Source organism: Monodelphis domestica, chromosome 2 (assembly GCF_027887165.1).
Source record: "Monodelphis domestica isolate mMonDom1 chromosome 2, mMonDom1.pri, whole genome shotgun sequence".
NCBI lineage: Eukaryota > Metazoa > Chordata > Mammalia > Didelphimorphia > Didelphidae > Monodelphis > Monodelphis domestica.
The window spans coordinates 543,352,998-543,488,888 of record NC_077228.1 but is presented as its reverse complement, the minus strand read 5'-3'; the positions used below and the strand labels follow the sequence as shown (position 1 = coordinate 543,488,888).

The 135,891-nt window shown below is 57.4% G+C and overlaps 11 protein-coding genes across 20 annotated transcripts in view; 7 read left to right on the top strand and 4 right to left on the bottom strand.

The window, feature by feature from the left end:
• The window catches only part of LOC107651149 (keratin-associated protein 10-11-like), a 6,672-nt gene extending 2,846 nt beyond the window's left edge, over nucleotides 1–3,826 (top strand). Inside the window, exon 4 of the mRNA XM_056814798.1 lies at nucleotides 2,908–3,826. Within this exon, the coding sequence (XP_056670776.1) occupies nucleotides 2,908–3,445 (538 nt within the window). The 3' untranslated portion in view covers nucleotides 3,446–3,826. The remainder of the gene's footprint in view (nucleotides 1–2,907) is intronic.
• A 5,259-nt stretch (nucleotides 3,827–9,085) lies between these two features.
• On the top strand, nucleotides 9,086–10,407 carry LOC130456874 (keratin-associated protein 4-4-like). Its single transcript, XM_056814580.1, has one exon. It carries the CDS (start codon nucleotides 9,247–9,249, stop codon nucleotides 10,003–10,005), a length of 759 nt encoding a protein of 252 aa, XP_056670558.1. The 5' UTR covers nucleotides 9,086–9,246; the 3' UTR covers nucleotides 10,006–10,407.
• Nucleotides 10,408–14,671: 4,264 nt separating this feature from the next.
• Nucleotides 14,672–18,903, top strand: LOC130456978 (keratin-associated protein 10-5-like). The gene is made up of 4 exons (XM_056814797.1): nucleotides 14,672–15,188; nucleotides 15,975–16,065; nucleotides 16,363–16,387; nucleotides 18,079–18,903. The coding sequence occupies exons 1-4, from the start codon at nucleotides 14,777–14,779 to the stop codon at nucleotides 18,901–18,903; spliced, it is 1,353 nt and encodes a 450-aa protein (XP_056670775.1). The 5' UTR covers nucleotides 14,672–14,776.
• Nucleotides 18,904–27,127: 8,224 nt separating this feature from the next.
• Nucleotides 27,128–27,967, top strand: LOC100619014 (keratin-associated protein 4-3-like). The gene has a single exon (XM_007486143.3). It carries the CDS (start codon nucleotides 27,236–27,238, stop codon nucleotides 27,965–27,967), a length of 732 nt encoding a protein of 243 aa, XP_007486205.3. The 5' UTR covers nucleotides 27,128–27,235.
• An 11,504-nt stretch (nucleotides 27,968–39,471) lies between these two features.
• LOC100024369 (keratin-associated protein 10-2-like) lies at nucleotides 39,472–39,891 on the top strand. The gene has a single exon (XM_016429679.2). The coding sequence runs from the start codon at nucleotides 39,472–39,474 to the stop codon at nucleotides 39,889–39,891; it is 420 nt and encodes a 139-aa protein (XP_016285165.2).
• A 4,248-nt stretch (nucleotides 39,892–44,139) lies between these two features.
• On the top strand, nucleotides 44,140–45,126 carry LOC130456977 (keratin-associated protein 9-1-like). Its single transcript, XM_056814796.1, has one exon. The coding sequence runs from the start codon at nucleotides 44,278–44,280 to the stop codon at nucleotides 45,124–45,126; it is 849 nt and encodes a 282-aa protein (XP_056670774.1). The 5' UTR covers nucleotides 44,140–44,277.
• Nucleotides 45,127–50,100: 4,974 nt separating this feature from the next.
• LOC100619156 (keratin-associated protein 10-2-like) lies at nucleotides 50,101–50,919 on the top strand. The gene has a single exon (XM_016429680.2). It carries the CDS (start codon nucleotides 50,101–50,103, stop codon nucleotides 50,668–50,670), a length of 570 nt encoding a protein of 189 aa, XP_016285166.2. The 3' UTR covers nucleotides 50,671–50,919.
• A 28,266-nt stretch (nucleotides 50,920–79,185) lies between these two features.
• Nucleotides 79,186–91,997, bottom strand: UBE2G2 (ubiquitin conjugating enzyme E2 G2). 3 transcript variants are annotated; one of them, XM_001363653.4, is made up of 6 exons: nucleotides 91,540–91,745; nucleotides 87,710–87,745; nucleotides 87,571–87,616; nucleotides 81,554–81,672; nucleotides 80,754–80,894; nucleotides 79,186–80,587 (listed from the first exon to the last, which is right to left on the bottom strand). In XM_001363653.4, the coding sequence occupies exons 1-6, from the start codon at nucleotides 91,580–91,582 to the stop codon at nucleotides 80,475–80,477; spliced, it is 498 nt and encodes a 165-aa protein (XP_001363690.1). In that variant the 5' UTR covers nucleotides 91,583–91,745; the 3' UTR covers nucleotides 79,186–80,474. The 3 variants fall into 3 exon arrangements, with proteins under 3 accessions (XP_001363690.1, XP_007486190.1, XP_056670567.1); XM_007486128.3 differs by lacking the exons at nucleotides 79,186–80,587; nucleotides 80,754–80,894 and adding an exon at nucleotides 80,901–81,130 and having other exon boundaries at nucleotides 91,540–91,968; XM_056814589.1 differs by lacking the exons at nucleotides 79,186–80,587; nucleotides 80,754–80,894 and adding an exon at nucleotides 81,853–82,100 and having other exon boundaries at nucleotides 91,540–91,997.
• Nucleotides 91,998–92,282: 285 nt separating this feature from the next.
• Nucleotides 92,283–102,928, bottom strand: SUMO3 (small ubiquitin like modifier 3). Of its 2 annotated transcripts, none has more exons than XM_016429750.2 (4): nucleotides 102,577–102,928; nucleotides 93,231–93,359; nucleotides 93,077–93,148; nucleotides 92,283–92,971 (listed from the first exon to the last, which is right to left on the bottom strand). In XM_016429750.2, exons 1-4 carry the CDS (start codon nucleotides 102,907–102,909, stop codon nucleotides 92,909–92,911), a joined length of 597 nt encoding a protein of 198 aa, XP_016285236.2. In that variant the 5' UTR covers nucleotides 102,910–102,928; the 3' UTR covers nucleotides 92,283–92,908. The 2 variants fall into 2 exon arrangements, with proteins under 2 accessions (XP_016285236.2, XP_056670565.1); XM_056814587.1 differs by lacking the exon at nucleotides 102,577–102,928 and adding an exon at nucleotides 94,886–95,188.
• Nucleotides 102,929–110,666: 7,738 nt separating this feature from the next.
• On the bottom strand, nucleotides 110,667–116,398 carry PTTG1IP (PTTG1 interacting protein). The gene is made up of 7 exons (XM_007486131.3): nucleotides 116,164–116,398; nucleotides 115,690–115,742; nucleotides 115,475–115,583; nucleotides 112,739–112,844; nucleotides 112,590–112,655; nucleotides 111,862–111,908; nucleotides 110,667–111,571 (listed from the first exon to the last, which is right to left on the bottom strand). The coding sequence occupies exons 1-7, from the start codon at nucleotides 116,381–116,383 to the stop codon at nucleotides 111,525–111,527; spliced, it is 648 nt and encodes a 215-aa protein (XP_007486193.1). The 5' UTR covers nucleotides 116,384–116,398; the 3' UTR covers nucleotides 110,667–111,524.
• Nucleotides 116,399–117,786: 1,388 nt separating this feature from the next.
• ITGB2 (integrin subunit beta 2) overlaps nucleotides 117,787–135,891 on the bottom strand; it is a 25,281-nt gene continuing 7,176 nt past the window's right edge. For 2 of the 7 annotated variants that reach the window (XM_056814519.1, XM_056814521.1), the window contains exons 2-16: nucleotides 130,502–130,574; nucleotides 130,059–130,147; nucleotides 128,814–128,997; nucleotides 127,910–128,080; nucleotides 126,896–127,137; nucleotides 126,427–126,582; nucleotides 126,101–126,196; nucleotides 125,216–125,305; nucleotides 124,471–124,611; nucleotides 121,593–121,780; nucleotides 120,523–120,767; nucleotides 120,204–120,423; nucleotides 119,888–120,090; nucleotides 119,593–119,759; nucleotides 117,787–118,992 (exon numbers count right to left, since the gene is read on the bottom strand). In XM_056814519.1, coding sequence (XP_056670497.1) covers nucleotides 118,930–118,992; nucleotides 119,593–119,759; nucleotides 119,888–120,090; nucleotides 120,204–120,423; nucleotides 120,523–120,767; nucleotides 121,593–121,780; nucleotides 124,471–124,611; nucleotides 125,216–125,305; nucleotides 126,101–126,196; nucleotides 126,427–126,582; nucleotides 126,896–127,137; nucleotides 127,910–128,080; nucleotides 128,814–128,997; nucleotides 130,059–130,147; nucleotides 130,502–130,574 — 2,328 coding nt within the window. In that variant the 3' untranslated portion in view covers nucleotides 117,787–118,929. Of the gene's footprint in view, nucleotides 118,993–119,592; nucleotides 119,760–119,887; nucleotides 120,091–120,203; nucleotides 120,424–120,522; nucleotides 120,768–121,592; nucleotides 121,781–124,470; nucleotides 124,612–125,215; nucleotides 125,306–126,100; nucleotides 126,197–126,426; nucleotides 126,583–126,895; nucleotides 127,138–127,909; nucleotides 128,081–128,813; nucleotides 128,998–129,708; nucleotides 129,961–130,058; nucleotides 130,148–130,501; nucleotides 130,575–135,378; nucleotides 135,540–135,891 lie in introns of those variants that run through there. The other 5 variants (XR_008915917.1, XR_008915918.1, XM_056814522.1 and 2 more) reach the window with 5 other exon arrangements.

The window sequence follows — 135,891 nt, the reverse complement described above, 5'->3', positions numbered from 1 at the left end:
TACCAGATCTTAAACTGTACTATCAAGCAGTAATCGTCAAAGAAATCGGGTACTGACTAAGAAATAGAATGGTGGATCAATGGAATAGCCTTGGGGTGAATGACCTCAGCAATCTAGTGTTTGATAGACCCCCAAATCCCAGATTTTGCAATAAGAACTCAGTAATTGACAAAAATTGTTGGTAAAGTGGGAAACCGTACAGCAAAAACTAGATTTAGATCCATAGCTTATACTCTATATCAAGATAAGGTTAAAATAGGTATACAATTTAAACATAAAGAGTGATATTGTGAGTAACTTAGGAGAACACTGAATAGTTTACCTGTCAGATCTATGCAGAAGGGAAGAATTTATGAGCAAACAAGAGATAGAGAACATTACAAGATGTAAAATAAATAATTTTGATTGCATTAAATTTAAAAAGGTCTGTACAAACAAAACCAATGCAACCAAGATTGGAAGGGAAAGAACAAATGGGGACATTTTTATAACAAATTCCCCTGAGAGAGGACTCATTTCTAAAATATACAGAGAACTAAGTACCCAAATGGCCAATATGGCAGGAAAAGAAAGAGATAAATTTTGGAAGGAATGCAGCAAAGCTCAAATACCAGTGCATTGCTGGTAGACTTGTGAACTGATGCAACCATTCTGGATGGCAATTTGGAAGGATGACCAAAGAACTAAAAAAGAGTGTAAAATCCATCAGTCCTGCTTTGGGGTCTGTATCCAAGAGAGATTTGAAAGACAGGAAAGGGCTTACTTGTACAAAAATCTTTCCAGCTGCTCCTTTTGTGGTGGCAAAGAATTAGAAGCTAAAGGGATGTCCATGAGTTGGGGAATGGTTGAAGAAACTGAGGTATAGGATGGTGAAGGAAAACTTTGTGCCATAGGGAATGATGAAGAGGATGATTTCAGAAAGGGCTTGGAAAGAGCTCTCGGGACTGATGCACAGTGAAATAAGCAGAACCAGGAGAACACGGTACATACGAACAGCAATGGCGTGGAACGATCAAATGTAACTGACTTTGCCACTCTCCGCAATACAATGATCCAGGACAGTTGGGAGGGATTTCTGAACGGGAGGCTGTCCACCTCCAGAGGAAGAACTCTTGCAATAGGAATGAAGATAAGAAGGTGGTTTATCACTCGTTCATTTGGGGATCGCATGTGGGGTTTGGTTTTAGGAGATTATTTGCTTACAAAAATGAATGATTTGGAAATGGGTTTGCAGTGGAATGCATGTAAGACTCAGATTGAATTGCTTGCCAGCTCCAGCAGAGGGGAGGGAAGAAGTGAGGGAGACAATCTGGATCGTAAACGTTCAGAAAATGTCTGTGGAGATGTGTTAATAAAGTTTGGAAATAAAAATGATTGAAAACTAAACCCGGCCTCTTCCTATCCTTTGAGGATCTACCAATTTTTCCGGACAATCCTTGGGGAGGACACGAGAGCTGTCATGAAGGATGTGAAGGAATAGCAGACCGAAGAGAGAGGAGGCGTCTTGTCCGTCCTCACCAAGAGCACGAGCAGGAGAAACACGGAGACATCTTGGAGATGGACATGTGGGCCACGTTGGGAAGTCTTAGGAAATCATCAGAGCCCACCCGCAGGCCATGGGGGTTACTGGAGCCACACGATGATGCCTGAGGGAAACCTGGGCAGCCCTGAGCCCATTGGGCCTCTGGGCAGCTGAAGATTGGACACAGAACTCTCAGGAAGTCACCTGGGGCTCTCCCAAGCTACAAAGAGTACTGCTTGTTAGGAGGAAGGGCAAAGCCCTAAGCCTAGTGCTAGCTCTCTCTCCGCAAACAATGGGGTGATAGGACGTCCTCCAAGGAGTGGCCATGCCCTTCTCCACAGGGCAAGGTTCCCCACTGCCCTCACTCTGCGGTTCCCTTGGGGAGGCATCATGAGGCTGGCCGGATTGTGGATGGCGGGTCCAGTAAGTATTGACTCTGGGCGGTCTTGGGGTGACCCAGAGCCACTGAAGGCTTCCTGCTTGGACGATTTCCCTCAAAGGGAAGCTGTAGAGACAAGGGAGCCCAAGCTCCCTGAGAAGGCCAAATCGGGGTCAGGGCCCCAAAGAACACTTTGGGGGCTCTAGAGAACACTGGACAAGGACTGGAGGAAGCTTAATGAGTGCTTTGGGCGAGGGACGGGCAGGAGAAACAAGAAGAAGGAAAACAGCCACTGTTTCATCTGTAGACACACACACACTCACACTCACACACACACAAACACACACACACTCTCACACAGACACATTCATACTCACACACACTCATGCACTGACACACATGCACAATCACACACTCACTCACACTCAAAAACACACTCACACACTCATACGCTCACATAAACACACACTAACACAACACACACACTCACTGACACACACTGACACATTCACACACACACTCACACACACACATACTCACACTCAAACACACAGAGTCACACACAGACATTCATATTCACACACTCATGCACTGTCACATTCACACTCACACACTCAAGAACTTAGACACACGCACACTTACATACACTCACTCGCACACTCACACAAACACTCACAAACACTCAAATACACTCACACTCAAACACACACTCACACACACACTCTCAAACAGACACATTCATACTCACACACACTCATGCCCTGACACACATGCACAATCACACACTCACTCACACTCAAAAACACACTCACAGGCTCACATATACACACTCACACACTCACATAAACACACACTAACACAACACACACTCACTGACACACTGACACATTCACACACACTCACACTCAAACACACACTCTCATAAACACACATTCACATACACACACTCACACACACATACACACAATACTGCCACCACCATCAACAACAACAACAACAGGAACAGACACACTGTGCAGAGGCCTATAAAAGCCTTCATCCAAGTCGAAGAAACTGTCCAAACCCAGATCCTCCTCCTCCTCTTCCTCTGCTCCTCTCCTGAAAGGCCCCCCAGCCCAGTCACCATGTGCCACACCAGCTGCTCCACTGGCTGCCAGGCTCCCTGCTCCGTGCCCCTGTGCTGCAAGCCTGTCTGCTGTGCCCTTCCCTGCTGCCACCCGGCCTGCTGTGTGACCCTGCTGTGCCGCCCACTGTGCCCTGTGGGGCCCAGCTGCCAGGCAGTCTGTGGGGGTGGCAGCTGCTCACCCTCCTGCTGTGTGTCCAGCCCCTGCCAGGCCTCCTGCGGCCAGGCTGCTCCCTGCAGCTCTGCTTGCTGTGTGTCCAGCCCCTGCCAGTCAGCCTGCTCTGTGCCCGTCTGCTGCAAGCCCACTCTGTGTGTGCCCGTCTGCTGCAAGCCGATAGTCTGTGGGGTGCCCTCCTGCCAGGCCTCCTGCTGCCAGCCAGCTTCCTGCACCTCCCTGGTCTGCAGACCCTCCTGCTGCTGAGCACAAATAAGCCTGGAACATTGCCAGCTCGGGTCGCTGCGGGCACAGCCTCTTGGGCCTGAGCAGGGGCGTCACGCCCATCCCACCTGTTGGAGTCAAGCCATGGTTCTGGGGGGCTCCCATGCCAGGAGGCTGTGGAGGCCACTTTGCCATTGTCAGACATCATCTGGGCCTCACCAGACCCCAGAGGGCCCCCCACCCCCAGGGAATCTTCCCAACCTCCCTGAGGAGGACTCCGGGGACACAGGCTCTGGCTCTCCTCAGAGGCCCCCCTTGCCCCGTGGCCACTCCAGCTTCACCCACCCCAGGGGTGTCCCCAACGCAAACATAATAAATTCCAAGGACACACTTCTACAAAGCACTGGGTGCCTCTTTTCTGAAGCCCGGGTGGTGGCAGGTACAGGAGGGGAGAAGGATGGTGTTTCCTCCTCCATTCTGTGGGAGATGCCATCGTTTAAGAGGCCCTGGACAATCCCAGGGACACCTCGAAGGGGCTGAACACTTGGGCCCCCTGGGCCTTCTTATGCTTCGGTGCCCCAGATTAGAGGGCTGAAGGCAGGCCATCAGACTCCTCCCAATGCCTTCCTTTCTAAAAGGCAGACTGGCCTCTCAGCTCCCCCAACTTGCTCTGTCTGGGCTCTGCCTGGGCTCAACTCCAAAAAGCAAGTTCTCACCCCACCAAGGACTCCCTGCTCTCCACACACACCCTCCTCTGCCTGCCTTAAGAGCTCCTCCATAGCAGGGATGCTCTTTCTTTGTGTATTCATTCTCTTCCTAGGGCTAACCACAGTGCCTGGCACACAGTATGGCAGCACTGGCACAACCTTCAGCTCACTGGAACTGCAGCAGGCTGCTTTCACTAAGGAGAGGCAAGTTTTTGGTTGAGCTCGTTTTCATTGAGCTTTTACTGAGTCAAGATCCCAGCCCTGCTCTGGGCTTCTAGGAGAGAATTCAGGCAACTTCTCATCTAGCTTCTTGGAGTAGCCCGTTGCTGCACTCAGCTCCAGAGAGAAGAAAAAGAGATTCCCGTGGGTGCTCGGCATGACCCCATGCCCTGTGCCCCTGCCTACCAAGGCCCCAGACACGCATTTCCAGAACTGACTTCCTTCAAGACCTAATAAACTAGACCATCCATCAGCCTTCTCTGCTCCCATCCTATATTTCAGAATGACCCTGGAGACGGTCATGGCTGTACTCACAAATTTATCGATATTGATCTTGGCTGGGTCATTCCTGATTGTCCGGCACTTGGTCTCTAAAATATTTGCCATCACTGCCTAGACCATGGATTTCAGAATCAGAAATTGGGCCCCCAGCACATACATAAGCATCCCTGAAGATGCATTCTCCATTAATTTTTTAATGAAATAGTCACCACTGCTGTTCATACCCTTTCTTCCTGTAATTGCTCTACTGAGTTTGTATCCCAAAGACATTCTCTCCCACCCACCACCACCCCACAAACACAAAAAAAAACAAGGAGAAGATCTATTTGTTCAAAAACGTTTCTAGAAACTCTTTTTTGTAGTGGTAAAGAATTGGGAAAGGAGCAATGCCCATTGATTGGACAATGCTGTGCCATCAGAAGTGATGAGCTAGAAATAAGAAACTGGAGGGATTCCATGTGAACTGGAACGACCTCCAGGAACTGATGCAGAGTGAGAGGAGCAGAACCAGGAGGACATTGTACACAGAGACTGATACATTGTAGAAGGATCAAATGTAACTGACTTTACTAGCAGCAGTGCAATGAGCCAGGACAATTCTAAGGACTTGTATGAAAGAATGTATCCACATCCAGAGGAAGAACTGTGGGAGCAGAAACACAGAAGAAAAACACCTGCTTGATCATATGGGTCGATGGGGATATGATTGGGGATGGAGACTCTAAACGATCACCCTGGCACAATTATCAATATGGGCTGGGGAGGGGGGGGGGGAGAAATGATGACGAGAAGGATTTCAGAAAAAAAAAATGAAAGACTTCCATGAACTGATGCAAAACGAAGTGAGCAGAGCCAGGAGAGCACTGGACACCTTCTGCCTCCAGGGAAAGAACTGAGGGAGTCTAAATGCAATCACAAACGTGCTATATATAACTTTCTTCTGAGCCGATTTTCGTTTGAATTCTCTTCCATAAAATAAATAATATGGAAAATTTTTTTTGCCAAGGAAACAGCTCATGGGGTCAGGAAGAGCCAGCCAAGACCAAAAACCACTGAAGCACCAACAACAACAGCCACTGAGGGGCTCCCACACGTCGCACCCTACCACGTGCTGCCTGGACCAGGACACGATTCATTCAGGCAACTCTCCACACCTGCTGCCCAGGCAGCCCAAAGGGCCCTCACACTGGAAAAGCCAAAGCCCCATCCAACACCCACTTCCAGAAGCAGCTTTTCTCTTAGGCCTCAATAAAACATGAGGCAAAGCAGAGGAGCTCAAGCCCTCAGCATTCTCTGCTCCCATCCTGGGCTTCACCAAGATCCTGGAGACAGGCAGGAGGCCATGCCCATGAGCTGGCCATCTCTGATCCCACCTGTGAGCTCACTGATGACAGCCCGTGCCCTCAGGGACCTTGGACTGCCATCCTCCCACTACAGCTCTTCTGGGGGTGCAGCCAAGATGGCACCTCAGTGGCAGCGAAGGCCTGAAACCTCTATGAAGAGCCCTTCCAACCAGTCCTTAAAAGGGGCCTCAAAGAACACCAGTCAAAGCAGGACGAACCAGGGGGCTCTCCCACTGAACACAATGTGAATGGGAGGCACAGAGAGGAGGATTCCACAAAACAAGGGGGAACCAGAAGCAAAAAGGCACACAGAACAGTGCAGGCTGACCATCACCACCCTACCTACTGTGCCACACTCAGAACCACAGTGTAGGCAAACTCGTGATCCCTTGTCCTGGGTTGCTGGGAGGGAACAATCAAAGACCTCCCTGTTTGACATGATCCACATGGAAACTGGGGACTGCAAAGCAGCCCCCAGGAAGGATGGAAATATCCACTGAAACACCCCCAAGTGACTTTCATTATTAACATACCTTTATTACTGGAATTGCCATGATTGATTCTAACTTAGCTCTAGGAACAATAGATGAGACCAACATACAGATGTCCCCCTCTGACCCTCCAGGATATTACCAGGAGAGCCCACTTACAAAATTAAACCTAAGGGTTCTCATACACCCTCTTAGAGAGGACCCTCATTTCTAGGCATAAAAACCTCCTGAAAATCTGTGCTCTGGATTCCCAAACCTATACCTGGGTCAGGATGATTCTAGACTTAGCAAAAGCGTTTCATTGACTATCTCCCTAGGCTTCCTGTCTGTTGTTAGGTTCCGTGGAAACATGTATGTTGAGAATGAAACTGTGTGCCAAGCAGATGTGTGATCATGAAGGAATAAAATAAAGGCAGGCTTCAGCCAAGGCAGAGCAGTTTATCCTGTGAAACCTGGAAACCATCCATCATTTCACCAACACCATGCCAACTCCAAGGTCCCATCCTCTGTGGGAGACTGGCCCACCCCTCAGCACTGGGCTACACTGCAACAATGTACACCTCACATGCACCCCTCAATGTCTCAGGCCCAGGCAATGAGGTCCAGAGCTCCAAAACTGGGAGCCCTCAAGCCTAACCAGAAGCCGGGAAGACAGCCCCAACACAAAACCTTGGGAGCCAACACCTAAGACAGAATTGCTCAGCAACATGCAGATTTCCCAGTCCACTGACAGGAAAATGAGCAAAGAACAGGAAATAAAGACACCTTTTGGCCCTCAAAAATGTCTACAGGTAAAAAGATCAAAGAAGAGAACCAAGAAGAGATGGTAAGATACAAACAAGTAAATGCAAAATCTCCAAAGATCTGGGAATTGCTTCAAACCTCTGGAAAAATTCAAAAAGGATTGCAAAAATCAAATAAGACAGAATCAAGGAAGAGGGAGAAAAGGAAAGTAATGCAAAGAGAAAAGAGCAGCTTAAAGACCAAAAATGGCCAAATGGAAAAAAGGCACCTGCGTGTATGCGCTCGTGCGCGCGCGCAAGCTCACACACACACACACACACACACACACACACACACACACACACACACAAACCACTAAAGAAATGAGCAGCTTCATGTCAGAATCTCCCTATTGGAAAAGGGGGCAAAAAATGAAGAAAACAGTGTCAACAAGAAATAGTAGAAGGGACCAATGGAAAAAGAGAACCAAAAGGTCATGGAAAAAAACCCAGTCCTTAAAAATTAGAGTTTGGCAAAAAATAGCTAATAAATTCACGAGACATCAAGAAACATTAAAACAAAATCAAAAGGAGAAGAAAATATGAAATATCTCCTTGCAAAAACCACTGACCTGAGAATTATCGGAGTCCCTGAAAGTCATGACCAAAACATATGCTGGACATCAAAGTACAAGAAATTGTCCAGGAAAACTGCCCTGATATTCCTGAACATGAGGGCAAACCAGAGGTTGAAAGAACCCACAGAATCCTGCAATAACTCTCCAAAGGCCAATGACAGCTGCTCTAAGCCTTCTCCCCTCCCCAGGCCTTGTGTCTCCCTCTTGCTCTCATGTGTTCTCTGCCATATACTCACTCCATCACCCACTCTCCTCCCTTGGGTGACTGAGACAAAGAAAAGACATTATTTCTCCTTGCCAGGGGCACCCGTTCCAATTGTTGCTCTGACCCATCACCTCCTCCCTCTTCCAGGAGACTGTGGCCTCACTTCTGACTCTGTCTGTCTCTGTGGTCTGGCCCACTGCCCTCCTGGCACTCAGATTCCCACTGGCCAGATGAGGTCCTCATGCCCATCCCCAAGGATAAGAAAGGGGCCCCCAAGCTGCTCTCCAGTCTTACGTGCCTCTTCCCCCCTCCCCCAAGAACTGGGACTTCAGAGCCAGAGAAGGGGCTCTGAGCCACCCAGAAGGGTCCCAGCAGATCAATGCTCCATGAACTTGGGACTGGGAAGGCTGGCCGGGATTGCCTGGGATTGGATCCATTTTGGTCAAGATCCACCCCCCAAAACCCCACCCCCAGTACAGGGGAAACGGATTGAGATGGGGGCAGCCCCTGATCCTCTGCCCTGGGCAGCTGCCAGCCCTCTTTGGCCAGACTGCTCTGGAGAAACATTGTGTTATGCCCAGAGGGGCCCCCTGCTGCCCACCAGACAGGACCTTGTGTCTCCCCAGCTGCTGGGGATGCTGGGAAGGCAGCCCTGCAGCCAATCCTTACTCTCAGCTGTAGGAATCATTAGCTTAGACCTTGTACAGGAGGCCTTCCTTGTACCACCGGGGGAGGGGTGCTCTCCCTCCCTGGAAATCCCCCAGGGTGTGCCTGTCTCTACACAGGGCACCCTCCTTCCCCCTCATTGCCAGCTGTCCCTTTTGCCCCAGGATGCTCCGGACTAGCCCAGAGAGAGCAACAGAAGTTTCCTGAAGTGAGGAAGTGGAGGCCCGAGTGAGGCTGTTTATGGATGACGGGCACCTACTGGGCCACAAGGGCTCCATCCCTAATGACGGGTCTGAAGGCCAGTAAGACAACAACAGGGAAGAAGACTCAGGTGCCCCTTGGCACATCCTCCTGGCAGGCGGGTATAAAGGGCCCTCCCTGCCAGGAGACCTTCACACACTCACTCACACTCTCTAACTCACACTCATACTCACATACATTCACACACTCTCACACGCACCCTCTCCCCTGCCAGCCCATCCCAGACAGGCTCAGTCCCTTCCCTGTACCAGGCACTCAGCCATTGCACTCCCCCTTTGCTGCCCAAAGCACCACCCAGAGGCTCCCAGCATGGCAAACAGCTGTTTCTCCCGGCCCTGCTTGCCCTCAGCCTCCAACAACTCCGTCTGCTCCAGTGATGTGAGCCACAGCAGCAACGTCTGCATGCCCAGCTCATGCCTAGGGGGCTCCTCCTGGCAACTGGACGACTGCCCAGAGAGCTGCTGTGAGCCCTGCGGCTGCAGCGGACCCTCCTGCTGCCCAGCCCCGTGCTGCCCTCCTGCCTCCTGCCTCACCCTCGTGTGCCGACCAGTCTGCTGTGTGCCCGCCTCCTGCCAGCCCTGCCCAGCTGTCTGTGCCCCCTCGTGCTGCCAGTCCACTGGCTGTGGAGCTTCCTGCTGCCAAACCTGTCCAAGTGCCCCCATACAGTCCTGTTGCTGTGTGCCCATGTGCTGCAAGCCCAGCTGCTGCATCTCCCTGCCTGTGTGCTGCAAACCCAGCTGCTGTGTGACCTCTGCCTGCCCAGTCCTCTCTTGCAGCCCAGTATCCTCCTGCTGCCAGCCTCCCTGCTGTCAGCCTGCTTGCTCCATGCCCCTGAGCTGTCGACTAGTGTGTAGCCCAGCCACCTGCTGTGTGCCTCTCTCCTGCAAACCCACCTGTTGCACCACCTCTTCCACCTCCTGCTGCTGTGGTCTTTCCTGCTGCTGTGCCCCATCCTGCTGCCGCCCCACCTCCTCTGTGTCCCTCATCTGCCAGCCCACCTGCTGCAGACCCTCCTGCTGCAGACCCTCCTGCTGCTCCACCTCCTGTGGCCAGAAATCCTGCTGTTGAAGCCAGGGCTCTGCTCTCTCTCCACCCTGCTACCCCCTTCACGAGCCTCAGCAGCTGCACGGCAGTACTCACAAAGGAGGCCTCAATTTGGCCCTCCAGGCACCCCCCAAACATCCTCCCACCCCAGGCCTCCCTGAGTCCCCACAAATCTCCTCAGATGCATGGCTGACCCCCTCCTGCTTCCCCAGGCCTCCAGGTCAGCTTGCAGTATGCACCCCACAACTGCTGCTCACAGACTCCCTCCAGGCAACCAGAGTGTGGGTACTGCCAGGCAGGAGCTCCCCTGGCAATAAAGTGCATCCTTGACCTTTCCAGGCCTCTCTCTCAGGCTCCTTCCTTGTCCTCAGACCATTGGGCTAGGGAGGGGGTGATAGGGGCTTACAAGTACCACACAGCACTGCTCTGCAGCACAGGAGGCCATGGGACAGCACGAGAGCTGACCCCCACCTCAAGCACATGCACCCTCCCCTGCACACACAGTCAACACTCCCTTCCCCAGAACCGTGCCCTGCACCCACCCACATGGGATGGCCAAACAAAAATTACAATCAGTAAAGGTCCATGGAAAGACAATTTAAAAACTGATTGGAAATTACATACTCTCACTCTTCAAAATGGGCAGCTCAAAGAAAAAAATCATCAAATAAATCACTGATTTCATTGAAGAGGATGATAATGAGAAGACAAAATATCAAAACTTATGGGATACAGCCAAAGCAGTGCCCAGGGGAAAGTTTATATTCCTGAATGCTTATATCTAAAAAATACACAGAAAGCAGATCAATGAATTGGGTATACAAATAATAAATAACTAGAAAAAAGAGTAAATTAAAATTCCCCAATTAAGGACTGAATTGAAAACTCTTAAAATCAAAGGAGAATTTAGTAAAATTGAAAGAGAAAGAACTGTTGAACTAATAAATAAGACTAGGAGATAGATCAATAACAAAATCAAATACGTGTAGCATTGCTTAACTTGATTTTTAAAAAAGAACAAACTTCCAGGATCAAAAATGTAAATGGTGATTTCACCTCCAAAGAAAAGGAAATTAAAGCAATCATTAGGAGCAATTTTGATCACTTATCAGACAATAAATCTGATACACTCGGTAAAAGGTAACAAAAAGGTAACAAAAAGAAACAAAAAAATAAATCCCCAGATTAAAATAAAAGAGAAAATAGATTTAAATAATCCCATCTCAGAAAAAAAAAATTGAACAAACCATCAATGAACTACCTTAGAAAAAGTCCCCAGAACCAGATGGATTCACAAGTGAATTCTATCAAACCCTGAAAGAACAATTAATCCAAATACAATACAAACTATTTCACAAATATTAAATAAGCAAAGAAGAAATCCTACCATATTCACTTTATGGCACAAATATGATGCTGATACCCAAGCCGGGAAAATCAAAAACAGAAGGAAAAGTACAGACCAATTTCCTTAATGAACATTGATGCAAAAATCATAAATAAAATACTAGCAAAAAGACTATAGCAATATGCCACCAACAATTATACACCATGACCAGGTGGGATTTATACCAGGAATGCAAAACTGGTCTAATATTTAATATTAAAATGACAATTCTACCTAAATGACTTTACTTATTCAGTGCTATAACCAATCAAACTACCAAAAAACTATTCTATGGAACTAGAAAAAAGTAAAACAAAATTTATCTGAAAGAACAAAGGATCAGGAATATTGAAAAAAAAATGTCAAGAATGGTGGCCTAGCAGTACCAGATCTTAAACTGTACTATAAAGCAGTAATCGTCAAAGAAATCGGGTACTGACTAAGAAATAGAATGGTGGATCAATGGAATAGCCTTGGGGTGAATGACCTCAGCAATCTAGTGTTTGATAGACCCCCAAATCCCAGATTTTGCAATAAGAACTCAGTATTTGACAAAAATTGTTGGTAAAGTGGGAAACCGTACAGCAAAAACTAGATTTAGATCCATAGCTTATACTCTATATCAAGATAAGGTTAAAATAGGTACACAATTTAAACATAAAGAGTGATATTGTGAGTAACTTAGGAGAACACAGAATAGTTTACCTGTCAGATCTGTGGAGAAGGGAAGAATTTATGAGCAAACAAGAGATAGAGAACATTACAAGATGTAAAATAAATAATTTTGATTGCATTAAATTTAAAAAGGTCTGTACAAACAAAACCAATGCAACCAAGATTGGAAGGGAAAGAACAAATGGGGACATTTTTATAACAAATTCCCCTGAGAGAGGACTCATTTCTAAAATATACAGAGAACTAAGTACCCAAATGGCCAATATGGCAGGAAAAGAAAGAGATAAATTTTGGAAGGAATGCAGCAAAGCTCAAATACCAGTGCATTGCTGGTAGACTTGTGAACTGATGCAACCATTCTGGATGGCAATTTGGAAGGATGACCAAAGAACTAAAAAAGAGTGTAAAATCCATCAGTCCTGCTTTGGGGTCTGTATCCAAGAGAGATTTGAAAGACAGGAAAGGGCCTACTTGTACAAAAATCTTTCCAGCTGCTCCTTTTGTGGTGGCAAAGAATTAGAAGCTAAAGGGATGTCCATGAGTTGGGGAATGGTTGAAGAAACTGAGGTATAGGATGGTGAAGGAAAACTTTGTGCCATAGGGAATGATGAAGAGGATGATTTCAGAAAGGGCTTGGAAAGAGCTCTCGGGACTGATGCACAGTGAAATAAGCAGAACCAGGAGAACACGGTACATACGAACAGCAATGGCGTGGAACGATCAAATGTAACTGACTTTGCCACTCTCAGCAATACAATGATCCAGGACAGTTGGGAGGGATTTCTGAACGGGAGGCTGTCCACCTCCAGAGGAAGAACTATTGCAATAGGAATGAAGATAAGAAGGTGGTTTATCACTCGTTCATTTGGGGATCGCATGTGGGGTTTGGTTTTAGGAGATTATTTGCTTACAAAAATGAATGATTTGGAAATGGGTTTGCAGTGGAATGCATGTAAGACTCAGATTGAATTGCTTGCCAGCTCCAGCAGAGGGGAGGGAAGAAGTGAGGGAGACAATCTGGATCGTAAACGTTCAGAAAATGTCTGTGGAGATGTGTTAATAAAGTTTGGAAATAAAAATGATTGAAAACTAAACCCGGCCTCTTCCTATCCTTTGAGGATCTACCAATTTTTCCGGACAATCCTTGGGGAGGACACGAGAGCTGTCATGAAGGATGTGAAGGAATAGCAGACCGAAGAGAGAGGAGGCGTCTTGTCCGTCCTCACCAAGAGCACGAGCAGGAGAAACACGGAGACATCTTGGAGATGGACATGTGGGCCACGTTGGGAAGTCTTAGGAAATCATCAGAGCCCACCCGCAGGCCATGGGGGTTACTGGAGCCACACGATGATGCCTGAGGGAAACCTGGGCAGCCCTGAGCCCATTGGGCCTCTGGGCAGCTGAAGATTGGACACAGAACTCTCAGGAAGTCACCTGGGGCTCTCCCAAGCTACAAAGAGTACTGCTTGTTAGGAGGAAGGGCAAAGCCCTAAGCCTAGTGCTAGCTCTCTCTCCGCAAACAATGGGGTGATAGGACGTCCTCCAAGGAGTGGCCATGCCCTTCTCCACAGGGCAAGGTTCCCCACTGCCCTCACTCTGCGGTTCCCTTGGGGAGGCATCATGAGGCTGGCCGGATTGTGGATGGCGGGTCCAGTAAGTATTGACTCTGGGCGGTCTTGGGGTGACCCAGAGCCACTGAAGGCTTCCTGCTTGGACGATTTCCCTCAAAGGGAAGCTGTAGAGACAAGGGAGCCCAAGCTCCCTGAGAAGGCCAAATCGGGGTCAGGGCCCCAAAGAACACTTTGGGGGCTCTAGAGAACACTGGACAAGGACTGGAGGAAGCTTAATGAGTGCTTTGGGCGAGGGACGGGCAGGAGAAACAAGAAGAAGGAAAACAGCCACTGTTTCATCTGTAGACACACACACACTCACACTCACACACACACAAACACACACACACTCTCACACAGACACATTCATACTCACACACACTCATGCACTGACACACATGCACAATCACACACTCACTCACACTCAAAAACACACTCACACACTCATACGCTCACATAAACACACACTAACACAACACACACACTCACTGACACACACTGACACATTCACACACACACTCACACACACACATACTCACACTCAAACACACAGAGTCACACACAGACATTCATATTCACACACTCATGCACTGTCACATTCACACTCACACACTCAAGAACTTAGACACACGCACACTTACATACACTCACTCGCACACTCACACAAACACTCACAAACACTCAAATACACTCACACTCAAACACACACTCACACACACACTCTCAAACAGACACATTCATACTCACACACACTCATGCCCTGACACACATGCACAATCACACACTCACTCACACTCAAAAACACACTCACAGGCTCACATATACACACTCACACACTCACATAAACACACACTAACACAACACACACTCACTGACACACTGACACATTCACACACACTCACACTCAAACACACACTCTCATAAACACACATTCACATACACACACTCACACACACATACACACAATACTGCCACCACCATCAACAACAACAACAACAGGAACAGACACACTGTGCAGAGGCCTATAAAAGCCTTCATCCAAGTCGAAGAAACTGTCCAAACCCAGATCCTCCTCCTCCTCTTCCTCTGCTCCTCTCCTGAAAGGCCCCCCAGCCCAGTCACCATGTGCCACACCAGCTGCTCCACTGGCTGCCAGGCTCCCTGCTCCGTGCCCCTGTGCTGCAAGCCTGTCTGCTGTGCCCTTCCCTGCTGCCACCCGGCCTGCTGTGTGACCCTGCTGTGCCGCCCACTGTGCCCTGTGGGGCCCAGCTGCCAGGCAGTCTGTGGGGGTGGCAGCTGCTCACCCTCCTGCTGTGTGTCCAGCCCCTGCCAGGCCTCCTGCGGCCAGGCTGCTCCCTGCAGCTCTGCTTGCTGTGTGTCCAGCCCCTGCCAGTCAGCCTGCTCTGTGCCCGTCTGCTGCAAGCCCACTCTGTGTGTGCCCGTCTGCTGCAAGCCGATAGTCTGTGGGGTGCCCTCCTGCCAGGCCTCCTGCTGCCAGCCAGCTTCCTGCACCTCCCTGGTCTGCAGACCCTCCTGCTGCTGAGCACAAATAAGCCTGGAACATTGCCAGCTCGGGTCGCTGCGGGCACAGCCTCTTGGGCCTGAGCAGGGGCGTCACGCCCATCCCACCTGTTGGAGTCAAGCCATGGTTCTGGGGGGCTCCCATGCCAGGAGGCTGTGGAGGCCACTTTGCCATTGTCAGACATCATCTGGGCCTCACCAGACCCCAGAGGGCCCCCCACCCCCAGGGAATCTTCCCAACCTCCCTGAGGAGGACTCCGGGGACACAGGCTCTGGCTCTCCTCAGAGGCCCCCCTTGCCCCGTGGCCACTCCAGCTTCACCCACCCCAGGGGTGTCCCCAACGCAAACATAATAAATTCCAAGGACACACTTCTACAAAGCACTGGGTGCCTCTTTTCTGAAGCCCGGGTGGTGGCAGGTACAGGAGGGGAGAAGGATGGTGTTTCCTCCTCCATTCTGTGGGAGATGCCATCGTTTAAGAGGCCCTGGACAATCCCAGGGACACCTCGAAGGGGCTGAACACTTGGGCCCCCTGGGCCTTCTTATGCTTCGGTGCCCCAGATTAGAGGGCTGAAGGCAGGCCATCAGACTCCTCCCAATGCCTTCCTTTCTAAAAGGCAGACTGGCCTCTCAGCTCCCCCAACTTGCTCTGTCTGGGCTCTGCCTGGGCTCAACTCCAAAAAGCAAGTTCTCACCCCACCAAGGACTCCCTGCTCTCCACACACACCCTCCTCTGCCTGCCTTAAGAGCTCCTCCATAGCAGGGATGCTCTTTCTTTGTGTATTCATTCTCTTCCTAGGGCTAACCACAGTGCCTGGCATACAGTATGGCAGCACTGGCACAACCTTCAGCTCACTGGAACTGCAGCAGGCTGCTTTCACTAAGGAGAGGCAAGTTTTTGGTTGAGCTCGTTTTCATTGAGCTTTTACTGAGTCAAGATCCCAGCCCTGCTCTGGGCTTCTAGGAGAGAATTCAGGCAACTTCTCATCTAGCTTCTTGGAGTAGCCCGTTGCTGCACTCAGCTCCAGAGAGAAGAAAAAGAGATTCCCGTGGGTGCTCGGCATGACCCCATGCCCTGTGCCCCTGCCTACCAAGGCCCCAGACACGCATTTCCAGAACTGACTTCCTTCAAGACCTAATAAACTAGACCATCCATCAGCCTTCTCTGCTCCCATCCTATATTTCAGAATGACCCTGGAGACGGTCATGGCTGTACTCACAAATTTATCGATATTGATCTTGGCTGGGTCATTCCTGATTGTCCGGCACTTGGTCTCTAAAATATTTGCCATCACTGCCTAGACCATGGATTTCAGAATCAGAAATTGGGCCCCCAGCACATACATAAGCATCCCTGAAGATGCATTCTCCATTAATTTTTTAATGAAATAGTCACCACTGCTGTTCATACCCTTTCTTCCTGTAATTGCTCTACTGAGTTTGTATCCCAAAGACATTCTCTCCCACCCACCACCACCCCACAAACACAAAAAAAAACAAGGAGAAGATCTATTTGTTCAAAAACGTTTCTAGAAACTCTTTTTTGTAGTGGTAAAGAATTGGGAAAGGAGCAATGCCCATTGATTGGACAATGCTGTGCCATCAGAAGTGATGAGCTAGAAATAAGAAACTGGAGGGATTCCATGTGAACTGGAACGACCTCCAGGAACTGATGCAGAGTGAGAGGAGCAGAACCAGGAGGACATTGTACACAGAGACTGATACATTGTAGAAGGATCAAATGTAACTGACTTTACTAGCAGCAGTGCAATGAGCCAGGACAATTCTAAGGACTTGTATGAAAGAATGTATCCACATCCAGAGGAAGAACTGTGGGAGCAGAAACACAGAAGAAAAACACCTGCTTGATCATATGGGTCGATGGGGATATGATTGGGGATGGAGACTCTAAACGATCACCCTGGCACAATTATCAATATGGGCTGGGGAGGGGGGGGGGAAGAAAAGATGACCAGAAGGATTTCAGAAAAAAAAAAGAAAGACTTCCATGAACTGATGCAAAACGAAGTGAGCAGAGCCAGGAGAGCACTGGACACCTTCTGCCTCCAGGGAAGGAACTGAGGGAGTCTAAATGCAGTCACAAACATGCTATATATAACTGTCTTCTGTGCCGATTTTTGTTTGAATTCTCTTCCATACAACGAATAATATGGAAAATTTTTCTGCGGTTGCACATGAAAAATCTCTACTAGACTGCTTTATTTCAAAGGGGGAGAGACTTTGGAGCTAAATTTTTTCAAGTTTACAATGTTTTTATGTGTAAATAGGAAAAATAGAATATTATTTCAAAATACAAAATCTACTTACTTTTTCCTCAGAGGAAAAAACAAATGCTAAATCTTACCTTTTGGCCAAAGTGGACAACCTATCAGCCACACCATCATGACATTCTGTGTCTCCCCAAGCTGTGGGGGATACTGGGAATGCAGCCAATCCTGACTCCCCACACAGAGAATTCTGATCTGGGATCTAGTACCAGAAGCCTTCCTGATCCCACCTGGCCGACTTCTCCCTCTCCTGAAATCTCCCTGCATGGGCTTCTCTCTGCACAGGTCTCCCTCTGCCTCCCACCTTTCCCTTTTGTCCCTGCATCATCAGGACTGAGCCCTGGGTCTGGTGGGGAGAAGACGCTTCTCAGATATTGACAAAAAAAGAGGAAATGCAGGCCCAAGTGAGGCTGTTTGTGTCCAATGGGCACCTCCTGGGCCACGAGTGCAACATCCCTAATGATGGTCTCAGGTTAGACAACAACAGGGAAGAAGGCTCAGGTGCTCCTTGGCACATCTTCCTGGCAGGCAGGTATAAAACGATCCCTGGCCAGGAGAGTATCACACATAGCCCCTGCACCTTCACTCTCTCGTACTCACCCTCTCCCCTGCCAGCCCCTCCAAGCCAGGCTCAGTCCCTTCCCTGCACCAGGCACTCAGCCCCTGCTCTACCCCTTGGCTGCCAAAAGCCCCAACCCAGCGGCTCACAGTATGACACACGGCTATTTCTCCAGACCCTTCGTGCCCTCGGCCTCCGAGGTCTCTGTCTGCTCCAGTGATGTGAGTTGCAGCAGCAACATCTGCTTGCCCAGCTCATGCCCAGAGGGTGCCTCCTGGCAGCTGGACGACTGCCCAGAGAGCTGCTGTGAGCCCTGTGGTGGCTGCAGCCCTTCCTGCTGCCCAGCCCCGAGTTGCCCTCCCGCCTCCTGCCTCACCCTCTTGTGCCGACCAGTCTGCTGCGTGCCCGCCTCCTGCCAGCCCTGCCCAGCTGTCTGTGTCCCCTCCTGCTGCCAGTCCACTGGCTGTGGGGCTTCCTGCTGCCAAACCTGTCCCTGTGCACCTGTGCAGTCCTGCTGCTGTGAGCCCATCTACTGCAAGCCCAGCTGCTGCATCTCCCTGCCTGTGTGCTGCAAGCCCAGCTGCTGTGTGACCTCTGTCTGCCCAACCCCCACCTTCTGCCCAGTGCCCTCCTGCTGCCAGCCTCCATGCTGTGTGTCCCTCACCTGCCAGCCTGTGTGTAGTCCAGCCACCTGTTGTGTGCCTCTCTCCTGCAAACCGACCTGCTGCACCACCTCTTCCTCCTCCTGCTGCTGTGGTCCTTCCTGCTGCTGTGCCCCATCCTGCTGCCGCCCCACCTCCTCTGTGTCCCTCATCTGCCGGCCCACCTGCTGCAGACCCTCTTGCTGTTCCACCTCCTGTGGCCAGAAATCCTGCTGTTGAACCAAGGGCTCTGCTCTCTCTCCACACTGCCCCCCCTTCACAAGCCTCAGCAGCTGCCCATCAGCACCCCTAAAGGATACCTCCATTCAGCCCTTCAGGCCCCCAGGAGTACCTCCCCCACACCAGGCCTCCCTGGGCCCCCACAAAGTCCCTCTGACGAATGGCTGTTCCCCTCCTGCTTCCCCATACCCAGGCTCAGCCTGCAGGATGCCTCCCCTGCCCGCTGCCCCCTGGCTCCCTCCAGGCTCCCAGCATGTGGGTGCAGCTGTGCAGGGGCTCCCCTGGCAATAAAGTGCATCTGTGACCCTCCTTGGCCTCCCACTCAGCCTCTTCCCTTGTCCCGGGACCATTTTCCTGAACTTCCTGTATTTTTTTCAACTGCATGAAAAAACAATTTCCGATGATTCTTTTCTGAAATTTGGTGACCACTGTCTCTGCCTTCCTCTCTCCTGCCCGAGGCCAATGGAACACTCATGGAGGCAACACGCTGAACATGGCACACTGCGATCTGCACTCGGCCTCACCAGCTCTGCCTTGGCTGCTGAGAGTGCTTGGCTTTTTCCATGGACGCCTTGGGGGCATTGGGGGCTTTGGGGCTCCCATAATGGCCCAGCCCTTCCCAGGTGCTCCCCTTGCAATGGTTCTGTGACTGGAGACTCGGTTGTCCTGGTTCTGCCCCGCTCACTCTGCATCACTTCAGAGGAGGCTTCCAAAGCTTTTCTAGACTCATCTGCGATGGTCCAGGCAGTGTAATCACTTGAAATCAACATGATCCACTCCCACTGTTGGGGTCTCCTCCGGGGCTCGTTGGTCGTCAGTCGTCCCAGGCTGGCAGTCGGAGGGCTAAACTCTTCCACTGCCTCCTACTTGGTTCCTGGGGCTTCCCTTGGCTTGTTCATCGAGCCTCCACTTACACTTGATCTTGCTGGCTGGGAGTGCTCTGCCTAATTAGAGAGGACAACCAGCTTGTGTGGCCTCCACGTTCCCAGCCCTGCGGTGGGGAGGAGGGAAAGGATCCAGGTCACTCTCCTGCAGCCTCCTGGACTAACACCCTGGGGCAGTGGGGCCCTGTGACCAGAGGAGCACAGATTGCTGCAGACCAGCCCAATACCAGCACTGGCAAGCCTTGCTCATATCAGGCCCTGTCACTGTCTGCCTCTCTGGGGGCCGGGCCCAGGGACACCTAGCCAGGGGGCACCTAGGCTGGGAAGTGGATAAAGGACAGAGTCAGGAATACAACAGAACTGCTATACAGACTCAGGCACCTACTAGCTAGCTGTGTGACCCTGGGAAAGTCACTTCACCCTGTTTGCCTCAGTCTCTTCCCCTGTTAAATAAGCTGCAGAAGGAGATGGCAAACCACTCCAGGATCTTTGCCAAGGAAACAGCTCATGGGGTCCAGAAGAGCCAGCCAAGACCAAAAACCACTGAAGCACCAATAACAACAGCCACTGAGGGGCTCCCACACGTCGCACCCTACCACGTGCTGCCTGGATCAGGATACGAGACATTCAGGCAACTCTCCACACCTGCTGCCCAGGCAGCCCAAAGGCCCCCTCACACTGGAAAAGCCAAAGCCCCATCCAACACCCACTTCCAGAAGCAGCTTTTCTCTTAGGGCTCAATAAAACATGAGGCAAAGCAGAGGAGCTCAAGCCCTCAGCATTCTCTGCTCCCATCCTGGGCTTCACCAAGATCCTGGAGACAGGCAGGAGGCCATGCCCATGAGCCGGCCATCTGTGATCCCACCTGTGAGCTCACTGATGACAGCCCGTGCCCTCAGGGACCTCGGACTGCCATCCTCCCACTACAGCTCTTCTGGGGGTGCAGCCAAGATGGCACCTCAGTGGCAGCGAAGGCCTGAAACCTCTATGAATAGCCCTCCCAACCAGTCCTTAAAAGGGGCCTCAAAGAACATCAGTCAAAGCAGGACGAGCCAGGGGGCTCTCTGAGTGAACACAATGTGAATGGGAGGCACAGAGAGGAGGATTCCACAAAACAAGGGGGAACCAGAAGCAAAAAGGCACACAGAACAGTGCAGGCTGACCATCACCACCCTACCTACTGTGCCACACTCAGAACCACAGTGTAGGCAAACTCGTGATCCCTCGTCCTGGGTTGCCAGGAGGGAGCCATCAAAGACCACCCTGTTTCTGCAAAGCAGCCCCCAGGAAGGATGGAAATATCCACTGAAACATCCCCAAGTGACTTTCATTATTAACATACCTTTATTACTGGAATTGCCATGATTGATTCTAACTTAGCTCTAGGAACAATAGATGAGACCAACATACAGATGTCCCCCTCTGTCCCTCCAGGATATTACCAGGAGAGCCCACTTACAAAATTAAACCTAAGGGTTCTCATACACCCTCTTAGAGAGGACCCTCATTTCTAGGCATAAAAACCTCCTGAAAATCTGTGCTCTGGATTCCCAAACCTATACCTGGGTCAGGTTGATTCTAGACTTAGCAAAAGTGTTTCATTGACTATCTCCCTAGGCTTCCTGTCTGTTGTTCTGTTCCGTGGAAACATGTATGTTGAGAATGAAACTGTGTGCCAAGCAGATGTGTGATCATGAAGGAATAAAATAAAGGCAGGCTTCAGCCAAGGCAGAGCAGTTTATCCTGTGAAACCTGGAAACCATCCATCATTTCACCGACACCATGCCAACTCCAAGGTCCCATCCTCTGTGGGAGACTGGCCCACCCCTCAGCACTGGGCTACACTGCAACAATGTGCACCTCACATGCACCCCTCAATGTCTCAGGCCCAGGCAATGAGGTCCAGAGCTCCAAAACTGGGAGCCCTCAAGCCTAACCAGAAGCCGGGAAGACAGCCCCAACACAAAACCTTGGGAGCCAACACCTAAGACAGAATTGCTCAGCAACATGCAGATTTCCCAGTCCACTGACAGGAAAATGAGCAAAGAACAGGAAATAAAGACACCTTTTGGCCCTCAAAAATGTCTACAGGTAAAAAGATCAAAGAAGAGAACCAAGAAGAGATGGTAAGATACAAACAAGTAAATGCAAAATCTCCAAAGATCTGGGAATTGCTTCAAACCTCTGGAAAAATTCAAAAAGGATTGCAAAAATCAAATAAGACAGAATCAAGGAAGAGGGAGAAAAGGAAAGTAATGCAAAGAGAAAAGAGCAGCTTAAAGACCAAAAATGGCCAAATGGAAAAAAGGCACCTGCGTGTATGCGCTCGTGCGCGCGCGCAAGCTCACACACACACACACACACACACACACACACACACACACACACACACACACACACAAACCACTAAAGAAATGAGCAGCTTCATGTCAGAATCTCCCTATTGGAAAAGGGGGCAAAAAATGAAGAAAACAGTGTCAACAAGAAATAGTAGAAGGGACCAATGGAAAAAGAGAACCAAAAGGTCATGGAAAAAAACCCAGTCCTTAAAAATTAGAGTTTGGCAAAAAATAGCTAATAAATTCACGAGACATCAAGAAACATTAAAACAAAATCAAAAGGAGAAGAAAATATTTTTTCTGATAGGTAAACTTGAACATATTCCTCTCATTTATGGTGTAACTCTTACTTCTGCCAGACCATTTCCCAGTTTCCCCAGCAGTTTTTGTCAAATAGTGAGTTTTCTTCCAAAAGTTTGACTCTTTTTGTTTATCAAACACTGGGTTACTCGGGTCATTAACTACTGTGTGTTGATCATTTAAGTTATTCCATTGATCTACTATTGCATTTCTTAGCCAGGACCAAATTGTTTGGCTGACGACGTCTTTATAGGGTAATTTGAGATCACATGGTATCCCCAGACCTCCTTCCTTCAGATTTTTAAATTAACTTCCTCGATATTCTTGGCCTTTTGTTCTTCCAGATGAATGCACCTTCTTTTCTAGCTCTATGAAATAATTTTGGGGTAGCTCCACTGGTACGACACTGAAGAGGCAAAACTAACTTAGGTAGGATTTAGGTTCTCATTTTTCTGATGTTGTCTCAGTCTATCCAGGAGCAACTGATGTTGTTTTCAATTGCTTCAGTTTGACTTGACTTGTGTGGAAAAGTGTTTTGTCATTGTGTTCATACAGCTGCTGGCTTTGTTTTGGTAGGAAGCCCCCAGATGGCTCAGATTGTCTCCTGTTATTTTGAATGGAATTTCTTTTTCTATCTGTTGCTTCTGGGCTTTGTTGGCAGTAAAACCATCCCAGCATTTCTGAGAAAAGACTCAGCTGGTCATGTTTGTGATTCTTGTGATATCATCATGTAATCTTCCTGCTAGGATTGCATTGGACATGTTTGCGTCCATGTTTATGAGGGAGATTGGTCTACAGGTTTTATCTCTGTTTTAGTTCTTTCTGATTAGGTAGCAATACCATATTTGCGACATAAGATGAATTCAGAAGGATTCTTTCTTCCACAATTTCCCCAAAGAGTTTATATAGCAGCAGAGCTAATTGTTCCACTTTGGCTGCATCCCAAAAGGTTTGAAAGGATGTCTTGCCATTGTCATTTTCCTCGATGAAATTATTAATTTCATCCTCTCCTCACCACGTACCCATATAGACAACCTCTAAAGGCCAAAAAAAAAAAAACAAATTCACATGAACAAAGAAACTCCACAGTAGGGCGCAGCATTGAAGATATGTGGTATTTGGGTATCTCCACACTATAAGGGGGTGCTTCCACCAGAATGAGAGCTGATCAACCCTCCCCCAGCAAACCTACAGAGCCAGAGTAAGAGCCAGTGCATGCTAGAATCAGTGAGTGAGCAAGGGGCACATCTACATCTGTGGCAGTTGATTGAGACCACCAAATACCTACCCCTGAGAACAGCTAGACCTGAGACCCTGGCAGGTTGAAGAGTGCAGATCTTGAGCACCCACATGGAGATAGGGCAAAGGGCAGTAAAATAGTAGAAGCTGCAGAGACTCAAGAGATGGCCTCAGGCAAAAAACACACTCCTTAGCTCCATACACAGAGAGCCTACCCTCCTTACTCACTTCTGACTGTAAAGGGAAGGAAATACCACCATAGTGATGGCAAACAAAACCCAGGAAAAGCAACTTCACAAAACCTAGAAAAACAAGAAGGCATTGACCCTGGATAATTTTTATGGTGGAAAAATCCAGACTGCAGAGGAAATACCAGAAGAACACATAAAAATAAATGCATCCAAACCTTCCCAAAAAAAATGGAAATTGGCCACAAGCTCTTGAAGAATTTACATTGGAGCTTATCAAACTGATAGAAATATTTTGACAAGTGGGAAATATTTCAAAAAGAAAATAACAGTTTAAAGGACAAGAACACTCAATTGGAAAAACAGTTGGAAGCCACAAAAAGCAGGATAGATCAAACCAAAAAGGAAAATTAAAAGATCATAGCAGAAAACCAGTCCTTAAAGTTCAGAATTGGGCAACTGGAAGCCAATGATCTTGCAAAACAGCAAGAATTAATAAAACAAAGTCAATAGACTGACAAAATAGAAGAAAACATAAGATATCTCACTGACAAGATAATTGATCAGGAAAATGGGTCCTAAAGAAACAATTTGAGAATCACTGATCTACCTGAAAACCCAGAAGTAAACACAAATCTTGACATCATACTACAAGAAATTATCCAAGAAAAATGCCCTGATGTTCTTGAACAAGGGGGCAAAATAGACACTGAAAGAATTCATAGAGCACCCTCTACCTTAAATCCCCAAAAGACAACCCCCAGGAATGTAATTGCCAAATTCAAGAGCTACCAAGCTAACAAGAAAATTTTACAAAAAGGCAAAAAGAGATAATTCAGATATCAAGGAGCACCAATCAGGACTACACAAGATCTGGCAGCTTCCACACTAAAACATCACAAGGCTTAGAAGATGATATTCAGAAAGGCAGAAGGATTCAGTCTTCAACCAAGGATCACCTACCCATCAAAACTGACTACATACATCCAGAGGAAAGTATGAATATTCAAAAAAATAAAAGATTTCCAAGTATTTGTAAAGAAAAGACCAGAACTAAGTGGAAAGTTTGATATCCAAACACAAAAATCAAGAGAAACATGAAAAGGTAAATAAGAGAGGGGGGGAATGGGAAAAATGATTTTTATTTAAATTTTCACCAAATACTTCATTAACATCAAATTGTTTATATTAATGTATTGAAAATATTATTTGTAACTCAGACTCAGGACCAGAGTGTAGGCAACCTCAGGATCCCAGGTCCTGGGCCACACCAACAAATGTGTACCTCACATGCACCCCTCAACATCTCAGGCACTGGCAGTGAGGTCCAAAGGTCCAGAGCTGGGAGCCCTCAAGCCTCCACAGCAGCAGTGAAGACAGCCCCAACACAAAACCTTGGGAGCCAGAAGCTAAGACAGAATTGCTCAGCAACATGCAAATTTCCCAGTCCACTGGCAGAAAAATGAGCAAAGAGCAGGAAAAAAAATCCCTTAACCCTCAAAAATTGCTACAGGGAAAATGATCAAAGATCAGAACCAAGAGGAGATGGTGAGATACAAACAAACACATGCAAAATCTCAAAAAACTGAGAATTGCTCACAAGCTCTAAAAAAATCAAAAAGAATTTAAAAAATCATAAAAGGCAGGTTGAAAAATGGAGAAAAGGAAAATAATGCAAAGAGGAAGTAATAGCTTCAAAATCCACATTGGCCGAATGTAAAAAGAGTCACACACAAAAACACACTAAATAAGCAGCTTCAAGTCAGAATCTCCCTACTGGAAAAGGAGGCAAAAGAATGAAGAAAAGAGTGTCAACAAGAAATAGTAGAAGGGACCAATGGAAAAAGAGAACCTAAAGGTCCTGGAAAAAACTCAGACTTTAAAAATTAGAGTTTGGCAAATACTAGCTACTGATTTCATGAGACATCAAGAAACATTAAAGCAAAATCAAAAGAAGAAGAAAATATGAAATATCTTATTGCAAAAACAACTGACCTGAGAATTATCAGAGTCCCTGAAAGTCACGACCAAAAAATATGCTGGACATCAAATTACAAGAAATTATCCAAGAAAACTGCCCTGATATTCTTGAACATGAGAGCAAAAGAGAGGTTGAAAGAATCCACAGAATCCTCCAATAAATCTACAAAGTCCAATGGCAGCTGCTCTAAGCCTTCTCCCCTCCCCAGGCCTTGTGTCTCCCTCTTGCTCTCATGTGTTCTCTGCCATATACTCACTCCATCACCCACTCTCCTCCCTTGGGTGACTGAGACAAAGAACAGACATTATTTCTCCTTGCCAGGGGCACCCGTTCCAATTGTTGCTCTGACCCATCACCTCCTCCCTCTTCCAGGAGACTGTGGCCTCACTTCTGACTCTGTCTGACTCTGTGGTCTTGCCCACTACTCTCCTGGCACTCAGATTCCCACTGGCCAGATGAGGTCCTCATGCCCATCCCCAAGGATAAGAAAGGAGCCCCCAAGCTGCTCTCCAGTCTTACGTGCCTCTTGCCCCCTCCCCCAAGAGCAGGGACTTCAGAGCCAGAGACGGGGCTCTGAGCCACCCAGAAGAGTCCTAGCAGATCAATTCTCCATGAACTTGGGACAGGGAAGGCTGGCCAGGATTAGCTGGGATTGGATCCATTTTGGTCAAGATCCCACCCAATACAGAACAGTGGATTGATTGATTGAGATGGGGGCAGCCCCTGATCCTCTGCCCTGGGCAGCTGCCAGCCCTCTTTGGTCAGAATCCTATGCAGAAACCTGGTGTTATGGCCAGAGGGGCCGCCCAAGGCTCCCCAGACATGAACTTCTGTCTCCCCAGATGCTGGGAATGCTGGGGAGGCAGCCCTGTGGTCCATCCTGACACCCAGCTGCAGGAATCGTGAGCTTGTACCTTGTACAGGAGGCCTTCCTCATCCCCCAGGAGAGTGTTCTCCCTCCCTGGAAACCCCCCAGCATGTGCCTGTCTCTGCACAGGTCACCCTCCATCCCCCCCAACCCCAGCTGTCCCTTTTCCCCAGGATACTCTGGAATAGCCCAGTGCCGGCAACAGGAGTTTCCTGAAAGGAGGAAATGGAGGCCCAAGTGAGGCTGTTTGTGGTCGATGGGCACCTCCTGGGCCACGAGGGCTCCATCCCTAATGATGGGTCTGTGGGCACAGGTTAGACAACAACAGGGAAGAAGGCTCAGGTGCCCCTTGGCACATCCTCCTGGCAGGCAGCTATAAAGGGCCCCCCAGCCAAGAGACCTTCACACACTCACTCACACTCACCCTCTCCCCTGCAGCCCCTTCCGGCCAGGCTCAGTCCCTTCCCTGCAGCAGGCACTCAGCCCTGCTCTCTCCATTCACTGCCCAAAGCCCCCACCCAGAGGTTCCCAGCATGGCACATGGCTATTTCTCAGGGCGCTGCATGCCCTCGAACTCTGACGTCTCCGTCTGCTCCAGCGCCGTGAGCCGAAGCAACAATAGAGTCGGTTTGCCCAGCTCGTGCCTGGGGAGCTCCTCCTGGCAGCTGGATGACTGCCCAGAGAGCTGCTGTGAGCCCTGCGGCGGTTGTGGCCCCTCCTGCTGCCCAGCCACATGCTGCCCACCTGCCTCCTGCCTTACCCTTGTGTGCCGGCCAGTCTGCTGCATGCCCGCCTCCTGCCCGCCTTGCTCAGCTGTCTGCTCCCCCTCCTGCTGCCAGTCGACTGGCTGTGGAGCTTCCTGTTGCCAATCCTGTTCCTGTGCCCCCATGCAGTCCTGCTGCTGTGTACCCATGTGCTGCAAGCCCAGCTGCTGCATCTCCCTGCCTGTGTGCTGCAAGCCCAGCTGCTGTGTGACCTCTGCCTGTGCAGCCCCCTCCTGCTGCCCAGTGCCATCTTGCTGCCAGCCTTCCTGCTGTATGTCCCTCACCTGCCAGCCAGTGTGCAGCCCAGCCACCTGCTGTGTGCCTCTCTCCTGCAAACCCACCTGCTGCACCACCTCTTCCTCCTCCTGCTGCTGTGGCCCCACCTGCTGCTGTGCCCCCTCCTGCTGCTGCCCCACCTCCTCTGTGTCCCTCATCTGCCGGCCCACCTGCTGCAGACCCTCCTGCTGCTCCACCTCCTGTGGCCAGAAATCCTGCTGTTGAAGCCAGGGCTCTGCTCTCTCTGCACCCTGCTCCCCACTTCACGAGCCTCAGCAGCTGCCCAGAATCACCCCCAAAAGAGGCCTCCATTCGGCCCTCCAGGCCCCCCTGAGCAACTGCCCCACCCCAGGCCTCCCTGGGTCCCCCTAAAATTCCTCTAATTGAGGCTGACCCCCACCCTCCCAGGTCCTGTTTCTCCAGGCTCCCAGCTCAGTCTGTAGGATCCCCCCCCTGCCCCCGCCCACCAACTGTCCTCAGGCTCCCTCCAGGCTCAGACTATGGGCACAGCTGAGCAGAGGTTTCTCTGGCATTAAAGTGCATCAATGACCCTTCCTGGACTCTCCCTCATGCTCTTTCCTTATTCAGGGACCACCAGGCTGGGGTAAGGTGAAGGGGGGACACAAGCATTGCCCCAGGTGACAGTCCACATCATGCACACACATCCCTGGGGTCATGCAAAGCCATGCCCTAAGCCTTCCTCCCAGCTCACGCTCTGCACCTGCACAGCTGGCCACCATCCCCTTGTCCCAGGGCCCATCCCCTGTAACTTGAAAAGAAGTTAAAAATCAGAAAAGAAGAGAGTTGACAGAAAAACTCCACAGCAGGGGGTGGAGGGGATGTTGAAGAGAACAACTCCCTAAAGCAGCGACGGCCACCTTCTGAGCTGGCTGTGTCAGAATTCACCAAAAAGGCGAGCATAACTCTGTGGGGCGTCACGTCGAGAAAAACCCACCATATCGCGATGTTTATAGTTGAAAAAACAAAACTGTGTAATTGTAATAGATCACTGTATCGAATAAACTACTAACGAGGCATTTCACACGCCTGCTCAGTGACTTCTTTGTTCATCTGTCAGTTGGTTTCTTTGGTTTGTCTTGATATTATTGAACTTGTCTCTAAGCTAAGGGGGGGGGGGGGGGGTTCTTTAACTAACCTGCCCATCAGTGACTTTTTTGTTGCTGAATCTCATTGGCTAAATCTTCAATTGAAGGTTGGTATTTTGTACGCTTCAAGCCCAAGCAAGCACTACTAACTTCATCTGTCGATCTGTTTCTTTTGTTGGTTTTGATATTATTTAACTCTGAGAATAAGGTCTCACAAAAGTACATTGAGGGAAAAATTGTGAGTAAAGCCATTGCTATGTTTTTTAGGGTGCTAAAAGTGTCTGGTAATTCGTTCCAGGCACTCCTCTGTTGCACATGGGCTGGAGCCCTGCTCAGTCTTCTGGGGCCTGGCCCTGCTCCCCCCCCTCAGCTGTCTAGCGTGGGGGTGCAAAGAGAGCTAGAGGTGCAAAGAGAGCAATGGCTGCCGCCAGACAAAAGACTGCCTGCCCGTGTGCTTCTGTTCCCTGTCCCCATGGAAGCCCCCCCCCCCACGTAGCCTTCCGCTTGCCCTCCCCACTCCTAGCATGTGGAGAAGCCACCACCCCCCTCCCCTACTAGGCCAGGGCATGGCCATGGCCACAGGTTCACGGCTCCCCAGTGGCTTCTGGGCCCCAGGTGTGCTGAGCCTGCAGAAAGCTGCATGCCATCAAAAATGGCTACACAAGTCCTGGGTTCAGATCTGACCTCAGAGACTTCCTTAGCTGTATGACCAAGGGAAAGTCACTTAACCCCAGTTGCCTACCCTTTACTATTCTTATGCCTTGGAACCAGTAACCCTTCTAGGATAGAAAAATGATTTTTAAAAAATGAATGGGTCAAAGAACCAATCAAAGAAACAAGCAACACTTTCATTAAGGAAAATGACAATGAGGATACAACATAACAAAATTTATAAGATACATCCAAACTGTACTTAGGGGGAAATTTATATCTCTAAATGTCTACATCAATAAAATAGAGAAAGAGCAGATGAATGAATTGGGCATGCAACTAAAAAGAAAACAACTAGAAAATGAACAAATTAACAGCACATTAGAAATCCTGAAAATCAAAGGAGAGATTAATAAAATTGAAAATAAGAAAATCATTGAAGTGAGACAAGAAGCTTGTTTTATAACAATAAACAAATAAAATAGATCAAACATTGGTTAACTTAATTTTAAAAAGAAGAAAACAAATTACCAGAACCAAAACCAAAAAAGGTAAAATCATAACCAACGAAGAAGAAATTAAAACAATTTGGGGGGATTTTTTTTGCTCAACTGCATACCAATAAATGTGACAATCTAAGTGAAAAAGATGAGAATTTACAAAAACACAAACTACCCAGATGAACAAAAGAGAATATTTTAACAACTTCATCCCAGAAAGAAATTGAACAAATCAACAAAGAACTGCCTAAGAGAAAAGGTCCGGGGCCAGGTGGATTCACAAGTGAATTCTACCAAATATGCAAAGAACAATTAGCTCTGCTGCTATATAAACTCTTTGGGGAAATTGTGGAAGAAAGAATCCTTCTGAATTCATCTTATGTCGCAAATATGGTATTGCTACCTAATCAGAAAGAACTAAAACAGAGATAAAACCTGTAGACCAATCTCCCTCATAAACATGGACGCAAACATGTCCAATGCAATCCTAGCAGGAAGATTACATGATGATATCACAAGAATCACAAACATGACCAGCTGAGTCTTTTCTCAGAAATGCTGGGATGGTTTTACTGCCAACAAAGCCCAGAAGCAACAGATAGAAAAAGAAATTCCATTCAAAATAACAGGAGACAATCTGAGCCATCTGGGGGCTTCCTACCAAAACAAAGCCAGCAGCTGTATGAACACAATGACAAAACACTTTTCCACACAAGTCAAGTCAAACTGAAGCAATTGAAAACAACATCAGTTGCTCCTGGATAGACTGAGACAACATCAGAAAAATGAGAACCTAAATCCTACCTAAGTTAGTTTTGCCTCTTCAGTGTCGTACCAGTGGAGCTACCCCAAAATTATTTCATAGAGCTAGAAAAGAAGGTGCATTCATCTGGAAGAACAAAAGGCCAAGAATATCGAGGAAGTTAATTTAAAAATCTGAAGGAAGGAGGTCTGGGGATACCATGTGATCTCAAATTACCCTATAAAGACGTCGTCAGCCAAACAATTTGGTCCTGGCTAAGAAATGCAATAGTAGATCAATGGAATAACTTAAATGATCAACACACAGTAGTTAATGACCCGAGTAACCCAGTGTTTGATAAACAAAGAGTCAAACTTTTGGAAGAAAAACTCACTATTTGACAAAAACTGCTGGGGAAACTGGGAAATGGTCTGGCAGAAGTAAGAGTTACACCATAAATGAGAGGAATATGTTCAAGTTTACCTATCAGACCTATGGAAAAGGGAAGAATTCATGCCCAAACAAGACATAGAGAGTATTATGGGGGTGGTATTGGCTGGCTCAGTGGATTGAGGGCCAGGCCTAGAGATGGGAGGTCCTGAGTTCAAATTTGACCTCAGACACTTCCTAGCTGTGGGACCTTGGGCAAGTCACTTACCTAACCCCATTGTGTAGCCCTTACCGTTCTTCTGCCTTGGAACCATTACACAGTGTGGATTCTAAGATGGAAGATAAGGGGCATTGTACCCCCAAAGTCAGGCAAACTGTAAGCAGAGAAATTTCCTTTGCTCCCTTCTGTCCTTGTGACTCTTCACCCAAGACCATCTGATAACTTCTCTAAGACCCTGAGATTATCTTCATCCTTGGACCATCCCTTTAGATTTGAGATGGACAGAGAGATGCACCTCCAGGCTACACCTCGATCCCATCGGACTGTATCTCAGACATCCGTCTGTTCCCTAAACTGAGGGTCTTCAGGCCAACTCTGGTCAGATGACCAAACCCCCCACCACTGAATGTCTGAGTGTTTACCACTCGGGAATCATGGCTTCACCATGACAGACATGGCATCACATCCTCACTGTTGTAAAGAAGATCATTCCCAGAATTGATGGACTCTGGGAGCAGCCTTCCATCTTGCTGGTCAACCTGTACTATCCTCCTGGCCATTCTCAACATTACTTTCTAAATTAGTAAATGTCTCTTTTTCTTTTTAAGCTAAGTTTCAGAGTCTTGCATTCTTCCAAGAGGTATCTTTCCCGAACCCCAAGGGTGCACCTCTTGGCCCCCACAACAGAAGATAAGGGTTATTTAAGAGAGAAAGAATATTAAGGAAAATTAAATGGATAATTTTGATTAGTTTCTGTATCAACTAAGCCAATAACATCAAAATCAGGAGGGAAACAAAAATGGGGGGGGGGGGTAGCGGTATAGCAAGCGTTTCTGACGAAAGTGTCATTTCTCAACTATGTAGAGAACTGAGTCAAATGTATAAGATTACGAAGCATTCCCCAATTGAGAAATGGTCAAAGGATATGAACAGGCAGATCTCAGAGAAATTAAACATATCCACAGTCATATGAAAAATGTTCCAAATGACTATTGATTAGAGAAATGCAAATTCAAACAACTCTGATACCGCCTCACACCTACCAGATTGGCACATAAGGCCAAAAAGGAAAACAATAGATGTTGGAGGAAATGTGGCAAAAGTGAGACACGGATGCGTTGTTGGTAGAGGTATGAACTGCTATAATCACTTTGGAGAGCAACGTGGAACCGTGCCGAGAGGGCCATAAAACTGTGCAGCGATGCCACCCCAAAGAGAGCAGTAATAAGGGGAAAGGAGCAGTCGCAGCTCTTTTTGGAGCGGCAAAGAACAGGAGCCTGAGGGGCATCCAGCAGCTGAGGAATGGCTGAGCAAGCTGCGGTGTGCGCGGTTCTAATGAAATACTATTGTGCCATAAGAAACGATGAGCAGGACAAGTTCAGAAAAACCTCGAAAGACTTCTATGAACTGATATAAAGTGAAATGAGCAGAACTAGGAGGATGGTTTAAACAGTAGCAGAAATACTGTACAATCATCAACTAGGGAGGACTAAAATATTATCTGCAAAGCAAATTTCTAAGACATCCACAAAGGACTCATGATGAAAAGTACCGTCAACAGCCAAAGAAATACCTGTTGGAGTCTGACTGCAGAGCAAAGCCTGCCATCTTCCACTTTATTTCCTTTGTGAATCTTTTATGTATTGTGTGTCTTCTGTCATGGCAGGAGCAATATGGAATTATGTATTGCATGAAACACTGGTGTAACATGTCAGACTATTACCACCTTGAGGTGGGGAGAGAATCATAAAATCTCAGAAAGCAATTGTCAAAAATTGTTTTAAATTTTTGAGTTCCAAATTCTTTCCCTTCCTCCTGCCCTACCTTCCCCTACCCCAGACAGTAAGCAATCCAATATAAATTTAACATGTGTAATTAAGTGGAACATTTTCCATAGGAGTCATTTTGTGAAAGAGGAAGAAGGGGAGGAAGGAAGGAAGGAAGGAAGGAAGGAAGGAAGGAAGGAAGGAAGGAAGGAAGGAAGGAAGGAAGGAAGGAAGGAAGGAAGGAAGGAAGGAAGGAAGGAAGGAAGGAAGGAAGGAAGGAAGGAAGGAAGGAAAGGAAGGAAAGGAAGGAAAGGAAGGAAAGGAAGGAAAGGAAAGAAAGGAAAGAAAGGAAGAAAGGAAGAAAGGAAGAAAGGAAGAAAGGAAGAAAGGAAGAAAGGAAGAAAGGAAGAAAGAAAGAAAGAAAGAAAGAAAGAAAGAAAGAAAGAAAGAAAGAAAGAAAGAAAGAAAGAAAGAAAGAAAGAAAGAAAGAAAGAAAGAAAGAAAGAAAGAAAGAAAGAAAGAAAGAAAGAAAGAAAGAAAGAAAGAAAGAAAGAAAGAAAGAAAGAAAGAGGGAGGGAGGGAGGGAAGGAGAGAGGGAGGGAAATAAAGATACAAAGATGATGCAAAGACGATACAAAGAAAAGGAGACAAGAAAAAGAAAGAAAAGAGCTAGCATGCTTTGGTATCCTATCAGACTCCCTCAGTTCTCTGGAGATGGATAGTCTTTTTCATTATTAATCTCTGGGATTGTCTTGGATTAGTGTATTGCTCAAAATAACTAAATCATTCACAGATATCCATCAATTAATTTATCAATAACTGTGAAGTGGTACCTCAGAGTTGTTTTCATTTGCATTTCTCTAATCAAGAGTGTTATATTTATGACTGCTCTTTTTGTGGGAACAAAATGGAAACTGGGGGAATGTCCCTCAGTTGGGGAATGGCTGAACAGATTGTGGTGTCTGTTGGTGATGGAACACTATTGTGCTCAAAGGAATAATGAACTGGAGGGATTCCATGTGAACTGGAACGACCTCCAGGAAGTGATGCAGAGTGAAAGGAGCAGAACCAGGAGGACATTGTACACAGAAAGTGAAACATTGTAGCACAATCAAATGTAACTGACTTCTCTACTAGCAGCAGTGCAATAATCCAGGAGGATTCTGAGGAACTTATGAGAAAGAATGTATCCGCATCCAGAGGAAGAACTGTGGGAGCAGAAATGCAGAAGAAAGCACATGATCTATCACTTATTCATATGGGTATATGATTTGGGCTTTTGGTTTTAAAAGATAACTCTCTTGCAAAAATGAATAGAGAAATGGGTTTTGAGTGATAATACATGTAAACCCCAGTCAACTACAGGAGAGGGGAGGGAGACAACATGAATCATGTAACCATGGAAAACTTATGTGGAAATTTGTTAGTGGAATAAAATAAAATTTGTTTGAACTTTTAAGGTGGGATTTTGAGTATTTTTTTCATACGACTATAGAGAGCTTCGATTTCTTTGTCAGAAAGCTGCCTGTCCATATGCTCTGCCTGGTTATCAGTTTCTCCTAATGATTACTTTATTTTAAACCCTCACCTTCTGTCTTGGAGTCATTACTATGTATTGGCTCCAAAGCAGAAGAGTGGTAAGGGCTAGGCAATGGGGGGTCAAGTGACTTGCCCAGGGTCACACAGCTGGGAAGTGTCTGAGGCCAGATTTGAACCTAGGACCTCCCGTCTCTAGGCCTGGCTCTCAATCCACTGAGCTACCCAGCTGCCCCCCTGATGATTATTAAGGAGGACTCGACAACTGCTTTTAAGGATGTGGAAAGATGCCAGACTGGACTCCTTGTCCTTTGGCAAGAGCAAAACCCAACAGGAGAAAGATATGGCCCTCTTAGAGCTGCAGATGTTGGCTCATTTTAGGAAAACCTTCCCAAGTGATCAGAGCTGCCTACCTTTGGGGCATTTCTGGAGCTCCGGAAAGCCTGGGGGGCATCTGAGAAGTCCAGAGCCCAGGGAGTTGATGGAAACGTGGAGAGCTGGCACTCAAACATTCGGGAAAGTAATAGTGCCTGCCAGGGGCTGTGCTACCAGAGGAAATGGTCGAAAAATGAACAAGTGAACACACATTCATTTCAGAGAAACAGAGGGCACTAGCATTTGTAGGTAGCAGAAAAGGCTTCCTGGTGGAGGTGGCCCAAGTTCAGTTTGGGGGAAAATCTAAGGGGACCCTGTCGTGGCCAGGAGGGTGCCTTTCCTTTCCAGGGACACTCACGACCGCTTTGGCACTCTGTCTAGGAGAAATCGCCAGATAGACCCTGAAGCCTTGGGCTGGATCGCCGGAGGAGGGCGACCATTTTCAAGGTTGTGGGGCTAAGCCGATGGGTCTGAACTCTCCCCGCTGTAGCTCACAAGCTCGTGGGCTGTTAACAATCGTCTAGCCGCACAATTAACTCATAGCGAAGGCGTTTCCCAAGATGGCGCCCTGAAAAGAGTAGCCACAAGGCATTCTTCCCACGATGCCTGGGGATGCTCTCCCTCAAAGATGGAGAGTATCAATGGGAAGAGGGCAGAGGAGTGAGGCATCCCCAAGTGGACAAGTCAAGCCCGAGTTCCTTGTCCATTCATGGAGACCCCCCTGGGTCTGCCCGTCCCCTCTGGTGCTGGGAATCCTCTTCCTCCTGAGTCTGGAGCTGTCCGACTCTCTCTCTGCTCCCTCAATTAGGCCTTGGACTCTCCGGTATCGCCAGGCGCCATAGCTGTGGCAAGCGGAGGAAGAGGAGGCGTGTCTAGGCTGCAGTTGCAGCCAGGCCGGTCTCGTGGATAGCCTGTCCTGGAGAGGTCCTGGCTCCATTCGGGGCCTTCCGGACTAGAACCGCCTCGGCAGGGTGCCCCTCCTCAGTGTCCCCGTTGTGCTTTGTGTCTCCCCTTTTCCTGTGAGGCTCACCAGGCTCTGGGGGGAGCTGCGCTGCTTTGCTGGGGCCTGGCCCGGGCCTCTGCCTTCCCACAGGCGGGAGGCTGGATCGGTTGCCAGGAGAATTGGGCTGAGACACAAGGGAAGGTTCTCGGAGGGCCCAGAGAGCCCCAGCCAGACGGTCAGCCGCCTCACTGGACCTGGGCCCCAGCAGCGGGAGCCTCGGCCATTCCCTTTGGCCACATGCATCACCCACAGTGACTGGTGGGAAGGAGAGAGCTCGCTGGGTGGCTTCTCAGCTCTGCCAGCGATGTGAGCCTCAAAGGGCCCTCCTGGGCGGGCAGGCTTGGACGGGGAGGCTGCGCTGATGCTCTGAGCCATTCCGGAGCCGGAGGGGCTGTTGGGCAGTGATTAGAGGGAAGCGGCAGGACGTCGGAGCCAGCTCTCCCAAGGGCGTGAAGGGCATGGGGGGCGGGGGGGGGGGGGTAACGTTTGCCCCTTCAGCATTGCTGCATCTTCAGAGTAAATGTTCTTTTGTAAAAGGCAACCGCTGTGACATGGTGGCTCAGCTCTGGCTAACATGGAGGGCCGCAAGCAGAGGAACCCTCTCTGCTAGAAGGAAACTCCCATCCCTGGAGCCGGCCTGAGCCTTCCTCCCAGGCTTACACTCACCCACCAGTCCTGGGAGAGACGACCTCAGCAGCAGGCTGGGAGGCTTCAGGGCCTTGCAGAGTGACGATGGCAGTTCGGGAACAGAAAATCCTCCCCAAGGATCCGGGCCCTTTGGGACGCCACAGTGGCTCACCCGCCTCACTCTGGCACCTCGGCTGGTTCCCCTCCTGCGAGACTGGCAGCTCCCCGAGGGCAGAAGTTCTGTTTTGCTGTGGCTGATCTGCGTGCAGAGCCCTGCTGGGATCCCGGTCCACAACTGCAGGGGAGGGAGCTTGAGGGCTGCCAGGCGAGCCAGCGTTCAATCGCTGTGGGTTCTCCCTTGCAGAGGTAGCCCCCCTCCTGCTCCCCTTCCCTTCCTGCGGGTCCTTTTGGATTCTTATCCTTCCACAAGTATTACACAGAGGGTCCTCCCAAGATAAAAGGGCCTTCGTAGCCCCTGGTGGCCTGGGATTTCCATTGGCACCAGGAAGTAGAAGTTAGGGGGCTGGACTTGGATTCAAGAAAACCTGAGGTCAAATTCTGCCTTGGACACGTCATCTCTCAGCCTCAGTTTCCTCGATTGTAAAATGGGGATAACAACAGTAGGGAAGCTTAATATTGAATTGCAACCCTTCCTTAAGCCTCAGGCTCCAAGTGATGGCCATTTACTCCCCGACCCCAGGGTATGGCACTGGGGGGACTTTGGTGCCTTGCTCCTCTGTAAACAAGTGCTCTCCTGGGAAAGGCAAGCCGGCCGTCGATTCCAGCTGCCATTTTGGACTGCAGGGACGCAGCCACGCGGGGAGAAGGGGACGGGTCAGCGTCTGAAGGGAATGAAGCTACGGCTGTACCAAGCACAGATGTCAGAGGCTTCTGCCCTACCTCTGCCCTCCTGCTCTGGAGCTGCCAAAGCCCAAGACCCCGAGTGCTTCTTCCCTGAGGGGGTCTGTGGCCCCCAATCTCTGGGGCGGGTGTGCCTGGAGGCTCCATGGGGGCCCTTCCAGCCCCTGAGCCCCAAGCTTCCCTCCCGGATGAGGCGGCTGCGGGGCGCCACCCTGGAGGACGGAGCCTCTTCTCGGGTGCGCAGCGGCTTCCTCCCTGGCTAGCTCAGGGCCCAACAGTGGGGCTCCACCTGCGAGCTGCAGGTGGCTCTTTTGAGCAGCGGGCAGCTGCCTGGGCCTATCGCTCAGGGGACTGATCCAGGAACCTGCAGCTCAGCATCGCTGGAAGTACAGCGAGGCTCCCTCCCAGGAGGCTCTTCCGTTCTGGTGGCTTCTGGGCCCTGCGTGGACGCCAACAGGGCTCTGGCCGCTCCATCCGATTCAGCAGCCGTCCAGCCGGTACGGCGAGGTCTCACCTGGCCGACGAAACCGCCACCGCCAACTCCGGGGCCTGGAGAGCCGCCTAGAGCAGGTGGGGACTCGGCCAAGCGCTCGCAGCCAGAGGCTTGGCTGTGAGGAAGCCCAGGAAGGCGGAAGGCCAGGGAGGCCTGGGCTGAGGAAGCGGCCTCCGAGCGGAGCTGAGAGAGGGGCCGAGAGGAGGGATGGGAGCCCTGCTGGGGGGAAGGGCACCGCGGGAGCCAGTGCAAAGGCACCAGGACGGGGTCACCCAGCGGTCTGGGACTCCATGTTCTTGCTCAGGGGGCCGGGCTGCCCCCACTGAGGCTCCGAATTGGGAAAGCCAACATCGTCCCCCCTTTGGTTCTCTTCACGGACCTGCCCGTCGGCCTCTTGGAAGAACTCCGCCGGCACCGGCACAACGAGGGTTCTGTTGGGTTCTGAGGCACCAGGCCGGGCCTGATGGAGGCCCTCCTCCCCTTGAACGCGGCCAAGGGACGCTGTGGGGCTGTGGCCGGCGCCGCTTCCCTGGCGGGGAGCCGTGCCCATGGTTCCTGCCCCATCAGAGTCCGGGGCCAGAGGAGAGCCCAGCCTTAGGAAGTCCTGGACAGCCCTGCGTGTCCAGCACCACCGAGTCGGCCGAGACCTGGAAAGAGGCTTTGTTGTGGCTCCCCGCCCTAGGCACGGGGGAAGCCTGCAGGCTCGCTGAGGTGGCTTTTTTGAGGGTCCCAATTCGCCCCCCGCTCCAAGCCCAGCTGTTCCATCTGTGCTGCCCAGTGGCGGCACGTGGTCACAGCCCTGACGGCAAGAATCCCACCTTCCCGGGGCCCAAAGGACTGTGGGAAGAGCACGGAGGCGCAGGGCCACAGGCCTGCCGGCGAGGGCGGCACACCAGAAGCAGACAGTAAGCGCAGCCAGCTTGGGCGCATTTGGATGAGGGGAAGCAAGGTGTGCCCTTGGGCGGCCCCAGCACCCAAGTGTAGGGGGAGACGGAGAGGAGGGCCCCCGGGGGCCCAGCGGCTCTGTGGGAGAGCACGAGAAGCAAGGGCACAGGATGAGATGGCCTGGAAGGGACGAGGCCCGCGGATGCATCCACGGAGGACCCTTGGAGTGGCGCCAACGTGGCAAGCGGGCATCCGAGGGGCGGGCAGGGGCCTGGCCGAGAGTCATCTCTGCCTGCCTGTGCCAAGACGCAAACGAAGCCTGGCAAATGGAGGTGCAAATTGTCCCCCAAAGCCCATGCGGGGGCTCTGAGTCATCCCTCACAGGACGTTGGCCATCAGCGTAATGAGGTGTTGGCAGGCAGCACGGAGCAAACAAGGAGGAGGAAGAAAAGCCACCCGCTGGCTCGCTCACTCTGCTGAGGGCTATAAAAGCCTCCCCTGCACCCAAGGAGCCATCCACAGCCCGTCCTGCCTCCTCCGCTCCTCTCCCGAAAGGCCCCCCAGCCCAGCCACCATGTGCCACACCAGCTGCTCCACTGGCTGCCAGCCTCCCTGCTCCATGCCCGTGTGCTGCCGCCCAGCCTGCTGTGTGACCCTGCTGTGCCGCCCACTGTGCCCTGTGGTGCCCAGCTGCCAGGCAGTCTGTGGGGGTGGCAGCTGCTCACCCTCCTGCTGTGTGTCCAGCCCCTGCCAGGCCACCTGCTCTGTGTCCAGCCCCTGCCAGGCCAGTTCCTGCAGCCCGTCCTGCTGTGTGTCCAGCCCCTGCCAGTCTGCTTGCTGCGTGCCCGTCTGCTGCAAACCCGTGGTGTGTGTGCCCGTGTGCACCAAGCCTGTGGCCTGTGGGGCCTCGGCCTGCCAGGTCTCCTGCTGCCAGCCAGCTTCCTACACCACCCTTGTGTGCAGACCCTCCTGTGCCCCCTCCTGCTGCTCCTAACAAGGGTGCAGCCAGACTGAGAATCCCGACTTGGGTCATAGGGGCCAGCCCTGCTGAGTGCCTTCTCTGCGATTCTGATCTGGTCAACAGGAGCCTCCAGCCCCTCCCTGAAAGCCCTGGAGCAGAGGTCCTGCTCGGCGCCCACTTAGCCCGGTGGCTCTCCTCTCTCAAGCCTTGTTGGCTGCTCATCTGCCTTGGCAAGAAGCACTCCCTGCCAGCTAATAAATGAGCCTGACTGAGGCGGCTCCACATCCATTTCTCTCTCTCTTTCTCTCTTTCGCTGCCCCGAGTCCAAGGCCTACGAGCCTATGTCACCCCCATTCCACCCCTCTGCCAGCTCTCCCTCAATTGACTCCCTCAATCTTCCGGGGCCAGGTCTGAGGCAGGGAGATGATTCCTAGTGGGGCATCAACTAGCGTCCAGAAAGGGCTGACTGTGTGGCCATCCAAGCAGGTGGAAGGGGGTCTCAGAAAGCAGAGGCTAGTAGTGGAGGCAGCAGGGCAGTGCCTCGAGGTGGAGGCCAGCAGGGAGAGAGGAGACGAGCCAATGCCCCAGGAGTGTGGCTGGATGGGAGGGTGGCTGGGCTGGGCTTTGGAGACCAGATAGATGGCTGGGTGGCCCCAGAGGTAGTAGGGAGCCAGCAGAGTTTATGGAAGAGGGGAATGATAGGAAACCCCTTTGGCACTTGAGGCAAGGGTGGTGTAGAGCAGATGGGGAGAGAGCATGGAGAAGGGTTTCTGGGCAAGCTATAGCCACAGTCCAAGCGAGAGGTGGCCAGGAGTAGGAGATGAGCGGGCAAACAGACGCAGAACTCCCGTAAGACAGCCCTGGATTGGCTCCGTGGGCAGCCGGGGTTGGGGGGGGGGGGAGGGAGGCTACAGTGGATGAGGGCAGAGCTCTGGGGGTGGAAGCATCCCCCACCATCCCACTGCCTGGGCCACTGCCTCTCCTCTGGCCTCCAGGTGAAGAGCTGTGTGAACTTTAGATTGCTCTACCCTACTTAGTCTAACAAAACAGAAGTGTCTACACCCCTACTTAAGGATTAAGTATTGAGAAGGATGGCCTATGACAGACATGTGCTAGCAAATGACAAATCAGAAACAAATGACAGACCCTTGGGTTTTCCTAAGTCAAGCTTAAGCTACCATTGGTACATGTGAGACACAGGAAGTGATGTAAAAATCACCTATATATATTGTGTCACTTCCTCTCTCCAGCCTCTTTGACAGCGGAGAGGTGGCTGGTGGCAGCGTGCTGAGCATGTCAGCATCTTGGAGTGGCAGCTGCTATCGTCCAGGTTTAGCAGTGAGTTTTCCTTCTACCATACTGGAGGAATAGTTGAATAGACAGCCTTGTTTCACACCATTGTAAATGTTGAAGCTATTCAACCTATACTTCACCCAAGTATTACGACATGCTGCGATGGATCTAGACCTGGCCGTCTACATCAAATACCAACTGGATGGCTCACTATTTGACCTTCGCCACCTGACTATAAAAACAAAGACAACAGAAAGACTCATCCTGAAAGCTCTCTTCACAGATGACTGTGCTCTCATGGCCCACCAAGAAAATCATCTCCAAACCATTGTGGACAGGTTCTCCACCGCAACAAAACTGTTTGGCCTGACTATCAGCCTCAGCAAAACAGAGGTGCTGTTCCAACCTGCACCAGGGAGGCCAACGAACCAGCCATGCATTACAATCGATGGCACGCAGCTTTCTAAGGTCAACACCTTCAAGTACTTGGGCAGCACCATCGCCAACGATGGGTCCCTAGACCACGAGATCAATGCCAGGATCCAAAAGGCCAGCCAGGCACTCGGGTGGCTGCGCTCCAAAGTCCTCCAACACAACGGTGTACGACAAAGCTCAAAGTGTACAACGAGGTGGTCCTCAGCTCGCTCCTGTACGGTATGAGACATGGACACTGTACCGGAAGCACATGAAGCAGCTGGAGCAATTCCACCAACGCTCCCTCCGGTCAATCATGAGGATCCGATGGCAGGACCGAATCACCAATCAGGAAGTCCTCAACAGAGCCCACTCCACCAGCATCGAAGTCCTGGTCCTCAAAGCCCAGCTATGATGGTCTGGACACGTCATCCGCATGGACCCACAGCGAATACCAAGACAGGTATTCTACGGTGAACTGTCAGCTGGACTCAGGAAACAAGGCCGACCAAAGAAAAGATTCAGGGACCAGCTAAAGTCCAACTTGAAGTGGGCTGACATTACACCAAAGCAACTAGAACTTGCTGCCTCTGACAGAAGCAGCTGGCGAACCCACACTCACCATGCCGCCACTGCCTTTGAAGATGAACGACGTCGACGTCTTGCCACTGCGCGTGAACGCCAACACCAGGCCACAACCGCACCTCCTGTAACAACTGGCGTCCCAGGCCCCATGTGCCACAAACTGTGCACCTCAGCCTTTGGACTCCAAAGCCACATGAGGGTACACCGTAGATGAAACTGCACAAAGACAATCGTCATTCTCTGTCACCTAGAGACTACCACTACTATACTGGAGGAAGCCTAGTAATCTAGTTCAGTAAGACTCTTCTCTGAGCTCTCTTAGAGTTTAAGGCTGATTCTTTTACCTTCCAAACACTATCCACTTAGAAGCCTCTAATCTTCTTCAGAAACCTTGTGGCAGAGGGCTTTGAATTCCCCCTGGCACAGGTCAGGCGGATGAAATCCTATACTTTTCCCTATCTCTTCTCCTTCATTTCTTCCCTCTATATTGATTAAACCACCATAAATTTAAAAACTGACTTGGGTATTTTATTTGGGATATCCCCTGGCAACCAAAAATCAAATTTAGATTAGGTCATGACCCTAAATTATCCTTACAGCTATCCGGGGAGACCCACAGGGCTCCCCCAGAAAGGGTTCCCAGAATCCCCCGAGCTCACAGTGAGGCCACACCCACTCACATGCAGGGAAGGAAGGAGAAAGACGGGCCTGGCTTTTCCTGATTCCGCAGCCCTGTCCCTGGCTCGGCCTCAAGCCTCCTCCCATTCCTGTTCCCCAGTCTACTCCTCTTGGGCTCTGCCCATTATCTGAGGAGATGGCCTTCAACAGATATGTGAAAAAAAAAAGGACAGACCTCTGAGCTGTCCTAAGTCAAGCTAAGTCCTCATTGGTACAGATGAGAAGCAGAAAAATGATGTAAAAACGTCCATATAAGGCACATCACGGGCTGCCTCTCTCTCTCTTTCCCTCGAGAGACGACTCTGGCTGGCAGCATGCTAAGCGTTCAGACACCTTGGAGTGTTGGGTGGTGAGTTTGACCTGGAGCTGATTTCAGGTTCGGGCATCTTAGCTGAGCCTCTTTGGAGGTCAGGCTGATTCTTTCCTCCTTCATACTCAAAACCTTACTTTCTAGATCTCCTAATCTTCTCACCCAGTACTAGTCCCTTCTTTCTTCCTTCTACTTAAAATCTTCTCTACTGTATCAATTAAATCATCATAAAATTTGGCAGCTGACTTGGGTATTTTATTATTTGGGATTTCCCTTGATGACCACTTAAATTTAGATTTTTTCAGTCTCAACCATAATTTCACCCTTTACAATAGGGATGACCCCAACTGAGGAGAGGGCCCTGCCGCAAAGGCTTGTGGGAACCCGCTCCCTCCTCCAACAAGACTCAAAGGATCCCGGAGGCCCCATATTCCTACTCGGGCCCCAGCCCTGCCGAAAGGTCCGGGGAAAGCAGTGGGGGGGTGTGTGGAGGAATGACACCCCAGGGGCAGCGGGAGTGTCTGCGGCTGCTCTGTGGCAAGACTCAGGGAGGAGAGAGGAGGCCCAGTTGAGATGCAGCAGCAGGTCCGGCCCAGACAGGCTGCTTCCTCCTACAGTCTGTGCCTTCAAGGCAGAGGCCAAGCAAGGCCAAAGGAGCCAAAAGGAAGAGTGCAGGACCCAGGCTGGGCGCCACCGAAAAACTCCGCTGAGAGCAGAAGCCTGAGCGCCACCCAGAACAACCACTAGGATGGCGCAGGTGGGTGAGCATCACCTGAAAGGCCCTGCACAGGCACCCACACTCAGGCCCACTGGTTGAGGCTGTTTGTGGCCAATGGGCACCTCCTGGGCCACGAGAGCTCCGTTCCTAATGACAGGTCTATGGGCATAGGTTAGACAACAACAGGGAAGAAGACTCAGGTGCCCCTTGGCACATGCTCTTGGCAGGCAGGTATAAAGGGCCCCCCAGCCAGGAGACCTTCACACACTCACTCACACTCTCACATACACTCACACACTCTGACACTCACCCTCTCCCCTGCCAGCCCATCCCAGACAGGCTCAGTCCCTTCCCTGCACCAGACACTCAGCCTCTGCTCTCACCCTTCATTGCCCAAAGCCATCACCCAGCGGCTCCCAGCATGGCACACAGCTGTTTCTCTGGGCCCTACGCGCCCTCAGCCTCCGCCAATTCTGTCTGCTCCAGTGATGTGAGCCCCAGCAGCAACATCTGCTTGCCCAGCTCGTGCCTGGGGGGCTCCTCCTGGCAGCTGGATGACTGTCCAGAGAGCTGCTGTGAGCCCTGCAGCAGCTGCGGCCCCTCCTGCTGCCCAGCCCCGTGCTGCCCGCCCACCTCCTGCTTCACCCTCATGTGCCGACCAGTCTGCTGTGTGCCCGCCTCCTGCCAGCCCTGCCCAGCTGTCTGTGCCCCCTCCTGCTGCCAGTCCACTGGCTGTGGGGCTTCCTGCTGCCAACCCTGTCCCTGTACCCCCGTGCAGTCCTGCTGCTGTGTGCCCGTGTGCTGCCAGGGCAATTGCTGTGTGACCTTGTCCTGCCCAGCCCCCTCCTGCTGCCAACCTGTGTGCAGCCCAGCCACCTGTTGTGTGCCTCTCTCCTGTAAACCCACCTGCTGCACCACCTCTTCCTCCTCCTGCTGCTGTGGCCCCTCCTGCTGCCAGCCAGTGTGCAAATTAGCCACCTGTTGTGTGCCTCTCTCCTGCAAACCCACCTGCTGCACCACCTCTTCCTCCTCCTGCTGTTGTGGCCCCTCCTGCTGCCAGCCAGTGTGCAAACTAGCCACCTGCTGTGTGCCTCTCCCCTGCAAACCCACATGCTGCACCACCTCCTCCTCCTCCTGCTGCTGTGGCCCCTCCTGCTGCTGTGCCCCCTCCTGCTGCCGCCCCACCTCCTCTGTGTCCCTCATCTGCCAGCCCACCTGCTGCAGACCTTCCTGCTGCTCCACCTCCTGTGGCCAGAAATCCTGCTGTTGAACCCAGGGCTCTGCTCTCTTTCCACCCTTCCCCCCCTTCATGAGCCTCAGCAGCTGCCCAGCAGCACCCCCAAAGGAGTCCTCCATTTGGCCCTCCAGGCCCACCCAAGCACCTCCCCCACCCCAGGCCCCTGGACACCTCCACAAAGTCACTCCGATGCATGGCTGACTCTCCTGCTTCCCCAGGCTCCTGACTCAACCTGTGGGACGGTCCCCCCCCCACTGCCCCCGGGCTCCCTTCAGGCTTCCAGCCTGTGGGCACGGCTGGGCAGGGGCTCCCCTAGCAATAAAGTGCATCTGTGACCCTTCCTGATCTCCTGCTCAGGCTCTTTCCTTGGGGGGGGACAGGGAAGGAAGGGGGGGCACCAGTACTGCGGGGCACGAGGTCGTGGCAGCCGTTACTCCAGCTGAGCACTGTGTCCTGCACACGTCTCGCCTGGATCATGCAGAGCTCTGCCCTGAACCACCCCACCCCGGCTCATACTGCGCCACATGTATGTCCACCCGCCTGCCCGGGTGACCCGCACATGAGGAGAACGGACACCAGCCAGCTAGCCACAGGGCTGCTGGCGAGGCCGAGCGTACAGCAAACAGGGAGGCAACAGGTGGGGCTGCAGGGAGCAGCCCAGCAGCAGGTAGCTTGGCAGGGGCTGCTTCCCCAGCAGGAGGGGGAGCCACTGCCAGCTCCCCAGACTGCCTGGCAGCTGGGCACAATAGGGCACAGGGCAGCTCACACAGGAGGCTGAGTGGCAGCAAGGATGGGCAATCCTCCCAACGGGGCAGAGCAGGGTGGCTGATAGCCACGGGAGCAGCTGGTGTGGCACGTGGTGCCTGGGCTGAGGGGCAACACCCACTGGCCAGATCCTGCCACACTGGGGCTCCTAGAAGCTTCCGTGTGTGGACAAAGCCTCCCCAAAGACTCCAGCCTCTGCCCAAATTCTGTGCATTCCCCCCTGGTTCTCCCTGTGGGGCTTCCCGCCGGGCACCTGCTCGCTCCCCCTTTCTGGTGGCCTCACCTCCCATCAGCGGCAGACAAACCTTCCTCACTTTCCAACCCGTTGTGCTCTCTGCTGTGGCTCCCTTCATGGAAAGCAGACTGCGCAGAGCAGCCTCTAAGGAGATTTTGCCCTTTATTTCCCACACCAAGGTTTGGTCTTGGAGACAGTCGGGCACCAGGAGTGGCATGGGCTGCCCTAGGAAGGAGAGATTCCCCACACCAGGAAGGTTTCTGCCTGGTACCTCCCTACCAGAGCCAACCCTTTGGGTGTCTCCACTGCTCTCACCTCCAGAGCTGCAGGATGGTAGGAGCAGATGCTGCCAGCTCCTTGCCTGGGTTGAGATTCCAGCCACCTTCCAGCTGAAGGGTTCTGTCACTTTGCTGCCCATCTCAGTGGCAGAAAAAAGGACTCAATCTCAGAAGATCCAGGTTCCAACACCAGATCTGCCTTATGATGCATGTGCCATTCTAGTCCAGATTTCTATTCCGTCTGACAGAAAAAAGTGCAAGGAAAGGTGGCACAGAAAATGGGATTTGGCATCTGTCCCACCTTGGCAGAGCAGGACATTCTAGCCAACAGCCAAGGGAAGGGCAGCGAAGTGGGGCAGTGGGTAGAGCACTGGGCCTGGAATCAGGAGAACCCACATTCAAATTGAGCTGTGTGACCTTGGGCAAGTCACTTCACTGTTTGCCTGAGGACCTTAGCTATAAAAAGGCAGAGAAGGAAATGGCCGACAAGTCTGGCATCTTTGCCAAGAAACCCCAAGTGGGGTCCTAAAGTGCTGGATGCTCTGTCTAGAAAAAGGAAGCAGGACACGTGGTAGTAGCCAGGGAGGGTGAACATCTCTAGTCTAGGGCAAGAACCCTTCCTGCCATCCAGCGAGGAAGCCCTCAGCCTAGATTCTCAGCCTCGGCCCAAAGGGCACTAAAAAACTGTCTGCCCTTTGACCCAGTCATAGTACAGCTCAGTTTGTACCCCAAAGAGATAATAAGGAAAAAGACTTGAACAAGAACATTCACAGCTGCACTCTTTGTGGTGGGAAAAAAAAAATTGGAAAATGAGGGGAAGCCCTTCGATTGGGGAATGGCTGAACACATTGTGGTATCTGTTGGGGATGGAATACTATTGTGCTCAAAGGAATGATGAACTGGAGGGATTCCATGTGAACTGGGACGACCTCCAGGAACTGATGCAGAGTGAAAGGAGCAGAACCAGAACATTGTACAGAGACGGATACATTGTAGCACAATCAAGTGTAACTGACTTCTCTACTAGCAGCAGTGCAATGACCCAGGGCAATCCAGAGGAACTTAGGAGAAAGAACTGTGGGAGCAGAAACACAGAAGAAAAACACCTGCCTGATCACATGGGTTGATGAGGACATAATTGGGGATGTAGACTCTAAACAATCACCCTAATGCAAATAGTAACAGCATAGAAATAGGTCTGGATCAAGGACACATGTAAAACCCAGTGGAATTGCTCATTGGCTATGGGAGGGGGGATGGGAGGAGGGGAGGGGAAGAACACGAATCATGTAACCATGGAAAAATATTCTAAATTAATATTATTAAATAATAAATATTCTAAATTAAATAAGATTTTCAGAAAATCGATTCTCAGTCTCAGCACTCGAAGGTGGCAGCCAACAATGATCGGCCATTCTAAGGACGAGAGCCGATCCAACCACACGGGAGAAGAGACGAATTCTAAAGGCTGGCTGGGCTCACACCAGATCTCCAAAGCCAAGAGCTGGCAGAATCTGCTCTCTGGGTTGCAGGCTCTAGTAGGAGTCAAGGGATCAGGTGGGGCTTGGTTCTGTGTGGCTATTGGCCACTCTGAGACGGGTCCAACATCCAGCATCATCTCCCCCCACCTCCAAGTCCTCTCTCAAAGCACAGCCACCAATCGCCCTTCCTCCTGTGCAGAGCCTTTTCTTTCTAGGAATCACAAGCTCTGACTTCCCAGTGTGGAGAAGATCAGTGCCCCCTCACCAAAGAGGGAATGGGTCCATACTACCACAGAGAGGGGAATGTGTCTCCCAGGCTCCTCACAGCACTGACGCTAGCATCCAGTGAGGCCAAAAGGCAGCCCTGACTTCAGGGAGGGGGAAAGCAATGATGCCATCACAGGAAGGGACATCCCACAAGAAACATGGGGAGGAAGAGAGGATCCCAGGCTTGCTCCAGGGACTCTGATCACCCGTCAGGCAGGAGACAGGAATAGACTATTAGACTGGGTTGGCAGGCACCTACTCCACCATTTCACAGATGCAACAAGTAAAGCCCACATCTTGCCCAAGGTGAAACAGAAGCGGAAGAAGTGAGACTGGAACCCAGATCCTAAGGCTTTTTGTCTGTCCTTCCAATGGCAACTTGAAGATCCTGGATTTTGATTCTGGAGGCCAAGAACGGACTAAGATTTGGCAAGAAGTGTGATTCACAGCAGGAAAACCACCCTGCAGTTGGGGAACAGGCCACAGGGGTGAACTGAAGGGCAGAAGCCCAGGCTGTGTGTCATCCTCTAGGGAAAGGCTCTGAACAGCAAAGAAATGCAGACAGCAGCAGCTCAGAGGCTCCGCTGCAACTGCCACACACTCAGAGTCCGGCAGAGATGGCAAGAAGAGGAGCAGCAGAGCTGGAGGGGCCGTGGGCACACAGGCACACTGACGATGCCGGGCTTGGGGGGGCTGTACCCAGGGACAAGCATGATTCCAAGCTGCACCCCCAAAGTTACAGAGCTGCCCAAGCCCTCGGCCCAGAGGCATGCAAGGAAGGTGAAGAGGTCTTGGGCACGTACAAGTAGCTTAGGGTGTGCGTGCATCCAGTGGGGAAAGGCTGAAGCACCGCAGTGCAGGGAGGTGACTATTACTGAGCCGTAAGGAGTGAGGAAGAAGACTGTTTCAGAGACCACCGGGGAGGATGTGGCCTGGTGGATTGCAGCCAGTTCTCCTGAAGATGGGAGGTCCTGGGTTCCAATCTGGCCTCAGACACTTCCTAGCTGTGTGACCCTGTGCGAGTCACTTCGCCCTCTCTGCCAAGCCTGCCCTGCTCTTCCACCTTGAACCGATACCCAGGACTGACGCCAAGCCAAAAATCCGAGCTAGGAGCCCTGGGAATCCTCATCTAAAGGGCTCCCGAGGGAGGGGAGCCAAAGCAGGATTGTAGTTTAGCTCACAGTGTTGCCCTAAAAACACGACCAGTTACAAAAGGCAAAGAACCCCCCAGTGACTGACTGGACAGCTGGAGTCACCGAAGACTCAGGAGGGAGAGTGGCAGAGAGGGAACGGCCGAGACGCTGACGGGCCACACGGCCTGCAGGAGCCAAAGGCTGGACTGATGCTGTCAGACTAAATAGGGGGCAGAATCTGGCAGCTCTTCCTCCCCTTTTCTGGCTGTCTTGTGGGCAAGAGGAGGGACAGAGGGACGGCGGCGGGAGGAGAAAAGAGCAGCACGAAGCCAAGAGGCCTGATGGACGGGGAAAAGAGGGGCCCCCCAGGGCAGCGGGAGAGCCAGAGGAAGGAGCGAGTCCAGCAAGCCGGGCCCCTTGGCTGGCACTGTTAGCCGTGGTGGCACTTCAGAAAGACAAGTCAGCCGAGGCCTTCATGGGGTACCCAGACCAGAGCCCTGTCCGACGGGCGGGCGTTCTGCTGAGAGCCCGGGGCGGGCAGGGGCCTGGCCAAGAGTCATCTCTGCCTGCCTGTGCCAAGACGCAAACGAAGCCTGGCAAATGGAGGTGCAAATTGTCCCCCGAAGCCCATGCGGGGGCTCTGAGTCACCCCTCACAGGACGTTGGCCGTCAGCGTAATGAGGTGTTGGCAGGCAGCACGGAGCAAACAAGGAGGAGGAAGAAAAGCCACCCGCTGGCTCGCTCACTCTGCTGAGGGCTATAAAAGCCTCCCCTGCACTCAAGGAGCCATCCACAGCCCGTCCTGCCTCCTCCGCTCCTCTCCCGAAAGGCCCCCCAGCCCAGCCACCATGTGCCACACCAGCTGCTCCACTGGCTGCCAGCCTCCCTGCTCCATGCCCGTGTGCTGCCGCCCAGCCTGCTGTGTGACCCTGCTGTGCCGCCCACTGTGCCCTGTGGTGCCCAGCTGCCAGGCAGTCTGTGGGGGTGGCAGCTGCTCACCCTCCTGCTGTGTGTCCAGCCCCTGCCAGGCCACCTGCTCTGTGTCCAGTCCCTGCCAGGCCAGTTCCTGCAGCCCGTCCTGCTGTGTGTCCAGTCCCTGCCAGGCCACCTGCTCTGTGTCCAGCCCCTGCCAGGCCAGTTCCTGCAGCCCGTCCTGCTGTGTGTCCAGCCCCTGCCAGGCCACCTGCTCTCTGTCCAGCCCCTGCCAGGCCAGTTCCTGCAGCCCCTCCTTCTGTGTGTCCAGCCCCTGCCAGTCTGCTTGCTGCGTGCCCGTCTGCTGCAAACCCGTGGTGTGTGTGCCCGTGTGCACCAAGCCTGTGGCCTGTGGGGCCTCGGCCTGCCAGGTCTCCTGCTGCCAGCCAGCTTCCTACACCACCCTTGTGTGCAGACCCTCCTGTGCCCCCTCCTGCTGCTCCTAACAAGGGTGCAGCCAGACTGAGAATCCCGACTTGGGTCATCGGGGCCAGCCCTGCTGAGTGCCTTCTCTGCGATTCTGATCTGGTCAACAGGAGCCTCCAGCCCCTCCCTGAAAGCCCTGGAGCAGAGGTCCTGCTCGGCGCCCACTTAGCCCGGTGGCTCTCCTCTCTCAAGCCTTGTTGGCTGCTCATCTGCCTTGGCAAGAAGCACTCCCTGCCAGCTAATAAATGGGCCTGACTGAGGCGGCTCCACATCCATTTCTCTCTCTCTTTCTTTCGCTGCCCTGAGTTCTAAAGCTCTTCCTTCTGGGGCTGGAATGCCTGGCAATCTCCCTCTCCCTACACTGAACACTTCCAAGCATCCAGAGGGGTGAGGAGCCACAGGATGGGAACCACCGGCTCTCGGTGCCCTCCAAGAGTCCCACGTTAGTAGGGTGGAAGGTGGGGGAAGGCAGTGGTGGGCGCGCTCCCTGGAGGCCCTCCTTTCTCAGTCTGGAGGAGCTTTAAAGGGTTCCTGTTCAGGGATCCCCAAGCCCAGCTTCGCCAAGCCGATTCTGAGGGTCTCCTGGCCCACAAAAGAGAGCCATCACTGGGGCACACAAATCCCCTCTGACACCTAGAGGGAGACACCCCTGGCTGCCAAAGCTCCGGCTTGGGAACACCCTCCTTAGCTCTTTCCTGAGGCACGATGCAAAGATGGGCACAACAGACGGCACTAGGAGGGAAATGAGGACCTCAGTAATGGCACAAGAAGACACAGAGCATCTCCCTTTGACCAGTGCTCAAAGCGCGCTCAGAGGATGAGATTAAAAGTAACCTGAGAAGCAGGCCTCGCGCGCCCTCAAACTGCGCACTCCTCGGACGTTCATCAAAATGGCTGAGCAAGCGGTGGCACAGGATGGTGATGGGAAACGAGTGTGTCATAAGACACGATGAACAGGGCGAAACCCAAACAACTCGGAAAGACTTCTATGAAGTGGTGCAAAGTGAAGTGAGCCAAAGCAGAGCACTGGACACAGCAGCAGCAGCAAGAAAGTACAACGATCGATTGGGAACGACTTGCCTCTCATCCACAAGGCAAGGATCCAGGACAGCTGCAAGGGACTCCTGACGGAAAAGGCTACAAGAACTGATGGAGACTGAATGCAGAGCAAAGCATACCGCTTCTCCCTCTATTTCCTCCATGAATTTTTCTCTGGTGGGATACGTGTCTTCTTTCACAACATAATGAACGTGGAAATGCATATTGTATAGTAACACATGTACAATCCATATTGTATTATTACCCACTGTCTCAGGGAGGGAAGGAGCAAACATGGATTGCAAAATGTTAGAAAACAATTATTGAAGAAATTTGTATCAATGTGATCTGGAAAAAAGAAAAGAAAACAGAGTAGTAGAGGAAAATGAGAAAAAGAAACAAGAGAGAGACAAGAAAATTATGAAAGGAAATTAACAGTCTGGTAAAAGAGGAAGAAAAAATGCCAAAGAAAATAAGGCCTTAAGAAACAAAATTGGCCTAACCATGAAAGAAGCACAAAAATTCCCTGATGAACTCAGAAAAAAAGCAGAACTGGCCAAATGGGAAAAGAAGTATAAAAGCTCACTGAAGTAAATAAGTTCTTAAAAATTAGAATTAAGCAAGTGGAAGCTAATGACTCCAGGAGATAACAAGAAACAATAAAACAAAAGAATGAAAAATGGAAGAAAATGAAATATCCCTATGGAAAAATTTATCTGGAAGAGACCAAGGAGATATAATTTGAGGATTATTGGACTACCTGAAGGCCATGTTAAAGAAAAAAAAAGTCCAGACATCATATTTCAATAAATTGTAAAGGAAAACTGTCCCAATATCTTAGATTGAAATTGCATAATAGAAATTGAAATAATCCACCAATCATGTCCTAAAAGAGATTCCAACATGAAAACTCTTAGGAATATTATAGCCAAATTAGAACTACCAGGTCATGTAGAAAATGTTGAAAGCAGCCAGAAAGAAAGAATTAAACTATTATGGAGCCATAGTTAGGATCACACAGGGTTTAACAGCTTCCACGTTAAAGGAGTGGAATATTCTGGAAGGTACAGGAGTTAGGATTACAATCAAGAAATAACCTACACAGTGATTCTGAGGAGAGTCCATCAGGAGAAAAGATAAATAAAAACTTAATGAAACAGAGGGCTTTCAAACAATCCTAAGGAAAAGAGCAGAGTTGGATAGAAAAATCTGACATTCAAACACAAGGTTCAAGAAGTATAAAAAAGGTAAACATGAAAGAGAAATCATAACAGACTCAATAAAGTTAAATTGTTTACATCCCTATATGGGAAGATGACACATGTAATCCCTAAGAACTCTATCAGTTAAAAGGAGTCTATATAGACATAGGACATGAGTGTGAGTTGATTATTTTAGAATGACCTAAAAAAGAATGGATGCACTGGGGAAATGAATATGGGAGAGGAAAGAGGAGGAAAGTTATCTCATATAAAAGAGACATTCAAGGAGAGCTTTGTGGGGAGGGGGAAATGGAGAGGAGTGGCAAGCAATGATTGAACCTCACACTCATTGGAAGTGGTTCAGAAAGGAAAGACTAAATATACACTCAGTTGGATATAGGAATCCATCATACCCAATGGGGAAATAGGAGGGGAAGGGAATAAAAGAAAGGAGGAGATGATAAAAGGGAGAGTGGATTAAGAGAGGCAATGGTTAGAAGCAAAGCAAATTTTTGAGATGGGACAGAATAAAAGAAGAGGACAAACAAGAAAATGGGATGTAACCAGAACTGTGAATGTAAAGGGAATGTGCTCACCCATAAAATAGGAAGAGAGAATGAATTCAAAACTAGAAGCAAACAATATGTTGCTTATAAGAGGCACACTTGAAACATAAAGAAATACACACAAAGCTTTTAAAATACGGGGCTAGAGCTGAATCTATCATGCTTCAGCTGAACTAAAAAAAAGGGCAGGCATAGCAATTGTGATCTCAGACAAAGCAAAAACAAAAGTTAGTTGTTGCTGTTCTTGTTCAATTGTATCTGCCTCAGCATGACCCTAGGAATGGGTCTGAGGCAAACAAGGTTAAGTGACTTGCCCCAGGGTCAGACAGAGAATGTCTAAGGCCAGATTTGAACTCGAGAAGCTGAGTCTTCCTGACTCTGAGCCTGGCACTCTATCCACTGGGCCACCTGCCTGCATAAAAGCAACAACAGACCTAATTAAAGGAGATAATCAGGAAAACTACATTTTGGTAAAATGTACCACACATACAATTGAATGTAACTGACTTCTTTACTAGTAACAAAGCAGTGACCCAGAACAACCCTGAGGGATCTATGAGAAAGAATGTATCCACATCCAGAGAAAGAACTGTGGGAGCAGAAACACAGAAGAAAAACAACTGCTCCATCACATGGGTCAATGGGGATATGATTGGGGATGTGGACTCTAAACAATCACCCTAATGCAAATAATAACAGCATAGAAATAGGTCTGGATCAAGGACACATGTAAAACCCAGTGGAATTGCGCATCGGCTATGGGAGGGGAGGGAAGAACATGAATCATGTAACCATGGAAACATTTTCTTAATTAAATAAAAATTTCCAAAACTTAAAAAATAAACAAACAAATTAATTCATTAAAATGTACCACCGATAAATGAAATAATAAAAGAATTTCCATTAAGTTTCCCTGATAAAGGCCTCATTTCTCAAATATAAACTGAAAAAAGAATTGAGTCCAATTTATAAAAACATGAGTCATTCCCCAATTGATAAATGGTCAGAGGATATAAGCAGGTAGTTTTCAGAAGAAATCAAAGCCATCATAGGCCTACCGGAGTGACTGTAGTCATGAAAAATGCTTTATTGATCAAAGAAAGGCAAATGTAAACAACTCTAGGTCCTGCCGTCAGGAGAGCCTGGGTTTAAATCTGGCCTTACATCATTCCTAGCTGTGTGACCCTGGGCAAGTCTCTTAACTTCATTGACTAGCCCTTGCCTTTCTGTCCTAGCCTGTTATTAGGACAAAAAGCAAGCATTTTTTTTTAATGCCAACTGCTGGAGGGAATGAGGGAAAATAGGTACACTGGGGAACCCTTGGTGGAGTGTGAGCTGGTCTAGCTGTGCAGGAGAACAATCAGAGCGAGGCCCAAAGGGCTGGAAATCCCTTTGACCCAGAAATAGCACTAGGTAGGTCTACTCCAACTAGGTCTTTTTTTGAAGGAAAAGGACCTCTCTGTAAAGAAAACTTCTAGCAGCTTTCTGGGGGTGGCAAAGAATTAGCATGGAGGGGACGTTCACTAATCGGGAGGGCCAAACAAGTTGGGGCAGGAAGGATGGCGAGGGCAGAGGCTCCCGAAGAACTGGGTAAAATGAAGGAAGAACCAGATCACTGTGCGGAGCAAGAGCAGTGTTCCAGCAACCGCTCTGAGCAATCCGATGCCAAAAGGAAACAGGAATTCCCAGGGCATGTGGAAGGGGCGTTTTCTCACTGGCCTGCCTTGGTTTGGGGACCTCGTCTGGTATGGAAAGAGCTTGGCATCTTCCTGCTGACCTTGTGTGTTTGAGAGGCTGTTCAAAATAAATGGGAAATCTGAACACCCAAAGCCAAGGCCGCCAAAGGGTCTGAGAGCAGCCGAGGGAGCTCAGTTTTGGCAGGGGGCCCAGCTAGGCTGCTTAAAGGCTGACCCCTTCCCTATCTCACTGCCCACAGAGACGATGACTCCAGACCTCCTCCTCGAGTCTTTTCTCTTTTGCTTTACCCTCTTTAGCTCAAAAGCCCTTTCCAGCATCCCTCCATGTCACCTTTCCATGGCCATTTTGTGTGCTTTGGAGGGGGCTCCAGCCCACCCCCTCCTTTGGAGCACCATGTCAGGCTCCCCTAATCATTAAGAGAAACCTTCATTGGACTCTCCCTCCCCTTCCCCCCCCCCCCCCCCAGTCTCCGCAGCTCCTTTCTTTCTTGGCCAAATCCCTTGGAAAAGCCATTGACACTCCCTTCCCCCACTGGCTGGCTTGCTGACCTCTGCCATTTGGCTGCCAGTCTTCTTAGGGCTGCAGGGAAGCAGCCTTCTCCGATCTGCAGCCGCCCCTCCGTTTTAGAATACAGCTGGCTCGCCAGCTACGGTGGGTCATCAAGACACTGGAACTGTGGGTGTTCCTAAAGTCCTCTCCGGGGCTGCTGCTCTTCTCCCTCTACACTACTCTGTCCTGGTGACTCCCTCCTCTCTCTGGGGCAGACGGACAAACAGACAGAGAGCACTGAGGTGAGGATGTCTGCGAGATGCACACACAATCTCCCCCCAGCATCGCCAACGGCCTCACGGTCCTTCCCCAAAGGTCTTCTCCCTTCCAAACGTCCCAGATTTCGGTCCAAAGGCCTCGGCCTTTGGGGAAGACTACACGTCTGGGGCCCCTTCTGGCCTTCAGGAGGCTGCCAGTAAAAGGGAGCTATGGAGGGTTGTAGAGCTGGACCTGAAAGGCCTCTCCTTCCCCCTGTGTTCTGGGGCCTCCAGCTGACGGCACCCCAGAGTCAAGCTCCCAGCCTTCTGTCCCCCGCTGAATGCGCCCAGGTGCCTGAAGGGTGGGGCCCTGCATGGGGCCTCTTTGCTTGGGTAACAGGCGGGGCCCCTCCTGGCCTGGGCGGAGGCAGTGGCTGAGGGTGCCCAGAAGGCACGAGCCACCGCGGAGGGCCTGACGGTGGGCAGCCTTGTGCACGGACCACCCCATGGACTTGATGGTCCCCCATTTCTTTGGGGTGCCTGTGATTCGCCCCAGCTCTTCTTGGTCCGGCACCAGCTTCCTCAGAGAGACCTTGAGAGAGTCCTTGCCAGTCCCTGGTGACCCATCGGTGTGCGCTCGCTGTGGGAAAGTCCGCGGAAGCTGCACCTCAGGGGCCACGTGGCCTTCGGACCCTTCCCAAGACGTCCACGTTTCCCAGGAACGCCTGTCGTCTGCCACGCCAAGCCGCTCCGGGAACGTCCCATCAGGCAGCAGCCACGGGGGGGGGGGGGGGGGGGGGGGGGGGGCGGCGGCCAACGGAGGCTCGGCAGGGCTTCCCCGCCACGGCCCACACTTGCTTGGCGTGCCTCGAACTCAGCCGCTCTTGTTTCTGGGATCTCCCAGGCTTCCCGCATTCAGAAGGGGCTGCTCCAGGCAGGCGGCCCACGTTTGGTTGGCACCGTTTTGTGGGCTCGTGAAGCGACAAAGCAAAGGGGAGGCGGAGCCAGAACCCGGAGGACCCACGAGAGGCGCGGAGGAAGCCCGAGGAGGGTGACGGCACCCTCGCCCCTCCCCCACCCCTCAGCCCTGCTCTCGCCCCCACCCAGCGGCTCAGTCAGCTTGCCCAGCTCGGCCCGGGCCCCTCCTGCTGCCAGGCCTGACCTGCTGCTCCGCCTCCTGTGGCCAGACATCCTGCTATTGAACCCCAGGCTCTGCCCCCCCCCCCCCCCCCCCGCCCGCCGCCCCCAGGCTCTCCCGACAATGAAGTGCATGGGCCCCTCGAAACCCGTCCCAGGCCTGGCTCTTGGTTTCAAGCCTCCTCCTCTGTCAAGGGAAGAAGGGTGGCAATGGGGAGAAATGACTCGCCCAGGGTCATCTCACCAGGGAGCCTCGGAGCCAAGCCCCACCCCTCCGGGGTGCTGGAGATGGGCGGCCACGCCCCTGCCGCCTCTGCTTCCGGTCTGCTGCAGGGTGGGGCCAAGGGCCTCCCCCTCCCCAAAGGGGAGGGAGGGAGGGAGGGAGCTGCTCCACCAGAGGTTCCCTGCAGGGCTGCCACAAATAGCCTGGGAGGTGGCATCGTGGTCGTCCCTTTCACATATGAAGAAACTGAGGCAGAGGACGGGGCAATGACTTGGCCAGGGTCACCCAGCCAGAAAGTTAGGAGCCAGGCGCAGTGCTCCACCCCCTGGACCACACGCCGCCCCCCCTCAAGCCCAGGCAATGCTCACGAGGGCCTCCCAGGAGGGGCCACGGACCCCACGGACCCCCCAGCCAAAGGGCCAGACTCCAGCTTCGGGGGCACCCAGCTCTTCTGCCTCCTAGAAGGGCTCGGAGCGCCCCGGCAGCCGCCTCCATCCCGGGGCCCAGCCGGCTGGGCATGTCCTGGAGCCACGCCCTGGGACTGGGCTCCTTCCCCAGAGACTTCCCAGCCGGGTGACCCTGGACGAGTCACGGGCCTGCTCTCTGCCTCCTTCCTCACTTGCAGCTGGGAGTCCCCCAGGGCGGCCACGTGCTTCGGACCCTTGGAGAACCGGGTGAACGCCGGCTCTGGGACCGCCCCGACTGCCCCATGGGAGCCGAGGTCCGGCCTTGGCCCCTCCCCTCTCCGGCGGCCCTGCGTGCTCTGCTGGGTGGCTCCGAGGAGGAGGAGCAGAGCTGAAGGTCCGGCAGACCACGCCCGGAGGGCGCGGGGTCACCTTCGGGTGTGCCGGGGCTGCCAGCTGGGAAGGAGGGTCCTGGGGGCAGCCGGGGGGCCGGCAGGGGCGTGTTGGTAACCGTCCTCAGAACAGACGGAGCCGCCCTACCTGCCCGTGGCATGAGGCAAGCCCTTGGCGGCTCTCCAAGCGGAAGCGGGAGCGGAAGAGCCACAGCCACAGCCACAGCCGGGCCAGCTGGCCTCGCAGCCTGTCACCATTTCGCCATCCAGGCCGGCCTTCGACACCTCTTTGTAGCGGATGAAAGGCTGGGGAGAGGCAGGAAGGCCTCTGCTGGTGTCCCAGGATAGGGCGGGCCCAAGGACCCTGAGCTCCCTGAGGGCAGGCGCAGCCTTTGGCCCCTTTGTGTAGCCCTCAGCTCGAGCCTGGGGCAGTGGGTGGCGCCAGACCGTCTCCGTTCAGACCTGGCCTCAGACCTGGCCTCAGACACTCACTGGCTGGTGAGCTGGGCAAGATGCTTCGCCCTGTTGGCCTCGGTTTCCCCGTCTGTCAAATGGGCCTGAGAAGGCGATGGCCAGCGGCTCCAGGGTCTTTGCCAGGAGAAGCCCCACGTGAAGCGCAGGCTCAGGGCGGGGGCGTTTATCAGTGACCCCACAGGTCCCAAGGAGGCATCGAAGGACGGTAAAGGGGGGCTTTCTGGAATGATCTCAAAGTCCCCCCACATTTGAGCTTCGCAGAGCTCCACTGGCCAGAGCTTGCTGGCCGGGAGGTTCAAAATGAGAGCCTGACCCGGCTGCCCCTCCCCCCTGTGGGCCTTCTTTTCGGCCTCCAAACCGGGCAGGGACTGCTAGTGCCCCTCCCAGCTCGGGGCTCTAACCCACCCAGAGGCTTCTTCCCTGGGGAAGGGCCCAGCTCCTGGCCTGAGGCACCTGAGGGCAAGTCTCTGCCTGGCCAATGGTGGGGCTGCTCCTGGGCCTATTGGCCACGCAGAGGGCACAAGAAGCTGGACTGCCGGGTCAGCAGCGCAGAGATGGGCCATGAGCGCCTCCCCTTCCGGCCCCCAGTCTTTGGGCCATCGCCTTGGCTGGGAGAAGGGTGTCCATTCTCCCGCCTAAGTTGGGTTTGGACCCCCCCAGCAGAGGAGAAGCCCGGCCGGCCCTGCTGATGACCCAGAACCACACCATCCGCACCCCAGGAAGAACCGTGGGAGCAGAGCCGCCTGCCTGACCACGTGGGTGGATGACGGGATGCAGCTCACGTGGCCACCACAGGGAAATGGGTGCAGATGGAGAACACGACCCAGTGGAATGGCTGCGGGAAGAACCCAATTCTTATAAGCCGGGAAAGTGTTCTAGACTGACTCAGGAAATACCGTGTTTAATAAATTACTAGAGAGAAAAGGTGGCCTGGTAAAGGGGCTGAGGAAGCCCTGAACACCACCAGCTGGAGGGCCTTTTTGACAGGAAGCCCCACTGCCCCCGCCAAAGGCCTGGATGGGGCTCCGGAAGCACAGCTTCCCCTGGTGCTCCAGAACTGGAAGCCAAGTTCCGTGGCCTCCGTCCCCTCACGCCGTGGCTTGGCCTGGGTGGCTCTCGCTGCGCCGGAGGGGGGCGCTTCATCGGGGCTGCCCTGAAGCTGGGCTTTCTGGTGCCACGGCCAGTGCTGCCTCCCTTTGGGGCCCGCTGCCGACCCTCCGCCTGGGCTTTGGCCTTTCTGGGCCGGCCTTAGGAGCCCACGGAGCTGCGCGGGGACAACAGGCCACGTGGAGGTTGACCTCGGCTCGTGGGGGGCTGCCGGGAAGCTGGGAAGCGGCCGGAGGGCAAGCGGGGCCACCGGCACACGCACACACACGGACCCCGCAAAGTCCCTGCAGGCAGCGCCGGGGCTGCTGGCACTAAGGACCAGCCCGAGGCCGCCCAGCAGGCTGCTCGCAGGGAGGCGAGATCTGAACCCAGGACCCCGCGCGAGCCGCCAGAAGGAGCCCAGCACAGGAGAGGCTCTGGGCACGGCCCGAGCCGGGCATGCTGGGTAACGGCCGCCCCCCCAACCCCCCCCCTCCCGCCGAGGGCACTGCGGGGGGCGGGGGGGGCGCGCTGGCCGGCCCGCGGCCGAAGGGCTCGTCCCGGACATGCGCAGAGGCGGGGCGGGGCGGGGCGGGCCGCCCCCCTACCTGTGCACGGCTCCCAGGACCTCCATCCTCGCGGGCTGGCCGGCGCCAGGGGCAGCAGCAGCAGCGGCAGCAGCGGCAGCGGCAGCGGCGGCGCGGCCATGGGGAGCGGCGAGGCCGGGCGGCCCCTGTGCTGGGAGGACTCGGGCGGGCGGGCGGGGGCAGACATTTAAATGAGCCCGAAGCCGGCTGGGGCGGGCGGGCGGGGAGGAGGCCGGCTCCCCCGGCGCGTTTCATCTCCTGCCCAGCCCTCCGGAGCGGCGGGCGGGCGGGCGGGGGAGGAATTTCCCTCCTCAGTGAAGTCAGCCTCAAAGGGAAGCCGGGGCGCCCCGGGCTCGGGCCAGCCCGCCCCCCCCCCCCCCCCGCGTGGTCCGGGTGGCCTTGGCCAAGTCACTTCCCTGCCGGCCGCCTTCTGGGGCAAAGGCGGGCCGTGGGGGGAGGGGGAGGGACGGCCCTCGGCAGGGTCCCCGTCGCAGCCCCGCCCTTCCCGCCCAGCCCTCCCCGGACGGGCGCCCCAAGGCCACCTGCGCGCCCGGGAGAGGCGCAGGTGTCCCTCACAGCCCCCACCCCGCCCGGAATTCGACTGCCAGCCCGGACCTGCCCGGCCAGGGTCTCCCTCGGGGAGCCGGAGAAGCGTGGGGCAGGCGGGCGGCTGGGCGGCCTCCAGCATCTCCCCGCCCCCCTGCTCCGGGCTCCGCCATTCCCTTCTCCGCGTGTTCGACAGGTGGGGAAACTGAGGCAAAGCGGGAGGAGTGCCTTGGCCGGGGTCCCGCAGCCCGAGCTCCAGCACAAACTGAGGGGCACCCAGCCGGGTCTTCCATCCCTCCTCGACCCTCACTGGCTGCCAAGCCCCAACCTTCTGCCTTCATTGCTTCTCCCCATTGCCCCCCCCCCCATCCGAACTGGTGCCTTGCTCTGGCTGCCCCCTCGGCCCCGGGCAGGCTTCTCCTGAAGCCAATGAGCCCACGAGGGGCCCAGCTTGTCACTGGATGAATTATCCAACCAGGGAGTGCAGCACTCCAGCCGCCCATCAGATGGCACCCCATGGAAGGGCCCCTACTGGCCTTTAGACAGCCCCGATCCCCTGTCTGGGCATCCCTCCTCCCACCCTCGCACAGATTTCCAGCTTGTTCCCCTACAGGCTTTTCTTGTTTGTCATTCCAGGGTAAGTGACTTGCCCAAGGTCACACAGCTGGTGAATGTCTAAAGGGTGGCCAGTAGCCGGAGAGCCACTCCCTTCGTTCCTCTCAGTGTGGGGAGTGAAGGCCAGGCCAGGGCCAGTCCGAGCTAAGACAGAAGCGGCAGGACGAGTAGGGGTGAGGAACCCGGAACCCCAAAGCCGGCAGGGATTTCAGAGCTCTGGTCCAGCCCCTCCCTCACCTGCTCTAGAACCCCAGCCACAGCCCACTCAGGAGGAATTCAGAATCCTCAGGCGCGTCTCAACCCGGCCTGCCCCCTGGGCCGCCCAGCCCTGCCAGAGAGGGCACCCTTGGGAGCCGGGCTCCGGTCCTTCACCTCCACCTCCCAGCTCTCCCCAGCCCAGCCTCTTGCAGGTGGATGTTGGCACCCCAGGAAGGAATTCAGGGCTGGATCAGCCAGAAGAGCCTCCTGCTGCCAGGCGGGGCGACGGCGCCCCCCAGAGGGCCAAGGGAGAGGCAGGAGCCAGGCTCGGCCTCCATGGGAGTCCGGGGGCGACTCCCAAGGGATGGGGGCCCACCTAGGTGGCTCCCAAGTCATCCTCCAGGATCCAAAAAGAAGGTCCTCAGGCAGGGCCAGCTTTGAAGCTTCTCCCAGCTGGGCTCAGCAGCTCTGCCCCAGCTCCCAGTTGTCCTGGGAGTCCGGTGCTCAGTGCCCGCTGCCCCACTGCCCAGTGTCCACTGCCCGGTGCTCAGTGCCCGCTGCCCCTGCCCGGTGCTCAGTGCCCGCTGCCCGCTGCCCAGTGTCCACTGCCCGGTGCTCAGTGCCCGCTGCCCCTGCCCGGTGCTCAGTGCCCGCTGCCACTGCCCAGTGTCCACTGCCCGGTGCTCAGTGCCCGCTGCCCCTGCCCGGTGCTCAGTGCCCGCTGCCCGCTGCCCCGGCTCACCATCCCTGCCTGTCCCACTTGGAGCCAGCCAGAGGCTCTCTGGTTGGGCCCTAGCCACGAGGAAGAGCAGAGGGAGGGTCCTCGTGCTCCGGGATGGCCGGCCAGCCTAGGTGGGCACGTGCCCCTCCACCGGGCTCTCTGGAGGCATCTGGCCAGGCCGGAGGGCCCCCGGGCGGCCAAGCTGGTCCTGCCTTCTTGGTTTGGCAGCCAACAAGCAGCCCCTCCGAAGCCCAGTTTCCCAGCGGCCGTGCTGGACCTCTCACGAGAGTCCCCCCCGCCAGGGAGCCCCAGGAAAGGGCTGCCAAAAGCCTTCTGGGGCTCTCTTGGCCTGCAGTGACCCGCTTCATCCCAGGGCAGACTCGGGAGGGAAGAAGCACTTAGAAAGCGCCTACTGTGTGCCAGGCCCTGCGCTAAGTGCTTTACAGTCATCTGCTAGCAGCGACCCCAGGAGGCTGGGGTTACCACTGCACCCATCTTACAGTCCAGGAGACCAAGACAGATGGAGGTTAAGCAGCCTGCCCAGGGTGACACAGCAAAGCAGTATCCGGCTGGATCTGAATTCGAGACTTCCAGACCCACTGCACCGCCCACCCGGCTGCCTCATCTGGCTCAAACAACCCCTTTCACTGGCCCAGGAAGGGGCAGGGGTGCGAATCAAGGAGCAGCGGGGTGAAGGGACTTACCCAGGGCCACAGATGGCTCAGAAGTGGCTGTCGGGATTGAACCCGGGACCTTGGCCTCCACACCCCGTGGGGCTGGCGACTCCCCACTTCTCACATTTCAGAGGGACACTAATCGGGCGTCGGGTGGCCTCACAGCTCCAGCCTCAGCAAGGGCACAGCGAGCCTCCCTGCCTCTGTCCAGGGGCTGCAGAACGGTGCCAGCCTCAAAGCCATGGATGAGGAGAGGCTTAGGAGCCGACGTGCCCCCTCTGCCTGCTGCTGCTGCCCTGGCCATAAGGCCCCCCAATGTGGCCCCCCAGCGCAGCCCCCCAACATGGCCCCCCTTGCGGATCCCTGTCCTGCGCCCGGGAGCCAAACTGAACTAGAGAGACGAGCCCTTCGGACGCAGAGGCCAGCAAGGCCGTCGTGAGCCTCCGGGGGGCGCCTGGCAGGGCTTCCAGCGGGCATTTCCCGAATCCTGGGGGATCGAGCAGTTTTCAGGGGATGCCTGAGAGCTCCAGCTCTTCCTCTGAAAATGGCCCACCCAAACCTCCAGCACCTGTCCAGGTCCGGCTCAGTTCTCCGTGTGGTGGACGAACGACTTCTCAGAGAAGCATGCTGCACGTGACCCCGACTTCTTGCTCCCCCCCAATCTGGCCTCCATTGGTTTGGTCTGGACAGACCTTTGCGATTCACCGTAACCCAAAGGCTCTGCCTTCCCTTCCATAGCGCACTCTGGCTCTGCCTTGATCGGCCCACCGACACGGCTCCAAAGCCTCACTTTCTGACGCTCCAGCTGAGAACCTGCAGCCCGGACGAGCCTCGAGACTCCCCGGAGCAGGAGCCCACCAGGAGCCTCGTCCCTACCTGGGCTGAGAGGCAGAGGGCTGGGCGGCGGAACGGCCCGCAATGACCTCGGCAGGCTCTTAAACCCAAAGAGCCCAGCCTGGGGGACGAGAACCCACCGCCAAAGAGTGGCGGAAACTGGGGAGACCAGCGACACCGACACGTCAAAGTGGGTCCCCGGCTTTGCCCTGACAGGGGATCCCATCGGTCAGTCGGGCACCCAAAATGGTCTTCCTGGCAGATCTATGGAGAGGGGAGAGAACATCACAAGGTGGCAAAGCGGTCATTCGGGCCTCTGCGTGTGTCCCGGCCTCTGCGGACCACGCCAGGACTCCGTGGAAGAGAAGAGGCCACGAGGCCGAGCCGACATGCTCGAGGCTCTGCTGCCATTCTAGCCTTCATGGCTTGTCTTTCTCCAGGCCAGGCGCAGCTAGTCTGTATGCGGGCAGCATCACTCCCTGCTGCGTCTTGGATTGGTTTCCTTGGGCCTCCGCCAAGCCCAAAGGCTGTGACTCTGTCTAACTCCAGTGAGGCATAGAAGGACACGTCGTGCAGGAAGGCTGGATAGCCAACCATCACTCGGAAGATGAAGCCATCCTTAGCTGCAAGGGGCTGGAAGAAGGATCTGTGAGGTGCCAGGGCGCCCCCGACTCTTCCCTTCTCTGTGTTAGGGGCCAAGCTTGCCCAGAGGGTGGACAATAAGAAAAGATGAGCCGGAGGGTCAGGAAGGCCCCGACAGGTACACGTCTGGGTTTGCCAGTAAACACACCTTGGGCTGGTCCTCCAGGCCGAAGGAGCAGGAACTCGCTAGCCCTTTGCCAAGTCAAATGTATATGAATTTGAGTCATTCCCCAACTGTCAGAAGAAGAAATCAAAGCTATTTATTTTTTATTTGGTCAATTTTGAACATTATTCCCTGGTTGCAAAAATCGTTTTCTATTCCTCCCCCCCAAAGCCATCTATTATCAATCTAAAAAGCCACTCCAAGTCATTCTTGATTAGAGAAATACAAATTAAAGCAACTCTGAGGGACAGGTAGGTGGCTCAGTAGATAGAGCAGCAGGCCTGGAGTCGGGAGGATCTGGATTAAAGTCTGGCCTCAGATATGTCCTAGCTCAGTGATCCTGGGCCAATCACTTAACACCCATTGCCTCGCCCTAGCCACTCTTCTGCCTCGAAGCAGAGCTTAGTATTGATTCTAAGAGAGAAGGCAAGGATTGAAAATAAACAAATAAAACAACTAGGTGCCATTTCACAGCCATCAGATTGGCAGAAAAGGAAAATAATAAATGTTGGAGGGTTGTGGCAAAATTGGGACACTAATACATTGTTGGTGGAGTTGTGACAGCCTAACCATTCTGAAGAGTAATTTGGAACCAGGCCCAGAGGGCTATAAAATTGTACCCCCTCTTTGGAAGCCAACAGGATCCATTTCCTGGGGTCTTCCCTCTGACTCTTGGACCCTGCACTCTTTCTTTCCCTGTCTCCTTGGCCTTACGTAACCCTCTCCACCCTGATCAAGTCTGTTCATCAGAATGCAGAAGGTGTAAGGAGGGGGAGTCCCCAGCGGCCAGCCAACAGCCACTTAGCAGAGATTAGTCAGTCATTTGTAAAGGAACCAGACCTATCAGCTCGGTTACTAAACTGAATTGGGACTCAATAGGCAAGCCCAAAAAGTAGCTTCACATGTATCCAGGCAACAGTGCTGGAGAGTGCCCAGGCAAGGCATCCTTCATGTGTAATTAACTGCATTTGCTTGTTGCTGTGCCCCTTAATTACAGCACCCTGGAATATGTTTGCATGTAACTGCATTTGTTTGTTGCTGCACACGTTAATTACAGCACCTGGAAGGTGTTTATTTCCTGTTTAGCTGTTTCCCCTTTGACTGTTCTGTGCTCTGTTCATGCTGCAGCAGCAGCAGCTCAAGTCATTGTGCCCATATGCCAAAGCTTATACCGCAGCTCTATGTCGATATTGGCCCATGTCAGTGAAACGGTCCCCTTAGCTCCCTGCTTTGTTGTTGTTTGTGGCCCTTCCCTGGGTACTTTGGACACGTGTGTTCTCCAAGCTGCGGGTGCTGGTTTCTGTCCCTGCGCAGTTGGCTCTCTGGGATCGTCCTGCTGGGCCGCTGCCTGGATTCGGGCCACACAGTCCTGGGCCTCCTCCTACGTCTGGGCACATGTGAGGATGGGGAGATGGGGAGGGTCTGGCATGGCAGGGCAGGGCAGGGCATGGACACCTCTGGGACAGCAGTGGGCCCCTGGCTCCTGGGCAGAGCAGGGCTGTGGCCTCCTCCCCTTTCACCTGCGCAGAAGGAAAGAAGCGGCCTCAGAAGCTCCTCTGGAGCGGCCAGCAGAAGCCTTTGCAGGGAACACAGGGACCAGCCCCATCCCCCAGGAACGTCCTGGGCCAGATGGAAGGCAGCCCAGGCAAGAGCTGAACCAGGGCCCAGGCCGGAATGGAGGCCCCACGAGGACCTCAGCGAGGAAGGAAGATCCCAGAGTGGGAAGAGCTCAGGGTGTCCCTCTCTCCAGGGAGGCGGAGGGCAAGTCTGTTGTTCTAATCCTCTTCAGTCAGGGCTCCTCACTAAGCCCGGCTGCTCGGCTCCTTCTAAAGAGCAGGCTTCTTTGATCACCCCCCCTCAGCTGTAACTGCCCTTCCCTCAGGGATGAAGGCTAAGGTTGACTGGCTGGGAAACTGGGGTCAGGAGGGAGGAGGGAAAAGAGATCCATAGCTGGTGGTCTAGCCTCCCCCCAAAGCCAGGTACCCCAGGGGTACCCAGGGAACCTGAAAGGTTCAGCATGGTGAAGCCTGGCCTTAGACCCTGCCCAGCAGGTGCCCCCAAGTCAAGGTGAAAGGGAGCCTGGGAGAAGTCTTCTGGCGACCACGACTGGGATCCAGTCAGACATTGGCCATCTCCTCAGGAGGCCTCCAGTCAAGAAAGCCCAGTCCAGGGGCCTCCTCCTGGCTTGCTGCTGCTTCCCAGGCTCCAAATCCTTCCTTCACCACGCTGCTGCTGCTGCTGCTGCTGCTGCTGCTCCTATCTTTGCGTTCTCTCCAGGCGAGCTGGGGGTCCTAGATGAGATCAGTGGAGGCCTGGCTAAAATATGGGCATGGGGGGCGGGGAGGGGATGAGGCACCTTCTGGGCCCTCCCCCATGTCCCCACAGGCTGGCTCTCCCTCTGCATCTGGTGGCCGCTGCCTCCGCTGGTGATAAACAAACCCCAACTGCACTGTGACCTGGAGTTCCCTGGAGCCTCCCACATGTCCCCCTGCCCCAAGGGTCTTCGGCAGGCTTCTGGCTCCCAAGCTGGAGCACTGAGGCATGGGCAGATGCCATTGCTGCTGTGTGGAGGACACAGAGCTGAGTGAGGTTGGGAAATGCCGTCCCGCCAGAACAGCTGAAGCTTCCCTTCTGCCCAGCAAAGCAGGAAAGAGGAGAAAAGCTGGGAAGAGCGCAAAGAGAAGCATGCTGGTACATTGTGGGTGGAGTTGCAGCCAGGAATCACGTAAAGAGAAGGACCCAAATGTCCAGCCTCAGACTCTGAGATCCCGCTGCTGGCCACCACCCTGAGGCCCCCACAAGGCTCCTCTTCCGGGTAAAGAAGCAGCAGTTTTTGATTGAGCAGTATATAGCTAACCCTACCAGGCCCAGCCCTCCATCATAGACCTTGGGGGGGGGGGGTGAATCTTGGAGAGGATCACACAGCCAGGAGGCATCTGTCTAGATTTGAACCCAGGTCCACTGCTGCTTCACGATGTGCTCAGGCTTCTTTTAACAAGCTCTTCTCTGTGAATCTGCTCCAAGGGGAGGCTTGGTGCCAGGGAGGGGACCTTCCCAAGGCCATGGAAGGAACCCCCCAGTAGCACGTCCTCCCATCCTTCTTGTCTGGGGCTTTGGGAGATCCATAACTGGATAGCCTTGAGGATGCCCCCGGTTCACTGGCACCAGGCTGCAGGGCATGAGGACCCCCACCCCAGAGGGCTCTCACTGGCGCCAGCCATGGGGCCAGGAGGGTGAGGAGCCACTGCAGGGCAGGCTGGGAAAATCTCTGGTCACATACCAACATGCCAGGAGGCCAGAGGGCCAGGCTTCAGGGCTGCAGGCCTGAAGGAGACTCCAGAGGGCACTGAGCCCCCCTCTCCTTTTACCCAGGGGGAAACTAAGGCCCAGGGGAAGGACCTGGCCCAAGTCACAGACGTGGAGAGGAGCAAAGCCAATGGCTGAAACCCAGTGCCCCAGGAGGCCTCCCAAGGAGGGCACTATGGAGACCCCATCAAGCCTGCTCAGAGGGAGGGGGCTGTTGAGTCAAGGCCCTGGGGCAGAGAGGTCCCAAGACCTGGGTTCGTATCTTGGTCCATCCTCCATTTCCTTCTCTGTTAAATGGGATCAGTAATACCCATAGTTCCTGCCTCAAGGGGGAGTTGTCAGGATCAGGTGGGATAGTGTGTGTCAAGGACCTTGTAAGCAGGGAGGTGCCCCAGAAGTCACTGCCCAAGTAGGGGCACCCCAGAGGGCAGCGGCTGTTTTTCTATCATCTTCTCCAATTGTGATGCTTGGATCCAAGTGGATGCTGCCCCTCCCCAATTCCACAGCAAACCCAAACTGCCTGGCAACCCCGAGAGCCCAAGGGGACAAAGGGCAGCTCCACAGAGGTGCGAGTGCGAGGCCCTCCCCAGGTGGCTGGGCAAAGATTCCCTAAACAGAGCCGAGCGAGGGGTCACCTCTGGGTGGGACTCAGGCTGGCGAGCTGGGGCTGAAGGGAGCCCTTTAGTAGGTTCTCACGGCGGCCACCCCAGGAGGCGGGATTTGGGGCAGAAGGGCCTGCAGGGGGCTGAGTCCTCTCCCTTTTATTTCCTGAACCTTCACCATCGAAGCTCCTGGGCCCAGCCTGGGAGCTTCAGAAAGGGGAGGCCTGGGGAAGGGACACCCTCTCTGAGTCCAGATGGCCAGGTGCCAAGGGGGCAGCCGGGGGCCAGCCACCCCCCTGACCACGCTAGGGAAGCACTAAGACTGGGGTGCAGAGATCTGCCTGGGGAGCTGTCCTCGTGTCCTGGGTGCCGGGGGTCAGGAAGCCTACTTACAGGGTACAAGGCTGGCTGGGCCATGGGGAAGAACTTGGGCCTGGAGCCCATGAAGGGACCAAAGGGCAGAAGCTGAGGGAAGCGGGCTTGTGTCCTCCTGCCCCTGGGGGCTACTTGCCAAGGGTTGGCACAGGGATGGGCATAGAGGGGGCTCCTGCTGCACCCCCAGCACGGGCCGGGCCTGCAAGAATATCCCCAGACCCCAAGAGATCAGATGGTGGAGGAGGACGTCACCAGGGCCACCCTGGAGAACTGGAGCTGTGCAGGGGAAGCACCTCAACGGGCTGAAGCCAAGGCCATCAGGGGCCCTCCGGGGGTGTGGCTGCCGTGAGCCAGGAAAACCAGGCCAGAGCCAGCGTTTTCCCACGAGAACACCACAGGTGATCACCTTGTTCCAATGCTGCCCATCCCAAGGTAGGCAGCGGCTGAGAGGAAGCCCCCCTTCAGGGGGCCCCTCAGGCCACTGTCTGCCTCCAGTCTAAGCCCTCACCCCTGTGGCCTGGGACACTAACCCTCAGACAACCAGCGGGCACTGGAGTGGGGGAGCCTGGAATGTGGGCAGCATTGGCCCGTGCCTCAGCCTGCCTCACCCCTCCTTCCCAGCTAACCACCCTCCCTTGGTGGGAAAGCAGCAGAGACTCAGGCCCCATCCCAGTCCTGGCAGCCATGGCCCCTGCCCAGAGAGCTTGGGGCCATGGACTGGACGGTGCTGGGTTTGAGGCTGAGAGAATGGACCTTCGAGGCCCCCAGCCCCAACTTCTCACTGTATCGAAGTGGGAGCGGAAGTCCAGAGAGGGGCAGTCATTTGTCTGGTGTCCCACAGAGAATAAGGCACGATTTGGACTCAGCCCTTCCTGACCCAAGTCCAGTGCCCGTCCAGTGTGCCAGGCTGCCTCTGAAAAGGGCACTGATGAGCTAGGCGGCTGCTGGGAAGTCACTGAGCCTCTGTTTCCCAATCTGTAAAAATGGGGTTGGGCAGAGACCTAGCAGTCCCATTCCTAGTGCTGGGCCAACCTCACACTGCTCCAAGCACAGGGCCCTCCCCACCATGGGCATGTCTCCACGATGGTGCTAGAAGCCTGCCCATCGTGATGGGACCCTCCAGAGGCAAATACCTGAAAAGGGCTTTGGGGCATTCAGCCTTGCCATCTTCAATGCTGTGATGTGGCTTCCATAATCCCAACCCCCTCCCCAAAGGACCCTGGGCCAGCGGGTCCCTGCTGGGATCCTCTCAGATCCTTCTTGGCTCTTGGCTCCCCCCATTTATTCTGGTGAGCAGAACCTACTGAGCTCCTGTCTGCCCTCCATCAAGAAGCTGGAGCCACCGACTGGGCATCCTTGTGGCCTGTGGGCTCCTGTGCCACTGGCGCTGGTTTTCTGGGTCTTAGAACTCCCCAAGTCTTTAGGACAGCCCCAACCTCTTTGGCTGTGTCTCAACACAGGCAGATGGTCTCTCCCCACCACTTGCACTTGGGCTAACCCCAAGTGTGAAGACGGGATTCACTCTCCCCTGCCTCCAGAAGCAGATCCACCCCACTTATCCTTAAGTGGGGGAGGTCTGTGACCCACATCTGTGGAAGTGGGTGACAAATCAGAAACTACTGATTGCCCCCTGGGCAGTCCTAAGCAAAACTATAGACTATAATGGGTCCACGTAAAAGGAGAGGAAGGCACAGGAAGTGATACAAAGAAGCGTCTTTAAAAGGAGTTACAACTTCCTGTGGAGGACTGGTTCTTTGTTCTTCGGAGTTCTGAGTTCAAGTTGGAGGCTGGTGAAGAATCTGCCTACTGGACCTGAGACCTTGGACTTGATGAGACTGTTCTGAAATCTCTAGCTTTCCTGAATTTTCCGGAGGAACTAGGCTCAGGAGAGGCCTCCCCTCTTGAGAGAGGCTTCATGGCTGAAGCTCTTGCTTTATTCATCCCTGGGCCCTTGGCTGAAGGCTGAGGCCCCTCCGGCTGAGGACTAGTTAGCCCTGCCTGGGTTGAGCTAGCGGCCAGAGCAAAATACTTAGTGTGTTAGGTTAGATAGCTTACCCTATCCTCTCTCTGATTTTCTTACTTTCACTCTTTCTCCTTTTGTAAATAAACTACCACAAAAAGTCATTGACGAGTAACATATTTCTTGGCAACCACACTCAAATGATTTAGTCCAACCCTTTAATTTTAACCCCTTACATTCTGGCCCTTACACAAGTCAAGTAGCTAGACCCATTTACTCCAGCCCACTGACCCTGAATGTTTCCCCAACACCCAAAGAATCCCCTGGAAGAGCCATGCCCAACTAGCCAACCGGGAAAACCTCGGGGAGGGAGGAGTGCTGATGGCCCAAATGAGGGAGGCCAAGTGGTTGCAAGCCCAGCCCCAAACTCAGACATGATGCCCAGCAGAGGACTGCCCCCTACCCCTAAAAACCAGAGGGTCCCCAAGAGCAAAGGCTCACCTCTTGTCTAGGCCAATGAAGGAGAGCCTTCCTGAGTCACTCCATCTAACCCAGAGAAAGCCAACAGGAAAAGTGCTCCCTGATGGGAGGAATCAGGGCACTGGGAATGGCAAGCCCCCTCTCCGTTAGGACACTGGTTCCATTCAGTGTCGAGGTCATGGGTAGCCAACAGGGGGAACTGGAGACTGGAGGCTGGACCTCGACCAGGCCCCTCTGCTTTGGGAGTCATCCTGGAACACTGGAGACTTCAGAGCCAGAAGGGGCCAAGGGTCTGTGGGGACTATCACGTGGGACCTACTGTGGCTAAGCACATGGGGAAGCTCTTCTCACTTGGGCACCCTGAGATGAAGCACCAGCCCTCAGAGAAAGGCATAGCAGGTCTGTTCAGGTCTCTGCACACTCCTGCTGGCCAATGCCCTCACCCAGGCCTAGAGGCAGCAGAATGGGAGGCCAGCCACTTCCTCCAGGCAAGCCACCTTTTGTAGCCGGGTGGCCAAAGTCACAAGAGGCATCATGGGCAATTGGTCCCCAAAGGTGCCTTTCTGGCAATTCGGCAGATTCTCTGCTGGGTCATGCCACTGGAGAGGGACAGCTCCTCCGGGAGGTGTCACGTTGGGAATTTGGTGGGGCGTGAACACAAATAGTTCAGATTTATTGGTTGGGAAGGGGAGGAAGGGGCAGGGATTGAGGAGACAATTATGCTAGTCATCTTAAAATCGGAGGCCTGTAAGCTCTCTGGGCTCTCATTAAGCGAAGCAGCAAACTCCCCAATAGCCAGGTCTCACACCAGGGGCCCACCCAAGGCCGGGATCTTCAGCGGGCCAGGCCCGCTTCAACCTTGACTCGCAGCAGCCAGCAGCCAGCAGCCAGGTTCAAGATTCCTTTTCTGCTGCTGCTCTCAGGAGAAAGCCAAAAGCTCTCTTCCAAGCCTCCAACTTCCAGGAGTCAAGGAGTCCGGCCTAAGCAGCCCCACCAGCCAACTGGCCTCCCGGGATCATGGGAAGGGAAGGCAAGGCAAGGCAGGACCGGCCACATCTGAGGCCCGCAACCAGCCAGGGCTGAGGGCAGTGCACGAGCACTCACACTCTCTCTCTCTCTCTCACACACACACTCACACACATGCACACATGCACACTCACACACACGCACACACGCACACTCACACACAGACACGCACACAGACACAGACACGCACACACACGCACGCACACACACGCACACAGACACACACGCACACTCACACAGACACACACACGTGCACACAGACACACGCACACACACAGACACACGCACACACACAGACACACGCACACACAGACATGCACACACACGCACAGACACACACACACACTCACACAGACACACACATGCACACTCACACACACAGACACTCACACAGACACACAGACACACGCACACACACGCACGCACACACATGCACACAGACACACACTCACACACAGACACACACAGAGACACACACACAGACAGGCACGCACACACACGCACACAGACACACACGCACACTCACACAGACACACACGCGCACACAGACACACGCACACACAGACACACGCACACACACAGACACACGCACGCACACAGACACACGCACACACACAGACATGCACACACACGCACACTCACACAGACACACACACGCGCACACAGACACACACGCATACACACAGACACACACACAGACACACGCGCACACACAGACACACAGACACACACACAGACACACGCACAGACACACGCACACACAGACATGCACACACACACAGACACACGCGCACACAGACACACGCACACACACACAGACACGCACACACAGACACACGCACACACACAGACACACGCACACAGACATGCACACACACACAGACACACACGCACACTCACACAGACACACACACACAGACACACGCGCACACACACAGACACACACAGACACACGCGCACACACAGACACACACACAGACACGTGCACACACGCACACAGACACACACGCACACACACACACGCACACAGACACGCACACACGCGCACACAGACACGCGCACACAGACACACGCGCACACAGACACACACGCATACACACAGACACACGCACAGACACACACGCACACACACACGCACACACAGACATGCACACACACGCACACAGACACACACGCACACTCACACAGACACACACACGCACACAGACACACGCACAGACACACGCGCACACACAGACACAGACACGTGCACACACACGCACACACACACACGCACACAGACACACACACACACGCACACAGACACACACGCGCACACAGACACGCACACACACACAGACACGCACACACACGCACGCACATTCACACTCCTTGATGAGATTCACAGGCAGCCAGCTCAGACCCTGGGCCACTGAGCCCAGAAGGAAGGGGGTGCTTCTCAGGGCGCCCACCACAAGGGTCCAGAGGATGGCCTGGAGTCCCCTGGGGAGGGGGCCAGTGTGGGGGCCACCAGCCAGAGAAGGTCCAGACAAGCTGCTGAAGGGCAGCCGGAACTTGGGTCAAGAGTTTCCGTCTAACCCAACCAGCCGAAGCCCCCACCCTGTCTCTGCCTTCCAAGGAGAGCTCCCTAACGGCCGGGCCAAACCATTCCACTTGTCCTTCCAAGCATCCATCAGGTGCCGGGATGCCACCACGACGTGGCCCGTGCCCTCAACGGGCTTCCTGGCTGGTATCCCATAGACAGGCCTCGTGCCTGAGGGGAGCAGAGGGGAGGGCACCAATGCCCGGGGCAGCAGGAAAGCTTCCAGAAGAAAGCCCGAGCTCCTCCTTTGGGTGTTCAGGTCCCTCCCTTCAGCGTCTGCCACGGGCACGCTGGGGGGCTCTGCTGGGGGAGCAGCCATTCCCCCAAAGGGCTGCCAGCTCCCTGGGCCCGGCCCGCACCCTCCGGCTCCCTTTGCCCACAAGGGTGGTTGGGGAGAAAGCCAGAACAAAAGCTTCTGGAGGGCAAAGCCCGCCTTCCTGGCTTGGCATCCCAAGGGCCTGGCACAGCGGCTGGCACACAGTTGGCACCTAAGATCCTATCTGTCTAATCAGGGTCAGACCTCTACTGGCAGGCCCGCATCCTCCTGCCCATTCTGGGGACTTCTTGCTGTTGCCTCTGTGTGACGTCCATCTCCCACCTCCAAGCCTCTGCCTGTACCGTCCCCACCCCGAGCGCCAGCCTCCTGGGATCCAGAGCTCCTGGAGGCTCGGCCTCTTGCCACACAACCATCTGGCCTGCTCTACGCCTGGGGCTCCCTTCCTCCTGGGAGCTGCTGGAGGGCAGGGGCTGGTTCTTTCTGTCTGGGGAGCCCCAGAGTGGGCACAGAAGCAGGAAGATGCAGATGGTGCCAAGCCGGTGCCATGGCCCCCTTTGCCCCCCCCCGGGGTCTCACTGCAGTGAAGCTACAAAAACCCTCGGGGATCTCTGGGCAGTGGATGCCAGCCGTGCCTTGGGTCCTCGGGGCTGGCCACAGCTTCTTTGTCCGAGCCTCGCAGCAGGAGGCCGGGCAGCCGCTGGGCCGGAGGTACGGATGTCTCCTGCATCGCAGCCCGTCTCAAGGGGCCCCCAGAAGGCTTCCTGCCCAGTGGGTCTGCCTGGCAAGGGCTCCCCACGGCTCTGGGGTGCGGGGAGACCCGGGTGGGCACCCCAGCTGCAGAAGGGAAACCGTCCCCCATGGCTCGGCTCCACCACGGCCACGATCCCCGGCGGGGAGGCAGCTGGGCTGAGGCGGGCGCCGGGGGCACCGGCCAGTGGGAGGCGGGCCAGGAGAGGCTCCCAGCACGAGGCCCCTTTGATGTGTGTCCAAGGCCCGCGGAGCATCGGCCGGGGCTGCCAGGGGCCCCGAGCCAAGGAGGGCCCAGGCCAGCGCGGGCTGCCAGCTGAACGGCTTCCAGGCGCAGGGCCTCTGCCAGACGCGCACGCACAGCAGCCCCTCCCAAAGCCTGCAGCCAGCAGATCCCGAGGGCCGCTTGCACGCACCTGCCGGGCCCTCGCCAAGGGCTCGGCTTTTCTTTTCCCCGTTTTCCAGAAGCCAAAACCGAGGCACAGAAAGTAACGCAAGCTGGCAAGTGTCAGAGCAGGGATGCCCGTGCTGCTAGCCAAGGGCCAAAGGGAGGCAGCAGCTCCTGCCAGCACCCAGGCCTGAGGCTGTCCTCCGGACGCTCCCAAGGCCTCCTGGGGGCCCCGGGTTTGACGGGGAGAAGGGAGCCAGGCCCAACAGGCAGACGAGGAGCAGAAAACCAATTGGGCATGGGCAGGGTCAGAAAGGTCCCTTTGACCCCAGGGCTGGGGAGGGGCCTCGAGTCTGGGAGACAAACGAGCTGGAGCCAGGCTTGTCCAGGGGGGCCTTCTGGGCTGCCCTCACAGGCGCTCTGTCCTTCCCTTCCCTCTGATGGCCTCTGATGGGCCTGAGGGGGCACCTCCTGGCCTCTGGCCTCCTCACCTCAGATCCCAGCACGGCCCTGGGAGGCCCCACAGTAGCACCTTTGGCACCAAGAGGGCAGGCTTGGCATGGCAACCCTGCCAAGCCAGGAGGCCTGGGTCTTGAGCCAAAGGGTGCTTGCCCTTGGCACTGGGACCCAAAGGTGGGCAGCCCCAAGGGGAAAGGGTTCTACCCCCAAGTGCCTACAGGGCCCTCAGTGGGAGGTTCACATCCGTCCTCACAAATTAAGCATTTCTGGGTAAGTGTTCAGCCCCTCGTCTGGAGCTATCGGATGTCGGTGCCGCCCCCCTGCCAGGCACAACGCCCAGACACCGAGGCCTTGGACAAGAGATGCCAACTGAGGGCACCAGCTAGCTACAGGGAGATGGGGAATCAGCTAAGAAACAGCAAAGGGCTTTAAAAGCCTCACCTGCCCTTTGATCCAGCCATAGCACTGCTGGGTTTGCACCCCGAAGAGGTAATAAGGAAAAAGACTTGAACAAGAACATTCATAGCTGCGCTCTTTGTGGTGGCAAAAATTGGAAAATGGGGGGTGTCCCTCGCTTGGGGAATGGCTGAACAAACTGTGGTATCTGATGGTGATGGAATACTATTGTGCTCAAAGGAATGATGAGCTGGAGGGATTCCACGTGAACTGGGACGACCTCCAGGAATGATGCAGAGTGAGAGGAGCCGAACCAGGAGAACGTTGTACACAGAGATGGATACACTGTAGCACGATCAAATGTAACTGACTTTGCTACTAGCAGCAGTGCAGTGACCCAGGGCAATCTGAGGAACTTCTGAGAAAGAACTGTGGGAGCAGAAGCGCAGAGGAAAAACACCTGCTTGATCACATGGGTCAATGGGGATAGGATTGGGGATGGAGACTCTAAAGGATCACTCTATTGCAAGTATTAATAAGGAAATAGGTCTTGAACCATATAAAACCCAGTGAAATTGCTCATTGGCTATGGGAGGGGGAAGGAAGGGGGGAGGGAAAGAACATGAATCATGTAAACATGGAAAAATAACCTAAATTAAATAAATTAAAAACAAAAAACAAAAGGCAGGAGGGCATACTTGACCAGCCTGGGCAACTTATTGAGCACGCTGGTGGGGAAGGGGATGGATAACTGAGGCTGGGGGCAGATGGGGAAGGGCAAAGGCAGTGAGTGAGCTCAGCTTTGGCCCGCCAGGGAGATGGCCACAGGGCATCTAGTGCTATGAATGGAGCTCAGGTGAAAGGTGAGGTATAGATGGTAGTGGGGGGAGCAGGAAGGGCACCTGGATCCATGGGTCGGGGAAGAGCAGGGGCCCAAGCAGAGACCAGTTAGACCTCTGGTTGGCTGGCAGGGGCACATGTCTAGGTGGCTCATGGCTCTGTCCTTCACTGCAGGGGCAGCTCCATGCCAGGCCCAATGCCAGGAGATGGGGGAGTGCCCTCAAAGAAAGGCAAACCCACTCCACTGTCTCTACAGCTCAGGCCTGCTCAGGGCCCATGGGAGGCCCAAGGAGACACTTGGCCAAGCCCTCAGGGCCTTCAGAGATTCTGAGAGGGGCAGGGGAGGAGGGGGCAGCCCAGGTACAGAACCATGCCACTTCAAAGGAGCATAGATGAGATGGAGGCTCTGGATGCAAGGAGTGGTAAAAGACCAGCAAGACAAAGAATCAGGAGCCCGGAGGCTGGGAAGGGGTCATGATGTGGAGAATGAGCATCTCTAGAGCTCACTCCATGCCAGGTGCTAGGCTGAGGGCTCTGCCAACCGGATCTCAGCCGACCCTCACAACAGCTCTGGGAGGGAGGTGCCCTCAATCCCCATTTAACAGCTGAGGAAACTGAGGCAGAGAACACTTAAGTGTCAAGGTGCTAGGAAAGGTGTGAAGTCAACTGAACTTGGGGCACACCATGGCACCCCCAGTGGCCTCTAGGAGTTTTCATTTTATGGAGTAAGTGGGCAGCTAGGAAGTGCAGGGGATAGTGCCAGGCCTGGAGGGAATCAGGAAAACCTGAGTTCAAATCCCACCCTGGGCACTCCCTGGCTAGATAAGTCACTTTACCCCATTGGCCTCAGTTTCCTCATCTGTGCCAAGTGGGTCATGAAGAGTTGGGCACAAAATGATTGAGCAACAACTGAGTGGAAAAGGGGACCACCGGGAGGGTCTGGGTCTGGGCCAGAGCAGAAAGTGACAGAGATGGTCCTGGACAAAGCACCTGAGTTCAGATCTGGCTGGTCCCTTAAGAGCTGCCTGACTGACCTCAAGCCGAGACCTGACTGAGACCAAGTTCTTGTCCACCAGAGTGAGAGGTGGCTTCTTCCCTGCCTCCTCCTTGGCCGGTTCCTGGGGGCTGGGACAGCCAGGAAGAGGGGAGAGCCTCAAGGGGGCAGAAGGGGGATGGGGCAGGTGGGTAGCGCCAGGCCGGCCAAAACCAAGGAGTTGGGCAGTCCTGGCTGGCACCCGGCTGCCCAGAATCCAGGTTGGAGCCGCTTTTCCAGATTGTTTCCTGCTACACCAGCTCCCAACACTGGGGCAGGGCGGGTGGACCAGGGGACGCGCGAATGGCACCATTCAGGAGGATGGCCCCCACCATCTTCCCCCAGGGCTCTAGGCCACCCCTTCCTCCTCTCCCTGGGCCTCCATCCTCCCATGCCCACTCTCCCTCCTCCCTCCCTGCCCCCCAGACCTTTGAGCTCGTCCTCTGGCAAACCCGTCGCCCCCAAATCTCGTCAGGACAGCAAGGGCTCCCTGGCTGTTTCCTCCAGATCTCTCCTCTCCTGGCCCTTCATTGCCCCTCCTCGCAGCTGGGCCCTGTACCCAGCCCCCACCCCTTTCTCTGCCATCTTTGCAGGGGCTTCCACGTGGGACCGGAAGCTGCCCGAGGGCAAATTCGTATCTTTTTGTTTGTGTCCCAGAGTGGAGGCTGGAGGAAGGCTCACTGGCCCTCGCTGCCTCTCTGGTCTCAACGTGTCCGAAGCAGAACTCATTCTTTCCCTTCAAACCCATTTCTTTTCCTAACCAGAACAAACAAGGCATCGAGCACTTGCTTTTCGCCAAGCTCTTTGGGGGACGCCTAGGCCAGCCCCCCGGGCAGGATCCCACTCACCTCGGACCCTCTGCAGTCCCTGCCAGGCCACCTGCTCTTGCTTTTGACACACTCCATCACAGCCGGCGCGCCGTCTCCGGCGGCAGCGTCCTTCTGTCCGTCTCAAGGCCAGGCGCACGTTGTGAGGCGTCTCCAAGCCTCCAGCCGAGGAGCGTGCCCACGGGGGCTCTCGAGTCCTGAACGGTTAGGGTAGAGTGGCCCTTGGTCGGCTGCAGAGGGCCCCCTCCTGGAGGATCGTGCAAGAATAGGAGACACGTGGGCGCCGACACAGAGGGTCAACATCGAACTTTATTCTTAACAAAGCCACCAAATAAGGGGGCTGCATGGGGCTGGGGCCCAAAACAAACACAAACGAACGCCCAAAGTCATCCTGGGATCCCGTCAGCCGCCTCAACCCACCCAGACTGGCCTTCCTCCTCCCTGCTCCTCCGGCCTGGCCTCTGAGCTCTGGGGCCCAGACACTGGCAGCCTCACTGGCGGGCTCTGGTCTAGCCACTTCCCCATCCCCAGCACAGTCTTCCACTCCAAACCCAAGAAACTCCCTCCTGGCAACAAGGGCGCGGGGTCTCCGCAGGAGCCCCCTCAAAGGGGGAGGGGGAGGGAAGGGCCGTCGGCTTCGACGCCGAAGGGAAAACCAAAATAAGGTCAAGGAAATCTCTGTCCGAAGCGCTCAGACACACCCTTTATTTCTCGTATTTCAAAAATAGAAACGGCTCTTGGAATCGGGTCGGCGGCCCCGGGAGCTGCCCCGCAGGCGCCGACCCTGTTATTGCTTGGAAGCTCAGCTCTGAGCCGGGCTGCAGACCTGAAAGTGTCCAGAGAGCCCCACGGGGCAGTCACGCCGGGGCTGGGCGCGCGGAGGCCCCCGGCGGCCCGGGCCGCCTCTGGGCGAGCCTCAGCCCAGCCCCGGCAGCTCCAGGACGGCGCCGTCCCCTGCAGCGGGAACCTGACTCTTCGGGGACAGCCGCCCCGCCGCCGCCAGTCTGTGGCGCAGATTCTCCCGGCGCTTCCTATCTGGCCGCTGCGCCCCACCCGGTGTCGCCCCACAGTGTGAAGAGGGCCAAGAACCTGGACCGGACGGTCATCTACACCGCGAAAGCTCACGCCGCTGGGTGATAAGAAAACATATATTTGTCAAATTGTCAGGACAGAATCTGACGGCAGAATACACGTCCCCCACGTGGCACATGTGTGTAACACGCCAAGTGACTGGGAAGCCACTCTGGCGTCCAGCCCCTCCTGCGGGCTCCCGAGCCTCATCGCGCTGACTCCAAGAGAGCGGGAAGGCCTGGCGTCCCACCAGTCCCAAGAAGGTCAGGGCCCAGGTGGCCGGCTCTTTGTGAGGAATCTGCAGGTGGTCAGGAGGGAGAAGGCTCCGTGAGGAAGCCGCCGGCCGTCCGTCCGTCCATCTACGGAAAGGAGCGCGCAAGGAGGAAGGAGAGGGACGCGGGCTGCTCTGGCTCCTCTGGCTGGGCCCCGGCCCCCAGCCGGCAGTTCTGGGGGGGCCGCAGCCCTGGGACGATGGGGGAGGGGGGAGGGGGAGAGCGGAGAGAGGGGCCCTACAGCCCGAGGGACTTCTGAACAGTCTGCTTGGCGATTCGATAAAACTGTTCTCGGTCATCCCGCCACATTTTGGAAGCGTCGACGTTGGCGCCGCTCTCGTCATTGGGCTCTGCAGGAAAAGGAGAGGACGGCTCAGAGAGCGGGGAGCGGCTCCAGTCCCCCGCCGGGGCCCAAGGCTTGGCCTGCCTCGGCAGTCCGGGGGGCCCTTTCCAAAGCTCTCTCCCCGAGCAGCGGGGGGGGCCTCTGCCCGGCCCCCCCGGGCCCCCCGCGCCTACCTGCCAACATGCTGACGACGGACAGGAGGATCTTCTCGACGCTCTGCACGGGGCTCCAGCGCTCGGCGCTGCTCTCGTAGCCCATGGGGTCGTCTCCGGGCGCGTGCAGGATGGAGATGCAGACCCTGCCGTCGGGGTAAACTGCGGGCGGAGCGCCGCAGGGCCACGTCAGGCCCCAGAGGGCCCGGGCCGTTTCCCCGGCCTGCTCGGCCACCACCTCCCGCCTTCACGCCTTCGTCTACTCTGGGGAGCCCCCGGCTCGGTCCCGGGCACCCCCGAGCACCCCGAGAATGCCGGACGGAAGCAGGGACACGGCCCGAGGGCGAGCACCAGGAACACGCACACGGGCACACTAGCAGGGCTGTCATGGGTGTTCTCTGTGGCCAGGAGAACCAAGAGGCTCATGGGTAGGAAGACGCCCCCCAGGGCCCAGGAGCTCGCCGCTGGCTCCCCCTCCTGGGTGAGCCCCCCAGGCTATAGGGGGCTCTCCGTACCTCCCCCAACGTTCTGGGTGACTTCACTCAGATTCCCATTTCCTGAGGTGCCTTCTCGGGGGCCGGGGGAGACTGAGGGACTTTAGAAAGAAACGACAAGGGTTTCGGGGCGGGGGCCCCCTCTCTCCAGAGAGAAGAAGCGACAATTCTGGCCCAAACCAAGGTTCCAGCCCCAGGGATCAGGGCTTGAAGGGGGACCAGAGCCTGGAGCAAGGGGCCCGGAGTCCCAATGCCACCCAGACCAGACAGAACCCCAATCTAACTCTTCCTGCACCCCCAGGCCCACCCAAACGGCCCATCACTTACTGTTTGGGTGGAACATCTCACAGGTGAACCTCATCTTTGGGGGGCTCAGCGGATAGTCCAGGGGAAAGCTCAGAATGGCAGGAAAAACCCCAAACTCAAAACAGGTGTCTTCTGGGCCCCTGCAGAAGAGGACTGAGCTGAGCCCAGGGACGGCGCTCAGGCACTCGGGGCGTCTCTCCCCAGACCCAACAGTCTCACATCAAGGCTCTGTGGGAACCCTGCTGGGGGGCGCCAGAGGAAAGGAAGCCCCCTCCCCCCATGAGCAGGCTCTCCGCTGGCCTCCAGGCACTGCCACACACCTCGCCACTCCATCCCCTTATGGCCTCTCCCACAGCCTCCCCTGTCCTCCGTTGGGCTGCCACAGCCTTCTTCCTGGAGAGGACGGGTCCAAGGAGTTCCACGCGACCTCAAGGTAAAAGACAACCACCAAAGGCAGACACCAGACCAGACTCTGCCTTCACACAGCCTAGGGCATCCCTCCAACCAAGAAGGAACTTTCCTCTCTCCTCTCCTTTTTGCCCAACAGCAGGCATTCAGAAAGCGCCTACTAAAAGGGTTAAAATATCACATTTCAGCTCACAGGTCATGGTGGCCTCCAGGAAGCCCTCCCTGATCCCCTGAGTTGGTGGGGCTCTCCAAGTTCACCTAATGCTTTCCCACCTCCACCCAACCCCAGGAAAATGTAAAGAACCTGAGGACAAGGCTTCCTATCCTTGCACACAGAAGGTGCTTAATAAATGTTGGTGAGAGCTCACTCAGAGCCAGGCACTGAATCGGACACTTGGGATTACACTATCAAGCAAGCCAGGTGGCTCGTGGATTGGGAACCACAGCTGGAGACGAGAACTCTGAATTCTTTTGTGACACAAGTATGGTGTTGATACCTAAACCAGGAAGGGCTAAAACAGAAAAAGAAAACTATAAGCCCGTCTCCCCAACTGAACACTGATGCAAGGATCATAAACACAATTTTGGCAAGGATCTTACATCATGCCCAGCTGGAGTTTATACTAGGGATGCAGTACAACTACGAGCCCAACGGGCCACGGCATTAACAAAACCAACAAGAACCATTTAATTATCTCCACAGACATAGGAAAAGCTCCCGGCAACATACAACACCCATTCCTCATAAAAACATTTGAGAACACTGGATAAGGAGAACTTCCCTTAAAGTGATAAATGGCAACTACCTAAAACCAGCAGCAAGCATCCTCTGTAACGGGGCTAAGCCTTCCCAGTAAGATCGGGGTGACCCAAGGATGCCCGTTATCACCACTCCTGGTTCATATTGCGCTAGAAATGTTCACTGTGGTCCTAAGAGCAGAAAAAGAAATAGAAGGAATTCAAGGAGGTGATGAGGAAACAAACATCCCTCTTTGCAGATTCGGCATCATAGAGAGAATCAACTAAAACACTTGAGCGAAGTTGCAGGGTAGAAAATAAACCACAGACATCCTCAGCATTTCTCTTTACCACCAACAAAGTACAGCAGAAAGAGACAGAAAGAGAAATTCCGTTCAAAATAGCTGAAGACAATGTAAAATACCAAAGCGGCATTCTGTGGGGAGGGGGACGAGCTCCTGAAGCAAACCCAGGAACTAGATGAACACAATTACACAACACTTGTCACACCAATAAAGTAAACACACGGAAAAACACTCACTGCTCGCGGGTAGGCCGAGCCAATGATTCTGCCTGAATCAACTTTCTCATTCGGTGTCAAAGCACACCAAAGCGAATCACCGAGCTGGAGAAACGACTCCCACAAAATTCAGGACTACGAGGGGAATGAGGAGGACAAGGCCGTGAAGGAAGGCGGCCTCCACAGCAGGTCTCCACGGGAATCGTCCAAGCGGGTCCTCGCTAAGGAACGGAACGGGCTGGGAACGCGGCACCCCGTGGTCAAGGGCCCCAGTCAGAGCCCAAGATGGAGCTCAGAGCAGACGAGGCAGAGCTGGAAACCAAGGGGGCCGGCCAGAGAGCAGCGTGCACGGCCGACCTGACGCAGCCGGGCAGAGGGGCGAAAGGGACCCTTGGGCCACGCTGCACGGAGAAGCTTCGGCCCAAACAAAAGCAACGCAAGCAAGGTTACGAGGAAGACAAAGGCAGGGCAAACGCCTCTGCCAGCGAGGAAGGGTCTCCGACAGATGGCAGGGAACGGCCAACGGCCGAAGCTGTGGGCAGGCGGTTCTCCGACCCGGACATCGAGGGCGCCCCGAATCCCCGCTGCTCAGACGCCCACTCCCACCGCTCCGGGCAGCCTGGGGCGCCTGGCGGCGCGGCTCCAAGGCGAGTCCACAGAGCCTTCTCGGCCAAGGAGGAGTCTGAGTGCAGAGCAAAGGCCGCCACTGGCTTCCTCAGGGGCCTCTCCGCTGGCCAGTTCTTGGGGCTGGGGGCGGCCGGACACGAGGCCGGACGTGGCGACTGAAAGGACTGTCGGCCGTCCCGCTGGGCACGACCCGACCAAGCCTCCGCGCTCTCTCCTGAGGTCTCCGGATGGACGGGGCGTCTCTGGGGCCGGCCGTGGGCCCCCCAAGGACACTCCGGGGATCTAGGAGCCGAGGCCCCTTCCCCTGGCCAGGGCAAGCAGGGAAGCTGCTCCCAAGGAGCCGCGGCAGGCGATCGCCTCGTCTGGGCAGTGGGGGGGGGGGGGGGGGCGCCCATATCATAGCAGGCCTTCGTGTGGGCAAACAGTGGCTTCTTCCCCATCGCCAAGGCCACGGCAGCCCTGCTCTAGCCTGGCTCGCGATCCCCCGCCCGCAGAAATACGTGCCACGTTGCTGGGTCGACGGTGCGGGCCCCGGGAGGCACCTGGCGCCACCAAAGGAGCCCCGGCCAGCCCGCAGCCCCCCGCCTCGCCCCGGGGCCGGCCCCAAGGGCCTGAGGCCTTCCAGACGCATCCACCGGCCACGGACACTGGCCCGAGCGGCCTCAGCCCGCTCCGGACTCCCCATCCGTTCGGGCTCGGCCCTCCCCCCGCGCATCCCCCTGACTCCGCCCAGACCTTCACCCCCGAGAGGACCCTGGAGGAGGAGAAGGTGGAGGGACCCTTAGAGGCCCCCCCACCACCCGGAGGGGAAGCGCCTCACCTGTGGGGTCCTAGCGGGAGCGAGCTCGGGCCGAGCTCCGAGCGAGCTCCTTCAGCCGCCCTCGGGGAGACCAGCACGAAATACACTCGGGGAGGTGGCGGGGAGGGGGGGAGGCTGGGCCCTTAGGAGGGCGGCCCGGAAGGCCTTTCCAGGGATGGCCACAGACGGCCAAAGGCCCCCGCAGGGGCAGGAGAACGTCCGGCCCCCAGAGGCTGGCGCGCAAGCTCCGCCCACGGCTGCCCTCCCAGTGGCTCCTTGGGACAGGAGGCCGGAGGGCCCAGGCGGGCTCCAGGACGGAGGCACCGATCGGCTGCGGGCCGGCCGCAGGGCGGCCACCAAAGGCCTGCGGATGGCCTGGAAGGCGCGTGAAGGACAGGGCGGCGAGGCTCGGCCGCTCCTCCAGACCCCCAAAGGGGAGCCGAGGCCCCCAGAGGTGCTGCACCCGCGGCGCCCTCTGCTGCTGGGCACCCACCATCTGCTGGGCAGTTGGAGCCGCTCGCTCCGCATCCGAGAGGACGGACAGGAAGACGGGGGGGGGGGGGGTTGGGGGGGTTGGGGGGGAGCCCGGTGCTGCGGGGGGGGGGGGGCCCGGTGCCACAGGGGGGGGGGGGGGGCGCGGTGCCGCGGGGGGGGGGAGCCCAGTGCTGCGGGGGGGGGGCCCGGTGCCACGGGGGGGGGGCGGTGCCGCAGGGGGGGGGGAGCCCGGTGCTGCGGGGGGGGGGGGCGGTGCCGCGGGGGGGGGGAGCCCGGTGCCGCCAGGACGGGTAATTCCCAGCTCTAAGTGCGCTGGCAAACGGCTGCTTAATGGGAAAGGACCTGGAAGGGGCCCAAAGCCACAGACTGGGCGGCCCTGAAGAAGGGGAATTCCACGCCCACAACGTGGCCCAGACATCAAGGGCGAAGGACGCTTCGGGCAGGCTTGTGATTACCGGGTTCACGCTGCGCCTTCCTCGGCCCTGTGTCGGGGGGGGGGGGGGGGGGGGCCCTCAGCCACTGCCGAGCAGCAGAACCTCGAGGGAGTCGCTTCCGTGAAAACCCAAGAAAAGGGAGCTCAAACTGTCTCCATCTAAAAGGCGGGGAGGCCCTTCCTGGCTGGGTGCCCCTGGGCGCGTCACTCACCTCGGGCGCCCCGAGGCCAGGGATCTGGGGAAGACCAGGCCGCTCTGCCGTGAGATGAGCCGGGGGGACGGAGGAGCCAGGGCTGGGGCAGGGAAAAGCCTGGGTGACGCCCCCCTTCCCAAACGGGGGGCCACGGAAACGGCGAAACGGCAGAGAAAAAGAGCGGAGCAACGCCCTGAGGGGCCCTGGACGAAGGGGCAAGCTGGGGGGAGCACGGCCTGAGCGGGCAAAGCCTGGCACGGCGGGCACAGGGGGTGAGCTCGGGCACGGGGCAGCCCCCGAAGCCAAGGGCCGACGGACTCGCCACAGGGTCCACTTGGGAGACCGCGAGGTTAAGGGGATGCGCGGGAAGGCGGCCCAGCACCTCACCAAGCCACAACGGGCACGCGGCGGCTGGAACACGCGAAGCTTCGGGACGCGCGCTCGCCAGACAAGCGCGGCGGGACGCCGGGAGGCGCAGGGGCGTCCCAGTCCAGCGCGCGTGGAGTGGGGGAGGGGAGGCGTCGGGCCAGAGAGGACGGAGAACGAGCCTGCAGAAGGTCTCCAGCGAGGCTTCCGACAAAGGCCTCGGAACCGAGCCAAGACGGGGGCGCCCGACCCGCAGCCTGTGGGAAATGCCCTGAGCGCCGCCCAGAGGGCGCCCCTTTAGCCAGCAATGCCTGCGGGCCCTCCTGCCACTCCCAGCCGCTCTTACTGCAACCTAAGGGGTGCCCAAGGTCGTGGCGGATGAGGGGGCGCCCCAGCGGCGCCCCAAGAATGGCGACGCGCTACTGGACGGCCCCTCCCAGGCGCTCCCCCACAGCCACGTGTGGAGCCGGCCGCCCTCTGGGGCGCCCTCGCTGGCCGAGAGAGGAAAAGCTCGGTGAGCGTCACACGGGCCGGGGGTCAAAGGTCGCCCAGGCCGGAAGCCCCCTCCGCTGCCCCTCGGGGTTCTCCTGGCAACACGGCAGCCCTGGGGGAAGCTCTCAGGAGCCCAGCGCACGGCGGAGGAGCCTAGGCAGACAGACGCTTCCTCTGGGCTCGGCTCGGCCACCCCCCGGCGCCCCCGGAACAAAACAGGCTTAGCTTCGGGGCTCGAGGAGGCGCAAAGAAGCGTCCCCTTCCTAGGCCCCGGGCAGGCGGCGCCTCTGAGGCTGGGGGCGTCGGCCCGGACCCCGAGTCCTCTGAGGCCCCACTAGGGCAGCCCTCGAGGCCGGGAAAAGCCTGCCCTGCCGCCCCCCCCCCATGGGAGGGGCTGGAGCTCCATGAGACGGCCAGCCTGGGCCACGGAGAGGGTGGCGCCGGGGAGGCCCAGGGCCCGCAGGGCGCTCGGCCGGGACGGGAGGGTGCAGGGAGGCCGCGCACACTGCGAGGCGACGGGGAGGGACCGAGCAGGCCCGAGCTCGTCCGGGCAAGGAGACGGGCCGCAGGGGAGCTTCGCCGAGCACGGAGCAAGCTGGGGAGGGGGCTGCGGCACACGAGCCGGGGGGAGAGGAGGACGGACGGGGGCCGGCAGCACAAGGTGGCCGCGGGCCGCGGTCGGGGCTCGCTGAGGCCTGCCGGGACAGGCCCGAGGGGGGAGGCTCACCGAGGGAGCCGGGCGAGGGGGAGGGAGCGGGGAGGACGCAGAGAGGGCCACGTCGGGCCGGCCGGCCTCCCTTGGAGCTCACCCGCGGGGCCTGGCGTTTCTGGCCTGCCGCGCGGCGAACCCCCCCTGAAGCCCACAGCCACGTCCCGGGCGTCCGGGCCCGGGCGGCAGCTGCCCCCCGTCGTCCCCCCATCCAGCCGGGAAGCCACTCGGTAAGCCCGGAGGCGCGTCTAACTCACATGATCAAGGCTTCCCATTCAAAAAAGTTCTCTTCGTTCATCGGGCCTGAAAGAAAAGGAGCGACAGACAGCCAGGTTGGAGCGCGCCGAGCCGAGCCAGTCGTCCCTTGTGGGCCCAGCCCGGCGCCCCAGGCCTTACCTGCCACGATCCCCTCCGGCGGGTTCAGCGTCAGCTCTACAAAGGCAAAGGGGAGACACAGTCACCAGCGAGCTGGGGAAAAGGGGCGCCGCGTCCGCCGAGGGCCCGAGGAGGGCGAGGGAGCCAAGGGGCCCCTCGGGCCTGCGGGGAGCACGCGGCGCCCTCGAGAGAAGAGCCTGAGCCGGGGAGGGCTGAAGGGACCGCCCGGAGGGGGGCCTCGCCCGGGGTCCCGGGACGGCAACTCCCTGCCGGCCGCTCCAAGCGGGCCCCCCACAACGGGCTCCACGGGCGCCGCTGCCTTCGTCAGCCCCACTCTAAAGGGAAGGCAGCGGAGGCCGCCTTCCGGCCAGGGACCTCTGGAATCTCCCGGGCACGGCTCGCCTTTGGCCACCAGAGAGGCCTTCCTGCGGGGCGCGGACCCTGGAGTCCAGGTGCCAGAGAAGGCAGCCGCACAGACAAGAACCCGGACGGCCCAGGTTCCAGAACGGGGCAGCAAGAGAAGGCCCAGAGCGCAGAGCCCAGAGCCCGGAGCCCGGAGCCCGGAGCATGGAACGTGGAGCCCGGAGCCCGGAGCCCAGAGCCCAAAGCCCGGAGCCCGGAGCCCGGAGCGTGGAACGTGGAGCCCGGAGCCCGGAGCCCAAAGCCCGGAGCCCAGAGCCCGGAGCCCGGAGCCCAAAGCCCGGAGCCCGGAGCCCAGAGCCCAGAGCCCGGAGCCCGGAGCCCGGAGCGTGGAACGTGGAGCCCGGAGCCCGGAGCCCGGAGCCCAAAGCCCAGAGCCCGGAGCGTGGAGCCCGGAGCCCGGAGCGTGGAACGTGGAGCCCGGAGCCCGGAGCCCCGGCTCTTTCCCAGTCCCGGGAACTGAACGCGAGCTGAGCCTGAGAACAGACAGGGCAAGCACTGCCCCAGGCCCAGCCTGTGCCCATTCTGGACAGCTCCCGGGGCTGGGCTCCTTCCCTTCCCAAGCTGTCCTCTTTCAGCCCCCCCCCCCATTCCCAGCAGGGAGCCTGCACTGGCCCAGAGCTCGAGAGCCGGAATCCGCACTCAGGCCCATAGAGATGCAGAGTGTGCCTGGGAAAGGGAGCGAGGCAGGGAGGCACCACAGCCGGGGGGGGGGGGGGGGGGGGGGGGGGTGGCAGCGGCACAAAGTCCGGCTCCTGGGGTGGGGGATGGGCTGAGGCAGGCACAGGGCCAGGTTGGAGAGAAAGAAGCCAAAGGCCGCCCTGATCCTGGCCGCACCGAGGGCCCCCCGCCGCCCCCTGGCGGCCTCCCTCCTTCCTGCCCTCGAACGCCCCCCTTCACAAAAAGCCTCCCAGCCATGGCAAAGGCCGACTGAGCTCAGTTGGGACCCACAACGGCCCCCTCCCCCCTTCCCGGCAGAGGCCCCGGGGACCCCGAAAGGCCGCCCCCCCAGACCGGGTCAGGGACTCCCAGCTGTTCTCCCGGAGTCCACGCTCTTGGAGCCTCCCCGGGGCGAGATCTGGCCCGCGAGCCAGGCCAGGAGGCTCCTCCAAAGCCAGGGAGGAAGGGCGGCGGCTCGTGCCCTTCGACCCCCTCCCGGGTCTCAGCGGGAAGCTTCTGCGCCCGAGGTGCCATTTCTAGTCTGGGTCGGGGAGTCCCCACGAGGGGGGCCGAGCCGGGAGAAGAGGGGAGGGGCAGGAGGCTCAGGAAGACGGAGGCCCGAAGGCCACACGGCCCACCCTGGCTCTGGCTGGAGTCCCCCTGGGCCTCGGGTGGGCGGTGCCACGCGGGCAAAGGAGGGCAGAAGTCACAGATGCCAGGCGGAATCCCGGAGCCTGGGCTGGAGCCAAGACCGATCCAACAGCACCACCTACCGGCCAGGCACCGAAGAGCCCCGCAGCCCAGCCAACAATGGTCTGGGCAAAGGCCCACTTTGGCCCTGCTTCCCTCCTCGATGGGCCCAGAACAGGCACTCCCGGGGGGGGGGGGGGGGGGGGGGGGGGGGGCTGCCCTCACTGGACGGAATGGACGGAAAACCACCCCCCAGAACCTTCCACCCTCAGGGCTTTCATATGCCACCTGGGTGGGTGACCAACTGGCCAGCCTCCCCCCCCATCTCTCAGCCTTTCCCAGAAGCCCCCGCTGCTCCTCAGGGCTGCCCCCTCCCACAGCAGGAAAAGCGTGCTCCTCCCAACCTCCCTGACTCCCTTCTCCCCATCTGCGCTCCCCGTCTCCCCAGGGGACACTTGGTGTTGGGGCCAGGGGCCACACCGGGGGCCCTCGAGTTAAAGGGCAGCAGTCCTGGGGGGTCCTTCCTCAGGGCTCGCGGGTCCCCCAGCACCAGGGCAGAAGGGAAGGGGCTCCCCAGAACTGGAACACCCCCACCGTCCCCAGGGGACGCTCCGAGACGCCCGCCCTCGGGAGCTCCCCGTGGTCCTTCTGGTCGGCCGGGGCCCTGCTGGGTCCTCGGAGGGCTGCCCAAGGAACAAGAGGCTGCTGGAGGTGGGTTTGGAGAGAGGGAGGCTGCGGCGCGGCTGGAGGGGCTTCCGGCCAGAATTCAGGGTGGGGCAGGACGGCCAGCCGGCGAGAGCAGGGCAGGAACTTCAAGAAGAGGCCGAGCAGCTGTGCCGGGGCTGGAGCCTGTGCCGAGCAGGTGAGGCGGGCGGGAAGGGGCTTCCCAGAGCCAGAGGCTGCACCGCCGGGGACGGCGGCTCCAGCTCTTCCTTTTCCCTACCGAGGACTCCTCTGGGAGCTGCCCCGGCCTTCAGGGCCTCGAGCTGGCCCTCCTGGGACAGGCACCCGGCTACAAGGGTCCTCTGGGCTGGAGGAGGGGTCTGGCTTCCTCATTCCCCTGCCGCCCCCTGCCAGGCTTTGGGGAAAGACGCAAGCCCTCCTGCCCAACCGGGCACCGGCCTTGCTGGGCAGACCAGAGGGCACGCTGCCTGTCCGTGCCCGCCAAGCGAGGCCAGGAGCCAGCAGGGCGCCCGTGATGCCGCCCGATGAAATGCCAGCTCCAGGCTCCTCCCAAGGGCGAGCGGCCCAGAGGGCCCAGCGGGGCAGGCTGGGCTCGGAGCCTGCGGACACACTGGCTCTGGGGGACGAGGGCTGGGGAATGCTTAGGGTGCTGCCCACAGAAACCCGCTTGCCTGGCCCTGGGGGGGTCGGGCACGGGGATGTCAACCAAAGGGACACTTGGCACAGCTGCAGGGAGTGAATGGGGAGAGCGGCAGAGCGGGAACCCCGGGCTGGAAGGCAGGTCCCACAGAGGGGCCAGCCGCCAGCCGCCAGCCGCCAGCCCGGGGGTCTCCTGGATCCAGGGAGCAGGCACTCCACCCGGCTGCCCCAGCCTGGTGTGGGCATCGCTCCCCTGCCCCCTCCCCGAGGCCCAGCTCCGGACCCCATTGTGACTTGGGGTACAGGCCGGGTGGGAAGGGGGGCCGCTGAGACTAAAGCAGAGGCTCCCCAAGGACACAGCCCGTGAGCCCTTCGCTAAGGGACCCCGGGCAGAGCGCAGGACTGGCGGGGGGCACCTCGGTCGGGCCCCCGCTGCGCTGCTCCCACGGCCCTCTGAAGTAGGGGGGGTCTCATCTATCCGTCCCCCAGCCGGGAAGGGAGAGGGCCGGCCCAAGGCTCCGCCCTTCGCTGCCCCCCCTCAAAGTGAGCCCAGGGACAGCCGGTGGCCATCTCCCCGTCAAGGCTTCCTCATTTGAAGAAAAGGGCAAAGTAGACCCTGAGAGACCGCGAGGCAGATGTAGACGCGTCCTCGGCCCCTCTGCCGCAGAACCTCTTCAAAGCTGTACAAGTGGCGTGGCGTGACCGCTCGCGCAGGCGCACTGTCCCCGGTCCCCATTTCCCGGCCCTGCTGCACTCACGCTTGTACTCGGCCATGAGCCGCTTTAGCGCTGTTCCCGCCATCCTGGCACCACCACCGCCGCCGCCGCCGCCTCCTTCAACAACGCCGCCGCCGCCGCTGCCGGCCCCGCCGGCCCCGCCGCCCGCTGACCACTTCCGGGTGGACGCGTTCCCTGACCGAGCTCTTCCGGATTTGCGTCATTGCGTCATGCCGACGCGGGCAGTACCTCCTCGGGCGCATGCGCAGCACCTCAGCGGAGCCGGAAGGAAGCGATGGCCATGGGGAAGAGAGGCGGAGCCTGGCAGGCCTCTTATCGTGCTCATGTCCAAGCAAATCAATGATTCACTAAGCCCCCCGAGCTTTACATCTGTATTGCGGCTTTTGTCTTGTCCCAAATCCACAATAGTCTCGCAGTTGTAAAACTGCATGAGTCCATTAAGTAAAGCCAGTCCAGCCCAAGTGACAAGGGAGTTCTCAGGGGCTCCGGCGGCCGCGTCACCAGGAGGGGCGGAGCCCGGCAGGCAGGACTGGGCGGGGCGCCAGCGACTGCTGTCACCAGGGCTACGGCCCAGAGACGCCCTGTGGGGCTCCCTTCGAGCGCCCGCAGCCCACAGTACGGAGAGGGAATGGGCTTAGTGGCCACGTGGCACGAGGTCTACAGCAGTGGGCCCCAGGGCTCTGCGCATGTCCGTGGGGCCCCCAATGGCCGGTGGACTTGCGGCTCTTATTCAGGGGCGGCGCAGCTAGACACAAGCCAAGAGCCAGAGTACCAAACTAGATTTACTGTGTACAGTAGTAAAGGACGACGAGGACGTACAAATGAGGGCTCCCACCCCAGCCCACAGACACTGAAACGCCACAGGAACGGGTCGGCCTCCTCGGCAGGCAGGCTCACGCAAGCGGGGGCGCCTCGGGATCGAGAAGGGCCCAGGAGGCCGCTTCCCCGCACGGCGGGCCCATCTTGGTCCCACAGACGGGCGGGAGGGGGCGGGGGCGGGGCGGGGGCCACCTGCGGGGAGTCCCTGGTCCTGGGGCTCCGGAGAGGGAGGGAGTCTCCCGCCCCGCGGCGGATCAGCGCACACAATCCTGATTAAGCTGACAGGGCCCCGCCCCCTGCTGGCGGGAACTGGACTGGAGTATTTACATGATTAGACGAGGCAGTCGGGGAGCAGCACAGGCGGGGCGGGGCGGGGCAGGCGGGGCGGGGCGGGGCAGGCGGGGCGGGGCGGGGCAGGCGGGGCGGGGCCAGAAGGAGGAGGTGCGAGGACAGACAAGCAGGAGCTTTTACTTCGACAAAGAGAACATTCCACACGGGCCCAAAGCCGGGGGCCGCCGGGGGAGTCAGAGAGGAGAGGCCGGGCCGGGGGCTGGGGGAGGGGCGGCCCCGCCTAACACGCGCCCCCGGTCTGCTGCTGGAACACGTCGATGGTGTCTTCGTCCTCCATCTCCAGCTGCCCGGGCCGGCCGCAGCGCGGGGAGAGAAGAGACAGCCGGTTGGTCAGTGGCCCCACAAGCGGCCTCCCCCTTCCGGGGCCCTTGGGCCTCGGGGCGCCTACCTGTGCGGGGGTGTCGGTCTCGTTGATCGGCTGTCCATCGAACCGGAAGCGGATCTGTCTCATGGACAAGCCCTGCGGGCGCAAAGCGGCCGGTGAGGGGCGGCGCGGGTCGCCCCTTGCCCCGCCCCCGCGCCCCGCCCGCCCGCCCGCGCACCTGCCGCTCGCAGTAGGCCTTCATGAGCTTGTTGAGCGGCGTGTGCCGCTTGATCTTGAACTGCACCACCGAGCCGTCCTGGCCCGCCACCTTCAGGTTGATGTGGTCATTCTCCGTCTTCACTCCTTCCTGCACCAAAGCACAGAAGGCCTCCGTCCGGCCCTCCCCACGCCCACGCCCAGCCACCGGCCCGCGGGCTTCCCCCATCCCAGAGGGAGGGGCTCTGCACGGCTTCAAATCTCTCGGGTGCCCTGGACCAGCCCGAAGTGGGGCGCCTCACCTCGCCCAGGCCCCCCCCAGGGGTACCCAAGGGCTGAAAGGAGGTTCATCCCCCACCTTGGCACCCCGGGCGCTCTGCCATCTGGGGGAGGCAGGAGGTCCTGGCCTCAGACCCAGCCTAGCTGGGTGACCCTGGACAAGTCACTTACCTGGCCTGACCGCCAGAGGAGAGGGCCCCAGAGCTCGGGGGCATGAAGAGGGCCCCGGCCCCCCCAGGAGTCCCCCTGACTCCACCCCCCACAGCCCTGAGACGGAAGGCAAAGCAGAGGGAGAAATGCCAAGGGAGGGGCTCGGCGGAGCCCAGCTGTGCCACAGGGATGGCCGGTCCCCACTGCTGGGGGGCAGGAATGGAAGCCAGGTCCTCCCACCCTGCGGCCACCAGCAATGGAGCCCCAGAAGGGCCCATCTGGCAGGAGCTCAGCCACAGGGGAAGGACCAAGCGGCCTCGAGGCCCAGCACGGCCAAGGGACCAGCTCTGGCCTCCGGGTCTTCACGTCTGCAAAATGGGTGCAAGTCCCAGGCCCGTCCCCGACCGAGCATCCTCGAGGCACAAAGACCAGCCGGAGGCCACAGGGCCGCTGGCCGAGAAGGGTGCCACGAGGTACAGCTGGGGGCGTCCAGGACAAAGCCGCGAGGCTCGGGGGGGGGGGGGGGGGGCTGGGGGCCCCCCGGCCACCCGCCACCCCTGGGGGGCTGAGGAAATGCAAACAAAGCGCTGGCAGCGGGCACCGGGCGTCAGCCCCCCCCCCCCCCCCCCCCCCCCCCCCGCTCCCTGAGGTCAAGCAGCCCGGCGGCCCCTTCCGGGCCACGAGGGCAGCGGCGGGCACCCATAAGCCTCAAAGACCCCTGCCCAGACAGGGCCGGCCTCCCTCCCACAAAGCCCCGTCTACACTGGCCCAGCCAGCCCGGGGCTGGACCCTGCCCCAAAGCCCATCCCCTGGAGGGATGCCAGCAGGAGGTGGCGGCGCTGCCCCCACCCCGAGGGGAGCCTCCAGGGGGCTCCAGGCTCCCAGGCACAGAGAGGGGGAGGAGGAAAAGCCGAGAGGGCAGGGAAGGACCCGAGAGGGAGGGGCAGGAGGAAGGAGACGGAGGATGGAGGGGGAGGGGCGGGCGAGGGGGAGGGGAGGGATGACAGGGAAGGAGGAGGGGGAGGGAGGAAGGATGAGGAGAGGGATGATAGAGGACGGGGGAGCGATGCTGACAGGGAGGGGCATGGGGGCCAGGAGGAGGGGCCGGGCGGGAAGGGGGGGGCACTGCAGGCTGCGGGCTGGCAGAGGCGGAGGCGGGCTGCGGCTGAGGGCAGGCCTCAGGCCCAGGGCCTCCTCCCCGCCATGCCCGGCCCGCAGAGGGTCCCCCGCGCCCATCCCCCCTCGCACCTTGGGCTTCTCCTCAGACATGGCTCGCTGGGGGCCGGGGGTCTCACTCCCTCTCTCACTCGCTAGCTCGGGTCCGGGGCTGCTCGGCCGCGCTCTCTTGCTCTCTGCGCTCCCGCCGCCACTCGGGGACGCGCTTCCCCCCCGCGAATTCCGTACCCCCCATTGGCCGAAGGCGACATCACGTGGCATGGCGCGCTCCCGATGCGCGCGCCCGCCCCGCCACTGCCCCTCGGGCGCGCGCCTCCTGCCCCGGGGCCGCGAGGCCGTTGGAGGGAGATGCGTCACTGCGGGTCACGTGGTCGGGCCCCTCCCCTCCCTCCCCCCTCCCGGAGGTGTCTGTGCGCGCGCCCGTGCGGCCCCCCGCGCCCCGCCTCCTCTCCCCACGTGACCTGACGGAGGCGAGGCCGCAGCTGTCCGTCTGGCCGTGGGGCACTCAGTGCGCAGGCGCACAAGCAGCCCTCCATCCCGAACTGATACAAAGTACCAAGGAGGCCCGGTGGGGGGAGGGGGTCAGGCTAGTTTGCCCCTCCCCCATCCTGGGGCCTCCCTGGCCCCTGGGAACCAAAATCCCTGGGCCAGGCCTTTCTGGACACAGAATGTTCTAGAGCGCCACAGGGCCGGGCCAGAGCTTGGGCAGCTGGGCCTGGCCAGAGAGTCGTGAGAGACACGCAGCCCTTCCCGGCCCCTTGGGACCGGGACCCTCCCTTGGGAGGCCCCGCCCCATGAGCGTCCTGGGAGCAGGGAGCACCCCCTCCACTGGCCCCACCCCACAGAGGAGAGCCGCCACTTGGGGGGTCCGGATGGAAGGGAATGGGCCGGGATGAGCCACCTGGAAGGCCTCTGGGAGGGGCTCTGGTCTGCCCCCCTCCCAGACTCACCAGAGCCCCATTCAGTGACCCTAGAGAGGAAGGTAAGGCAGCAGCTTCTCCCAGCCCACCTCCTCTAGGGTTCCCTCCCCAGCAAGGGCCCCTGAGGCTGTCCCCCTAGGACAGCTGCCCCCAGGGCCCTCCCTGACCCCAGCCCTGCCCTGCCTTGGTCCCTGGATCACAGGCCAGGGAGGTCAGAGCAGACAATGCCCCATCCCCTCTGGGGTCCCAGCAGCAGGGACCCAGAGCCTCCTGGCAGTTCCCACTGTGCTTGGCACCCTCAATACTGAGGAAGCCCCTTTCTGGACCGGCAAAGGCCTAGGAGCCTTCCCAGGGGTCCCTCCTATCCCTCGGCCTCATGCCTGTGCCCATGGGGAGACCCCTCTCTCAGTCCCGTGGGCAAACAATGACATTCAAGAGGCAGGCCTGGGAGAAATGCACATGTAAACCTCGAGAGGTTATGGGAAAACAGCCAAAACAGCCACAGTCATACATCGTTGGTGGAGCTGTGAAGCCGGCCAGCCACGCCCCAAATCAGTCAATACACAGGGTCAGATCACCACTACTAGTGAATATTGCGAGCTGTAACTATAGGAGAAGGGACTGGAGTGGGCACGGAGGAAAGGAAAGGCTCCCCCTTTGCAGCCGATAGTGGCAGCATGAAATCCGGACACCTCCATTTTGCCCCACCTTTGAGAGTCACAGGTGCCAGGCTCACTGGTTGGAGCTGTTAGGGGCCCCTGGTGTGGGTGGGACTGGCCTTTGGAGGCTCCTCCCATTGTATTGAAGGTCCCTCTCCTGGTCTGACCCTTTAGAGTTGTTGTGGCTGGCTGTTGTGGCTGTTGTGGACCTCTTTGTGGGCTGCTTGCAGTTTGCCTGTGCCCAGTTCTGCAGAGGGCATGGAAGATCCCCCAGTCCTGGCGTCTTCCCAGCGGTGATCCCCCCGGGGGTGGGCCCACCCACCCCTGGAGCTCACTCTCCCTCCCTCATGAAAGGCTCCGTTTTTCCTAGCTCTGTGTTATTTCCGGCAGAGACAATGTCCAAAAAAAAACCACAGGGATCCGCAGCATCTCCCTAGATTTCCACAAAGGCCAGCCACAAGACGCAGAAAGAGAAACTCCACTAAGAGGCCGGCCGGCTAAGAGAAAACCCCTGTGACAGCCTCAGCAATTATAGGCATTATGGGTATGGGTATGGGTATGGGTTAGGGTTATTTAGAGTTAGGGTTAAGGTTAGGGTTATTTAGGGTTAAGGTTAGGGTTAGAGTTAGGTTTAGGGGGTACTTAGGGTTAGGGTTAAGGTTAGGGTTAAGGTTAAGGTTGGGGTTATTTAGGGTTAGGGTTAGAGTTAAGTTTAGGGGGTAGTTAGGGTTAGGGTTTGTAAACCTTAAAATTTCTTAGACTTATAAATGTTGGAAATTTCACCATTGGGAAATTTCATACTTGAAAAATTTCCTATTGATAGTGGGAACTCTATTGGAATGTGAACCCCATTGGCATGGGAGGTTCCTCCTCCTCCCTTCTTAAGACTACTTTAGGACAGAAACCTTTTGCTGAACAATGGAAAGGGCTTTGACCTATGCTAAGCATAGAACAGGAAGTTCTTTGAGTCATGATTGATTTTAGAATTGATACAATAGAGATACTTGGAATGACAGAACCAGGTCTTGGAAACGACAATCTCCACCCTACTCAGTCCTAACAGGATTTAGGAAGGGCTGCAGCATAGATCAAAATTTAATTATTCCAATCTCTACCCTACTCAGGGTAACAGGATTTAGGAAGGGCTGTAGCAAAGGATCAAGATTTAATTATTTGAGAATATGACCTTCAACAGACATGTGCAAAGCCACAGACCTCTGGGCGGTCCTGGGTTAAGCTACAGCCACTATTGGCACAGGGAAGACATGGACAGTGATTGGTAGATGTGAGAACTGAGGGGAGGGAACTTGGATGGTTTCCTAAAAGATAGAGGGGTCTGAGGACTGAAGGTTGGGTGGGAGAGTTTTGGCTCTGAGTGGTTGGAGAGGTGCTCTGAGAAGCTTGCTCTGAAGGAAGCTGGAGGTGGAGGCCCCGGAGACTGTTTCTCCATTTTGGTCACGTGAGTAATAGGGACTGATCTCCTTTCTTTGCCTCAGCTATCTAAGGGCTTGGGCCTTTTGGCCCAGCCTAAACAGAGGGGGTATTTAAGCCCTATTCCCTTCTCTCCCCTTTCTCTCTCTCTCTCTCTCTCTCTCTCTCTCTCTCTCTCTCTCTCTAATTCCTTTCTTCCTCCTGTTTGTAATTAAACTCTATAAAAGGCTGACGGCTGACTTGAGTTTTCATTTAGGAATTACATAGCTGAATTCCTTGGCAACCTTAAATTAATATATATCAGTCTTTTAAAGTGATTTCCTTGTCACAGGTTAGAGTTAGGGTTAGGATTAGGGTTAAGGTTAGGGTTAAGGGTTAAGGTTAGGGTTAGGGTTAAGGTTAGGGTTATTTAGAGTTAGGGTTAAGGTTAGGTTTAAGGGTTAAGGTTAAGGTTAGGATTATTTTGGGTTAGGGTTAAGGTTAGGGTTAGGATTAGAGTTAGGTTTAGGGGGTACTTAGAAGACCAAGCCTAACTGTAACCCTAATCCACTGATAGGCAGCCTTTTGAGCTGGGTATGTCAAAATTTGCCAAAAAAACGAGCATAAACTCAGCTGGTGTGCTACATCAAGAAAAAAACCATAATTTCACGATATTCATAGTTTAAACAACAAAACTGTATAATTGTAATATATAACTATTGAACAAACCACAAACGAATCATTTCACTTACCTGCCCAGTGACTTCTTTGTCCATCGGTCAGTAGGTTTCTTTTGTCTTGATATTATTTAACTTGTATGGGGTGCCATGAACTACGACAAGGGAGGGGGAGGGGGAATTCTTTAACTAACCTGCTTATCGGTGACTTTTTTGTTGCTGAATTTCATTGGCTAAATCTTCAATTGAAGGTTGGTATTTTGTATACTTCAAGCCCAAGCAAGCACTACTAACTTCATCTGTCAATCTGTTTCTTTTGTTGGTTTTGATATTATTTAATGCTGAGAATAAGGTCTCACAAAAGTATGTAGAGGGAAAAATTGTGAGTAAAGCCATTGCTATATTTTTCAGGGTGCTAAAAATGTCTGGTAATCACTTCCAGGCACTCTTCTGTTGCGCGTGGGCTGGAGCCGTGCCCTGCCCTGTCCTGCCCCCTGAGAGCAGAGGCTGTAGCCTGCCAACCTCCCTGCCGTGCTCCTTCCGAGAGCACTCCTCTTTCCTGCCCCTGCAGAAGCCCCACACATCCCAGTCGCCCACTGCTTGACCCCTCCCCCACGACCAACACATAGATCAGCCCTCCAGGCCGGACCGGGGCATGGACTTGGCTGTGGGCACAGGGCCCTGGGCAGCCCAGCCCTGAGGCATGCTCAGCCCACATGTGGCTGTGAGTCATCGAAAATGGCTACATGTGTCAGTGCTGACACGTGTGTCATAGGTTTGCCATCATGGCCCTAACTCAATGGATAAATGAGCAAAGAACGTGAATAGGCAGTTCTAGATGAAGAAATCAAAGCCATGAATAATCATATGAAAAAAGGTTCTAAATCATTGTAGGTTAGAGAAATCCAAATTCAAACAACTCTGAGGTGCCACCCCACACTTATCAGCTTGGCCAATATGATAGTCAAGGAAAGTGATAAAAGTTGGAGACGTGACAAGATTGGGGCACCAATGCATTGTTGGTGGCATTGAGCATGGATCCAACCATTCTGGATGGCAATTTGGAGTTATGCCCGAAGGACTTTAAATGAGTGCCTGCCCTCTGATGCGGTCCTGCCAAGACTGGGCACGTATCCCAAAGAGAATAAAAGAGGGGAAAGGGCCTACTTGGGCAACAATATTTCTACACAACAGTTCTTTTTATAATGGCAAAGAATTGGAAACAATGGGAAAGTCCATCGTTTGGGGATTGTGTACATGATGGTTCTGGAATGCTGTCGTGCCCGAAGAAATAAGCAAGATGATCTCAGACAGAGCTGGAAAGTGCTGCAGGAACAGCAATATTGTACGACGATCACCTGTGAAGACTTGGCTCCTCTCAGCAATGACCTGGAACAAGCAGGAAGGGCTCTCCCCATCCAGGGATCGTCAGCCCCCTGAGGGTTTAACTGGGGGTTGGGTTCTGCAAGAGTCCCGCTCTCACAGCGACCCACAGGGAAGTGCATTTGGCATGACAATAACGATAAAATACAATATGAAAACAGCCCCCAACGTAGACTTGGGAGGCAACACTGCCCAAGGAAGGCTGACAGCTGAATGGCAATATTCCAGCAATGCCTGGCCCAGGGATCGGTCATTTGGGAGGACCATGGCCCAAGCTGTGTGATGAGTTCTTCCCCTTTCGGCCTGGAGGAGCCAGAAAGTGCGCCCAGACTATTGCGAGGCTGTTACCAAGCTTACATGTCCAGGACAAATGGAGCCTTTGGTGTTAAGTCCACACAGATGAGAGCCCCAAAGAGATTTGGATTTGTCACTGTGCCCCCTCATCCCCGAGTCTCTGGGCTCATCCTTGTCCTTCCTCATCCCTCCACACTCACTCTGCACGTGAGGGAGAGCAGGGCCTCCTCGGTTTGGGGAGTCCCAGCTGTTGTCATTGTACCACCGTAGTGGCCCTTTCCTGAAAACTATGGTGGCTGATAATTAGTGAGGGAAGCACACTAATGGGGGCTTCTGAGCCGCAGGCCCTCCGAGGGCCTCCTAGAACGTGGCAGGAGAGCTCGGTGACCCCAAGCCCAGAGCCTGCCCTCCCAGCTCCTGCTCCATTCATGGCCTGCCAGGCTGGTCACCCAGATCCCTCTCCTGCCACTCCGATCCAGGCCGACTCTTTCTTGGCTGGCTGGCACTGGCCTCCCGTGACCCAGGCGGGGGAAGCGGATCCAGAGGGAGGCGGGCCAGGCCCAGGTCAGCATCTTGTCTCCCCAAGTGTCCTTGGCCTTGGGGCCCAGCCCCCCAGAGCCAGGAGAGGGTGGGCAAAGGGAGCTCGGCCCTGACCCACTTCCTAGAGAGACGGGCTCAGCAATGGTCTCCACGCGCATGGCGCCAGGCCTTTGCTATTGATTTGTCCTTGTTCGGCCTTCCCGGAATTAGCTTGTTTTCTAGAGCGATTGTGTCCCTGTGCCAGCCGCCGAGGGAGGTGAGGGCGCCCCCGCCAGGGGTCTCCCTCTGAGGGGGAGGAGCGCCTAGCAGCCCCCCTTCTCTGAGGACAAGCCCGAGCCTCTCCGTCTGGCCTCAGGCGGCCCAGGCTCCAGCCCAAGCATCCCGCTGGCTGGGCCCTGGGTCCGGGCCCCAACCCCAGTGGTGCTTACTGGCTCTCTCCAGCTCTGGCCGTGTATCTCTGCCTCGCTTCGGACCCCTTCCCGGGGCCAGCTGGACCCCCCTGCTGCGCCCCTCAGGCCGTGCCCCGCTCTCTGCTCTGCCCAGTTTCTTGGGGGCGACGGCGCTGGCACCAGCTTTGGCCACTTCTCTGAGTTACCAGCCAATGGCCACACTTGCTGTTTCTGAGCCTTCCTTCTTGCTGTCCCGTTGGGCCTTCGCAAAGTGGGCCTCCTGGTGGCCCTGGGAAGGCGCAGACCGGCCGGGCGGCCTCGGGCTCACCACCAGTGCCCAGTCTGGTTGGGGCCATCTTCCCGGGGCCCTTCTTTCCCTCCCAGCCACCTCTGTGGCTTGCCAGGGCCCATCCTGTCTCCAGGCTCTCCCTTCTCCACTCCATCCCTGCTCTGTGCCGCGCAATGCCCGAGGTGCCCCGAGGCTGGCCGTGGCTCTAAGCTGGAATGCCCACTCCTCAGCACACCCCTCTGGGCAACGTTGCCAGGCTCTGGGCCTCCTCACATCTCCCATCGCCGTGCCTTTGCACAGGCTGGGTCTCGGGTGGGTGGCAGGCGCTCCTTCCTCCCCTCGGTCTCGAAGAACACGCTCGGAGGGCTGCTTCCTGGCCGTACAGAGCGGGTTCTCCCTCCCTGGAAGCTTATTCCAAGTCGCTGAGAATCTCTTGGTTGCTTTCCGGGCTGCACACGGAGCCTGCTTCCCTGATCTCAGCGACCCCAAGCCTGGAGCGCCAGGACAGAAGCCCGGAAGAGCTGGCACGGCGGCTTCCTCCTCGCCCTTCTGCGACCGCTCGGAGGCTCGGGGGCCTGCAGGGGGGCCGTCTGGCCTCCCCCCCAGCTGGCTGAGTCGGCCCGCTGCCGGCCCTCCCCGCTCTGCTCTGCTGCACGGGACTGGCCGAGAAAGGGAGGGCAACGTCCGGGAGGCCTGGCCTTTCCCAGGGTGGGCTGGAGGACCTGGAGGGCTGGGGCCGGGGCCCTGGGCTGCAGCCCCTGCCCTTCAGGAGCTCCCACCCAGGGGCCGCCAGAAACGGAGGAGGAGTGGGGCTCTGGCAGAGAAGCAGAGGCAAAGGCCAGGAGGCTGGAAAGTCCGGCTTCTGGCCTCCCTAAGGGAAGGCTTGGGGAAGGGGCCCCCTTCACGGGGGAGCCGCTCACTGCTCTCCCCTCAGCACGAGGATCCCGGAGGCCGTCTGGCCCAGGCCTTCCCCTTTAGAGCTGAGGAAACCGAGGGCCCTAAGCAGGAGCCGCAGCCCAGGAAGCCGGCTGGCCGGGAGGCGCCATTGGAAGCCGGGCCCTGGGCTTCGCTGCCCCCCCCCCCCCCGCCCCCAGGGAACCTTCCTTCGGCCCAGACCCCCACAGGGGACGCCCCCACAAGGAAGGGCGGCTCCGAGGCCTCTGGCTGGGAGGCCCCTCCCCCATCAGCGCCCCCCCACCCACCTGAGCCTCGGCTGCCGGAGCGTGGAGGGGTGTCAGGGGCCGGACGGAAGGAGCCCAGCAGCGGCCCCTCGGCGGAGCCGGAGCGATGCGCCACCGGGGAGAGGCAGGCTGGGGGGATCGACCCTTCCCTGGAATGGCCTGCCCGCTGCGTGCACGGAGTGCCCGGAGGACCATCCGACCTGTCCGAAGTGGGGGTGGAGAAGCCTGGCGGGGGCTCCCATCGGCTGCCCTCAGCCCGCCACCCAAGGGCGGCGGGCGCTGCCGGGCTCCCCAGTGGCCGGGACCTTCCTCAGAAAACGGGGGGAGGGGCCGCCGCCGCACTGCGTCCACCATCTTGGGGCCGCCGCCGCACTGCGTCCACCATCTTGGGGCCGCCGCCGCACTGCGTCCACCATCTTGGGGCCAGAGGGCTCCAATAGCATTGGATGGCCAAGAACCATGGTGGGCGTGTTTCCCGCCCCTCCTCACCCTTCCTTTTCTTCTTCTCCCTCCTCCTCCCTCCCTCTGTCTCCCCCTCCCCCTCCCGGGCTCCCCCTCCCTCTCTGTGTCTCCCCCACACCCCGTCTCCCTCCCTCCCGGAGAGCGGCTCCCCCAGCCTGGCGTCCGGAAGGCTTTTCCTGGCTGGCTCCAAGGCCCGCTCTGGGGTGGAGCCAGCGTGGCGGAGGAAGGCGCGGATGTGCCGGACTCTCCCGAGGTGCCCCTCGAAGTGAATTCTGGGGCAGCGTGAAGGTCTGTTTCTCCAGGGGGAGAGCCGAAGGTCTCGGACCCCGCCGGAGCGGCTTCCGTGCCCCCTCCGTCCCTCTGGCGCCGCCTCCCCCACCCGGCAGAAAAGGGAAGTGACGCCTGTGGGGCCACCAAGGCGCCTGCCCAGTGCGGTCGGGGGGGGGGGGGGGGGGGCAATCTGGAAGCCTGAGCCTGGGCGCCGCCGCATGGGGGGGCGGGACGCGGGGGCCTGCGTGAAGGGCGCAGCACGAGGACGGGGGACAGGGAAGAGGCTCCCAAGGGTGCCGCCGCCCCCCAAATGGCTTCCCTTTTCCGGGGTTTTCTCTTTTTTCTCATCACGTGACTAATTGGGAGCCGCCTGACCAGTTGGGCTCCTTTAAGGGATGTAAAATGAAAACGCCCCGAATCGTCTGTTCCTGCACCTTCCGGAAGGCCTCTGGCGCCCCACCCCCTGCGGAAGCCCCCGAGAACTTGGGGCCGCTCCTCCTGCCGGCCTCACAGACGGAGCGACAGGCAACACCCCCTCCTGGGCCCCCCCGCCGGGCCACCCTGCCGCTGCTCAGGGCACTTGCCTGGGAACCCTCCTGGCTAGGCCCCCCCAGAGCCTCGCCCTTCAGCCCCGCGAAGGGCTCCCGGCCTCGGGAGGGGCCCTCTTTCCCCCTAGAGCAGAGCAATGGATGGAACCACCACCAAGACCCCTTCGCGGAGCCTGCCATGTGGGGGGAGCCCTTCTTGCCCCTCCGTAAGCCCAGGGCAGCCGAGTTCGAGGTGGTCCCGGCCGTGACAGCGAGCAGAGCCGGCCTTCGAGCACCCCATTCCTCCTGGAAGGGATCTGGGGGGGGTGAAGGCGTCGGAGCGGCGTCTCCTGGAGGGTCTCCTCGGCAGGCCCTCGGTCCTGGCGGCCTGCGGCAAGCCGGCGGGCAGGAGAGGAGAGCCTCTTCCCTGGAGAACGGAGAGAGGGAGGGGGAGCCAGCGCGGCCAGGCACCCCTCCCGCCTTCTGGGGGCCTCCAGGGGTACCACCTCATGGGGTAGGGACAAAAGCAAAGCAGTCCCTGCCCTCCGGGGACTCTTGATCCCTGGGAAGAGCCAGCAGCCACGGAAAGGAGCTGTGTGGTGTAGAGGGCAGCCCCCGAGCTGAGGCCGGAAGGAAAGAGGGAGGAAGAGCAGGTGTCCTGGCTTGCGCCGCACCACTCTCCGCCCTCCCTAACACGCTCTCCATCTCGTCCATGCGAGGCTCTTCTCGGCCAGGGACGCCGGGTGCACCTTCTCCTTGCTGGGAACCAGCTCCTAGTGGGTCGCCTCCTCCCTCTCCCAGCCCTCCCTGGCAGGCTCCTGGCCAGTAGCCTTGGGCATCCCACACTTTCCCTCTACTCAGAGGCCTCAGAAAGGATCTGGATAGACGGGGAGGGCGTCCTCTGGGACCTTGGATGGAGAAACTTCCTTTCCATGCCGTCCAGCCGTGCTGTGCTGTGCAGTGAGCTTCGGGGGTTTAGCAGCGGCTCGGGCCGCCTTGGCTCCGCGGCCATCTGGGACAGACCCACATCTCGCTCCAGGCACGTCCCCTACGTGGCTGGCCCAAACAGAACTTATCATCTTTCCAAAGGAGCCCTCTCCTCTTCTGAGCTGCTCTGCTGACTTGTCCAACGCAGAACCAAGATGGTGGAGGGCAGTCGGCAGCCCAGCCACCCAACGCCATCTTGAAGCAGCAGGGCCAACCAAAGGTCGCAGGGAGCCATTTCTCGAGCCCCGGACAGCTAAGGAGCTTGGCAAGAGAGGTTTGGGGCTGGGGCTGCACCAGCCTGGAGGGTGGCAGCGGCAGCAGTCACAGGAGCTCTCAGCCCCGAGATGGCAAAGGGGTGGAATGACTGGGCAGAAAGAGGCCCTGCGGACCCTTGGCTGGCACTGTGGATCAATGGTGCAGATGGGCAGTTGTGGGCTACAGCTCGAAGCAAAGAGGAGCACCTTCAGGGTCAGTCACCAGGGAGCAAGGGCTCGGCCATGATTCGGCTAAGTTTAATTGTGGTTGGACTGAATATTTATATAGGTGGTCGCCAGGGGTTTAATTTCTAAATCCCCAAATGAATTCCTAAAGTAAATGGAATTTATGGTCGCTTATTTACAACAGAGGGAAGATATTAAGGAAGAGAGACGGGGAGAGAGAGAGACAGACAGAGGGAGAGAGAGACAGAGGGAGAGAGAAACAGATAGAGACAGAGAGGGAGGGAGAGAAAGAGAGACAGGGAGGGAGAGGGAGAGACAGAGAGGGAGAGACAGATAGAGAGAGAGAGAGGGAGAGAGACAGAGATAGAAGGAGAGAAAGAGAGAGAGAGGGAGAGAGAAAGAGAGACAGAGAGAGGGAGAGAGAAAGAGAGAGAGATAGAGGGAGAGAGAGAGAGAGAAAGAGACAGAGAGAGGAGAGAGAGACATAGAGAGAGGGAGAGACAGAGACAGAGGAGAGACAGATAGAGAGGGAGAGAGACAGAGATAGAGGGAGAGAGAGAGAGAGGAGAGAGAGAGACAGATAGTGAGATGGAGAGAGAGAGAGACAGAGAGGGAGGGAGAGAGAGACAGATAGACAGAGAGAGAGGGAGAGAGAGAGACAGAGATAGAGGGAGAGAGACAGAGAGAGAGAGAGGGAGGGAGAGAGAGAGAGAGAAAGGGGGAGAGAGAGAGCGAGCTCTGGTTTCCACTGATACCAGTTAGAAATTCTAAGCCCCAGCCAGGGGAAAGGTCTCAAGATGGTGGGCCTTTCCTGGAGGCTTCATGCCTCCAGAAAGACATGGTCACTACGTCAGCCTTTCACTCACCAACAGTGACCAAAAGGAAAGCAGTCTGAGGTCTCCTGCACGAGTTCCTCCAAGGTCCAGTTCCTCTTCCAGTCTCTCCTCAAGTGTCTGTCCTCCAGTCTTTACTCGGAGTCAGAGTTCTTCCATCCCGAATCCCTTCTGTGCTCCTCTTTTTAAAGACCTTTTTCTCTTGTGTCACCTCCCCTAAATTCAGGTCTACCAGTCACAGCAGATGCTGTGCTCTAGGACTGCCCAGAAGGCAGTTGGTCCATTCTAATTCTTTAGGCACTATCGCACTCTAGTCACAGACCTCCCACTTCACATCAGTGGGATGCTTATACCTTTGGTGATCAGACCTTCCCACTCAACTTCAAGCACTGTGCTTACATTTCTGGGGATTAAATCAACAAATAGACAGAGGATCACCATTCAATCTTCCCAATCAAGGCAGAGCTAAATTCAATCTTCACAATTCCAAGGCAAAGGTAAGAGAGCCAGAGCCCTGGTCACAGCTCCCAGACCCATGGGAATGCTAGTGCTTAAAGCCTTGGGAAAGCAAGAGTCCTGCCTGGGTCAAGATCAGAGTACGGACCAGGAGAGCAGCAATCATACTTCTCCCAGAACACAGCACCTTGGAAGCACCAAAAGCTTGCAGACCCCCAGAACCAGCTCTGAAAACAGAAACCCCAAAAAGCCTGGACGTTAGCTCAGGGCCTCCTCACTCAAGAGAAGTGGGGTCCAACTTCAACACAAAGTTCAAAGTGAAGAAATAGCCTGAGTAGGGGCAGCTAGGTGGCTCAGTGGGTAGAGAGCTGCAGGGAGCCAACAGACCCTCACAGGCTGACATGGTCACAGTGAGACGTCAGAAACTGCAAAGCAGCCCCCCAAAAAGGAGATGCCCCCCGCCAACCTCCTTTCTGTGACTTCTCTTCCCAACTTCCCCCACTAATGGATTTGCTATGATTACTAATCTCTCCCCAATACAAGAGAAATAATATGAGAGCAAATACTTATAAGATCAGTATATGTGTACCCCACTTTAATCCCCCTAGATTGTTACCCCCAAAAGATTGCAATTTCAGAATTAAAGCCCAAAGATTATTGCCCATAACTCCTCCTTTCTCAAGCACAAGACACACTCCAAGGCCCTTTAATAAACACTGGCCAAATGCTCGAGCACCACAATAAACCTTTCCTTACAGTTACCACACTCCAGTGAATTTGTTGAATCAGAAGCCAAGCAGCATTGCTGGGCACTTCAAAGTAACACAAGGAAAACAGAACTTGTAAATGGAGGAAAACCCCCAAACTGGTCTGCTTTAGGTCCTCACACCTAGATACGAAGATGTTTGGTTGTTTATCTCCCAAGCAATCGTGATGGATAGTGGAAGCTGACCAAAAGCACAGGGATCCTCTCAGCAGGTCAAGGGGTAACCTACAAACGGCTTTATTCACATCAATCATATAGTGTTGTAGAAACCTCGTAAATGATCACAGAATTCTTTGTTGTAGTAACATCACAAGAGTGTTGTTTAGGAGATTTGATAATATCCAATCAGAATGTAGAATGTCACATATGTAGAAATTGGATTGTGTGTCAAAGAGGCACGTACCAAAAAACTTATGTAATAAATGAACCACGGTGCTATGGCAGAGCACTGTGTGTGATGCCTGCATACGTGGGTTTGAATACACAGTGTGTCTCACCTCCTTTATCTGACCGGGTCGTCACATTTAGACAGAGATACAACCTTGGATCCTCAAAGAGGCTGTTGGACGGATCTCTGGAGAGTCAAGTCTGGAAACTGGAGGTTCTGGGAGGAAATAAGACCTTCGGCACTTCCTAGCTGTGGGACCCTGTTGCGAAAGACCATTTAAACTCTTCTTGTTTGTTTTAACATAATCAGTCAAGAACTTGACCCACCCCCTTCCTACTTAATTAAGTCTTTAACACTTAGTCCTGAAGGACCACAAGCATTGCCCACCCCCACCCCCCAACTTCCCCACAGTGCTAGGCAAATTGGGAGACTACAATTTGTTCCTGAGATGGGATAGGCCAGCCCAGGGTGAAAGGAACTAGAAACCAGAGAAACAGGAAGTGCTTACAAAAGGCAGCTGAGAGCATTTGGATTCTGCTGCTGCCTTTGTGGCTCTGGGTTGGTGACTCTCATGGACTTCCACCTGGAGTTTGGAATCTAGAGGCTTTCCCACTCTTCTGGTTGGAGAGCAGGACCCAAGGGAGCCTTTGTCAGTGTTGAGCTGGATTTCTTTGGAGCAGCAATCATAGGGTATTTAGCTAGGCAATAGTTTCTACCTCATTCCTCCATTTGCCCCTTTACAGTCTCTTCCCTGCTGTAATAAAGCTACTAACAGACTCATAGTTTAATTTTTTAATTATTGTAAATGGCGACCACAATTTCTTAAAATTCTTGTATTTGTCAAACCCATTTTTGTTATTGCACCGGCAAGTCACTTAACTCCCATCACCTGGCCCTCACCACTCTTCTGCCTTTGAATAAGAGGAGGAGGCGGCAGCGAAGAAATCACAGTGATTTATGACCATATGAAAAAGTTCTTTAAATCTGTCAACATGGAAATCTAGAGATCCCCAGTTTATTTAGTTTGAGTGTAGAAACCCCAGGTTTGGACCTTGTCACAGGAGAGTCTCCCCCTGAGGGAAGGCCCCTCTTGACCAGACAGTGAACTTCCTGGTAGTTTGGGTGGGAATAGCTAATCCCATCCAATATTAAGCATCCCTTTTGTCCCAATGGTTTCTTCCCCTAGGCTAAGGTCCATGACCAAGGTGACCCAGCCCTAGGCTAAGTCTTTTCCCTTTTGTGTCCATTGTGGGGCCCCAGCCCCTCACTATTATTCCTGTCTGGAACTCCTCATTTTCCTTTCTCACGATTGTAAAGTCAATCAACTGTCCCTCTAACCCTAAAGCCCCCAGGTCACCTAGAGTGGTATCTAGGTTCCCCAGGGGCTGGTGACCAGGGGTCTTGACTCTGTGCAGTCTTGGAAAGCAGCTCTGTGGTCGTATTAGTGGCGCGAACCCCTTTTCCCTTGATTAAAGAGCGATTTTTGACTATTTAATAGTTCTGCGTTTTTGATTAGAGAAATGCAAATTAAAAGAACTCTAGATATTGCGGGGCACTTATCAGAAAAGTCACATAACGGAGAGGATGAGACATGAATAGGTACGCTAACAAATTATTAGGAGGTTGTGAACGGGTCCAACCATTCTGGAGAACAACTTGGGCCAAAAGGCTGTGAAACTGGGGGTACCCTTTGACCCAGGAACATCCCTTCTGGTGACACCCCAAAGAGATCAGAAGGGAAAGGGAAAGGGCCCCCGTTTGTACAAAAAGATGGGCAGCAGCACTTCTTGTGATGGCAAAGAATGGAGAGCCCAGGAACGGCCACATGATTGCGAGGGGGCGGCCGCAGGGAAGCTCGGCGAGACTACGCGAACGACGCGAAGCCAGAACGGGAGATGCGTGTGCACCGTCCCAGCCAAACCGTGATGCTGAGCTTCACCCGTCCGGTCAGTCCACTGATCCATAACAAGGATCCCGAAGGCCCAGAGGAGACGCGAGGGGCTCCGAGCGCAGCCTGGCGCAGGATTTCCCGCCTCGATGTGCTGTTCCTCCTATTCACATCCATTGGCTTCGTTGGCGTTGGCTTCTCTTCTGGCGGGTGCATGGCGGGAGGGACAGAGTTTGGAGCCCAAAATGGAGAGAGAATGTGAGGTGAGGACTTTGCTCCTGTCCCCCCGGCCCTCCTCGCCTTCCCCTGGGGCTCTGGAATGGCTGCTGGAGGGTCCTGAAGGCGCTCTAGGCTTGGCCCTTCCCACTTTCCGCCATTTCGCCTTCTTCCTCCCAAGGCTGCGATCACAGACGGTCATGGTCGGGATTTTTGCTTTCTCCCCCCCCCTCCCAGCGAGGCCCCTCCTGGGCCGTCCCCTGGTCTGGAGGGCCGCTTGGTTGCTCAGCTTGGACGCTCCCCCAAAGGAGAAGCCCGACACACAGGCCGGAGGAGAGGCCGGTTTGGGGCCCAAAGCCCACGGGATGGAGACTGGGAGAGGGGGAGGCCGGGCCGCCTCCGCCTGCTGGCTCCTGGGGCCCTCTGGGAAGCCTTCGGCAGCCTGCGGCGTGCCAGGCTCCCCACGGGGCGACCGGAGACGGTTCTGCCCTCGGTGGCAGGCTCGAGAGGAGGCCCTGGATCTGCAGGCAGAGGACAGGGCGGAGCCGCGGCACAGGAAGCCCGTGGAAAGGCACCGAGGACGGCCGGCTGGCACGGAGCCTCCCTGCTCTGCTCGAGACACGGGCAGGTGGTGCCCGAGCCTGGCACCCACAAGGCCTCTGCAGAAGACCCCTCCCCCCGCCTCGCCCGCTCTCGCAGCGGTGAGGTTGGTCCTGAGGGCAGGACAGACACGGCCAGGCCAGACCCAAACCCCCCCGCCTGTGGCCGGGTTTCGGGAGCCTGCAAAGCCCAGGGCTGTCTCCCGGCCTCGTGGGGCAGGACGGCGGCCCATCCCCCTCCCCCGCCCAGGGAGCGCCAACCGGAAGGAAGTACAATCGTACAATCGATGTTTTATTTGGCATTCCCGAAGGGCAGGCGCTGCGGGCATGGGGCTACCCGGATGATGCCCGGCCTAGATACAGAGTAGAAACGCAGCAGAGAAGCACCACCGGGGCCGCGCACGCCAGTCATCACAGTGCTCCCTCCCCCCAAGGCAGGTCGGCTGGGCGGGTCTCAGGGCAGAAAGGCCCCGAGATCAGGGGGGGCTTCGGCTGCCACTGTGCGCCCAGAGTCTGGGGGAGGGGCGCCCCGCCCTCTGCAGGGGGTTTGGGAAAAGGCACTTATTTGGCCCGTCCTGTGGCTCCGGAGCCACGGAAACGTGGACCCTCTGGGACGGCGGGCGGCGCAGCGTCTCTCCTGCACAGGAGAGGAACCCGGGCCTGCGAAGGGCGGCTTCTCGGGGGTGCCCAGCCTTGAAGAACGCAACGGAGGGGACAAACCTCAACCAGAACGAGACCCGCATTTTACCCAAGAAAGAGGCCGAGTGCAGGGGGACCCCAAGGCTGAGTGTGGGGGCCCCGAGGCTGAGTGGGGGGGGCCCCGAGGCCGAGTGTAGGGGGGCCCCAAGGCTGAGTGTGGGGGCCCCGAGGCTGAGTGTGGGGGGCCCCGAGGCCGAGTGTAGGGGGGCCCGGGGCCGAGAGCAGGGGGGCCCCAAGGCTGAGTGTAGGGGGACCTGGGGCCGAGCAGCCCTCCTCTTCCAGCCCAGGCCCTGGCACTGGTCTTCGTGGAACGTGGCGTCGGTGAGTGACCCGTCGGGGGCCGGGCGTCTCCTTTGAACAGAAGGCTCTTTCCTGAAAGCAGCTTCGGAGGAAGGGGTGCCGGGGGCGCAGGGAGGGTGCCTGGGCTCCCGGGAGGCACTAATTGTTTTCAAACCGGGCGTACGGATTCTGTTCCTTAAACAGCCCTGAAAATAAGAGATTCAGGTTACAAGCCTCTCACTGAAGGGGGGCCTGGCAGGAAAGGCCTGCCCGAGGCTTCTTCCCTGGATGACAAGCGGCGGCCACTCCCAGGGAACCCCGACGCCCCGTCTGGACCCAGAACCTGCCACAGATTAACGGGACCAGGAAGAGCAGCTCCCGGGAAGCCTAACAAAGCAGGCTCCGCCCCAACCCACCCTGGCCACCTTGGCCACCAACATCCACTTCTGGGGCCCGTGGACAGGCACTACAACTCAGGAGGACGGACGGGCCTCACCGTATTTTTTCCTGATTTCTTCGTGTCTAGACTTCATCTCGGCTCTCCTGCAAAAGGAAAGAATCCGGTGAGGTACAAGGCCACCCGAGGCAGTGGCCTCCTGGTCTCTGTCCAGGGCGGGGGAGAACACCCACACCTGGTGGTGCCCGAGGGCAGAGCCTGGCACACAGCTCAGCATGCTACAAGGCAGAGGAGGACGGAGGTCCCGGGACCAGCTGGGGGAGGGGAAAAAGCAGGCGGGGAGTCTGTCACAGACAGAAGGCGTGCAGCAGGGGGGGTGGTAGGGAGGGCCTGAGGTGGCCCCGGAGGGAGACAAGAATCAAGGAACTGCTCCTGCATCTGCTCCTGCATCTGCTTCTGCGGTGGTGGCAGTGCACGGAGAGGGCTCTCCAGGGCCATCACTAAGTGCGGGCAGCTGGTGACAAGAAGCGGATGCGGGAGTCGACGAGCCGCGAGGAGAAAAGGGAAGTGGCCCGAGCAAGAATGGAAGCCAGGAGGACACCTAAGCCTAGCTGTGCCAGAGGGGTGAGCCCGGAGCAGCAGAGGGAAACTCGCTCCTTGGGGGCTAAGAGGGGGATGCCAGAGGTCCCTTCTCTGCTCACTTCCTACATTCTCCCCCTCGGCAGGCCCTGGCACCCCTGTGCCCCTTCTTTGTGCCAAGGCTTCCTGGTGGGGGGGGGCACCCTCCTCCAGGGGGCCCTCGGGGCACGGTCTGGGGTCCCCCTTACCTCTCCTCCTGCCGAACTTTCCTCTCCTCTCTCTCTCGAGCAGCCCGCTCTTCCTCCTTGTCTGACCTGCCAAAGCAAGAGAGCCAGTCCGTGGTCAGTGGCCGGCTGTGGTCAAGGCCCACCCACCCCCACCCCCTCCTAGCACTTGCCTTTGGCTCTTCCGTTTCCTGCAGCAACAGCAACAGCACACAGTGATGCCCAGGAGGAGGATCCCTCCCACTACTGACATGGCGATGATCAGGGCTTCGAAATTCACTGGGAACAGAACGAAGGGAAGGCCCAGGAATCATGAGCCACGACCCTGGGCCGAGAGACCCCAAACCTCATCCTCAGGTCTCCCCTCCCCTCCCCCAGACTTCTGGAGAGCCATCAGCACCCCCCACCCTTTCACACCCCTCCTGCAGTCTGGCCCGCCAGGAAGTGCCTCAGGCTGGATTTGAACTCCGGCTGTCCCGCCTCCAGGCCCGCTGAGCCACCTGGCTGTGAACATGCCAACCCTCTTCTCGAGGAGGCCTGACCATCCAATGACTTTTATTTTGGCCGCTGTCGATGGCGACCCTTTCCAAGACCGCCCTGTCACAACGTCCATCCCGAAGGCTGCACGGCCCGTCTGGTCAGAGGCGCATTTTTCAATTGGCCAAAAGAGCGACCTACGGCCACCGTCCGGGCTCCCCTGCGCCGGGAGGGGATGCTCTCTTGCTTCTGCTCATCCCAGCACCTTTTCTAGGGTGTTTCCCAGCAAACCTTGCTCACATTCTGACGCATTTTGCTGGAAAGTTTGACGCTTCCCTAGAAGCGTCGTTCGATGGCTTGGAGAGCAGCTACTTTACAGGGGAACGGATTGCTCTGAGCGCTCTCTGGAAAGGCCAGGCCTTCGCCTTTCTGCCTGCCGTCCATCTAGGACATGAGGAGGGGCTAAACATCTTGTCTTCCTCTTGGCCGGCACGAGTCTCTCCACCTGCGTGGATTGCTGCCTCCTTGCACTTGGGGTCCGGGGATGGGAATACCAGCGCACCCCCAACCCTCCCTGTATGAGAGGCCCTCATGTCGATGTCGGTCATCTCCGGTTCCTTTTTTCCTGGCTTCATCGTCCTAGAGTTGGAGATGGAGCTTGGAGCAAAAGCAACGGCCTGGACCAGGGTCTCAGAAGCCAACAAAGAGACAGACCTCAGGCCTGGGGTTCGAGTCCTGCCCCAGCACCAGACGCAGCTTTCCTGGGCTCCCCCAACCTGTCCTCCTGGTGCCTCAGCCTCGTACTCCCTCCGCCCACTCTGACGTGCTCCAGGGGAGTCCTGGTCCTTCCACCTTCCTTGTCATACCCCGTCCTGTGGCTCCCTGAGCAGGCTTCCTCTCATTCCCCCCTTCCTCGGCGACCTTTCAGGGGGGCCAGAGCCATCTCGGCAAGCACTTGGCCACCCCAGCAGCCCTCGACACACCCTGGGCAGTGAGGCCGGGAGCCTGGAGGGAGGCCGCCGCCAGGGCATGGGGGGTGCAGCCGAGGCTACGTTCGAAGCACTCTGTGTGCACCCCAAAGACGCAGACAGGTTCATGTCCGAGATTCAGGAAACGGTGTCCTCCAGGGCCCGGACTCCTTCCCGGGGGACCTCTCTGCCCCCAAACCTGTCCACAGGGCCTCTTGTGGGGCTCCCACGGGCAGAGGAGATGCAGCAGGGGCAGGACCCCCAGAACTTTACCCGCAGGGAGCCTGAGGTCAGCCCAGGCCTCTGAGCACGGCCCTTCCGGCACCCGCTCAGGGGCTCCAGCCCAGTCCGTGTCCGGGACCCCATACGACATGTGCCGGGCACCTGGGAGCACTCCCGGGACAGAGCAAGGTCCAAAGGGTGCCAGCTCGAGGCAGGGGAGGAGGCAGGCACCGCGGGCACAGAATGGCCGGAGCCTGGGGAGGGACGATTTAAAGCTCTGCTGGTGCTTCAGCCGGGGGTGCCCAGGGAAGGGAGGGGAGGGAGTGCCCGCAGCGCTGACTAGGCGCTGCTCAGCCTCGGGACCGTCCCACCTGCCCTCTGGCACTGGGGAGACTCCCAGGAGAGCGGCGCCTGGAAGTGGGCTCCGGCCAGCTTCGTCCTCCCCGGGAGGCAGACGGCTCTGACTGAGGGATCTGCGTGCGACGCTGGAGGGCACTCGGGGCTCTCCCTGCACCCTGCAGAAGCCCACAAACCACCCACCGCCCCCCCATGCTGCCATCTTGGCTGACTCCAGCAGCGATCTGACAGCCAGACGCTGGCGAGAAGCCTCTGGAGGACTTGCATGCCGGGACTTGAGAGGCTGCCGAGCGGCCGGCCTGGAATCCAGCCCAAGCAAGGCCGGGGCGACCGGGGACGGACACGAGGGCCGCGGGCGAGGCCGGGGACTCTGGGGAGAATGCTGGTGTGCCCGCTCCGGGCCAGGGATGAGCATCAGTGTGGCCCCTGCTAGCCGGGAGCCTGGAGAGCCTCCCCCTTCTCTTGGCAGGAGGCGGCTCAGCCTGGCCCCGTCCCTCTAGGACTGGCACGAAGGGGGCGGGGAGTCCAGGCAGAGACCCTGGCTGGGCGTGGCGCCTCTGGGGGGCTCCTTTCCCGCCTCCTGGTTCCTGCACGCAGGCCCCGCCCCTAGGTCATGTGACCCTTGCAGGAAAAGGCAGGGGGAGGCAATGACCCAGGAGCTCGGGAAGGGCCCCTCATCTGCCCTCTGCCCCCCCATTTCTCCCATCCCACCGCGCACAAGTGACCGGGGGCCGCAGGAATGCTGGGCAGGATCGCCGGGGCCCGGGAACCCAGAAGCCTGGGGGACCTGCGGACCCTGGCCGGCCTCCTGCACCCTCCAGCCCGGTCTCCCCCGGCCTCGGGCACGCGTCAAGGGCGGCGCAGGGCCCAGCGGGCCCCACTTACCCCAGCACACGCCCCAGCGGGCCGACTTCAGCGGGCACAGGGCGCTGGGCGGCAGGATCTTCCTGACGGGGTAGTCCAGGCAGGCGTTATTCGTGTAGCACCAGAAGCACTGAGGCAGGGAGAGGGGGGCCGGGTCACCTCACCGCTTCTCTCCGGGAGGGGAGGGGGCGGGGCGGCCGGGGGCGGGGCCTGCCGGGGGAGCTGCTGTCACTTACCGACACGTTCCTCAGGCAGTCGTTGCAGGAGCGGTTGGTGCTCTCAGAGCAAGCTGGGGACAGAGAGCCCGAGTCACCCCCTGGTCCCCCGCTGGGAATGTAGGAGGGGGCTCGTCTTCCCTGGGGCGCCGCTGCCGGGGTTTCTCGGCTTCACGTGATAGAAGGGGGCCGGGAAACGCGCCCCGCCTCCCCGACAGGCAGTGACGTCACCGGGGTTCTCCAACCCCCCCACCCAGGCCGATATGGGACGGAGGAGCGCCTGGCCTCAGCCCACCCCCCACCCCGGTCGGGACCTCAGTTTCCCCATTCGTAATTTGAGAAAAATGGGGGAGGGAGACCCGACCCACTCCGCGCAGGCGCACCGTGCGCTAAGCGGGAGCTCCCTTCCGAGGCAGACTCCGGAGAGCAGCGCTCTAGCCCCAGGTCTCCTACCCCACCCAGCGCAGGCGCAGTGCGCTCTGGACGCTCTCTTACCAGCGGCCGCGCTCTGGGCGGACACGGCCGGCCCAGATAGAGGCAGGAGTAGCGGCAGCAGGAGCAGGAGCAGCGGCCCAACCAACGCGGCCCGAAATGGGCCGGGGGGCTCCATGAGCAGGCGCTTTGTGGTCTCTGCCACCCACAGACACGAAGGAAGAACAAGCCCGACGGCCAGAGAGGCGGACACCCAGCCGCGCCCCAGCTCGCCACTGAGCATGCGCAGGCGGGGCGGGGCCAGCGGGCTTCACTGCGCAGGCGCTGCTGAAATCCGCCGGTGGAGTGGGGGGAGGGAAGTAGGGCTCCTTTATTCTTTCGGAGGGTGAGAAACTGAGTCTGGGGCTGGTGACAGGCCTGGCAGTTCAGATCCTTCCCTCTTGGGGGCAGGGCGGCGGTAGGCCTGGAGTCCTCCCCACCTCTCTCCTGGCCTCGGCACCAACCCAGCCCCCCAAAGGCTGGAGCCCTCCTTTCCCTCTGGGTGCCCCCCAAGGGGCCCTACAGCCTGACCTTGAACCCCTCCACAGCCGCGGGGCTCCTTACTTGGCCCAGAGCCGGAGCCAGCGTCCAGGTGACCCCGGGCACAAGGTCTCTGTGGGCCTCAGTTTCCTGATCTGTAAAAGGGGAGCATTCCCGCACCTCCAAGGCTTGGCCAGGGACAGAGTCCTTCCCCTGGGCCAGGCCCCCCCCTGCTTCCAGAGAGTGGGGTACGGTAGGGAGGGCCCCCCCAGCCCAAGGACGACTCGGGCCCAGACTGCTAGCGCCAGCTGGGCCCGAGGACTCCGTCATCCCCCTCAGCAAATGCCAGTTCAGTTCTGGGTTAGGGAGGCTCCCCGTGGCCTCCCCTCACAGCCTCTGGGCCTCCGACTGCCCCGACGGCTCTTCTAAGTGCCGTCCTGCTCAGGGGGCACCCTCGGCCGGCCGACCGGCCCAGCCTTCCAGGAATGGCCCTCGGCCGGGCGGTCAGACGCTGGGGTGGCGCCCGAGGACTCTGCCGGCCCAGGCGGACAAGCCAAGGCCCTCGAGCCTCCCTTGGCCGGCCGCACGCAGGCCTGGGCGCTCAGCGGCTCCTGCGGTGCCTCCCTTTTACGGCTGGGGAAACTGAGGTCACCCTAAGGCTGCCCCTTGCTGCCCCCCCAGCCTGAAGGAGGGTCTCCCGGGGCCCTTTGAGCCCCGCTTCCTCACGGGAGGGGCCGCAAGAGCAGCCGCCCCTCCCTGGGCCCAGCCTCATCCCCGGAACTTGGCCGAGGAGCTCCAGCCCCGCCCCCACCCGCCCCTCCCTCTCCTAAGCCTCGCAGAGCGCCGCGGGCTGCCCCCTGTGCCCACGGGGTCTTCCTGCCCGGAGGGGCTGGGCTTGTGCAGAAGGCCCAGGCGGGCACCTCACAGACTGACGTCCGGAAATGTGACCGAGAGGAAAAGCCCTTCTTGCACCCCAGAGGGAGCTCCCCGTGGCCGGGCAGACGTGGGGCGCTTCGGCGGCCTCAAAGGGTCTCGGGCTGTTCACTGCCCCCCCAGCCGTCGGCCCCCCAGGGAGCCCCCGTCCCCGCACCCGGTCGCTCGAGGCTCCGCCCTCAAAGGGCCGGAAGCAAGCGCACAATGTCTGAGAAGAAACGAGAGACTGCGCAGTGGCGGCTGCCATTTTAATAAGCGCTCAGAAGAGGAGAAGCCAGTTAGCTGCGCGCAGCCGCTTCGGGGAGGGGGGGCCGGCCAGGCAGCCTTCCTGGGCCCAAACCATGGAACTGGCCATGGAAAAGGAAGGGAGCCTGGGGGGGCCTGCGGGGGAAAGTGAGGTCCGCTGCCCCCAGCCTCTGGCTCTGGGTCCTGCCATCAGCGGCGGGCCCTTTCCAGCGGCTTCAGATTTCACAGTAAGGACGGTCCCTCCACCCACTCCTCTGTCCGTCCATCCGTCCGTCCATTCTGTCTATCCTGTATCCATCTGTCCATCCGTCCGTCCATCCATTCTGTCTATCCACCCATCCATCCGTCTGTCCATTCTGTATCCCATCTGTCCATCCGTCCGTCCATTCTGTCTATCCACCCATCCGTCCATTCTGTCTATCCACCCACTCCTCCGGCCATCCGTCCGTCCGTCCATTCTGTCTATCCATCCATCCATCCGTCCGTCCATCCATTCTGTCTATCCACCCATCCATCCGTCTGTCCATTCTGTATCCATCTGTCCGTCCATCTGTCTGTCCATTCTGTCTATCCACCCACTCCTCCGGCCATCCGTCCATTCTCTTTCTATTTACCCATCTGTCCGTCCATCCACCTGTCCATCCACCCACCCACTTTTCAGCACCAGCAGCCTGTCCCTTCTGGCTCCTTCCAGCGCGCTTTTTAACCCTCCTCTTCCATGGGCTCCAAGGCAGAAGACGGTAAGGAGCTCCCCCGAGCTAGACAATGGGGGTTAAGTGACTTGCTCAAGGTCACCCAGCTAGGAAGCGTCTGAAGCCAGATCCGAACCCAGGACGTGCCATCCATCGCTGGTTTTCCGTCCGTCCCTCCCCTTCATCCTAGAAGCAGGGCCGGCCCGGAGCAGGTCCAGCGGGGAACCAGAGGGAGGACAGAGGGCGGCGTGTGAACCTCGTGGGCCAGAGCATGGCGGGGAAGGCGAGGGCCCCAAAGAAGCGGGGGGGGGGGGGGGGGGCAGCTTCAGAATCGTCCTGGAAGGTGGGAGAAGATCCGGCCAGAGGCCGGCGGGGCCCCCAGACAGGTCCGGGCCCCTCGCACAGCCTCCTGGGTGTTACCGAAGGCGATGGCGGCCGCCTAGTTCTCGGCAAACTTGGGATTCATGATAGTCGTCGTCGCACTCTTGAAAAGGGGGTTGTCCTGGGGAGAGACCAAGGGCGTGTGGTCGGGCAGGGCAGGAGAGGGAGCCCCGGGCTGGAGCCCCCCCACAACTGCCTCTTCCTGAGGGCTGGCGCTGTGGGCAGGAAGGGGGAGGCCAGGGGCAGCCCCAACACCCTCAGCCCCTTCTGGGCCTCCCCGAGGGGTGCCCCCGCCTCAGGGGTCCCGGGGAGGCCTCTCGCTTGCTCTGGCCATCGGGGCGCCCTCTAAGCGGCCCTCCTGAGGCCCCCTCGGGGCAGGCCCCCTCCCTTCTGGCCTCAGAGCCAGCGGCGATGGCCGGTCTGGGCTGCGGCCGCCCCATCTCCCCCGCACGCCAGCTCTGACCGGGTCCCCTGCTCAGGAAGCCTCTGGGACTCCCTAGGCTGACCCAGAACCTCTGCTCTTGGCATGACTCTGCGGTCCGGCCTGTCCGCCTCCAGTGCCCGTGTGCCCATCTGCACGCCCCTCCGGCCTCCCCACCTCTGCACAGGCTGTGCCCCCCGCCCAGGATGCTCTCCTGGCGCTTCGGGGCTCTGCTCAGGGGCCGCCTCCTCCAGGGAAGCCCGCCTGGATCTCTCCCCGGGGGCCGTCCCACCCACTCACGTTGTTCCACTGGGATTTGAGCTTCTCCTTCTCGAAGCGCTTGTACTCGCGCAGGTCGCTGAAGTGCGTCAGGACCTTCCAGACGGCCAGCAGCAGCACCCCGATGAGCACGACGCCGACCACGGTGCCCCCGACGATGGCGGCGATGTTGGGTCCCGCCACGCATTCTGTGGGCCAAAGCAGCACGCTGGAGGGGGCGGCCGGCCTCCCCGCCGGGAGAGGGCCCCCGCGGGATCCGAACCCAGAGCCTCAGCATCCCGACCCAGGGGAGCCCCGGAGCCCCCCCGGCCCTTGCCTTGCTCCTCGTCCACGTAGATGTGGTACTGCTCGCGCCCGTCCACTTGCTTCATGGTGTAGGTCAGCCAGCAGCCGGCCGAGCCGCGCTCCTTACAGGGCTTGCCGCGGAGGGGCGTCGGGGACAGGGTCGTGCCGGGACACGCCGCGCTGCAGTTCTTGGCGAAGGGTCCCGTCTGGAACTTGAGGCACTCGGCGCAGGAGCTGCGAGAGAGCGCCCGGGCGGGCCTCAGGGGTGCGGCACTACGGAGGGACGCCGACCCCCCCAGGGCCAGTCCCTGCACTGCCCTCGGCCCCCGGGGGACACGCTGGCTCACATGTATCGGTTGCAGGGGGACGGGCAGCCCGGGCACTCCTCGCACAGCGGGCGCTGGTAGCCGGGGTCGCACTTGCACACGTTGCACTCGCAGCGCCCACGGCCGCTGCACTCGACTTTGCGGATGTTCAGGCAGCCCTCGGTGGACTTCTGGCACTGGCACGCCGTCCCTTCGAAGCCCGGCAAGCAGAGGCATTTGCCGCAGTCGCAGCGGCCTCGATCTGACGGGGAGAAGCGTGTGGGCAGGAGGCTTCCCCGAGTCTGACCCCGCACCGCGGCCCTTCCTCTCTTCCTCCCCCGGGGGGGGGGGGGGGGCTCACCTGCGCCCCCGCAGACCTGGCCCTCGTAGCGCTCGCAGTTGATGTTGTCACACTCGCAGAACTTCCCGTAGATCTGCTTGTTGGGGTGGTCGCTGATGTGGCAGGTGCACAGGCCGCACACGCAGTCCCCCAGGCCGGAGCACAGGACCGAGCCGTTGTCCTTCCGGCAGCTGCCCTCCAGCTCCTGGCTGCTCTTGCCCTGGGTCTGGCACTCGCACGTCTTGCCGATGTGGCCCGGGTCACACCTGGGGGAGGAGGGAGGCTGGAGGGTCCCACGTGCCACCCCAGGGAGCTCCCTCCGCCACGGCCTGATGCCCTCTGCTTCCCCAGATGAGGAGAGCCGGGCCGAGCCCTTCCGAGCCCCTCCTGCTCTGTTGGGGTCCATCTCTGGCCAGGCCTACTGTGCAGGGCTCCCCCCCCCCCCCTTTCCATGCCAACAGGCCCTCGGCTCATCTCCGACCTCCGAGCTGTGCCTTCTCTCATCACCCACCTCTCAGAGCCCTGGCTCTCTTTATGGCTCGGCTCAAGGCTCTTAGACAGGCCCGGGGACCCTTGCGGTCATTTCTGCATCTGCATGCCCCTGCCCTTCCCCTGTGCCCAAGGTGGCCAGCAAGTCCCCCACCTGCCCCTCTCCCTCTGCTTCTGTCTCCGGGCCTCTGTCTGTCTCCATCTTTTGTCTCTCTGGCTGCCTCTCTCCTTCCCTCCTGGTTCTATGTCTCTCCCTGACTGACCCTGCCTGGCATTAGAGCCCAGGAGAATGCTTTGGTCATTTCTTCGTTTCTCTCTCCCAGGGGCCCAGTAGGGTTCAAGGTTGGAGGCCCCAGGAGGGCATCCTTTCACTCTCCTCATTTTATCCTTTTATCGAGGAGGGAACCAAGGCATGAGGTCCCCCAGGGCCTGAGGCCATCTCAGTCTTGGGGAGCCTGGGTGCATGTAGCCTGGGGGAAGGCGCCACCCATGAAAACACTGGCCCGGTGGTAATGAGGTCCCTGCCACCAGAGGTATTCCAGCAGTATAGGCAGGAAGACTGTGTCCCATCAGAGCATGGATGCCTGGGGCAGTGCCCTCACCTGCAGATGCCACACTCCACGAAGCCCTTGTCATCACAGTGCTTCCTGTTGAGCTTCTCACCCTCACACTGGCACTCACAGAGGGGCAGAACCTGGACGTTGACCATGTCAGTGAAGCCCAGGGGCCGGATGGTGAAGGAATCCTCTTTGACACACTCAGTAGCAGTCACTTTCACCTGGAAGGTGATCTGAGAGGAGGAGGAGGAGGAGCAGGAATGAGCCCAGAGGCTGATGGGCCAGGGGGAGTCCAGGACTAAAGAGGGGGGAGGGTTCAGCCTTCTAGGCCAAAGGCCTGGCCAGCGAGCCTCGAGGAATAGGCCCAAGAGATGCTCAGAGTGCCCTGTGGCTGCCCACTCCTCAGCAGCTGGGGAGGGTCCCTCTGTGTGTCTAGGTGGGAGGCACCACTGAGCAGGCACCAAGCATTCCACTCACCTCTCTGGCCCCTTTTGGCAAATTCAACCCTTTAGGAAATGGCTGGACCAAGAATTAATCCAATCATTCTGGAAGCCAATTTGGAACTATGCTCAAAGGGCTTTAAAAGACTGCCTGTCCTTTGATCCAGCCATAGCACTGCTGGGTTTGTACCCTAAAGAGATTCTTTGTGGTGGCAAAAGACTGGAAAATGGGGGGCTGCCCTTCGATTGGGGAATGGCTGAACAGACTGTGGTACATGTTGGTGATGGAATACTATTGTGCTAAGTGGAATGATGAACTGGAGGGACTCCATGTGAACTGGAACGACCTCCAGGAACTGATGCAGAGTGAGAGGAGCAGAACCAGGAGAACAATGTACACAGAGACTGATACATTGTAGCACGATTGAATGTAACTGACTTTGCTAATAATAGCACTGCAATGACTCAGGACAACCCCGAGGGACTCGGGAGAAAGAATGTATCTACTTCCAGACAAAGAACTGTGGGAGCAGAAAGCCCATGATTTATCATTTGTTTGTATGGGTATGTGATGGGGGTTTTGGCTTTAAAAGATCGCTCTATTACAAAAATGAATATGGAAATGGGTATCAAGTGATAGCATATGTATAACCCAGGGGGATGTCTTGTCTGCTCTGGAAGGGAAGAGGGGAGGGAGAGAACATGAATCATGGAACCATGGAAAAGTATTCTAAATCAATAAAGAAAGAAAAAAAGGGGGCAGCAGGGTAGCTCAGTGTATGGAGTGTCAGGCCTAGAGATGGGAGTCCTGGGTTCAAATCTGGCCTCAGACACTGCCTATTGTATGACGTTGGGCAAGTTGCATCACCCCCACTGCCTAGCCTTGACTGCTCTTCTGCCTTAGAACCAATACTTGGTATTGATTCTAAGATGGGAGGTGAGGGTTTTAGGGAAAAAAAAGAAAGAAATGGCTCTAACATTCCCTGCTCCCTGAAAGGCACCACTTGCCCCTCCTGGCCTGGGCTCTTCCTCCCCATTTAAGCGGCCCCCTGGGCAGGAAAGGGGGGCTCCCTGCCTGGAGGCCAACACCTGGACCCCCTCCCATCCAGCAGCAAATATCTGGAGTCCAGGCCAGCCCCAATAGCGAACAAGAATCAGAAGGGGCCTCTTCCGTCCCAGAGGGCGAGAGGAAGAATGCCAGCACAGACCCCCTGCCAACAGACAGGCCACGGACACATGAAGCCTTGGGGGCTCCCAGGGACAGCTGGGGTGGGGGAGGTGGGCTGCGCCTTGGGTGCCAAAGTTCAGAAATTTAACAAGAGAAAGCAGGTTCAGGGGGTCATATGGCCGAGGGTCAGCCTGTCCTGCCTGGCACCAAAGGGCAGAACCTGCCACTAGGTACCAGGGGAAGGGACAGAAGCCCCTCTGGTCTGAGGTGAAGGTCAGAGCTGGCCAAACTCACGAGGGTCCCTGAGCTGTGGCTGGAGACCACTTGGGGGCAGAAGGAGAAAAGATTTGGGGTTGGGCTGGCCTCAGCCACCAATGATTGGCACCTGGTACCAACGGGCCCAGAGAGGAGCCCGGAGTCCCAAAGGCTCAAGCTCTAACTGGGCCCTTCCCAGGGGACAAGCCGCTGGGTGACCCTGGGCAAGTCATTGTACCTCCATCTGCCTCCGTTGCCTCAACTATAAAATGGAGACAATTATGGGATTCAATTCAGAGCTTTTGTGAAGCTCCCACAAGGTTCTCTTTGTTAAGTGCTTAGCACAGTGCTTGGCACATAGTAGGGGCCACAGAAATCTTGGCTATTAGCATGAAATCATCACCACCAATCCTGAAGTGCCCTGCAAGTCCAAAGTCTCAGGAGTATGAGATAGTGGGGACAGCAGCTAGGTGGTTTGGTGAGTGGATGGAGCACTGAGCCTGGAGTCCAGAGGTCCTGGGTTCAAATCTGATCTTAGACAGAATGGGTCCTACCTGGGTGACCCTGGACAAGTCACTTCACCCCCATTGCCCAGCCCTTGCTGGTTTTCTGCCCTGGAACTCAATACCCAGTATTGATTCTTTTTCTCTTTTTCAAACCCAGACCTTCCCTCTTAGAATCAATACTGTACATTGGTTCCAAGGTAGAAGAGAGGTAAGGGATAGGCAATGAGGGTTAAGTGACTTACCCAGGGCCACACAGCTAGGAAGGCAGATTTGAACCCAGGACCTCCCATCTTTAGGCCTGGTTCTCAAGTTCTGCCTGCAGCATTGATTGATTCTAAGACAAAGGAAGAGAAAACTCCCAAACCAGGAGAGAGAGTCTTGGGGAAGACAAGGGGCAGGGTGCCAGGAGCCCCAGGGCTTGCTCCTCCTGGATTGTGCCTGCTGGGCCTCAGTTTAGCTCTCTGTCTCCTCTGCCACCCCCTCTCTCTTCCCCAGAGATCACTGGCGAGGCATGCCCAGATGGCCGTTCTAGACACAGGAGGGAGGCCTCTTACCGGCGTGCCGATCTGGACACCATCACAGTCTCCTCTGGGCTGGTCCACACTCGACTGGCCATTGCTGCAGAAGGAGTCGTAGGTGACCTTCAGGGTATCCGGGATGATGCTGTGGTCCACAAAGACCCTCGAGGACAGTTTCTGGAGGCAGAGAAGGAGCCCAGGTCAGTGGAGGTAGCGACAGTGTAGTCCTCAAGCACGGGAGGTCTGGGGACCCCCTACCCAGGCCCCATAGGAAGGGGAGTGTGGGCTTTCTCAGCCTTTGACACCCCTGCAGCCTTCTCGAACTTTGGGCTCTTTCCACGTTGGCCCCCTGCCAGGGAAGGAGGCTCAAACAGACCACAACATTGGGACTTCCCTCTGTCACCCTCTTTGTAGGTTCCTGGGAATCCCTGGCCCCACACTTAGGGGACAAGCTGACGGCCCAAAGACTGGTGGATGCCCCCATGGTCACCTCTAGTGGCCGATAGTGGCTGGTGCCTCTGTGGTCACCTCTAGTGGCCGATAGTGGCTGGTGCCTCCGTGGTCACCTCTAGTGGCCAGAGCCCATGTGGTCACCTCTAGTGGCCCCTGCCTCTGTGGTCACCTCTAGTGGCCGATATCCCTCTAGTGGCCAGCTGTTTTCAGGCAGGCCTTGGGGCTCACAAGTAGCCTTTCTGGGGACAGAATCCCACGTGGCCTGGGTGTCTCTGTCCCATTGGGGCTGCCTGACTGCGGGGGGTGGGGGTGGGGGTGAGGCGCTCACATTGTAAGCATTCTTGATGAGCTGGACCACGTTGCTGGAGTCCTCGGACAGCTCCCCGACAGCTGACTTGGGAATGATCTCCGTGAGTTTCTGTCAATCAAGGAGTGACTGTTGGTGTGCAGTCAGGGGGTAGAGCTGGAGATGTTCCCCCAGTCGGTGCCCTGGAGCATGGCAGGCACCCCCTTCCTTCCCTCCCCCCTGCCAAAGGGGCTTGGAAAATGCCAATTGACTGAGCAGCAGATGCGACTCCCACAATGAAGGCTGGTGGAGGGCACGGCTTGTTGCGGGCTCCCTACAGCCCAGCACAGTGGAAAGGGCCCTGATTCTATAGACAGAAGGCTTGGGTTCGAATCCCACCCTGGCAACCTTGGGCAAGCCCATTTCTCTTTCTAGGGCCTCCCGGAAGGGGCCCTGCCCTGCCTGAAGAAGGAGGTGCTCCCACCGGGCACCCAGGGGTGTCAGCTGCCCGTCCAGACATCCCCTTCCCGTGTGGCCTTGCTCCTGTGGAGTCTCCGGCAGCCAAGGCTGGCGATCCGCCCCCTCAGGGGTATGCTCTTGGCATCAAACACGGGGGTGAGATGAAAGGTAGCACTGCACAGTGGTGCAGTGGGGAGATGGCGTCCTGGGCTTGGATGTCATCCCTCATGACAACCCTCGGAGGGAGGGGCCGTCCCTGCTCCATTTTTCAGAGGAGGAAACTGAGGCAAACGGGCTTGGGGACTTGGCTGGGCCACAGAGACAAAGATCATCACGGACAGTGTTGGGGGGGAGGGTGAGGGGTCCGGAGTGGCTTTTGGGGGAGGGGATGGAGGCGTCACTGGCTCCCGTGCCTGCCACCTGGAAGCCACGGAGCCACAGAAGCCCAGCCCCAGCCCCAGCACTCACTTCATACGTCGGGACCATTTTTTTGGTCACAGCAAAGATGGGCTGAATGTTGTTCTCTGCCAGTTTCTGGGCCAGCTGCCCCACAGAGGGGTAGTCCTGGACGGAGAGAGATGGGCAGGGAGGGAGGGAGATCAGCGCCAGGCTCTGCCCCGTCACACTGGGCAGTGGATGGCCCAGACAGGCAAGCCCACCATCACCAACTGCTACGTGGAATCCGGCAGTGGCTGCGTGGACGGTACCCGCCCCCTTCCCGGCTACACCCGGGCACCCGCCTCCCCCCCCCCCCCCCCCCCGGGCACCGTCGGGGCAGAGGGAGGGCCACTTACGAACTTGTTGCTGTCCTCGTAGAGGCTGTTTCTCAGGTGGCAGCGGCCGTCGTTCGGGGTGAGGATGGCCCCGAGCTTCCCGTCTCCGGCAAAGTGGAAGCCATCGTCGGTGGCGTACACCAGCAGGCGAGTCACGTTGTGCCAGCCGATCTCCTCCTGAAAAGCCCAGGGCCGAGGTGACGCCGAGGGGTCCTCCGGGCGCTCCCCCCCCCCGGGCGGCAAACATGGCGGCTGGACTGCTCCCCTTCCTCCACTTGACCCTGTCCTTGGCTCATTTGCACCCCCCTTAGGTGGCACTCCTCGAGGGCACGGATCACCTTTCGTCTCTTTTTGTATCCCCAGAGCCCGGCGCCCAGCAGGCGCATTAGGGAAGAAGGGGGGAACCAATGGGGGAGGGCCTGGGGCCCTGTGGGCACAGACCCTGGGAGAGGCGGGCAGAGGGACGAGTGGGCAAGGCCTGCCAGCCTACCTGGCACACGGCCACCTGCATCATGGCGTCCAGCCCCCCTTCCGGGGCATCCAGGTTCCCAGAGATGAGCTGCTTCCCGACCTCACTCTGGAACTGGTTCGAGTTGTTGGTGAGCCTGAGCACGTGCCGGAAGGCGAAGGGGGGCTGGCACTGGGTGTCCTTGGTCGGGCACGGGTGCTTCAGCTTCTCGGGGTGGGTATTGACGAAGGGTAGCACCGTCTTGTCCACGAACGAGCCAAACCCTGTGGGGCCACCAGAGGCCAGGAGGAAAGCGGGGGTGAGGCTGGGCCAGGTGCACCCTCCGAGGCCCTGGAACTCCAAGAGGGATGGGGAACAGGGGGCTGGGGGCATCAGGAGAGGCTTCCTGGAGGAGGTTTCCTCTCCAAAGGAAGAAGAGCCCGAGGTCAGAGAGGCAGCCAGCTCAAGAGCAGAGCAGGGGACTGGCCTGTTGGGAAGTCACAAAGCCAATCAGAGCCCTCGGGCTGGGCTCTGGGTCTTCTCTGGCCAGAGGTGAGGGTGGGGATGGTGTGTGAAGGAGAAAAAGGTAGGAATGGGTGGCGGCAGGTGCCTGTGAAGGGAATGTTCTCACAGAGGAGCTTAGCACAAATAACTCCCCAGCACTGGCTGGGAGCATCTTTCTCTTTAAAGGCTCCAGAGGCCAGGAGGGGAGGCATATAGCCACGCCCTTGACCTGAGAGCTGAGAGCCAGCCTACACCTCCAGAGCTAGAGTAGAGGAGGGGATGGACCTGGGTTCAAATCCCACCACACATCTTTCCTAGCTACGTGACCCTGGGCAAGTCATATTGCCCTTCTGTGCCTCAGTTTCTTCATCTATGAAATGAAGGGGACTCGATCTCGTAACTCATAATGCCCCTGGGACGAAAGTTGTGTGTCCCGACATCCTGAGGCAGGTGGGCAGCAGAGGGGAGAAGTGGGCCATGAGGGAGTCCCAAGCAAACAGTCCCTGCGCCCCACCCTAAGCCCAAGCCCTCCCGCTCCTCTCCCCGCCCCACCTATGCGGCCAGACTCGGTGATCTCATTCAGGGCCCTCAGCAGGTCGCCCCCCAGCTTCTTCACATTGATCAGGTCATCGTACATGGAGTAGGACAGGTCCATGAGGTAGTAGAGGTCGATGGGGTAGCCCTTGGCTCGCTTGAAGGTGAGGTTGAATGCTGCTGTCTGACCTACCGGGGAAGACAAGCAGGGGATCGCCTGGTCAGCCCTGAGCACTGTGGAGAGGCCGGGCTGCTCACAACTCCCCTGGCCAGCTCTCCTCTAGAACTTGGCACCAGGGCTAAAGACGCCTTCCCGGGGGCCTGCCTGTGGTGGTCTTGTCACACCGGCAGCCACATGGGAAGACCCTTCATCCTCCTTTTGTGGCCAGCCACGGACTGTGCTGCACAGGGCTGGGAGTGTGGGACACGGCATTCCAGCACGTGACCCTGGGGCCAAGCTGTGATCTAGAAAAACAGCAGCCACCACAGCCCACTGGGCCCCAAGAGTCAGTCTGTCACTAGACACAGATGAGGCACTCCCTCCCATCCTTCGTTCTTTTCTTCTTTCCTCCCTCCTCCCTTCCAGCTTTGGATGTGGAAGCAAAAGCTGCCTCCGAGGTTTACTGCCCGTGTGCCGTCCTTTCCCTTCCTCTGGACCCTGTAAAAGGAAGGGCCGGACTAGCTGCCTCTCTGAGGCTCTCTGCCTGGCTCGGGCTCCCTCCCTCCCCCTTCAGCTTCTTTCCAGGGCCTCCTGAGTGCCAGACCTGGGGGCAATTCGGCGTTTGGATAAGGCACAGCCCTGCCTATGGCTGGTCAAAAGCTTGGCCCGTCCTGCCTTGAGACCTGGCACTCTGCCCCATGGCCTGGCCTGCTCAGAAGCCCCCCGAAGCCCCAGCCGGTCCCTGGGTGGCCCAAGCCCCACCTGGCCGCAGACGGAGCTGGATGTTCTGAGGCGTCAGCTGGGATGTCTTGGTGCCAGAGGGATCCGCCATCGGCCTGACCACGCTGCGGGGATTCACGATGTCGCCTTCTGGGCAGCCACGCTGCCGGAGCTGCTGACTGGTGTCACAGCGGATGGAATCCGGCTCCCCTCTCTCGGCGAAATTCTGGGGAAAGAAAGCAAGGGCGGGCTCAGAGCTGCTTTGAGGATGCCGGGCTCCCCCCGGACAAGCTGGGAAGAAGAGCTGTTTCAGCTGAGACCCGGGACCCCAGGGCATGGCATGAGAGAGCCAACACAAGGCCTGGCACTGTGGGTCAGACTGAAGCACTCGGGGCTGCCCCACTACACCCAAGACTGGCCCACCGAGCCCAGGACTAGCCCACCGAGCCCAAGGATGACCCACCGAGCCCAGGAATGACCCCCGAGCCCAAGACTGGCCCACCGAGCCCAGGAATGACCCACCGAGCCCAGGAATGACCCACCGAGCCCAAGGATGACCCACCGAGCCCAAGGATGACCCACCGAGCCCAAGACTGGCCCACCGAGCCCAAGACTGACCCACCGAGCCCAAGACTGGCCCACCGAGCCCAAGGATGACCCACCGAGCCCAGGAATGACCCACCGAGCCCAAGACTGACCCACCGAGCCCAAGACTGACCCACCGAGCCCAAGACTGGCCCACCGAGCCCAAGACTGGCCCACCGAGCCCAAGGATGACCCACCGAGCCCAGGAATGACCCACCGAGCCCAAGACTGGCCCACCGAGCCCAAGGATGACCCACCGAGCCCAAGGTTAGCCCTCTGTGTCCAAGGTTAGCCCACTGAGCCCACGGCTGGCCCGCAGAGTCTGGGCCTAGGCTTTCCTCTCTTTCTTTACCAGAGCTCCTCGGTGGTCACTGGGATGGTTTCCTTTTGTGTTTCTCTCCAGCTCGGAGGCGGGCCTTTCCTCTCCCTTTCCGCTCCCTTCGCTCACCACCTCCTCAGCCCAGCACCCCACTAGGGCTCTACCCAGCAGCCCCCAGACCTCCTGGCCCAGCTGGATCGGCAGACACAGAGCTGCCCAGCCTGGCCCACGGCGCCATGGCGGCCGTCCTCCTCACCGAAGAGGGCTCCTTCTAAACCCTCCTCAGCCAGGAAAGCTGGCCGGGGCCAGCAGCCCTCCCAGTGGCAGGCAGTGGGTCAGCCGGCTGTCCCTTTGTCCCTCCCTCTGCCCTTCCCCCGTCTCACCAGAGTCTTACACCAGGCACAGCCGGGGCCTGACTTGATGCACTCCTGGCAGGTGTTGACCTTGTACTTGGGACATTCCTGGGAAAGGCCTGCGGAGAAAGGCAGGACGCGCTGGAGCAGCTGAGAGGCCTCGGCTCTGGCCTGGCCGCTGTCTCGCCAGCTCAGTGGCAGACGGACCTCTGCAAGAGGACTGGCAGGCAGCAGGGCCATCGGCCAGGAGAGGGGGTCCTGACCCCTCTGAGAGGCCCATTTCCCAGGCGGGCCAGTCTGGGGCCCCTCGTACGGGGGCCGCCTCGGGGGGGCTTTCTGTTCAGGGAAGATGCTGAAGGGAAATGCTTGTCGGGCTGAATGGAGCCTCCCGGCCCTCCCCTGCCCAGCCGGTGGGCCTGAGCTGCTTCTCTACGGAGCCAAGGAAAGGGGAGAGAAAGTGGGCCGGGACTCACCTGGCGGCAGAAGGGGCAGCCCCAGCAGGACCGCGGTCAGGGCCAGGCCCAGGAAGCTGCGGTAAAGCATCGTCTGTGAGAGGACAAGGGGGGGCGTCAGGAGGGGACGGCAAGAGGCACAAGAGGGACCCTGGGGTGACCCGTTCCCCTTCCTGGGTGTCTGGGGAGGGGCCTGGGAACGGCCCAGAGGAGGAGTGCGGACGGCGCGAAGAGCTCGAGAGGCTGAGGGGGCATCGCCGAGCCCTGGCCCAAGCGAGAGCGCCAAGCGCAACCCCTCAGAGCGGCTCCTCCACAGGCCCCCCCGGCCGGAGCGTCATCATCCATCAGAGCACCCTGAGCGACCCCCAGCCAGAGGCCGGCCATTCCTGGAGCTCGGAACCCCGTTCACTTGGCTACGCCAGGCCACGTGATAAGGGCTCGGCCCGTGACGGGGCATCCCCGGGGCAGGAGAGGCTCCCTCAGTGTTCCCCAAGAAGCCGCCGAGGCCCTGGCCAAGGGCTACAGCTCTACCCTGTGACCTAATAGTAGAGAGAAGGCAAACGAGGGCATCCAATACAAGGGCATGGCGTGAGCAAAGGTGGGGAGGTGGGAATCAGGGTCTGACCACAGGCAGTGAAGAATCCAGACTGGCTGCACTGGAAAGTATTGTGCTGGGGATGAGGGAGAAGGTTCTGAAAGGTAACTTGGGACAAGAGTGTGAGGGGCTGGCTCTCTCCCTCTCTGTCTCTGTCTCTCTCTCTCCCTCTCTCTCTGTCTCTCTCTGTCCCTCCCTCCCCCCCCCCTCTCTCTGTGTCTCTCCCTCTCTGTCTCTCTGTCCCTCCCTCCCTCTCTGTCTCTCCCTCTGTCTCTCTCTCCTTCCCTCCCTCTCTCTCTCTCTCTGTCTCTCTCTGTCTCTGTGTCTCTCCCTCTCTGTCTCTCTGTCCCTCCCTCCCTCTCTGGCTCTCGCCCTTACCCTGGAGACCTCAAGACCCGAGCTCGATCTCCCAATGCTTATCGGCCCGTCAGCAGGCCCCGAGGTGGCACGGTGGGCAGATTCTTCGAGGCAGTGCAAAGGCTCAGCGATGAGAAAGCTTCCTTCACAGGAGTGCTGCCCACACTGCCCACAAGGTTGCGCCCACGCCTTCCGGAAGCCACTGTGGCTTAAGCAGACTGCCTGCTTGGCACAAGGGTGGTCAGGCCCGCCCCGGGGAGCACTCCTGGAGACCCGCGCAGGAGCCACTGGCCCAAGTGGGTCCCCATAACTAGGCCGCACCACCTGTCTCACACCCAGTGGCCATCAGGAGGCCGCCTGACATCCAGGGCAGGGAGGGGCGCCCGTGGCAGCCGAGAGGCTCTGCCGAGTTTGCCATTTGGCTGGGGAGACAGTCTTGGCTTTGCCCCCAAGTCTTCTGGACGCAGACGCGTCCCTGGGCTGGCACAAGCTACAGGGAGGTCGCCAGGAGGGCTGGCCCGAGGGTGGGCTGGGCAGAGGCACGGCCTTACCCACTTGACCTGCTGCCATGACGCAGGAGACAAGACAAGTGTGGGCAGGAGGGGAAGCCGGGCTGCCTAGCTGGCTCCTGCCACACTACACAAATGGGAACTCGGCTCCCTGCTGGTTCTGCGGCAGTCATAGGGAAGGGAGGAAAGGGGCAAAGGGAGAGGAGGAAGAGAGAAGGAGACGCGGGGGGGGGGGGGGAGGAGAGACAGAGACACAGACACACAGTGAGAGAGAGACACAGAGAGAGACAGAGGGGCAGGCATCCCCATCTCAACGCGTGACTCATCCTGTATTTTCCCACAATCCCAGGATCATGCGGCAGCCAGCAGGGGGCAGAGGCACTTCCAAACACTGATCTCTCTCTAGGTCTGTCCGCTCCCCAGCTCATGTTTCCACCCTCTAGAGCCCGCTGAAGAGCCTCTGTGACGGCTCCGCTCCTGCCCTCAAGAGGCTGCCCAGGGGGGCCACAAGGCCTCTGCATACCCGTCTGAGAGTGGCGGGAGAGGAGCAGCCCAGGGAGTCTGGGAGGTGGCTGGAGGCTTCTATATCTCAGCCTTGGCTGTCCTCAGGCCAGTCTTCTAGTCTCAACCCCCCAGAAGCCGTTCCCAGCCTTCAGGAGGTCCCATCCCGTCCTGGCCCCCAAAGGAGACAAGCTGGGCCAGCCGCAATAAGCTACCCACAAGAGTTTTGGTGGTTCCACCCAGGGACACCTCAGCTCTGGCTAGCCTACCCTGTGCCTGCAAGCAGCTGCTTCCTGGGACGAGGCCAGGCCGTCTTAGAGGAGCCGAAGGGACGCCTGGGTGTGTGAAGCCGCTGCACAGCTTCGTGGGCTAGTGACTGCCCAAGCAAGTCTCGGGGTGGCAGCGTCACCCCCGGGTGCCTGATCCCTTGCCCAGGGAGAGAGGCCCCGCCTACTCAGTTGCCCATTCCTGGAAGGGCAACCCAGCCCTGACCTCATGGTGATCATCGCAGGCTGACCAAACAGGGAGCCCTAATGCCGCCTGGACAGCGGCAGGCATGGCTACTGGCCCGAACACGGCACAGTGCGAGACAGCAATCCTGCTGGGATGACAGTAACAAAAGGACTAAACTGCCCAAACAAAGGGGGCCTGGGGGCAGGGGTGGACTCGGACGCCAGGGGCCAGTCGCTGCTGCCTGGAGAGGGCCTCAATGGACACTACTTGGAAAAAGGGCGGCGGAGCCAGTCCTAGGGACAGCTGGAAATGTGGAAGGCTAGCAAGTCCTCCAGCCTGGGCTCACTGGGCCTTCCCTGCCTCAGGTCCCCGGGCCGCAGCCAGCAGCTTCCCAGCCCTTCCCTGGGAGTGCTAGACAGGGCTCTGGCCCATCTCACTCCGATGCCGAGGAGATCTGCCCGCCCGCCGGGCCTCGAAGGCCAAGCAGAGCAAGGCTAACCCATCACAGGAACCCTGGAGGCCACTTCTCCGGGCTGAGTCTTCCTAGGTCTGGCAGCCGCTTCTAGTTCTTTCCTTTTGTGCTTAGTATAAATTAGAAGACAGAAAAACAAGGTAAAGTGACCTGCCCAGGGTCACTCTGAAGCCATTTGAGCCCAAGCCCTTCCATCTCTTCAGCTGCTTCTTGCATGGCACAGCCTCTGGGCCTCTCCCTAGCCACTGAATGTCCACGCCCAGACGTGGTTGTCAGAGGAGCCGTGATCTGGCCACAGGTCTCAGGCCCCACTCCATTTGGGGCTGTTTGCAGGAGCCAATCAGAATTCGTTCCCCAGAGCGTGGCAGGGTGGGTTGGCCACTGTTCACTTCCTGGGTGGGTTCTGGCTGTGGTCAAATAAGCAATCTCTAAGTGAGGGAAAGGTCACCCCACAGAGAGCGGAAGAGGGCTGGACCTGGCCCCGGGTTCAAATCTCACCTCTGCCACAGGCAGGTCACTTCCCTCTGGGCCTTGGTGGGCTAGCAGAGCCCCTGGGGGTGGGGCACACCTATCCCATCCCTCCCCGGCCCCGGGTGCTGCTGCTCCTCCTTCTCCCTACCCTGTGCTCAGCCAGACCCCAACTCCCCGGAGAGAGGCAGAAGTCCACAGCAGGGCCCAGCCCCAAGCTGGCGCTTATGTTCATGGACGGGCGCCCGGGGTGGAGCCCCTGCTGGCCCTGGGGATTTCCAGCCTGACCCTCGCCCGCTCCTCCGAGCTTTGCCCAGTGTCCTCCTCAGAGAGCCCGGCCCTCCCCATCCTGCCTTCATGCCGTCATGGCCCTCGCCACTCCCCCTTCAACCTTCACTGGCTCCCAAGCCCACGGGCTCCCCCCACTTTGGTCCAGGTGAGTCCAGTCCCTGTGACCGAGGATGCCCTCTCTCTATATTCCTGCCTCCACACCTTTGCTTAGATCCAGGCTCCTCTTTGTCCTCTCCTTTCCCCAAAGAGTCCTTCAGATTGCTCTACTATGACCGGGTTGAGGGGCACATGTGGCTCTCTTGTGGCCATTTTAGAGGGGAGCATTTGGAGGCCATGCAGCTCGCAATGGTTAGAGGCAGGATTTGAACCCAGGCCATGCTTCCTTGGCATTCGTCTGCTCCCAATCAGCCCTAAGTAAAGTGTGGAACAGGCCTGGCCTCTTGACTCCCTTTAGATCTGCTGCCTTGTCTCGTGGCCCTCCGGGGAGGGAATTGTGGGCCGGAGGCAGCCACAGGGATGGAGAGGTCCAGGCGGGTCTGACCGCTGGCTCTCAGCCCCTGCCTTGGTCTCCTCATCTGTAAGCTGGGGTGGTTGGACCAGGGAGCCCAAGAAGCCCCCTTTCCTCTGGGGACCCGGGGGGGGGGGGGCGCCCAGAAGCCGCGAGTGGACAGAGCTCTGCGGTCACAGGAGCCTCTCGGCCCGAGGAGGGGTCAGGGCCTCCCTGCCGTGGATGGCACTGCCCGATACGGAGGGGCTGCAGAGCCGGAGGTTTGCCTAATTCAGTCAGGGAGCCCCAGGAAGGGGCTGCTCTCCTTGGGCCCCGGGGGACCTCTGCTCCCCCCTCACTGTTCCTTGGGGGCCCATAGCCATGAAGGGTGAACCTTGGCAAGGCCCTTTCCTGCTCTGGCCTCAGTTTCTCCCCCTGTCAAAAAGGAAGCCCTGGAGTGGCCCCTGGGGCTGGCGGTTTTTCATGGGAGAGTCTGCACTGGCCCATCTCTCCTGGCAGACGTCCAGGGTGGCCCAGGATGGCCGAATCTCTCCTCCAAGAGCCCCCAGAAGGGAACAGGCGGGCGGGCAGAGGCTGGTGAGGGCTGCCTGGCTCCTTCCCTCCCTCCACCATCCTCTCCATGGCGGGCCTAGAAGGAGAGCCACCCCCCTCCCCGGGCTCCTGGAGCACCCCTTGGCGGCCTCTACTGGGGGCAGAGCCCACCTGCCATCCCTCCCCCAGGGCCGAAGCAGCTCCTGGCCGTACCTGCCTCGGACGGGGTCTAGTTTAGCTGCACTCCAGCCCCGGACAGTCCTGGGCCATCCCCGGAGGACAGGCTGCGCCTTCAGGTTCCCTCTGAGGGGGACGGAGCTCCTCTGGCTTCGGGGTTAGCCAAGCGCAGAGGAAGTGGAACTCCGAAAGTGCTGTGGGCGGAGGAGGGAAGAGGAAGCTGCCCCCTCGCCAGCCCCAGTGTTGCAAGAGGGCTGGGAGAAGTGGGAGGGAGATGGGGCAGCCCCACCAGAGACTCTCACACCAAGCCGGGCTGGACCAACAGCACCTGCTCCCGCATCCTGGCCATTCCTGCTGGAATTTCTCTGCCGATGGGGAGCTCCCTACCTGCTGAGGCAGCCCTTTGGCCCATGAAACCTACTTCCTGCTGACGCTCTGTCAGGAGAACAAGTTGTAGCAAGTGGTTTCTACTGGGCAATAAGGTCTTGGGGCTCTTCTCTGGCCGGGGGCAGGGAGGGGACCCCAAGTTCTTCAAGGCTGTGCGGGGGG

Bases quoted from the DNA above. Each gene is read 5' to 3' on its own strand.
- LOC130456874 (XM_056814580.1), top strand. From the start codon at position 9,247: ATGGCAAACAGCTGTTTCTCCCGGCCCTGCTTGCCCTCAGCCTCCAAC.
- PTTG1IP (XM_007486131.3), bottom strand. From the start codon at position 116,383: ATGCTCAGTGGCGAGCTGGGGCGCGGCTGGGTGTCCGCCTCTCTGGCC. The intron at 115,743-116,163 runs GTAAGAGAGCGT...CTCTGTCCCCAG, and splicing joins CGCCCAGAGCGCGGCCGCTG to CTTGCTCTGAGAGCACCAAC. The intron at 111,909-112,589 runs GTAAGGGGGACC...TTCCTTTTGCAG, and splicing joins AAAGTTCGGCAGGAGGAGAG to GAGAGCCGAGATGAAGTCTA.
- LOC130456978 (XM_056814797.1), top strand. From the start codon at position 14,777: ATGTGCCACACCAGCTGCTCCACTGGCTGCCAGGCTCCCTGCTCCGTG. The intron at 15,189-15,974 runs GCTGCTGAGCAC...TTCTCTTCCTAG, and splicing joins CCTGGTCTGCAGACCCTCCT to GGCTAACCACAGTGCCTGGC. The intron at 16,388-18,078 runs GTACTCACAAAT...CTCCCCTGCCAG, and splicing joins CCCTGGAGACGGTCATGGCT to CCCCTCCAAGCCAGGCTCAG.
- LOC100619014 (XM_007486143.3), top strand. From the start codon at position 27,236: ATGGCACATGGCTATTTCTCAGGGCGCTGCATGCCCTCGAACTCTGAC.
- LOC100024369 (XM_016429679.2), top strand. From the start codon at position 39,472: ATGTGCCACACCAGCTGCTCCACTGGCTGCCAGCCTCCCTGCTCCATG.
- LOC100619156 (XM_016429680.2), top strand. From the start codon at position 50,101: ATGTGCCACACCAGCTGCTCCACTGGCTGCCAGCCTCCCTGCTCCATG.
- LOC130456977 (XM_056814796.1), top strand. From the start codon at position 44,278: ATGGCACACAGCTGTTTCTCTGGGCCCTACGCGCCCTCAGCCTCCGCC.
- UBE2G2 (XM_001363653.4), bottom strand. From the start codon at position 91,582: ATGGCGGGAACAGCGCTAAAGCGGCTCATGGCCGAGTACAAGC. The intron at 87,617-87,709 runs GTAAGGCCTGGG...CTTTTCTTTCAG, and splicing joins GCCGGAGGGGATCGTGGCAG to GCCCGATGAACGAAGAGAAC. The intron at 80,588-80,753 runs GTAGGCGCGGGG...CTTTTCCTGCAG, and splicing joins CGTCGTCAGCATGTTGGCAG to AGCCCAATGACGAGAGCGGC.
- SUMO3 (XM_016429750.2), bottom strand. From the start codon at position 102,909: ATGGTGGACGCAGTGCGGCGGCGGCCCCTCCCCCCGTTTTCTGAGGAA. The intron at 93,149-93,230 runs GTGCGCGGGCGG...TTGCGCCCGCAG, and splicing joins AGGCCTACTGCGAGCGGCAG to GGCTTGTCCATGAGACAGAT. The intron at 92,972-93,076 runs GTAGGCGCCCCG...CGGCCCGGGCAG, and splicing joins AGACCGACACCCCCGCACAG to CTGGAGATGGAGGACGAAGA.